The sequence below is a fragment of the Dasypus novemcinctus genome, chromosome X (assembly GCF_030445035.2).
Source record: "Dasypus novemcinctus isolate mDasNov1 chromosome X, mDasNov1.1.hap2, whole genome shotgun sequence".
NCBI lineage: Eukaryota > Metazoa > Chordata > Mammalia > Cingulata > Dasypodidae > Dasypus > Dasypus novemcinctus.
Genome location: NC_080704.1, coordinates 129,850,253 through 129,994,431, shown reverse-complemented (window position 1 = coordinate 129,994,431; position 144,179 = coordinate 129,850,253). Strand labels below are relative to the sequence as shown.

Below are 144,179 nucleotides of genomic sequence, written 5' to 3'. Positions count from 1 at the left end.
AAGCAGGGGAGCAGATGTGGCTCAAGCAGTTGAGCGCTGGCTCCCCCAGCCAGGAGGGAGCCAGGAGGTCCTGGGTTCAGTTTCCATGCCTCCTAAATAAAGCAGACAACAAGCAGACAATGAGCAAAAACAAATGAGCCGAGACCCATGTGGCTCAAGCAGTTGAGTGCCTGCCTCCCACATAGGAGTTCCCAGGTTCAGTTCCCAGTGTGTCCTAAAGAAAACAAAGAGACAATGGGCAAAAACAATGAGCAGACAACAAGTAAAAACAACAAGCAGACAACTAAGAAAAAACAAGCAGACAACAAGCAGTGAACAATGAGCAAAAATAATGAGCAGACAATGAGCAAAAACAAAAAACAAGCAAGCAATGAGCAAACAGACAAGGGACCCAACTCAAGAGAGTCAATGTGGCTCAGTGGTTGAGCACTGACCTCCCACATACAAGGTCCTGGGTTCAATTTCCAGCCCCAGTACCTCAAAAAAAGTTATATTAAGCAGACTCTATACTGTATGCCAAACTGGGGCCAGCTACTAAGTAAAGTGTACTGTCAGTATTTACTAAAAACAGAATCCTTAGGGTTGTATTAGCTTACAAAAAGGAACAAAGAACAATTTCGGTCACATAAATGTATTTAAGAGAAGATTAAAGTGAGATACTGGTATTTTGGAGGCAAACTACAGTTTGATGTAAGATAATTTTTCCATGTATTATTTTTTAATCAATGTTTAAGAGGAGAAAAAAGCCCTGGTACTTCCTAACTTCTTAAAACACAAATTCCAATCAACTGCAACATCGTTTTTTAATCTTGAAGTCAATAGGTTCAGAGCCTAGTGAACCAAGAGAGGAAAATGCATAGAAAGAAAAACAAACTGTTAGCATTTTGAAAACAAGAGTTCCATCTGAACATAGGAGATGAACTGTAACTTCTCATCTTGTAAAAAGATGGAATGCCTTCAAAGCTAACAAGGCACTTAGGATCTAGCATTCCATTCTGTTTCAGCCAAGAACTCCTGAACCAGTCTTCTAGCATGAATGATGCCTGGATATAGCCTAAGGATGGCGGGCCATAGCTACTCAGCAGCTAGCGATACTATGAGGATATTGTCATGCTGGTAGAAGGAGAGTGTACACTTCCAGCTGGAGAAAAGGGTGGCAAGTGGTGCTTCTTTTTTTAAAAAAAAAAAAAGATTTATTTATTTCTCTCCCCTTCCCCCACAACCCTGGTTGTCTGTTCTCTGTGTCTATTTGCTGCGTCTTCTTTGTCTGCTTCTGTTGTTATCAGCGGCACAGGAATCTGTGTTTCTTTTTGTTGCATCATCTTGCTGTGTCAGCTCTCGGTGTGTGCAGCGCCATTCCTGGGCAGGCTGCACTTTCTTTTGTGCTGGGCGGCTCTCCTTACGGGGCGCACTCCTTGCACATGGGGCTCCCCTACGCGGGGGACACCCCTACGTGGCACGGCACTCCTTGCATGCATAAGCACTGCGCGTGGGCCAGCTCCACACGGGTCAAGGAGGCCGGGGGTCTGAACCGCAGACCACCCATGTGGTAGACGGACGCCCTAACCACTGGGCCAAGTCCACCGCCCCAAGTGGTGCTTCTTATCACATGGCTCATTCCAGATGCCAAGGTCTGACTGATCCCAGGCATTGGAATAAACTGTTCTTGACATGATTTGAAATGAATTTGAGGTGACTGTGTGTATTCAGTGGTTTTGAGTCTTTTATGAGGATAAGACTCCTTTGGGACTCTGACAAAAGCACAAGGCCTTTTCCCCAGGCACACTCAGGTTGGCATGCAACCTCGTTTTGCCTATGAACTCGTCCAAATCCTCCATGGTTTCTGATGAGAAATCAGCACTTAGTCCTATTGACAATCCCTTGTATGTGACAAATTTCTTTTCTCTTGCTGCTTTCAAAATTCTCTCTTTACCTTTCCCATTTGACATTCTATTAGCATGTGTCTCATACTATATCTATTAGGGTTTATTATGTTTGAAGTAGGTTGTGCTTCTTGGACTTGTATATTTCTGTCTTTCATAAATTGGCAAATTTGGGGTCATTATTTCTTCAACTATTCTTTCTGCCACCTTTCCCTTCTCTTTCTGAGACACCCAAGACATGTACGTGTGTACACTTCATGCTGTCACTCAAGTCCCTGAGACACTGCTCATTTTTTCCTATCCTTTTCTCTATCCGTTCTTCTGACTGTATGATATCAATTGTCCAACCTTCTAGTTCACTGCTTCTTATATACTGCCTATTCAAATTTATTCTTGTATGCCTCTAGTATATTTTTAATCTCCATTACTATGTCTTTCATCCCCTTGATTTCTATTGTTTCTTTATTTTATTTTATTTTATATTATATTATTTTATTTTATTTTTTTACTTCCCCTCCCCTTTGTGGCTTGTTTCTGCTGTCTGCTCTCTGTGTCTGTTCACTGCATGCTCTTCTGCATTTTTGCTTGTCTCCCTTTTTGTTGTGTCACCTTGCTGAGTTGGTGTTGGAGATTTGGGCCCAAAGGGTATCGGGAATGAAAGAAAGAGAAAAAGGAGAGTGAAAGAAGGAGGAAGAAAGAAAGAACGAGAGAGCTGGGATCAGGGGGTCTGCAAGTAGAGACTCATTAGACAACTTTATTGTTTACAAGGGGCTCTCTATATACCCCAGTCTACTTGACAACAAGCAGCAATATGCAGTTAACTATTAGCATTACTAAGGAACTCAAAAAATCTTATCTCAAGGAACAAAGTCTAAGTGTTCTATTTACTACAAAAGGTATGTGCTCATCTTTTCTTTCAGCCTTTAACAGCTTCATCCTGTTTGCAGGGAACTCTTAATTACCGCATTCCTTAGGATGCAAGCATAGCCACGGAAACAGCAAATCTCTCCCTGTGAGACCACTGTGCCTCAGTTGCCAACAAGTTGGTGCTCCATGGTGCTTACAGGCTGGCAGCACTCCACGGTGCTTGTGGGCCGTCAGCTCTCTGCAGTGTGCAGGTGAGCTGCCTTCACAAGGAGGCCCCGGGACTCGAACCCAGGACCTACCATATGATAGACAGGAGCCCAACTGATTGAGCCACAGCCGCTTCCCTCTGTTGTTTCTTTTTTTTTTTAAGATTTGTTTATTTATTTCTCTCCACGTCCCCCCTTCCATCCCAGTTGTCTGTTCTCTGTGTCTATTTGCTGCGTGTTCTTCTTTGTCTGCTTCTGTTGTTATCAGCAGCATGGGAATCTGTGTTTCTTTGTTGCATCATCTTGTTGTGTCAGCTCTCCGTGTGTGCGGCACCATTCCTGGGCAGGCTGAACTTTCTTTCACGCTGGGCGGCTCTCCTTACGGGGTGCACTCCTTGCGCGTGGGACTCCCCTATGCGGGGGACACCCCTGTGTGGCAGGGCACTCCTTGCGCGCATCAGCTCTCTGTGTGGGCCAGCTCCACACGGGTCAAGGAGACCCAGGGTTTGAACCGCAGACTTCCCATGTGGTAGACGGACGCCATAACCACAGGGCGAAGTCCGCTTCCCTGTTGTTTCTTTTTAAACTTTCAAATTCTTTATTCTCACACAATGTCATCTTAATATCCTTCATCTCTATATCTATATTTTCTTTCATCTGCTTTAATTGATTAGGAGATGTGTTTGAACTTCTTCATTGGTAGTTCCAAATTCTGTGTCTCCCTGAAGTTATAATTTGTTTCCTTGACTGAGCCATGTCTTCCTGTTTCTTAGTAAGTCTGGTTAGTTTTTGCTGATATCTGAGCATCCAGTAATTTTGTTGTGTTAACACTTGCGACAGTTTGGGATTATTTATGAATCACAAAAATAGAAAGAGTATGTTTGTAAACTAATCTATCACTGGGTGTGATACCCTTTGCATTATGCTTACTTAATAAAATCAATTTGATTCGACCATGTCAGTAAGATGTGACCCAGATTGAATCCCCACGCCCTTGGCGGGCCTATATAAATGGATACTGTATTAGTCAGGGTTCTCTAGGGAAAGAGAATCAAAGGAGGTATCTGTCAATAGTATGTGATTCTATAAGAGTCTCTCATGCAGCCGTGGGGATACACAAGTCCAGGTTTCGTAGGCAGGCTGCAACTAGGGGCTGCAATGAAAGTCCAATGAAGGCTCTCGATGAATTCTGGGAGAAGTTGGCTGTCCAAAGACGAGCTGGGAACTTCTCTCTCAATGCTGGAATCACTTCCCCTTTTAAAGCATTCAACTGATTGGATTAAGCATCACTCATTGCTGATGGCAATCTCCCTGATTGATGTAATTATATCCAGCTATCTATGATTTACCACTGCAGTAAAGTCAATGGTGACTAAAGTCCATAGGCGCCCTTGTATTACAGTTTGTACAGTGCTTGCTTGACCAAACAACTGGACATAATTACCTGGCTGAGTTCACACAATAGCCTAACCATCACAGACATATACTCAAGAAGACACATGGGAAGAGAGTGAGCTCTGTCACTTTTGATTGTGGGGCCCCAGAGAGAGATGAGCCATTTGCCTGATAGTTTGCAGCTGAAGAGAATAGAGCATTTGAGCAGTTGAGAAGGTCTTGAGAGAAATGAGCCTTATGCCAGAGACTGATATAGGCAGCTCTGAGAGATTAGGCAGAGATTACCCACCATCTTTTTTCAACACATGGCAGCTGACTTTGGTGAGGAAGTACCTATTATGGTACCTTGAGTTGGACTTTCCATGGCCGTGGGACTGTAAGCTTTTATCCCAAATAAATACCCTTTATAAAAGCCAATAGATTTCTGGTACTTTTCATTAGCACCCCTTTGGCAAACTAATACAATTCTGAAGGACAGTTTTTCCCTCTTACCTAGGGTTTTATTATTGATTGGCTTTCTATTAAGGCTCTTCTTTCATGCTTGGTCCAACTTATTCTGGACTTTAGAGTAGCCTGTGTTTAGCTGAACAGTTTTTATCAACTCTTCTTTACCTGATTCTTGCTCTAAATATGTGGTACAATTTTTAAGACTGCACTCTTGTGCAATTGTTTCACCTCCAGGAGAAAGCTTCCTTCTCAGGGAATCTTGTTCTGTTCTGCTTGTTTTGTGCAGAATTTTTTCCCAGCTCCTCTTATTTGCTTAAATTCTCTCCCTCACTCATCACCCTCTTTTCCTTACACTTTACAGTTCTGGGAGCTGTCCTGTCTTAAAGTAGTTCAGTCCCCCACCCACCTTTTTTCTCCTGAAGCTTTTCTGCCTCGGGTTTCTTCCCCATTAGGGTGTCCTGCCCTGGGGAGACAGATGGGGTCAATCCTGAAAGGTCCATTTTGCATTTAGGCAGTCCAGCAAACAGACTGGATTGAGTGTGCACCTCTTGCCAACAGTTCTGTTACAGTGTCTTCCCCTGTCCCCTGGGGCACTTTTGTATGTGTCACTCCTCAGCCACTTGTGTTCCACACTAGTCCCTGTGGATGTAAGTCTCTGTACCTGGATATGCATCAAGTTCTAACTCTCTGCTGTAAGTGGCTCTATGGTCTGCATCGGTGGCAGGAAAGACCCAGGCCATACTGCCTGTGTGTGACACCCAAGCTGTGTGAGACCACGTGAGGGGGAAGGGTCTGGACTAGCAGGCCTGGGACAAAAATCTCCTACCTGATTTTGGAGATTATTTTTCATTTTCTTCGATTCAGCTTTTGTGGAGTCCTTCTTCAGTCTCTGTTGTCCTCCTGACTTCCAAGCTAGTGGGATTTGTCATTTTCTAAGTTGATTCCAATGGCAGACTTTTCCAGAGGATGTCTTATATAACCTTGTTGATGACATCACACCTTGAATTTGGAGATCTCTTCTTGTACCATTTCACCTACCTAACTGTGACTCATCCCTTGGGGAACCTTGCCTGAAGCAGGTAGTTCAGGCCTTCAGACCTGAGGCTGTGCAGAAGTCTAAGAGTTGCATGGGACCCAGAAACGAGTCCCTAGAAAGCCCCACATGTGCAGGTTCCACCTGGAAGGACTACGGTAATTTTTTTCTAGATGATAAAGTTCTTAACTAAAGGGTATGATCTTTTTCATTGTATTTTATTCATCATTGTAAACCCATATGAAAGGTAATTTCCCACTTCATATTCCCACTGAAAAAACTAACGCAGTGACCAAATGAGTACTGATACACAGGTAGATCCATGAAAGACTTTTGGAGTAGAATTCTCATAAGGGGGTAATTCAGACAGTATGAGAAGAGATGAAAAGTAAAAAAATGACTGGAAAAGAATTCAAAATGCCGACCAGATTGTGAGATTCACATAGGAGGTTTTGGGAATCAACTTACAAGTTTTTTTGTTTTTGTTGCTGTTTTTGGTGTCTTCTGGGGAAAAAATGTACAAACGTTACTCATACCCTGACACAGAGGAGGCCTTTGTCAACTTAATGAGTTATATAGAAAAAATTGGGATTTTTATTAAAACTTCTTACTTGGAAGATGAAAATCCCCCCAGTAAATAGAATTTTTGTATCCAAAATGTGTGGGGCTTCACTTTAAAAATGCTTTCATAATTGTTTCTTTTTTTTCCATCATGGAGTTTAATTCTAATGGGTCAAGATGATAACAAACAAGATAAATAATTAAAATATACAGTATGTTTCAAGGTAATCAATTTTTTATCAATTTTATTGATACAAATTAATAGAGCATACAATCCATTCAATGTATACAATCAATGGTATTTGATATAATTACATAGTTGTGCATTCATCATTTCAATCATTATTAGGGAATTTTCATTATTCCAATACTACTAATAATAATCAGAAAACAAACCAAAAAACTCTACCCCTTAGTAATCACCTCTCAATCTCTCTGTACTTCCCCTGCCGTAGATAGCTGCTATTCTGTTTCTGTCTTTTGAATTTATTTGTATTTATATTTTGTATAGATGGAGTCAAACAATCTGTAGTACCTTTTGTCTAGTTTCTTTCACTTAGTATATATTTTTTATTTTTATCTTTAATGGAGGATTATAATATATTACTATATATAACTATCCACAGTTTGGTTGTTTTTTTGCCAGATATTAACATCTTGTAATATTAACATACATTTGTTCAGTTTCAAAGAAAAACAGTCTTATATATGTAATATTATCCATACTCATATTTCACATGGGGTTTCGTTATGCTCTACAGTCCCATGTTACATTTTTTAGCTTTCCATCTAATAATATACATGACCTTAGAGTTTCCCTTTCAACCATTTTCATATCCATATATTAGGACTGCTAATTACAAACACTATGATGTGCTCTCACCATTTCATTCATTTTTAAAGATTTACAAATAACCTTTTAACCAATTCTGCACAGATTAACCATCAGCTTTCCATTTTCTACCCTCGTTCTATTTTCTGGTGACCTATATTCTAATTAGTAATTCTATGAGTTTATAAAATATATTTCATTCATAATAGCACAATCATACAGTATTAGTCCTTCTGTGTCTATTCTAGCTTGCCTCATTCAACATAATGACCTCCCGGTTTGTCCATGTTGTCATATGCTTCATGACTTCATTTCTTCTTACAGCTGAATCATGTTCTATCATGTATATACATCACAATTTGTTTATCCATTCATCACTTGATGGACACCATCTTTTGGCAATTGTGAATAATAATGCTATAAAAATCAGTGGGCAGATGTCTGCATGTCACTGCTCTCAGTTCTTCTGAATATATACCTAGTAGTGGTATTGCCAAGTCACATGGCAAGTCTATATTTAACTTCCTTAGAAACTGTCAAGGAATTCTCCACCTGTACCATTTTACATTCCCACCAACAGTGTTTTTAAAATATATATATTTTTATTAGAGAAGTGGTGAACTTACAAAACAATCTTGCATAATGTGCAGAATTCCCATACATCACCTCCACACTCACCAAAACCTTATATTTATTGTTGTGGAATGCCTGTTACAGATTATGAAAGAACATCATCAGACTACCACCACTAACTATGGTCCATGGCTTACATTTGGTATATTTTCCATACACCCCCTATTACGAACACTGTGTATTAGTATTGTACATTTATAACTCTTTCTTAATTTGGCATTGTTCTCAGTATCACATCCATTAAAAATAGAATGGCTTAAGGAGGCCAAACGGCAGTTACAGTCTACCCTTAACTCATCTGTATGGGCATCTTAAATACACACACACTCATACATACAGGGTTGGGTTTCTTCCTCATACCTACTTATCTTGGGATAAGCACCCCTGATGTGGTACTCTGGAAATGCAGACATTTGTCCATTAACGCAAGAGGGTAAATCTGTTGCTGCTTAAAACAAAAATCTTAATTAACATTTCCAATCCAAATATATCGATGCTTGCTTTTTTTCTAAATAGGTATAGTTTATTAAGGCTTGTGTTCTCCTAGATGACACACTTCCATCTATATTTCCAAGTTTTTAATATGTTGCTATATTTGCTTTCCCTCCCCCTCCCCTTCCCCTTCTCTTGGCTAAACCATGTGAAAGTAAGTTACAGACATCCCTATGCATCTCTTGAGAAAAAGTAAATTTTCCTATATAACCACAATACCATTACCACATATAAAAAGTTAACAATAATATAATAATATCATCATGTATCTAGTTGTTTTAGTTTCCTAACAGCTCTCAAGCCAACATACCAGAAATGGATTGGCTTTTACAATGGAGATTTATTAATTTAATAGCTTACAGTTCTGAGACTGTGAAATTGTCCAAATCAGCACATTATCAGAAGATGCTTTCTCCCACAGCTTCAGCTATGGGTGATCAGGCCCGTGGAGGCATCTGCTTGTCTCTCATGTCTTCCCTGGGCCTTGTTGCTTTCAGTTTCTGGCTAAAGTAGCTTCTTCAGCTTCTGTGTTCCATTGATTTCAGCTTCTGGTGCCCAGGGACTTCTCTCTCAGCTTCCTCTGTCACTACAGCTTTTTTTCTGTATATGTGGCTTTTTTTTTTTGTCTTTATTTTTTTAATGTTACATTAAAAAAATATGAGGTCCCCATATACCCCCCGCCCCCCTCACCCCACTCCTCCCCCCATAACAATAATCTCCTCCATCATCATGAGACATTCATTGCACTTGGTGAATACATCTCTGAGCACCGCTGTACCTCATTGTCAGTGGTCCACACCATAGCCCACACTCTCCCACGTTCCACCCAGTGGACCATGGGAGGACATACAATGTCCAGTAACTGTCCCTGCAGCACCATCCAGGACAACTTCAACCCCCGAAAATGCCCCCACATCACATCTCTTCCTCCCACTCCCTACCCCCAGCAGCCACCATGATCACTTTCTTCACACAAATGCCACATTTTCTTTGATTACTAATCACAATAGTTCATGAATAGAATATTAGTAAATCCACTCTAATCCATACTCTATTCCTCCATCCTGTGGACCTTAGAATGGTTGTGTCCACTCCACATCTATATCAAGAAAGGGCCTAGATTCTACATGGATGCTGGATGCAATCCTCCTGCTTTCAGTTGTAGGCACTCTTGGCTCTTTATTCATCTGTTTATAAAGGACTCCAGTAAGAGGATTAAGACCCACCCTGGGTTCAGCAATCTAAGGCCCTTACCTGGAGTGATTTAATCAGTAAGTCCCACCTACAATAGGCTTACGCATTCAGGAATGGATTCACCCTAAGGACATTATTTTCTGGGGTTTACAAAGCTTCAAACTGCCATAGTAGTCCATATTCAGAATTCTCCAATTGTCCCCCAAATATTTTATAGCCACTTTTAGAATTTTTAGGTTCCTGCATTGCATTTCTATTGTATTTGGATTTTATGTCTCTTTAGGTATTTTTAATCTAGAACAGTTTTATCCTCCACCTTTTTCTCCATGACAATCACTTTTTGAAAAGTTATAGATTGTCCCACTTTCTGCATTAGTTTGATTATTTTATGGTGTTATTTAATTTGTTCCTGTATCTCCTATATTTCTGATCAACTGCAGATTAGATCTAAGAACATAATTAAATCAATTCAGGTTCAATATTTTTTACAAGATACCTCACAAATGATGTTGTTTCCTTCTCCATATATAGGCTGCTATTCATTTGGAAAGGAAGCTTTCCTTTTTACCCCTGCCTGCATACCTTCATGATAATGCTCCCTCTCTCTCTCTTTCTCTCCTTCCCTTCCTTCTCTCTCTATCTCGCTTTAGCTATCTCTCCTCCTCTCCCCCCCCTCCTTCTCTCCCTCCTTTTCTCATATCATTATGAACTCATATGGACCAGTGTATTAAAGTTTTATTATTTTTATTATTTTTTCTTTTAATTATTCTTCTTGATGCTCAAATTGTCCCACATTTTGCAAATAGAAGCCTCTATAAACTGGTCATGATTCTTTCTGACATGACCCCATTAGTCTCCGAGCATTTACTTTATATTCCAGAACAAAAAGATTTCCTGAGCTCCCCTTATACTTTTCCTGCCAAGACCTGGGACCAGCCATTTCTCCAAGGACCTCTTATTCCTTTAGTAGGAAATAGTATCATGAAATCAAGATCTTGGCAGAAGTAAATATTTTAAACATGCCAGAGCTCATATTTTAATAGTTTTACACTTTGAAACAAAAATATACAACACCCTCTATCACTTAGCAGTCAAAATATAATTATTCATTACTCTAGTCTTTAGCTCTGTTTGTTATATATCTTAAATCTGTGACTTAAAGTAGTCAAATAAATTGTACCTAATCTATGTGACAATGTGAAAGCACTAGATATGATTTATCTTTACCTAAAAATAATTGCAGTCATTTTAAGGTTGGCATCTGGATAAAGTAGCTTATAGAATACTTTTATAAGCTTTCTTTATGCCGTTTATTTTGGAAGGATTATTATTTGACCCATGTTACATCTCATTTCTGGGATAAGTAACTGGGTTCCATTGTACCCATGTTTGTTAGCAGCAGCTGAATTTTACTTTTCCAGAATATCATCCTTTGTTCCTTACGTGTCTTACCTATATTACTGTTACTATTGCTAGACTTCAGATGAGAAAACGAGGGTTGAGAGTGTGGGTAAGTGACTTGCCCAAGGCCTCTTTGCCTGCAAGTGTAAGAGCTCAGTCTTGACCTCATGCCTGCCTGACATCAGATCCATGTTCTAACTGCCATGCTGCAGTGACACCGGAGAATTTAGTAAGCAGGTATAGAGCCTATGAATTATTGCCTGTTGGGAGTGGGGACAGCATAAGAGAGATTGAAGATACAAGCCCCACACATGAAGAACTGGAATTCTAGCATGGAGAATAGCATGACTTTCAGGTAATATAAGAAAAAGGAGTTTGGCAACTTCAAAGCACTATTCCACAATAGGAGAGTACAAATAGTGAGATAATATAAAGAACAATCGTTAAGGACTGAATTATGTACCCCATGAAAGACATATTCAACTCTTAATCTGCGTCCCTGTGAATGTGAACCCATTTGTAAATAGGACCTTTTGAAGATGTTGTCAGTTAATGAGTGGCCCAACTGAATCAGGGTGAGTCTTAATCCATATGACTAGAGGTCTTAAAAAAGAAAGGAAATTTGGCCATAATCAGAAGAAGCCAAAAGTCAGAGAAAGCCATAGGAACAGACCACGTGACAGTGGTAGAGACATAAGCCAAGAAACCCTAACGAGAGTGGAAGCCAACACCAGAACACTGCAGACTCCAGGAGAAAGCATGGCCTGTCAAGACCTTGATTTTGGACTTCTAGCCTCCAAAGCTGTAAGACAGTAAATTCCTACTGTTCAAGACAACTAATCTGTGGCACTTCTTTACAGCAGACATGGCAAACTAAGACAACTAGTTACCTGGTAACCAGTAGTTACCTATACCACTAAATCTTTATTCCCAAAAGTGATAAGAATTCAGATGTGAGGGATGGTTTTTCAACTTTCAGATTCACCCAGTTATCCTAGAGTTCTCTAGCCATCTCTAGAAAACCAATGACCTAGATACCAGTAGCTACCTGTAGTACTACCACATTATTTCAACAAGGAATCAGAATTTATTTTTGAAAATAAAATGTGTTTTTAAGCTGCCTGGCCTCATATATTTATGCTACTTATCTCTAGTCAGCTATATTTAACCAATTACCTAGCTACCACAAATTTGTGTCTTACTAACCCATTATTAAAAGTAAATAAGGGAAAGAGATATGGCTCAGGTGATTGAGCTCCCACCTACCACACGGGAGGTCCCAGGTTTGGTTCCCAGTGCCTCCTGGAGAAGACAGACAAAACAGTGAGCTGGCACAAAGGGCAGGTGTGACAAGTTGATGCAGTAAGATGATGCAACAAGGAGACACAAAGAGGAAAGACAATGAGAGACACAACAAAACAGGGAGCTGAGGTGGCTCAAGAGAGTGAGTGCCTCTTTCCCACATGGGAGATTCCAGGTTTGGTTCCAGGTGCCTCCTAAAGAGAAGATGAGCAGACACAGGGAGTATACAATAGGGGGTGATAAATAAATAAAATAACTCTTTTCTAAAAAAGCAAATAAGAACTTATAGGGAGGTGGACTTGGCCCAATGGATGGGGCGTCCGCTTACCTCATGGGAGGTCCGTGGTTCGAACCCTGGGCCTCCTTGACCCATGTGTGGAGCTGGCCCATGCGCAGTGCTGATGCGCATGGGAGTTTGCCCCGTGGGGAGAGCCGCCTAGCGCAGAATAGGGTGCAGCCTGCCCAGGGATGGCGCCGTGCACACGGAGAGCTGACACAACAAGATGATACAACAGAGAGAAACGCAGATTCCCAGTGTCGCTATGGGGATGGAGGTGGTCACGGAGGGGCGCGCAGCGGGTGGACACAGAGGGCAGGCAACTGGGAGGGGGGGAGGGGAGAGAAATGGATAAAAAATAAATCTTAAAATAAATAAATAAATAAAGGCAACAAAGCCAATGAAATATCCTGAGAATTTCAAATGATTTCACTTGTTATTCATTAACAAGAAACTATCTCTTAAAAAATAAAGAACTTATAATTGAGAAGAATTTTTCCACTTCCTGTCTCCCAATGTTTTTTCTAGTTTTTTTCTAATAAAAATTAGTATCTGGTATGTCTAATACTGTAAGTCACTAATATCTTAGGTACCACTGCTTATCAAAGTACTAACTCATTATTCCAAAAAGATTTAAGAACCAGGAAGTGAGAAGAATGTCATTTTTGTATCTGTGGCTTCAAGTTGGTATTATCCTTATCTCTGAATATCTCTGGTTAATTAATTAACAATTTGCTTTTAAATATATATAATACTAACTCCTTATTGTGACAAGAGTTGAGAAAAAGTTTTAAGAAGAATACTTTTTTTTAGCTTTCTGGCTTTGATTTTTACTATTTTTAGCTCATTGTCTCTATTTAAATCTTTACCTAGGTAAATCCAGTTATCGATAGTACTAACTCCATATTTGAAAATGAGAATTTAAAATTGAGAAGAATATGTTTTGCAGCTTCCTAAATGTTTTTCCACATACTTAGTAAACTAGTGTTTTAGTTTTGCTAAAGGCTGCCAAGGCAATATACCAGAAATGGGTTGACCTTTACAATGGGATTTATTAACTTATAAGCTTACATTTCCAAGGCTCAGAAGAATGACCAAATCAAGGTATCATCAGAACATGTATTCTCCTTGAGGCACAGGTGTAGGTGATGTGACACATAGCAGGACACAAAGGTAGGATCTGCTGGTCTCTGCCTTCTCCTCCAAGTTCCATTGTTTTCAACTTCTGGCTGCCTCCAGCTTTCTCTCTGCTCCTGTAGCTTTCTCTCTCCTGAGTTTCACTGATTTCAGCTTCTGACTCCCAGAGCTTCCTCTCTCACTTCTAGGAGTTTTTCTTTGTGCCTCTGCATATTTCTCCTGTTTATAAAGGACACCAGTTAGAGGATTAAGACCCACCCTGGGTCATGCAATCTAATCAAAGTTCCTAAACAGAAGTAATTTAATCAACAGTCTCCAACTACAATTGGTGTACATGCACAGAAATGGATTCGCTCAAAGGACATGATCTTTTTTGGGGTCTGCTAAAAGCTTCAAAACTGTCTCCATGAGTTTGCTTATTCTAATTACTTCACATTAGTGAGATTATATCTGTACTTTTATGTCCAGCATATTTCACTCAACAGAATGTCTTCAAGCTTCATCTAGGTTGTCACAAGAATCAGAACTTCATCTCTTTTTATGGCTGAATAATATTGCGTTGTAGGTATAGTCCACATTTTGCTTATCCATTCACCTGTTGATGGACACTTGGGTGCTTCCATCTTTTGGCACTTGTGAATAATGCCACTATGAATGCATGTGTGCTAGTGGCTGTTCAAGTCCCTGCTTCTATTCTTTTGGGTATATAATTAGGAGTACGATTGCTGGGTCATATGGTAACTCTATACTGAGCTTTTTGAGGAATTGCCAAACTGTTGTCCTCAGCAGCTGACCATTTTACATAGCCACCACAAAGAATGAGTGTTCCTATTTCTTCACATCCTCCGTAACACTTGTAATTTTCTGTTTTTAATAGCATCCATTCTAATGGGTGTGAAATGATGTCTCATTGTGATTTATTTTATTTTATTTTTACTTTTATTTTTTCTAAAGGTTTATTTTATTTATTTCTCTCCCCTTCCCCACCCCCACCCCAGTTGTCTGTTCTCTGTGTCTATTTGCTGCATCTTCCTCTTTGTCTGCTTCTGTTGTTGTCAGCAACAAGGGAATCTGTGTTTCTTTTTGTTGTGTCATCTTGTTGTGTCAGCTCTCCGTGTGGGGGTGCCATTCTTAGGCAGGCTGTACTTTCTTTCGCGCTGGGCAGCTCTCCTTATGGGGCGCACACCTTGCGCGTGGGGCTCCCCTACGCGGGGGACACCCCTGCGTGGCACGGCACTCCTTGCGCGCATCAGCACTGTGCATGGGCCAGCTCCACATGGGTCAAGGAGGCCCAGGGTTTGAATCATGGACCTCCCATGTGGTAGACAGATGCCCTAATCACTGGGCCAAGTCTGCTTCCTCATTGTGATTTTGATTTGCATTTCCCTGATGGCTAATGATGTTGGGCATATTTTCATGTATTTCATATTTTCCGGCCACTTAAAATCTTGAAGACATGTCTATTCAAGTCTTTTGCCCATTTTTAAATTGGGTTGTCTTTTTGTTATTAAATTGTAGGATTTTAAAATATATTCCGCATATTAAACTGTTACTGGATACACAACTTCCATTGTGTAGATTGTCATTTTACTTTAATGATAAAGTCCTTTGAGACACAAATGTTTTAAATTTTGATGAGGTCCCATTTATGTATTTTTTTCTTTTGTTGCTTGTGCTTTGAGTGTAAAGTCTAAGAAACCATTGCCTAACAAACGTCCTGAAGATGCTTCCCTGTTTTCTTCACAGAGTTTAATATTTCTGGCCTTATCTTTAGGTGTTTTATCCAGGTCGATTTGATTTTTGTATATGTTTTGAGGTAGGGGTCCTCCCTTTTTTTTGCTAATGGAGACCCAATTTTTCCAGAACCATTTATTGAAGAAACTATTCTTTCTCAATTGAGTGGTCTCTGCCCCCTTGTCAAAAATCAGTGGGCCATAATGTGAGGGCTGATTTCTGAGCTCTGAATTTGATTCCATTGGTCTATACATCTGCCTTTGTGCCAGTACCATGCTATTTTCATTACTGTGGTTTTGTAATAAGTTTTAAGATGAGGACGTGTGAGTCTTTCAACTACATTCTTCTTTTTAAAGACGTTTTTGGCTATTCCAGGACCCTTACACTTCTATATAAATATGATGGTTGGCTTTCCATTTCTGCAAAATGTTGTTGGAACTTTTATTGGGATTGCATTGAATTCATAAATTTCCCTGGGTAGGATTGATATCTAAACAATATTTATTCCTCCAAAACATGAACATGGGATGCCATTCCATTTATTTTTAGTCTTCTTTGATTTCTTTTAGCAATGTTTTGTAGTTTTGTATTTCACATCCTTTATTTACTTGTTAGATTTATTGTTAGATATTTGATTCTTTTGGTTGCTATTGTGAATGGAATTTTTTTCTTAATTTCTTCTTCTGATTGTTTATTGCTTGCATGTAGAAACACTACTGATTTGGGGGTGTTGATCTTGCACCCTGCCACTTTGCTGAATTTATTAATTATTGGGAGTGGATGTGGCTCAAGCCATTGAGCACCAGCCTCCCATATGGGAGGTTCTGGGTTCAGTTCCCAGTGCCTCCTAAAGAAGACAAACAACAAGCAGAAAATGAGCAGACAACAAGCAAAACCAACGAACAGACAATGAGCAAAAAAAACACAAACAGACAATGAGAAAAAACAATGAGCAAACAAGGAGATAAAACAAGGAGCAGACGATGAGCAAAAGCAATGAGCAGACAACAAGAAAAAACAACAAGTAAGACAATGAGCAAACAATGAGCAGACAATGAGCAAAAATAAATGAGCAGGGAGTGGATGTGGCTCAAGCAGTTGAGTGCCTGCCTCCCACATGGGAGGTCCCGGGTTTGGTTCCCAGTGCCTCCTAAAGAAAAAAAAAAACACAACAAGCAGGCAATGAGCAAAAAAAAACCCCAGTAAACAGACAATGAGCAAAAACAACAATCAAACAGATGAGGGAGCCATCTCGGGGTGGGGGCAGGGAATTATTCATTATTATTAGGAGCTTTCTTGTGGATTTTTCAGGATTTTCTGAATAAAGGATCATGTCATCTTCAAATAGGTAATGTTTTACCTTTCTTTCCAATTTGGATGACTTTTATTTCTTTTTCTTTCCTAATTGCTCTTGCAAAACTTCCAGTACAATGTTGAATAATAATAGTGACAATGGGCATCCTTGTCTTGTTCCTGATCTTAAAGGGAAAGATTTCAATTTTTTACCATTAAGTAGGGTGGTAGCTGTGGGATTATGTCCTTTACTGTGTTGAGGAAGGTTCCTTGCAGGATGGTGGCTGCCAGCACTTCTTGGGGTTCCTTACTTATCTCAGCCTTCTATCACATGAAGATGTCTTCTCCTTTCTTGCATCTGTAACTTCCAGGTTCTCATTAAAAGGTCTCTAATAAGTAATCCAGATTAAGATCCACCCTAATTCAGTTAGGTCAAACCTGATATAAGAGTAATATCAGCAAGAGCTCGTTTTTATGATAGGTTCACACTCAAGGGAATGTGGATTAAGATTAAGAACATGTGTTTGTTGGGGTACATACTTCAGTCCACCACAGTGTCCCTAGGGACAAAATAAATGGACAGCAAGCAAAGACATTATATATTATATATATATTATCAAAAGAAAGTTATGACTCATAAAGAAATGGAAGATACCAACAAACCAATAACTAGTAAGGAGATTGTATCAGTAATCAAAAACTTCCCAGAAAAGAAAAGCCCAAGACCAGATGGCTTCACAGGGGAATTCTACCAAACATTACAAGTAGACGAACTCCAATCCTGCTCAAACTCTTCCAAATATTGAATGAATTCTTTAATAGTAGGCATTCAAGTGGGTGTGAAATGATATCTCATTGTGGTTTTCAGTTGTATTTGCCTAATAGCTAGTGCTATTGAGTATCTTTTCATGTGCTTTTTAGCCAGTTTGTATTTCCTCATTTGAGAAATGTGTATTCAAGTCTTTTGCCCTTTTTTTTTTCGAGGTACTGGGGCTGAGGATTGAATTTAGGACTTCGTATGTGGGAAGCTGGCACTCAATTGTTAAGCCACATTGGCTCTTGAGTTGGATTTTTCATTTGTTTTACTTGTTCTTTATTTTGTTTTATTTTGTTTTTAGGAGGCACTGGGAACTGAAAATGGGACCTCCCATGTGGGAAGTGTTGGATGTTGGAGTGAGAAATTTGGGACGCAGAGACCAGCAATTGTAGGCAAGGATTTATTGAGAAAATTCAACAGGAAGGGGTCTGAAGATAGAAACTTCAGCTTGCCTCTGTCAGAGGCAGTCATGAATTTATACAGTACATCTGTAGGCGGGAACATGCTTAGTTAGTGGGAGTGGGTTTGAGCTTGGGTAAGTCCCGAGGGCCTATAGGGGTGGCCAAGGGGTGGTGGGCGGGTAGTGAATCCTAGAGATGTGGGAGGGTTTGGTGGGGTCATGTGGCTTCTTTGTCTATTCTTGTGAGGAAATGAACTGTATCTGGACACGTAGGCTCAGGATGGGGCTGTTCTATGCCATGGAATATGACTCTTTCTGAGTAAATGGCTGGTCACTCTTCCACAATGGAGCAAGTTAATAATTAACTTGCAGCTTCTGCAAGTCATGGTTGTTATTCAGGTTGGGGGCTAGGGATGGGGTCTAGTCCTTTCATTCTCGGGTTTTGATTATAATAATAATAAATAAAGTAGATCTAAGAGTGGACAACCAGGCTCGGACATGAAGGGTGGAGGAAAGGGGGTATCGACTCATTCTGGATGTTAGGGGATTTCCTTCTCATGTGGCTCGGCTGATGGGATTTTGCTTTCTAAGTTGGTTATTGATTGTTGTTCTCATAACAGGAAGGCTCCATTAACATATTCTTTGGTGGTTGTTTGAACAACTCTGTGGATGAATCGGGAGAGGAGCTGTCGGAGACAAGGGCCTCCACGTGAGAAGGAGAAACATAATTATTAGTGGGCTTATTAGGGCTATTAGCAAAACTTTTAAAGGTGAAGAAAAATATGAGAGGAAAGAGGAGAGCCAGGATTGGCTACCATAATTTTTATCTCTTGCTCTTTGAATAATTTCAATGTTTTCCTTTAAGACTTTCAGGTTTTTTTCTACTTGTCCAGTCTTATTTATGTAGAAGCAACAGATTTCATTAATAATAGCACATGTGCCTCCAGCTACAGCAGTAAAAATGTCAAAGGCTCTTTGATTTTGAATGACTACTGAGGCTAGATTATTGATTTCCATTTTTTATTATTAATTGCTTGTACTGTAGCATTCTAGGATAGTTGTAGTTGTTTTTTTTTTTTAAAGATTTATTTATTTATTTAATTTACCCCCCCTCCCCTGGTTGTCTGTTCTCGGTGTCTATTTGCTGCGTCTTGTTTCTTTGTCCGCTTCTGTTGTCGTCAGCGGCACGGGAAGTGTGGGTGGCGCCATTCCTGGGCAGGCTGCTCTTTCTTTTCACGCTGGGCGGCTCTCCTCACGGGCGCACTCCTTGCGCGTGGGGCTCCCCCACGCGGGGGACACCCTGCGTGGCACGGCACTCCTTGCGCGCATCAGCACTGCGCATGGCCAGCTCCACACGGGTAAGAAGGCCCAGGGCTTGAACCGCGGACCTCCCATATGGTAGACGGATGCCCTAACCACTGGGCCAAAGTCCGTTTCCCGGATAGTTGTAGTGGTAAGCAGATGTTTAAAATAGCTCCTTCTAGGAGAGGAATTCCAGTGAACCAGAAAAGGCTCCAGAAAAGATAGTATATGCCCTTTTCTGTTTTTTTTTTTTAGGATTGAGTTATTGTGGGCTTGGTAACCAAACTCTGGATGACCCAAAAAGTGTCTTTTTCTGCATTTGTGTTTTGGAGAAAGTGAGGTTTCAAGGAAGGAGCCAAGACTGGGGATTAAGCCTGAGGTGGCCATGTCTTGTGGTTGGAGGATTGTAGCGTTAGGGGTTATAGATACAATGGTACAGGTTCCTATCAGACTACCAGCAAAATCAGATATGCTGAGTTACCACAAAGAAAATAAAATCCTGTTTCTGCCAAATTTAAAGCAGTGGAGGGACTAGAAGGGATAAGGAAGCCTTGGGATGGCTAGGAGCTTGGAACATTTGGGTACCACCGTGTCACATTGACACACAGTGGAGAATAGTATGATTTGGATAGGTTGTAAGTGAGATTGGTTTGGCATAAAATGTTTCTGAATAGAAAGGTAAAGTGGTTTTTCTGGGTTCTTTTTAGCTTTTGACCAGACAGAGTTATATAGTTGTCTGGATTGAATGCCAATTCTAAATAATTCTTTCTTTTGGTATGAGCTATTGAAACACAAGACGTCCTCACTATAGGTGTGTTTTGTTTTTAGGGTTTTTTTTTTTTGCTAAATTTAGGTAGTATTGTTTAATTAATACCACTGTCATTCCCTAGTAGTATAGAATTGAGGTGTTTTCTAGTGATTTTTTAGTTAGTTTGCCAAGTTAAGGGGGTTGTATTGAAAATTATAGTGTGCTTACAAAAGTGAGAAGAAATGTGTCCCAAGTTAGTTGCATAGGATCGGGATGAGATGTGTTTACAGCATAAGAAGAGTTTATCCATGAGGGTAGTGCTTATTCCAATAGAATGTGAATTGTCTTCCTTTTGCAAATAGTTTAATGCCTGTTGCGGAGAATGAAGATATCTTCATATTCAGGTAAAGATGGACAGGGGGGCAGTAACCCAGAGGCCTCTGAAACCAGTGTATTGAGGGAGGACACATATTAGGGTTTCAGGACTAAGAGGAAATGCTAAATAGAGAGATGGTTTCAGTACTAGTGTGTTTGGGACAAATTCAGCAATTGCAATGATTAGTGACTGAAGCTGTAGATTAGGTAGAATATGTTAGGGGATGGTATGGAGTGGATTGTAAAGTGGACATGGTGAGGCAATGGTTGAGGAAGAAGTATAAAAGATTCATGATTCAGAAAAAAGGAGAGTAGTAATGACAAAAGAGAAGAGCAGGATTTCTTCAGGCTCAAAATCAGAAAAATCTCTCTGCAGCCAGAGATTTCAGATAATATCTAAATATTGGTCAAGAGTAAAAATCTATGCACCATTCAAGTGAGTAAAATGTTCTAATAAAATTCTCCAGAAGGTTTCAGTGTTGTGTGAAATGAGTTTTGGGTTCTTTTAGGATTTTTCCTCACAGGTCATTTAAGGGTTCACAGAAATACTTACCTAAAGAGTTCAGTTGGTCGGGCTGGCTCACGACGCTAGGGCTTAGGGCAGAGGAATCTGGCAGTGGTGGTGCTGGTTTCAACCTGAAAAGTGTACCCGGGGGGATGGTTCAAAAGTTTTGCTGCAGTTGGTGTTGTTAAAAGGACGAGGAAGGGGCCCGTCCACACTGGAATTAGAGGTTTGGGATTTAGTGTTTTGATGTATACTCAGTTACCAGGACTTATAGGTAAAATGGACACTGGGTCTTCTGGTGTTGGGAGAGTAGAATCTGCTAGTGGCTGCAGGAAGGAGTGTGTTTGTGTGACTTCAATGATGGCTTGGTCAAAATCAGACTGTTGAGAGGGAACACTTGAAAGTAGAAAAGGCCGTCCATACATTATTTCGAAAGGGCTCAGAAAATGTGGTTTTCAGGACACTGTGCAGATTTTTAATAGGGCTAAAGGTAGTAACTTGGTCCAAGGGATTTTTACTTGTGTGGTTAATTTAGTTAAATGTTGTTTGATTAGCCCATTCATTCTCTCTACTTTTCCTGATGACTGTGGTCTGTAAGGAATATGCAGTTTCCAATGTATGCCTAAACTTGAGGTGATCTCCTGTGTGATTTGTGAAATGGAAGAGGGTCCGTTATCTGACTGTAATGAAGTGGTAAGTCCAAATCTTGGGATGATTTCATTTAATAATATCTGAATAATAGCATCAGCACATTCTGATGTAGGAAAAGCTTTAACCCATCCTGAAAAAATATGTACTAACACTAGGAGATATTTCATCTTTTTTTACTGGGGGCATGAGAGTAAAGTCTATTTGCCAATCTTGTCCTAGGGCTGATCCTCTGTATTGACATGTTTTAAAGAGTAAGGGGTGGTGGATTCCTTGCACGTTGGTTTGTTGACAAATTGTACAATTTTTGGTAATTTCTCTCAGTGTTTTTTAGAGGTGAGTGTAATTTAGGGAATTGGATAAGAGATGGGAGGATGGTTTACTTCCAACATGATATTGGTTATGCAGAGTACTGAGGATGTTGTGTGCTTCAGATTTGCGTAATAAGATTTTGCTATCTTTAACAAACCAACCTTCTGTTTGAACTGCCCCTTTTTGTGAATATTCAGAGAATTCATCAGGAGAGTAGAGGGGAGCTGGAAAAGGAAGGGCTAAAAGAATATGGGTAGTGGAAAGTGGACTTGGCCCAGTGGTTAGAGCGTCCGTCTACCTCATGGGAGGTCCGCAGTTCAAATCCCGGGCCTCCTTGACCCGTGTGGAGCTGGCCCATGCGCAGTGCAGATGCCCACAAGGAGTGCCCTGACACGCAGGGGTGTCCCCTGCATAGGGGAGCCCCATGTGCAAGGAGTGCGCCCCGTAAGGAAAGCCTCCCAGCGCGAAAGAAAGTGCAGCCTGCCCAGGAATGGCGCCGCACACACGGAGAGCTGACACAACAAGATGACTCAACTAAAAGAGACATAGATTCCTGTGCTGCTGACAACAACAGAAGTGGACAAAGAAGACGCAGCAAATAGACACAGAGAACAGACAACTGGGGTGGGCGGGGAGGAGGGGAGAAATAACTAACTAACTAAATAAATCTTTTAAAAAAAAGATATGGGTAGTGACTGGGTATGGGGATGGGTAAGTGTTCATTGATTGAATTTTTGCTTCTATGTCAGCTTTGTGGTTTCCTCTGGCTACTGGGGTTTGTGATTTTTGATGTCTTTTGCAGTGAAGGATGGCTGCACATGTGGGAAGTGAAGCAGCCTGAAGGAGTTATAAGATACGATTTTTGTTTACAGTTGAGGAACCTTTAGAAGTCAAGGAGCCCCTTTCTTTCCACATAGGGGTGGGTGAATGAATAATGTGGTAAGAATATTTGCAATCTATGTAAATGTTGACAGTCTGGCCTTTGCCTCTAATCAGGGCTCTAGTGAGAGCTATAAGTTCGGCTTTTTGACAGGTAGTTCCTGGGGAAAGTGGGCCAGACTCAGTTACGTTGGTCAGGGTGACTATAGCATATCCTGCCTGAGTGGTGTCATTAGTTTTTGTGGAACTTCCGTCTGTGAATCAAGTGTGGTCTGGGTTGGGGAGTGGGTTGTCAGAAGTATTAGGAAGTGGAAGCAGGAAAAGATCCAGAGCCTGGAGGCAATTATGGGAGTCTGAAGTGGGGGGCTTTGGTAGAAAGTATTGTGGCAGAGTTAAGAGACGAACATCAGTGTAGAAAGATGCCAGGATTTTGTAATAGCATAGCATGAAGAGTTTGTAATCGAGGAGATGAGATGGAAGTTATAGATCAGTGTGTGAGAAGGGGAGAAATGGAATGAGAGGAGAAAACATCAAAAATTAAGATAGGAGTTAATTTGATGATTTCCTCTACAAGGAGGGTTGCAGTAATGAGGGTTTTAAAACAAGCAGGCCAACCCAGAGTGACAGAGTCCAATTGTTTTGAGAAGTAAGTGATGATGTGGTCATCTGGTCCTTGTGGTTGTGTTAGGAGCACTACTGCATAGCCCTGTTGGGTATGTAGGTAAAGAGAAAAAGGTTTAGAGGGGTTGGGGAAGGCTAAGGCAGGAGTCAACAGAACTTGTTTGAGTTGGTTAAAAGGACCGGAGAGGAGGGCTCAAGTGTTTTCTAGAGATTCATGAGGTTTCCCAGAGGCAGCTTGATAAAGGGGTTTGGATATGGGTCCAAAATCAGGAACCCAGAGCCTAAAGAAGTTAACAAAACCAAGAAAAGGTAAGAGGTCAGTTTTAGTTTGAGGTAGGGTGTAATTTTGGATGAGTTGAATTCATTCTGTTGTAATATATTTATGGGTGGCAGACAGTAAGAGTCCTAAGTAATTAACTTCTGTTTGGAAAACTGTCCTTTATTGGGAGATACTCAATAACCTTTTTCTTCAAGGAAACTGAGTAAGGTAACAGTATTAGAGATAGAAATGGATAAGGAGGGACTGCAGAGTAGAATATCATCTACGTACTTGAGGGGAGGATTAAAGTAGAGAGGTCTTGATGTAGTGCTTGCCCAAATATATGGGCTCTATTTCTGTATCCCAGAGGAAGAACAGTCCAAGTTAGTTGTATAGGGTTTAAGGGGTCATCTGGGTCTGTCCATGTGAAAGGAAAAATGTTTTGAGAGTTTTCATCATGGGGATTGTGAAAAAGGCATCTTTGAGGTCTATTACTGTGTAATGTGTGGTTTGCGGAGGGATATGTGATAAGTGGCTATAGGGGTTGGGGACTAAGGGGACTATAGGCTGGGTTGCCTGGATGATAGCTCTTAGATCTTGTACTAGATGATAACTGACATTAATTTTTTTTGTCTTTTTTTTTAAGATACATAGATCACAAAAAAAGTTACATTAAAAAATATGAGGTCCCCTTATACTCCACACGGATGAATATTGAGGACCTTATGTTAAGTGAAGCAAGCCATGCATTGAAGGACAGCATTAGTTTTTTTTAACAGCTAGGATAGTTGTATTGAATGGAGAGTTGGTGGGGCAAAAGAGCCCTGTGGCACAAAGTTTGTCAATAGTGGGTTTAGGCGGCAGACTTGACCCAGTGGTTAGGGCGTCCGTCTACCACATGGGAGGTCCGCAGTTCAAACCTTGGGCCCCCTTGACCCATGTGCAGCTGGCCCATGTGCAGTGCTGATGCACGCGCAAGGAGTGCCATGCCACGAACGCGTGTCCCCCCCGCGTAGGGGAGCCCCATGCACAAGGAGTGCGCCCCATAAGGAGAACCTCCCAGCGCCAAAGAAAGTGCAGCCTGCCCAGGAATGGTGCCGCACACACAGAGAGCTGACACAGCAAGATGATGCAAAAGAAATACAGATTCCCACGCTGACAACAACAGAAGCAGACAAAGAAGACACAGCAAATAGACACAGAGAAAAAGACAACCCAGGTGGGGCGGGGGAAGGGGAGAGAAATAAATAAATAAATAAATCTTTTGAAAAAAATAGTGGGTTGAAGTCTGTGCTTGACACTGAAGGAGAGAGATATTGGGGAATGTTGATGAAAGAAGAGCTGTCTTATAGGGTGATTCTAGGAGGTTTTCTCTGTGTCTCCTCATGTTTCTCCCTTTTATAAAGGACCCAAGTTAAAGGATTAAGAGCCACCCTTGTTCATACAATCCAATCGAAGGCCCTTAACTGAAGTAATTTAATCAAGAGCTCCCACCTACAATAGGTTTACATGCACAGGAATGGATTAACTCTTAAGGACATGCTCTTCTGGGGTCCACCCAGCTTGAAACTGTCACATTCTACCCTCTGGACCCTAGAAAGACATGTTCTTCCCATATGTAAATATATTCATTCCATCACAATACTTCAAAAACTCTTCAATCATTTCAGTAACAATATTAAGTATATGTCTCATCAAAATCTGTTATAGGCATATAGTTTTGGGGCAAAATTCCCCTTTGGCTATGGACCTGTGAAACCTACAAAACAAATTATATGATTCCAATATACAAAAGAGTGACAGTCAGAAGATAAACATTCCTGGGAAGCAGCTGTGGCTCCTGTTTACCATATGGGAGGCCCCGGGTTCATGTCACAGGGCCTCCTTGTGAAGGGAGGCTCGCCTGCAGATGCCGTGAAGTGCTACCTGGCCCACAGATGACACGGAGAACCACCTGGCCTGCAAGCACTGTGGAGAGCCGACTTAGCAAGGTGTCACAACAAAAAAGGGAGACAGGCAAAAACATAGAAGAGCACACAGTGAATGGACACAGAGAGCAGACAGCAAGCAAGCCACAAGGGGGGAGGGGAAATAATAAAAAAAGATAAACATTCCTATTATCATAGGGAGAAACTGGAAGGAAAATAGGATCACGTTTCCCAACAGTTCCAAAATTCCGTGGGACATTCTCCATTAGATATCTTTTAGGGGGTACTGGCAATTGAACCCAGGACCTTGTACATGGAAAGCAAATGCTCAACCACTGAACTACATCCACTCCTCAGTGAGAGCTCATTTTTTGTCTGTTTTTTGGAGGTACCAGGGATCAAACCCATGACTTCGTACATGGGAAGCAAGTACTCAACCACTTGAGCTACATCTGCTTCCTCCATTAGGTTTTGTTGTTGTTGTTGTTGTTTTTAAAGATTTATTTTTTATTTATTTCTCTCCCCTTTCCCGCCCTCCCCCTCCGCCAGTTGTCTGCTCTCTGTCCATTCACTGTGTGTTCTTCTGTGCCTGCTTATATTCTTGTCAGCAGCACCGGGAATCTGTGTCTTGTTTTGTTGCACCATCTTGCTGCATCAGCTCTTCTTGTGTGTGATGCCACTCCTGGGCAGGCTGCACTTTTTTTGTGCTGGGTGGCTCTTCTTATGGGGTGCATTCCTTGTGCATGGGGCTCCCCTACATAGGGGACACCCCTGCGTGGCAGGGCACTCCTTGTATGCATCAGCACTGTGCATGAGCCAGCTCATCACATGGGTCAGGAGGCCCTGGGTTTGAACCCTGGACCTCCCATGTGGTAGGCGGCCACTCTATCCATTGAGCCAAATCTGCTTCCCTCAACTAGGTTTTAAAGACTGAGGTCATCTATACAATGATATCTTGTCCTTGGGGCCTAATGGAGTGGCAACCCCACCTTTTCCAAGGGCTTTCCTAGCAGCTATGCTTTTGACTCCACCCTCATCAAGCATCAGAGTGGTGGCAGAACTCTAGGTCCCACCCTCTGAGAACACTGGGGTGATGGCCAGACTCTCACCAATCTTTGGGACACAGGCTCAATCAACCGCTCATAAGACTGGGATGGTGGCCAGACTCTCCCCAACTCCTGGGGAATATGCTCCACCCTCAAATTCTGGGATGGTAACACTCTCCCTGAGCAACTGGTCAGAAGGTGACCCCCTTCAACCTCCAGGGCATGCTCACCCATTCCACACACATGGATGGGTTCGCTCTCTGGGCCCCAGGAGACTGTCTTCAGTTCAGACCTCAGCTTCCACTGCCTTTGAAGTCATTTTTCTTTCAAATTGTCCCTTTTCTGTTCCTTCTAGTCCATAATGGAAGTGGTTCCATTCAAACAGATCTAGGAGAAAACAAAACAAAAGAACAAAAAAAAAACCTTGTTTGTTTCACATGCAGGAAATGGGTCCATGCCATCAGACAGTAAGACTTTCCACAGATCCTTCCTGGATAACTGCATTTCCAGTCCTGACTTGCACTGAACTGGCTGTTTCCAAGTTCAGTTAAATCTTCACATGGGGCTCTATTTTCTGGGGACTTACTTTCTGGAGGCACAGAATTTTCCAAACCATCGGTTTCTGGTTTCTTTGCACCCAGGAGTTCAGCTCTCAGCTCATCCCTTTCCTCTCACAGTTTGCTATAAGCTACAAGGAGAAGCCAGGTTGCACATTCCACATTTAGCTTAGAAATCTCTTCAGCTAAATATCCAAGCTTGTCACTTTCAAATTTTGCCTTCCATCTTACATCAGAACACAATTTTCCCAAGTTCTCTAACACTTTAAAACAAGGATCACCTTCCCTCCAGTATGAAATGACATTCATCATTTCTAAGGCCTGATCAGAAGTATCCTTAGAGTCCATATTCCTCCCAACAATCTCTTCAATTCAATCTAGGCCTTTTCTATCTAGCATCTCACAGTTCTTCCAGAAGCTTCCCCTTACCCATTTTAAAAGCCCTTTTAATATTTTGGGTATTTGCATAGCAGCACCCCATTCTTGATATCAATTTCTGTTTTAGTTTGCTAAAGGCTGCCAAGGCAAAATCCAAAAATGGATTGGCTTTTACAATGGGGATTTATTAACATATAAGCCTATGGTTCCAAGATTGAGAAAAATCAAGGCATCATCAGAAAATGTGTTCTCTCTGAGATGCAGCTATGGGTGATCAGGCACATAGCAGGACACAATGGTGGTGTCTCCTGGTCTCTGCCTTCTCCTCCAGGTTCCATTGCTTTCAGCTTCTGGCTGCCTCTAGCTTTCTCTCTGCTCCTTTGGGTTTCTCTCCTCTAGTTTCTGTTAATTTCAGCTACTGTCTTCTGGGGCTTCTTCCCTTATCAGCTTCTAGGAGTCTTTTTCTGTGTTTCTGCATGTTTCTCCTGTTTATAAAGGACTCCAGTTAGAGGATTAAGACCCACTCTGGGTCACAAAGTGTAATCAAAGGCCCTTAACTGAAGTAATTGAATCAAAAGTTCCCACTTACAATAGGTTTACATGCACAGGAATGGATTATCTTTAAGGACATGATCTTCTGCTGTACACCCAGCTTCCAACTGTCACAACTGGTAACCTGGTTACCACTATTTAGCTGTAGTGCCTATGCATTATTTCATTCTGATATAACAATTTAGGGTTGCAAAGACTGGTTTCCACATACAGACTTCTGCTATAGGTAGTTAACTCTAGTAATTAATTACCTGGTAACCAGTAATTATCGATGCTACTAAACCTTTATTCCCAAAATTGATAAGAATTTTGAGTTGTGAGGAATTGTTTTCAATTTCCAGAGTCAGCCTTTTCCCCTGGTTATCTCTAGCTATTTCTAGTAAACTAGTTGCCTAGGTACCAATCATGATCTATGGTACTAACTGATTATTGCAGCAAGAATTAATATTTAGTGTTAAGAAAATGGTTTTTCAGCTTCCTGCCTTGTAAGTATAAATAATTACTTGAAATAAAGTAAATAGGTACCACTGTTTTTTTGTAAAAAGATTTATTCTATTTATTTCTCCTCCCTCCTCATTGTTTGTGCTCGCTGTGTCTGTTCATTGTGGGCTCTCTGCTTGTCTTCTTTTTAGGAGGCACTGGAAACTGGACCTAGGACCTCCCATGTGGGAGGGAGGCACCCAATCACAGAAGCCACATGCTTCCCTACTTGTTGTGTCTCTTGTGTTTCCTCACTGTATCTCCTCGTTGCATCACCTTGTCATGTCATCTCGTTGCATCAGATCACTGCACCAGCCCATCATGTTGCCTTTCTGTCTTGCTTATCTTCTTTAGGAGGCACTGGAAACTGCTGGGTGCCCAACCGCTTGAGCCACATCTGCTTCTCCAGTGCCACTGCTGTTTAACATCTCTAATGCATTATCATGAGAAATAAAAGTTAGCATTGGGGGGAGCAGATGTGGCTCAAGTAGTTGAGCACCTGCTTCCCACATGGGAGGTTCCAAGTTCAGTCCCTAGTACCTCCTAAAAAACAAAAACAAACAACAAGCAAACAAACAAACAAAAAAAAACAACTCAGAGGAGCCGATGTGCTCAGCAGTTGAGAGCCAGCTTCCTGCATAAGAGGTTCTGGGTTCAATGGTTCAATCTCTGGCCCCAGTACCTTTAAAAAAAAAAAAAGTTAACATTGAGAACAATGTCTGTTTAAATTTCCTGGTCTCAAATAATTATTCTGATTATTTCTAGTTGCTGCTATTTAACTAATTACCTACATACCAAGAGATACCATGCTACTCACTCATTATTCCCACAAGTAATAAGAATTTAGATTTGAAAAAAAAATGTGTCTATAAGTCTTTTTTACTTAAACTTATGTTTAGTTAATCAATATCCTAGATACCATTACTTATCTGTCATATTAACACATCATCCCAACACATCAAAATGTAGAGTTGAAAAGACAATGTTTTTCAAATATCTGGATTCAATTAGATATTATAATTATCTCCAGTTTTCTCCAGTTTTCTTGTTTCCTAGATATTATTAGCTATCTAGAGTATTAACTCATTCCAGCAAGAAATATGAATTTAGAGTTGAAAAGCATGACTTTTTGTTTTGTTTTTTACTTTCTGCTGTACAGTAGTCAATGTAGTAATTATCATGAGATAGCTAGATTTTTCAGTACTAACTCTAATTTTACTAAAGCAAAATTCCAACAAGGAATAAAAAGAAAGGTTTTCTGGCCAGTTTTGGATTTATGAGGCTTCCAAGAGTTGGTCTAGTTATCTCTAGTCAACCACTTAAACATGAACCACTAGTTCTCTAAAGTATTAACTCAGTATTTTTTTAAAAATGAGAGTGAGAAATCATGATTTTTTTTAAAAACTTCGTGGCTTCAAATATTTACTCCTGTTATTTTAGTTAACTCTATTTTTCTGATTTAGTTATAGTACAAATTCATTATGTCAAAAATATATAAGAATTTTGAGTTGAGAAGAATGTGCTTTCTTGCTTCTGGGCTTCTCTGACTTATTTTAGTAATTGCTAGTTGTCTCCAGTTCACTAGTTACCTAGGTACCACTAGTTATATAAAACCAACTCATAAAAACAAAAAATAAATATGAGAAGAATGTGTTTTACATTTCCTGGCTTCATCTACTAATATCTACTTATATCTGATTTAATAGTTTCTTGGAGACAAGTAGTTATCTTCTAGTACTAACTCAGGGTTTGGACTAATGGTTTTCCAATCTCCTGGATTCAGGCAGTTTTCTTCAACATCCTGGTTTTGATTCATTATTCTGGATATCACTATTTCTGGGTTATTAATAACCTATGTTCCACTAGTTATTTATAGCAGTAATATTTTATTCCAACAAATAAGGGAATCTGGAGTTGAAAAGAATGTGATTTTCAGCTTCCTCCAAATAGGTATTCTAGTTAAATCTAGTTATCTCTGGTTAACTACCAAGCTACAATTAAATATCTATAGAAATAAATCATTAAACCAGCAAGAAATAGGAATTTATACTTGGGAAGGCTGTGTTTTCAGGTTCTCAACTTTAAGTAGTTATTCTACTTATCTCTAGTTATCCATCATTAACTATATACCAATAAATTGCTAATTTATTATAGTACTAACTAATGCTTCCATGAAGCAAAAGGACTTTGGATATGAGAAAAGTGAGTTTTTCAGCATTAGGGCTTCACTTATTTTTCCATTTAGCTCTAGTTAGTTCTAGTTAAGTACTTGCCTAGGTGCCACTAGTTATCTATCTTTCCAGTGACTTTTTTCAAGAAGAAATGAGAATTTAAGTTTGAAAGGATATCTTTTTTTTTTTAAAGATTTATTTATTTATTTAATTCCTCCCCTCCCCTGGTTGTCTGTTCTTGGTGTCTATTTGCTGCGTCTTGTTTCTTTGTCCGCTTCTGTTGTCGTCAGCGGCAGGGGAAGTGTGGGCGGCGCCATTCCTGGGCAGGCTGCTCCCTCCTTCGCGCTGGGCGGCTCTCCTTATGGGTGCACTCCTTGCGCGTGGGGCTCCCCTATGCGGGGGACACCCCTGCGTGGCAGGGCACTCCTTGCGCGCATCAGCACTGCGCATGGGCCAGCTCCACACGGGTCAAGGAGGCCCAGGGCTTGAACCGCGGACCTCCCATGTGCTGGACAGACGCCCTAACCACTGGGCCAAGTCCGTTTCCCGGATATCATTTTCAATCTCCTGGCTTCGGGTCGTTTTCTAGCTATCCCTATTTACCTAGGTACCTCAGTATGACTGTTTATCTATAGTCCTAATGCATTTTTCCAACAATAAATAAGAATGTAGAATTGGAAGATAGTGAGTTTTAGAATGCTGGCTTCAATTCTTTATACCAATTCTCTCTTCTTATCCCTAGTTAACTTGATAAAAAGGTGCTTTCTGGCTTTACCCAGTATATCTAGTTATCTCTAAATACCTCCTGCAAATTAGTTACTGAGGTATTGAGGAACCATAGTCATTGAGGCAAGTTCTAGAATTTCGGAATTGAGCAGGAAGAAGATTTGACCTAGAGATGGCAGTAGCACACAAGTTTTCTTTAGGTAAGGCTTGGACAGATTTGCAAGAGAAGGAAGTCCGAATCCATAGTAGTAGGACTTGCAGTAGACCTCCCAGAGGAAGAAGCCTGAAGCTATACCTGGAAGGGGAGCAGGGCAAGGGAAGTCCCAGGGGACAAGGGAATCAGAGAACGGAGTTAACGTTTCTCCGTGATGTTGCTTAGCCAGCAGCATGCGGAGTAGCCGCTGGATCAGAGCGCTCTGAAGGGAAGCAGTGGTCTGGTGTCTTTTATAGCTCCAGGGTTTATCTTACCTGTGGCTGGCAGTTGTTGGGTGCAGTTTCTTGGGGTATGCAAAGGAGGCAGGTTCTAAATGTCTTAAAATATGCTGATACGGGCTATTTTTAAAGGAATTGGGTGTGTAGAAATTTGAATTTGGTGCTAGCGGGCTTTGAACTAATAGTTCTAGCCTGCTATGAAGAAGTAAACATCTCACCAAAACACAGGGGCCATCCTTGCCCCATTTATGTAACAGTCATCTACAGTACTATGCATTTTCCAACAAGAAATAAATTACATTTAGAAGGATGTGTTTTCCATTCATGGTTTCAACTAGTTACTTCAATTATCTTTAGGATTCTTTTGTTCATTATTTACCTAAAAACAATTATTAATGCATTGTTCTAATGCATTATTACTCCAGGAAAATTTAGTTATGCTGAGAAGTATGTTCATTTTGACATCCTTTCAACTATTTATCCTCCTTATTGCTATTTAAACCTAATTAACTTGATACCTATGTGCCACTACTATCTATAGTACTATCTCATTATTCCTAAAAGAATTAGGAATTTACACTTGAGAAGAATTTGTTTTTCAACTTCATGGCTTCAAGTAGTTATTCTAGTTATGTCTAGTTACCTCTATTTAAATCTTTTCTTAGTAACTCTAATTCTCTTTAGTACTAACTCTAATGCAAAAAAAATAGAAGAATTTAGACTTGAGAAGAGTGTTTTTTAAACCTTTTAGATAAAACCAATTTTTCTAGTTAACTTTAGTGAACCAGTTACATTGTTGACCCGTATGCAGCTAGCCCATGTGCAGGCTGATGTGTGCAAGGAATGCCATGTCACGCAGGGGTTTCCCCCGCGTAGGGGAGCCCTATGCACAAGGAGTGCGCCCCTTAAGGAGAGCAACCCAGCGCGAAAGAAAGTGCAGCCTGCCTAAGAAGGGTGCCACCCACACGGAGAGCTGACACAAGATGATGCGACAAAAAGAGACACAGATTCCCATGCTGTTGACAACAGAAGCAGACAAAGAAACAAGACGCAGCAAATAGACACAGAGAACAGACAACTGGGGTGGAGGGGGAGGGGAGAGAAATAAATAAATAAATCTTAAAAAAATAATAAAGTCTAAAAAAAAAATTAGAGGTTCCCATATACCCCCCCACACACCCCACTCCTCCCACATCAGCAATCTCTTTCATCATTGTGACACATTCATTGCATTTGGTGAATACATTTTGGAGCACTGCTGCATCACATGGATTATAGTTTACATTATAGTCTACACTCTCCCCCAGTCCATTCAGTGGGTTATGGCAGGATCTATAATGTCCAGCATCTGTCCCTGCAATATCATTTAGGACAACTCCAAGTCCAGAAAATGCCCCCATATCACATCTCTTCTTCCCTCTCCCTATTTTTTTGTCTTTTTTAAAGATACATAGATCACAAAAAATGTTACATTAAAAAATATAAGAGGTTCCCATATACCCCATACCTCCCCCCACACACACACACTCCTCACTGGTATTCTACTGTAGAATGATTGTGACTCTAGCAATGGAAAAAGTTGTATCCTTGAAGTAAGCTTTTAACCTAATAAATTCCCATTGTAAAAGCCAACCCATTACTTGTATATTGCTCCCAGCAGCCTTTAGCAAACTAAAACATCAGGCAAATGTCTGATTGCCTACTGGAGTGGCCTGCCTTAGGTCCCACTTATTCCTCATGGGTTAGGGATAAGGGGAGTGTTTTGAGAGAGAAGGAAGCAGGGTGCTAAGGCAGGACGTGCAACACCACAGGCAATACATTCAGGGGAAAGCTTCCTGATGTACTGAGCAGAGATCTGACCATATCTGAGGACCTTCAGAATCCAGAAAAGGCAGCTTTGTAGGAGTGGGTCTAAAAATGTGGCACTCAAGATGACTTTATAGGGTATGTGAACATTTTGAGAATTGCATACATTCTTAGATGTATGTTAAAAGCCATAATAGCTACACTTAACTGAGCAAGTCCTCAGTGCCAGGAATAGTTTTCAGAGGCCATGTGAAAATCCAAGCTCCAACAGTTACCATTTGGGAGACTGAGCAAGTTACTTAATCTCTCCTGTAAAAGGTTAATAGCAGTATATAACTCTATAGGGTTCTTATGAAGACTAATTGAGTTGATATAAACAAATCACACAGAATGGTGCTTGGCACCAAGTAAGAATCAGTTAAGTATGAGCTGCTGTTATCATCATCTTAAGTAAGTCTCACAATAACCCCAGTGTTGCAACAAAGCCAGGAGTTTTGAATGGCAGAAAAACTCAAATGGCACTCGGAGAGGCAGAGGAACAGATTTATTACACGCAGGCCCAGAGGAGAGTCAATCTCCAAATTCTGAGCCTTGTTTTTCAGTTTTCATAGGTTTATATAGGATTTTATGTGGGGTCAGCATGACTTTTGCTCATTGGCTAATGCGTTGCAAGGCAAAATTTTGCAAGGGGGGTTACAAAAGCAGAAGGCAGGTGCAAGGTCATGCTTTTGTGGGCTGATTTACAGAAGCAGGGAGCAGGAGTGGTTTGTTAGATTACAGAAGTGGGGGGCAGGAGTCATTCATTTGATATTCTCCTGCAAGGCCATATTCTCACAGGCTGATGTACAGAAGTGGGGGCAGGAGTGGCTCATTAGATATTTTTTCTGCAAGGTTATGCTTTTTATTTCTCAATATTTCCCCCATTTAACAACCTTATAGTTTTTATAGGGTGTTACTCGAGTTAAGTGGAAAAACAACTTAAGGTAGTAAAGATTTTACAAAGCACAAGTATTTTATTAAGATTAGTATTTTTTTAATACATTTCAGTTTCTGGGAGCTGTAGTTGTTAGTTTAGTCCCAAACAGTAAGCCAAGCAGTTTGAAGAGGAGCAGGAACCACAGGAACAGGAGTTTATCTAGTCAGGTGATGGAGATTCTCAGTGGCTCCAGGCAATTCAGATTTTCAAGGGACTTTCAGGTACAGGGTGAGTTGTCCAGTTGTCTTGTTTTTCATTGGGGTGTGCCCTTTTAGCTCTAGTATGATAAATCCAAGGGGTAATACCTGAAACTTTAAGAGCAGTGGGGGTTACAAGGATAACAGTATGTGGGCCCATCCAGGTGGGCTAGAGGGGCTCTTTCTTTTAGGCTTTTACCCAAACTAGGTCTCCAGGCAAGTGTGGGTGTACTGGGTGGTTTAATGGGATGGGATTTTGAGACAGGACAGTTTTGTGTATTTTGGCTAGGATTTTTCCCAACTGCTAGAGGGTAGAATCCTGGCCAGTTTTTCCTAGGAACCTGAGATATTCCTTGAATGTTTGAATAATTGGGGGGTGGTCTTCCAAACAGAATTTTAAAAGGTAAATAACCTGAGGGTCCAGGGGTGCATCTGACTTTCAGGAGGGTTAATGGGAGCAGATCTATTCGTGGGAGGCCAGTTTTTTTACAGAACTTGGCTAGGATGATTTTGAGCATTTGATCATGCATTCCACTTTCCCTGAGCTCTGAGGCCTATATGCTGTGTGGAACTTTCACATAATTCCTAACATTTTGCTAGTTCTTGAATAATGGCTGCTACGAAAGCCTGGCCATTGTCACTGCCTATGGATAAGGGTATCCTGTGCTGGGGAATTATTTTTTGGAGTAAAGCTTTAGTTACTTTTCTGGCTTTTTCAATGCAGGTAGAAAAGGTCTTGACCCAGCCCAAGAAGGTGCACATTATTACTAATAAGTACCTATACTCTTGACTTGGTTTTATTTTTTAAAGTTCATTGTTAAGCTTTTAAAAGGGGCAGTTTCTGTGTGTTGGATGCCAGCTGGGGCCTGGGGACCTTGGGAGGGGTTGTTTATAGCACAGGTCTGGCATCAGCTGTTAACGGTGGTACAGAGCGAGGCCATCTGGGCAATGTAGTAATATTTTCTGAGCAGGCCTTTTAAAGCAGTTTTTTCCAGGTGGGTGAGCTGGTGTTATTGTTGCACAAGGGTGTATGTTGCCCCTTTGGAATGAAGACTTGTCTATTTGGGAATAGCCAGTTTCTCTCTGGGGTCTGGTGCCTTTTTTTTCTTTGCCCACTCCTGTTTTTCCCAGGTATAGTTTAGTTATTTTTTAATGCATTCCCCTAGAAGGGACTGATGAGGCACTGGCAGTAGGGCCTGCAGTTTGAGGGCTTTTTGGCTGCCTGTTGAGCTGCTTCATTGGCTAGTGTATTTTTTAGTAACTGCATCTATTTTCTTCTGATGTCCCTGACAGTGTATGATGGCAACTCTGCTTGGCTTCCAGACTGCCTCCAGTAGTTGAAGGATTTATTTTTTATTTTTTATTTCTTTCTCCCCTGCAGTTAGGAGTCCCCTCTCCTTATAAATTGCACCATGGATATGTGCAGTAGTGAATGCATACTTAGAGTTAGTGTAAATGTTTACCGTTTGCCTGGCAGCCAGTTGTAGGGCTCAGATTAGCACCCAGAGTTCCGCTCATTATGCAGACTACCCTTAAGGTAGGGGAGCTGCTTTCACTACTTGTTTAGCCATGGTGACTGTGTATTCAGCAAGCTTTTCTCCATCTCTGATAAAACTGCTGCTGTTTGTGAATAGGGTTTGATCTGGGCAAAGAAGTAGTCTGTTCTGGAGCCCAGGGCGGCTGGCATATGCTTTTTCTGTTTTGCTAGCTAGCAAGAGGTTATCTATGTACTGCAGGAGAGTACTATTTAAATTTTCCCATGGGTAGGAAACCAGATCCACTGTCAGACCTTTTCTGAAAAGGGTGGGGGAGTTTTTGAAGCCCTGCAGGAGTTGAGTCCAAGTTAATTGAGTTTTTTTTTATTGAGTCCTGAGATTTTCCCATTCAAAAGCAAATAAAGACAGGCTCTGGGGAGCTACCTGCAGGAAGAAAAAAGCATTCTTTAAATCCAGACATGTAAACCAGGCAGCCCCAGGAGGTAATTGCTCCATTAAGGTGTATGGGTAAAGGCCATGGATGTCCCATTAGGCTTTTTACTGGTAGCAGCAGAGTGTTCCAGAGTGAAATATTCTGCCCTTTTTGGGGTGGCCTTCCTCGCTTGGTTGGGTTTGAGTTCTTTAAGGCTGCTGCTAACAGGGAGACCTGCTGTTTCATTCATTTTTTGCTTCCCTCTCAGCAGTTTTGTCCCGATTGATGAATACTTTGTTTGTGACTTCAAGAAGCTGGGAGATGTTTATCTCTGTGAACCCGCTTAGCTTCTGAAGTTTCCATCTGATGTTCAGTGCTGCCTGGGTGATGAAAGCTGTGTTGACTATTCTCTGGCTTTCCGGGGCTTCTGGGTTGAAGGGGTGTAAATCTTGAAGGCTTTGCAGAGTCGCTCATAAAAAAATTTTTTTTTAGGCTTTTGAGTGATGGAGGTCATTTTGGACATGTTTGTGGGCTGCCTTGCTCCTTCGCCTACCCCTCTGAGCAGGGCTTTTCGATACCACTGAAGGGCAGCCCATCCCTGATCTGTGTTAAAGTCCCAGGCCAGTCGGGCTTCTGGTGCCACCTCTCAGGCCCATTCCTCTGGCTCCAAGACAACGGCAGGGGCCTGTTCTCACCACCACTTTCTGGCTTCTGTGAGAATCCAGCATCTCTCCTCTGTATTGAACAGGGTTAGGAGGAGTTGGTGGCAATCATCCCAAGGGGGGCGGTGGGTTTGGAAAATGGACTCCATGAGGTTGTTAAGAGCCTGAGGCTTTTCTAAATATGAAGGGGTGTGGTGCTTTCAGTTTTAAGAGATCTGTAGTTATGAAAAGCTGATAAAGCAGGATGGACTTTCTGGGTTGGACCACCCCATTTGCACTGATCTGGGCTGGACCTTGTGTTTCACAGAGGGGCATCTGAAGTGCAGGTTGTGCTGATCAAAGTTTCCTTACCAAAGGCGTCTCAAGATCCCCCTGCGGGGGCGTGGGGGACTGATGGGCCCAGGGAGACTGAATGTGGAGGCTCCAGGGCAGGCAGATGTCCTAGAACGGCTGGAACATACAGAGGGGATAGTAGGTTTTCTTCTGGAGATTTTTTGTAGCATAATAGGTTTTTGAGGTCCAGTCATTTGACCGGCCTACTCTGACCCCTCCTTCCAACACAGGATTGAACCTATGTTGATAACCTTTTGCTAGCTAGCAAAACAGAAAAAGCATATGCCAGTCGCCTTGACCCCCAGAACAGGCCACTTCTTTGCCCAGATCAAACCCTATTCACAAACAGCAGCAGTTTTATCAGGGGGCAGGGTTTGGGCAATTTCTAACCAGGTATTGATGTAGGGAAACTGGTCAGGGTGGCTGGGGGTCCTAGTGACTGCCTGCCAAACTTCACAAACCTTGGTTACATCTATGGTTCCCTCTGAGGGCTAGTTAACACCAAATTTGGGAAGCAGCTGTGGCTCAATCAACTGGGCTCCCAGCTACCATATGGGAGGCCCTGGGTTTGCATCCCAGGGCCTCCTCGTGAAGGCAAGCCGGCCCACAAAGAGCTGGCACAGCAAGATGACACAATAAAGGGAGACAAGCAGACACGAAAGAAAGCATAGTGAATGGACACAGAGAACAGACAGCAAGCAAGCTGCAAGGCAGGGAGGGGGGGAATAAATAAATAAATCTTTAAAAAAAAACACCAAATTTAGGCCATTCTAATTTGCACAGAGTCTGGAGAGTTCTGGGGGACATACAAGCACCATAATCCCCAGAAAAGCCTTTCTTGAAGTTTTTTAACATACAATTTAAGACTGTGAGTTTGGATTGTGATGATCCCCATCCCTGAACTGGTGTTGCAGGACAAACAAGGAGGGGAGCCTCTCATGAGGTCACTCAGATGCTCGTCTGTCCATGTCTCTCATGAGAACTTAGGCTCATCTTAGTTAAGACATCCATGTAGTCTGGATTAGCCATTACGCCATATGACATAGCCGTGGAGTACAGGTTGGGGTCAGTCAGACTCTGTAGCACAGGCCATGGAGCCATAGACTGGATCAGCAGAAGCAAGCCTTTGCAGTCCCCATTCATTCACTCACTCACTCAGAGGTTACCAGTCCCACCCAAGGGACTACCGTATCCTGAAATCTCGAATCTCAAGTTTTGGGGAGGTGATCAGCCTCCCCTTCTGTCCAGAGATGGGCCTGACTGGGACTCAGAACCTCGGGGCTTTGCCTTTCCAGTGTCTTCTGATTTTGTTCAATCCACCTCTCTACTGAGTCAGGCCGGGGTGGAAGACACAGCCCACAGGGATTCTTTCCCCAAAAGAGGCCCCGTCAAGGGGACAGGTGGCACCACCTTGTTCGTGTTGAGATCTCCACCAGTCATGCCCACTAGTCCCAAACCAGAGGCTCAAAGGGCCAACGCAGTTGGGTTTTCTGGTCAGGGAACCAAATGTTGCAACAAAGCCAGGAGTTCTGAATGGCAGAAAAACCCAAATGGCACTCAGAGAGGTGGAGGAACAGATTTATTACACGCGGGCCCAGAGGAGAGTCAATCTCCAAATTCTGAGCCTCGTTTTTCAGTTTTCATAGGTTTATATAGGATTTTATGTGGAATCAGCATGACTTGCTCATTGGCTAATGTGTTACTAGGCAAAATTTTGCAAGGGGGGGTTACAGAAGCAGAAGGCAGGTGCAAGGTCATGCTTTTGTGGGCTGATTTACAGAAGTGGGGGGCAGGAGTCATTTGTTTGATATTCTGCAAGGCCATGTTCTCATGGGCTGATTCACAGAAGTGGGGGCAGGAGTGGCTCATTAGATATTTTTTCTGCAAGGTTATGCTTTTTATTTCTCAACACCAGGAGGTAGGTACTATTGTTATCCCCATTGTACAGGTGAGGAAATTAAGGTAAAGGGAGAAAAATCAACTCATCAGGTTAGTCAGCTAGTAAACAACTAGGAAAGCCAGGATTTAGATAAAAACAGCCTGGCTCCAGTGCCCCTGCTCTCCTAAATCTGGTACATCAGAGATGTGATTCATGGCTATTTTTCACTTAGGCTGAGGCTCCACTAAGTCTTTAAGTTATTTTTCAAAAAGTGAATAGATGGAAGTAAAACTGTTAAGCAAATAGTAGGAAGACTGGTGTTCACATAGGTCAGCACTCCACCAAGAAAGCATGTGAATGAGTAAAGATTAGATAACACTGGAGTAAACTGTGGAAATCTGAGATGCGAGAGAACTCACCATCCACAGAGTCCTTGGTGTCCTCGCTAGGGTACTGCACATGATGATGAAAACCCTTGTGGGTCTCTCAAGTGATAACTGATCCCAGGACAACACTATGCACTAGGTAATTTTAGGCCTGCAGAACCCAGCCAGAGCCAGATATCTTGGTTAAAGTCAAAAGAGATGCTGTGGGTTTGCTCTCCATTGAGCTCTTTTTGGTCGACCAACCCTCTTGTAACTGGTTTCCTACCTACCTCTGGAACATGAGGCACGGGGGGCATTTATCCATTAGGCATAGTAGGTAAGGTGCCACAGTAATTTAGGGGCCTCTGAAAATGATTTAATTTCTTTTATAAAATGGGTTTCATGACCGTGGTAGTTGTGAAGGTAAAAATAGGATAAATCATGTACATTGTCAAGCATAGGACCCATTGTTAGAAGCTGTTCTCAATATTCAGGTTATTAGCATGTCTTGTGGCACCTGCAAAACCCTTCTCAAAGAGAGACCTCTAGAGTCCTCATTCTGGCCTGGCTCTTTTAATATATATTTTTATTAGAGAAGTTGCATTTTTTAATATTCATGCATAATGTGCAGAATTCCCATACATCAGTAGATTTCCAGGAAGATGGCAGACTAGAAAGACGTAGGACTCTTCTTCTCTCCCAGAAAAATAGCCAGAGGACAAGCTGAAATGGCCTGGAAAAAGATTTCTAGGGTTTATGAAACCAGGCAAAGACTGGACCCTGCCCAGAGGAGATAAGGATAAAAGGGTAATTGCTAAAGCAAAACTGAGTTGAAATCAGCAGCTGCTACTACCAGCACCCTCCCCCACAATAAAGACACTTACCCCAGTCTAACCCCGGCCAGCTAACAGGGAGGTGAAGAAGGTCAACCACCACACCAGGGAGCCAAGAGTTCCTACAACTGCAAGCAGGAGAATTGTATCCAGCATCCATGTGGAATCTAAGCCTCTTCTTGATATAGAGGTGGAGTGGACATAACCATCCCAGGGTCCACAGGATGGAGGAATAGAGTATGGATTAGAATGGATTTACTGATATTCTACTATAGAACTATTGTGATTAGTAATGGAAGAAATTGTAGCATTGATATGGAGAAAGTGGCCATGGTAGCTGCTGAGGGTAGGGAGAGGGAAGAAGAGATATGATGTGGGGGCATTTTCAGGACTTGGAGTTGTCCTGGGTGGTACCGGAGGGACAGATGCTGGATGTAGTATGTCCTGCCATGGCCCACTGGGTGCACTGGGGGAGAGTGTAAACTACAATGTAAACCATTATCCATGTGGTGCAGCAGTGCTCCAAAATACATTCACCAAATTAATGAATGTCTCATGATGATGAAAGAGGTTATTGATGTGGGAGGAGTGGGGTGAGGGGTGGGAGATATATGGGGACCTCATATTTTTTGAATGTAACATTTTTTTTAAATAGAGAAAAAAAAGGCACTTTAGAATTCTCAGGCCTCTGAGCCAGCTACAAACAAAGGGGGCTCTAGGGATCCACTACCCCATGAAAGGGGAGAAAGAGTGACAAAGCCTAAGGCTTACTCAGCTTCTGACCCACAAATTTGGTATGCTGTGTCCCACAAGCCCTTCCAGGTTGCATGGGACCACACTATCATTTGCCTTGGGAGCCAGCAAGGGACTCAAGAGATCTAACCTCTTAATCTCCTTCTCTACTAAGCAGGACTGATGGTTGAGGATGCAGAGGGAAGTGGAATTATTTCCTACCTGGGAAAAGGGGACTGCCAGAGAAGGCTGGAGAACTTTCTCTGAGAAAGTTTGAATTACAAGGCTCTTAGCCTCCAGGCAGGAAGCTCTATCTCATTAATCCAGTTCCTGTTGCAGCAAACACACTCCAAATAGGCATTGAGCTGAGAAGGCTGCAAAAGTATATGATCTCCTGGAAGATCAAGGAAGTGCACATGAGAAAATTAAGAATATGTGGAAGGCATTTTCCAGCTTTTATAGCCTCCTTCCCCAAGGCCCTAGGAAGTGGGTCTGCAACCCATTACTGAATCCATAACCGAGTTTTGAGCAACTAACAGGGAGAATCCTAACACTCCATGTTAAACCAAGAATCAAAGAACAGCAGTAACTCACAGCCTCCTGCCACTAAATCCCTATGAAAGAGAAAGAAGTTGAGCATCTGAGTAAACTACCATCCTAATCAGATACCTAGACATCAGCAAAAAATTACAAGCCACACTAAGAAAATGGAAGACATGGCCCAAGAAAAGGAATATATCAAAGCCCCAGAAGAGATGGGATTTGAGAGAACTAATTAACAATATGCACACAACTTTCCAAAATCAAATTAATGAGCTGAAAGACATATGGCTGAAGAGATAAATGATATCAAGAAGACATTGAGCAAGCACAAAGAAGAATTTGAAATCCTGAAAAGAAAAGTAACAGAGCTCATGGGAATGAAAGACACAAAATGTGACATAAAAAACACATTAGATGGGAAGCAGACTTGGCCCAGTGGTTAGGGCATCTGTCTACCACATGGGAGGTCCACGGTTCAAACCTCAGGCCTCCTTGACCCCTGTGGAGCTGGCCCACGCGCAGTGCTGATGAGCACAAGGAGTGCCCTGCCATGCAGGGGTGTCCCCCGCGTAGGGGAGTCCCACGCGCAAGGAGTGCGCCCTGTAAGGAGAGCAACCCAGCGTGAAAGTGCAGCCTGACCAAGAATGGCACTGCCCACATGGAGAGCTGATACAACAAGATGACGCAACAAAAAGAAACACAGATTCCTGTGCCTCTGACAATAACAGAAGCGGACAAAGAAGATACAGCAAATAGACACAGAGAACAGACAATCGGGGTGGGGGGGAAGGGGAGAGAAATAAATAAATAAATAAATCTTAAAAAAAAAAACACATTAGAAGGAGCAGATGTGTCTCAAGCAGTTAGGCACCCGCCTCCCACATGGGAAGTCCAGGTTGGGTCCTAGGTGCCTCCTAATGAAGATGAAGGGAAATGGATTTGGCTCAATGGATAAAGCATCTGCCTACTACGTGGGAGGCCCAAGGTTCAAACTCAGTGCCTCCTGACCCGTGTGGCGAAGCTGGCCCACGCACAGAGCTGATGTACACAACGAGTGCTCTGCCATGCAGGAGTGTCCACCACGTAGGGGAGCCCCATGTGCAAGGAGTGTGCCCCATAAGGAGAGCTGCCCCACACAAAAAAAGCACAGCCTGCCCAGGAGTGGGGCCGAACACACAGAGAGCTGACACAGCATGATGATGCAACAAAAAGAGACACAGATTCCCGGTGCCACTGACAAGAATACAAGCAGACACAGAAGAACACACAGTGAATGGACACAGAGAGCAGACAACTGGGGGTGGGGGGAGGAGAGAGAAATAAATAATAAATCTTTAAAAAATAAAGAAGATGAACAGACACAAAGAGCTGATGCAACAAGCTGATGAACAAGGAGACACAAGCAGGGAGCAGATGAGGCTTAAGCGGCTGGGCGTCCCAGGTTCAGTTCCCAGTACCTCCGAAAGAAGATAAGCTGGCACAATGAGCAGAGACAACGAGCAGACAATGAGCAGAGCCAATGACCAGACACAATTAGCAGAGACAATGAGCAGGCACAGCAAGCAGACCCAGTGAGCAGACAGACTACGGAGATATCTCAGGGGAGGGAACACAATAGAGGCATACAACAGCAGACTCGAAATGATACTAGAAAGAATAAGTGATAGCAAAGACAGAACAGCTGAAATTGAAGAGGGAAAGGAATGGAAAAAATTGAGCAGGGGCTCAGAGAGTTGAATGACAACACAAAATGCAACGTATATATCACAGAAGTTCCAGAAAGAGAAGAGATGGGAAAGGGGACAGAAAGAGTATTTGAGGAAATAATAGCTAAAAATTTCCCAACTCTCATGAAAGAAATGAAATTGTATGTCCAAGAAGCACATTTACAGACCAATCTCTTTAATAAACATACATGCAAAAATTCTCAATGAAATATTTGCAAAAAATATGTATTTGTAAATTGAATCCAACAGAATAGCAAAAGGCTTATACATCACGACTAAGTGGGATATATTCCTGGTATGCAAGGCTGGTTCAGCATATGAAAATCAATCAATATAATATACCACATTAACAATTTGAAGGAAAAACCACATGATCATTTCATTTGATGCAGAAATGGCATTCAGCAAAATCCAGGATCCTTTCTTGTAAAACCACTTCAAAAGATAAGATTAGAAGGAAAATTCCTCAATATGATAAAAGGCATGTATGAAAAAACCCACAGCAAAAATTGTACTCAACGGGGAAAGGTTGAAAAGTTTCCCTCTAAAATTGGGAACAAGACAAGGATGCCCACTGTCACCATTGTTATTCAACATTGTACTAGAAGTTCTAACTAGAGCAATTAGACAAGAAAAAAAATTAAAGGCATCCAAATAGGAAAAGAGGAAGTAAAACTCTCACTATTTGGGGATGACATCATCCTATATTTAGAAAATTCTGAAATGTTTACACAAAGCTATTTGTGCTAATAAATGAATTCAGTAAAATGGCAAGATACAAGCAAAATCAGTAATGTTTTTGTACACTAGTATTGAACAATCTGTGTAGGAAATCCAGGGAAAAAAGTTCCATTCATAATAGCAACAAAAAGACTCAAAGGCCTCAGAATCAATTTAACCAAGGATGTACAGAACCTATGGACCTATATGCAGAAAACTACAAAACAATGCTAAAAGAAATCAATGAAGACCTAAACAAATGGAAAGACCTTCTGTGTTCATGTATTGGAAAACTAAATATTGTGACAATGTCAATCTTGTGCAAACTGATTGACAGATTCAATGCAATACCAATCAATATTCCAACAGTGTACTTTACAGAAATAGAAAAGGCAATTACCAAATTCATTTGGAAGGAAAGTGCCCCTGAATAGGCAAACACCTTCTAAAAAAGAAGAGCAACGTGGCAGGAATTTAACTGCTTGACACTGAAACATATTACAAATCTACAGTGGTCAAAACAGCATGGTACTGGCCTAAAGATAGAAACACCAATCAGTGGAATAGAATTGAGAGTCCAGATATAAACCCTTACCTCTACAGTCAATTGGTTTTTTGCAAATCTACCAAGTCTATGTTAACAGGACTCCAACAAATGGTGCTGGGAGAACTGGACATCTATAACCAAAAGAATCAAAGAGGACCCCTATCTCACTCTCTATACAAAAAAACTCAAAATGGATCAAAGACCTAAATATAAAAGCCAGGACCATAAAACTACTAGAAGAAAATGTAGGGAAAAGTCTTAAAGACCTTGTAGTAGGTAGTAGTTTCTTGGACATTACACCCAAAGCACCCATGCAACAAAATTAAAAATAAATAAACGGGACGTCCTCAAAATTAAGCACTTTTGTACCTCACAGGACTTTGTCAAAAGGGTGAAAAGGCAGCTGACTCAATGGGAGAGAATATTTGGAAATCACATGTCTGATAAGGGTTTCATATCCATGATATATAGAGATGTTACAACTCAACAATAAAGACAAATGACCAGATTAAAAATTTGGCAAAAGACCTGAATAGACATTTGTCCAAGAAAGAAATACAAATGGCAAAAAAAAAAAACACATGAAAAAATGTTCAACATCATTAATGATTAGGGAAATGCAAATCAAAACTACAATGAGATATTATTTCACACCTATCAGAATGGCCACTATTAAAAAAAACAGGATCTACCAGTGTTGGAGAGGACGTGGAGCAATAGGAACGCTTATTCACAGTTGGTGGGAATGCAGGTTGGCACAGCCACTGTGGAGGACTGTTCGGCAGTTCCTAAAGAAGTTGAATATAGATTTGCCATGTGACTCTGCAATACCACTACTGGGTATATAACCAGAAGAACTGAGAGGCGTGACACAAACAGATATCTGCACACCTATGTTCATTGTGGCATTATTCGCGATTGCCGAAAGTTGGAAATAACCCAGGTATCCATCAACTGATGAATGCATAAATAAAGCATGGTATAGTCACATGATGGAATATTATGCAGCTGTGAGAAGAAATGAAGTGGTAAAGCATATGACAACATGGATGAACCTGGAGGACATTATGTTGAGTGAAGTAACCCAGACACAAAAGGACAAATACTGTATGATTCCACTACTATGACTAAATATATTGTATGACTCCATTTGTATAAAATATAAATATAAATCAATTTTTAAAGATCAAATTTGATTAGTGGTTATGTAGAGCTAGGGAAGTCATGCTAAGAAGCATGGAGTTTTTCTTTTTGGAGTAATTAAATAATTCTAAAAATTTTGTGATGAGTACACAACATCGTGTTCATACTAAAAGCCATTGATTATACACTTTAGATAGATTGTATGGTATGTGAATATATCTCGATAAAACTGCTTAATAAATAAATAAATAATTGTGCAAGAATAGCCAGAAATAGCTGCTATATACAGCAGGGGTAACAGAGAGTTTGAGAGGTGAAGAATTTTCTTGTTTGTCTGTTTTTTGTTTATTATTGAAATAATGAAAATGATCTAACAAAGATTAAAGTGAGGAATACACAAATATGTGATTATACCAAATTCCATTGATTATACACTTTGGATGAATTGTATGCTTATTAATATGTGTCAATAAAATTGGTTTGTTAAATAAAATAAAAGAATTCCCATACATCACCCCTCTACCAATACCTTGCATTGTTGCTGAACATTTGTTACAGATTATGAAAGAACATCATCAGACTATTACCACTAACTATGATCCATAGGTTGTATTTGGTATATTTTTTCCATACCCCCCCATTATTAACACAGTATATCTTTGGCATTGATGCAAGAATATTACAGTATTGCTTTTACCTAGAGTCCATAGTCCATTAATTGTATTTTTCCATGTTTCTCCACATTCTTACCACCTTGTAATATTGATGTACATTTGTTGTACTGCAAAGAAGGACCTTCTTGTATTTGCACTATTAACCACAATTCTCATCCACCTCTAGGTTCACTATGTTATATTGAGTCCCTGAAATATTCTCTAGCTCTCTTTCAATTGAGATTTACATCCACAGGCTAGCCTTTTCAGCCACAATCAGTTGTGTTAATTCTACTCACTATAATTATACACGCCCTATTATTAACACCATGTATTAGTACTGTACATTTGTTATAATTTCATAAGAGAACACTCTCATATTTGTACTGTTAACCACAGTCCATCTTCCACATGGTTCACTGTGTTATACAGTCCCATGTCTCATACATTCTATCCAAAGTCTACACTCAGTGGAGTTCACTTTCATCAGAGTTGTGCAGTCATCGCCTCAGTAAAATGTTGAATGCTTTTCTTAGTCCAAAAGAAAAAATCCCATACCTCCCTATTATTGACCCTTAGCATTGATATAGAAACTTTTTTGACATTGATGCAAGAAAATTATAATTTTGCCATTAACTCTAGTCTATAAGTTGCCTTAATTGTATTTTTCCCATGCATCACTATATTCTTACCACCTTGTCATAGTAATGTACATTTGTTCTAGTTCAAAGAAGAACATTCTTGTATTTGTACTATCAACCACAATCCTTATCCCTACAGGGTTCACTATGTTATTCAGTCCCTAGATTATTCTCTAGCTTTCTTTCTATTGAAATTTACACCCCTAGACTAGTCTTTTCAGCCACAGTCCCATTTATAACTCACCTGTGTTTGTTATATTCACTATAATATTTTACCATCAACACCATCCATTTCCACACTTTCACAGTGAAGTTAATTAAAATTTCTACATACATTAAGCATCTCAGTTTAATGAGATGCTAGTAAATTATACTCTAAGTATAATTTACTATCTCCTAGTAAATCATACTCTGTTTTAACTCCATGTGTTTATTCTTCATATTTAGTTCATATTAGTGAGACCATACAGTATTTGTCCTTTTTTGTCTGTCTTATTTCACTCAGCATAATGCCCTCAAGGTTCGTCCATGTTATCATATGTGTGGTCCTGGCTCTTTTTTATTTGACATTCATCAATGAGGAGCAATAGCTCAGGAAAATATTTCTTTAAATAGGGACAGGGTGGAGGGAGGAGGTGGAAGGAGCACCAAGGAAAGCTGGAACTCGCCCAGGTCTACAACCCCTGCCCAGCATAGGGAACACGTGCACTTTTTTAGAGAACTGGCAGCCAGAGGCAACTGAGTGGAGTACAGTAGACCCTGCAAGCTCCACCCACTATCCGATCGAGAGCCAAAGGAAGAGTCCCGTGCAATGTCAGCATGCTTAGAGGCACTAAACACTGGGCATGTTTCTGCACTTGCACTCTGGCATAGGTTCATTACAAAAAATCTGGATTCCTTGGAGCTTTCGCAAGGAGGACATGGGGTTTCTTGCAGCGTCCATCTGAGCAACCCGGAGTGCTCTGCAAACCCAGCCCCAAGCTCCCATTTTCTGGCGCCGGAGGCAGCGCAGCGTCGTTGCAAAAACCCAGAGCAAGAAGCCTCCTAAGTGATCATTTCATCCACGCGATTACCTTGATTACCGAATGCTGGGCGCGAAAGGAACAGAACCAGAGAGTTCTTTCCATTTGCTACCAGCTTCCCAAAGGGGAGAGGCGTGTTCGCAACGCCGGCGGCAGGGTGAACCTTGGCTTCAGCTAGCCTCCTTTCAAGGACCTCAGCGCTTTCTCCTGCCCTATCTGTGTCTCTCCCTCTGGAAGAGCCGTGTATCGACAGCTGGGTTGAACGACGTTCTGCAAACATTTCTCCAGGGGACTCCAGAAGCTACGGAGAGGTCTCATTCCCACCCTGGCCAAACCCATTCCCTAACCGCCTTACGGAATCCAACAAATCCCTTTCCTGAGGGCAGGCAACCCTCCTGAGTAGCGAGTAGTCCGCTACTCAGAGCTCCTGGTCAATAGACAGGCATGCCAGCTACCAGGACCTTGCGGGCAAAGCACGCCCCCTATATTGCCGCCACGCCCAGGCGGCGTGCGCGTTCCGTAGGTCCCCTCCAACCCCTCCCGCCCCAAGCGCGGCTGGAGGTAGTTAAGACTAGCAGGCGTCTAGCCGGGAGCGTGCACACTCTGGACCTGCAGCAGACGCGCTGTAACCGGGACCAGACACCACAAACAGTCCCCGTCTCAGCCGCGGACCCCAGCGCTAGCCCCGACCGCGCAGTCGCCTGAGCCGCACAGCTTCCTCGACAGCACCCAGGGCATGGAGCAGACTCCGCCTGAGCACAGCCACGAGGACGCCGGCGACCGCCGCCTCGGAGTCCACGAGGATGGGGAAGAACGGCAGGGTGAGTGCCTGGACTGGGAGAGGTGCTTCAGCGAACTCCATGAAAAGAACCTTCCCGGGGAGAGGCGAGCGAACCCGACGCTGAGCGGCCCCTCGCCCCCCCCCCCCCCCCCCCCCCCTCCACACGCACCCTTAGTTCCAAGACCCAGATCTCTCCTTTGACTTTCCCCCTTTCCAGATGGGAAACCTCCCGCGATCTCGGCGGTTATAGCGGGAGCAGTCGGCAAGGAGCAAACACCGTCCGAACCTGAGCAGGGAGCAGCAGAACAAGGAGGTGGAAAAGAAGGAGTTCCAGGCCCAAGGGACGACGAAAACCAGGAGGGCCGCAGCGGCAGCCGCCACGAGCCCGAGCAGCAGCAGCAGGAGGAGCCGGTCCCCCCGGCCACCCAGCGTCCGCAACCAGCCGACAGCCCGCAGCACCTCCTCCGTACCACGTTCACCCCTTTGAAGCTACAGGAGCTGGAGAGCATCTTCCAACGTACTCAGTACCCCGATGTGTTCGCGCGGTAAGTGGCTGCTCCAGAGGCGCCCAGTGTTCCCAGACACTCAGGCTGGTCCCGAGGCCTTTGGCTCTGTCCCGGGTCTCCCGCCCTCCCCTGGAGCCAAAAACGGTCTAGAGGTCTCGAGGCCACTGGAGCCCGCTCGCCTTCCGAGGTAGGGACGATGCCTACTGGGCATCAGGGTAAATATTTTCATGCCGCCAGTAAAGGGACAAACGACCAAAGCAGGGAAACTTTGACCCCGCATTCTGTTTTTGTAAATTACTTTTATTGTAATCAGAACTGGGATCAGGGTGAGGAGAAGGAGGTACTGTCCTCCAAATGCAGGGTCGGACTTTGCCTTTATTTAATATTTTGCGAATTTGGTCATCGTGGGCGGGGGGGAGGAGTTGGTTTTGCATTTGTTATTATTTTTAAATAGTCCATTAAAATTTATTAATCTTGAAGACTGAGCTTTTTAGCGCCTGGAATGTTTTAGATCTTCCCTTGATCAAGCATGAAATGTATACCTGTATATTTCATTTCATCTGCCACTGCAAATACTGAACATTCTTTGTTTTCTCCCCTCAGAAAGGACCTTACAGGATACATGGATGTTACTGAACCCAGAGTGCAGGTCAGTAAATCTGAGAAAAGCAATTTGGCAGGGAAGCCGATCTAAAACATGCTTCAGGCTTGAACAACTTTGTCCTGGACATTCTCAAGTTGGCGTCGTTTTGTTGCCTTTTCCATGTTTCAGAAAAATGTTTTGAACTTTGGGGACATTATGGGTAGAAAATGGGCTAAACTCCAGCTCATGGAAAGTGTCTGTTACCAGAACATAATTTCCTTAAGGAAAAAAACAACAACAATTGTTTCTACTATTCCTTGTACAAAATTAAATATAAATAAAGTTCAACACTTTCTATCACTGGTATCCTTTGGGGAGCACTTCTGTGTGGAGTCACATTGGGGATCAGTCTGACCTGGGAAGTATTCAAATTAATGAAATGCATTGAGAAGCTGGGTTATAAGAGGGTTCAATGTACTAAATTATTTAAAAGATTTAAAACCAGAAATAAGTTCTTGGCTACACGGGTGAATTTATAAACATTTCAGACATTGGCATGAGGGAATAATAAACACACCTAACACATTATATGAGGAACTGATGATGTCTGTTTAGCTAGGCTGAGACTGATGGGGACAGGGTAGCTTAAAAGTCAAGTGGGAGCCGATGTGATTGAGTGCTGTCTTCCCACATACAAGGTCCTGGGTTCAATCCCGGACCTTTTTTTTTGAGACCCTGGTACCTAAAAAAAAAAAAGTCTTAAGTGCCTGGGCCTCCTGCTATTGTTTAAGTGGTGCAGAGTGGGAGTCCTAAATTCTAATTTTCTGGAACATTCTGATGTGTCAGCCTGAAAACATGGCTAAAATAGTCACAATATTGTGGGGGTTGGGGAGGGATGGCACACTTTGTAAATTTGTCTAAAAAATGAAACCAACGAAAGGAACAATTTTAAATAACATTCCATTGTCTTCAGAAGGGTAAAAAGGTGGAAAAATTGTATATAGTCAGAATATGCTGCACAAATTGAGCTTTAGTCAAATACCACATGTATAAGTAAATATTCTCTTGAGGAATTTCTAACAGCTACGGATTTTTTTTCCTATTTGGTGATAGTATTTTTGAAGAGGTAGATTTGTAAAATTTGTTTGGGGGGCCTCTCAGATCAGAACAGTTTCTTACCTGTGTTTATTTGAAATACTTTTTCATTTACTCAGGCAATGTGATAACTAATTTGTAGTTTCATGGGATCAAAAGTTGGCAGTTTGAGAGCATAGAAAAGAGCGTAGAAAACCACACGTTTTCCCAAAAATCAGGATGAGCTTATTGGCTTTGCTCCAGAGTACATGTATTGATGGAAATGAGCTGCAGGTCTGGTGGTGGTGAGTTTTACTGAATTTGAAGCCAGTTTGCCTAAACCTTCCTTAACTCTTCAGGCTAAAATACAAAGGCAGTGTCCAGGGCGTCAGTAACTCCCTTGTTCTGGCAAGATAAGCCACAAACCTCCTGGGCCCCATGACCAGGCCTTCCTTGCCATACCATAGTTTCGACACTCATGAGGCTTCGGATGATGAATGAATCCCTTACATACCCTGGAAGGAAACCTTTTTTAGAAATTTAGTGTGCTCCTACCGATTCATTACTTCAGAATGAAGATGGTCTTTTCAATGAGGAGGCCATTCCCTTCAGCGTGACTTTCTAAATGAGGGCTTCCTTTTCACCATGCTCGGCTCTTTTTTACCATACCCCACAACCAGGACGACACTGAGTGAGGAGGGGGTGGCTGCAGCTGGACAGCTGATGGTCAGCTGTCAGGATACTGACATTTCTTACCCTGTTACCAGGCATAGCATTAACAGCAGGGACCCAGTGCATTTCATCAGCTAAACCTACATCCAAGAGCAGGAAAAAAAACATTAAAGAATATTAAAAGGGGGAGGAGAGATATAGAGAGTAAGCCTCATCCAGAACTTAGCACATTATTTGATGCTAAGGGCAAGCCAGAGGGAGGGGAAGCAGTGTTAGCCGTCCTGAGATATTTTAGCAATGAGGAAATGATTTCTCCCTTTGCAGTTTAAAATCTCAATCACATGTACAGTTTCAGGTTGTGTTTTTTCCTATTATGTTAACTGTTCAATACATTAAACCAGTCCCTTTTTTTCCCTCTTATTGATGGTTTGGCTTAAGAATAGGAGGGCCAAGTGGAGCAGACGTCACAGGGCATTAATGCTTAGAAATTATGCCTCCCATCACCCTGGGCCACCCTATGAGTGTAATCTTGGATGAGTCCAATTGGAGATGGGTTCTATTGGAGCCACTCTCACCTGGGCCACCCATGCCACCCTTGCATCCCTCTGGCTTGGCCTCATTTGGCACGGCATGGGCCCCTATCATCAGTGGTCCTTTCGTAGGTCCTCTTTTCTGAGATATGGTCTCCATGACAATTTCTCCAAAGTGTTTTCTGCCAGATTCTAATTGTACGTAGCACATCATCAAGAGCAGTTCACTAACTGCCTGTTAAATTAATTGAGTACACAAAGTCACTGCCCTGTTTCATATATATATATATATATATATATATATATAGGGCACATTTTTTTGATTTTCAATAAAGATGTGAATTCTCTGTTGATTTGTTTCTGGGTGTCAAATGGGTCAGTAGGGTCTGGGTGGGAATTACTAAAGGAATGCCATTCAAACAGAATGGCGAAGAGGACTCCTTTAGTGAAATAACACCCCTGAGTCACCATCAATAGATCTGCATATCACAGAAGTTTTCCCTGGACCCATGGTAGGTTTACCCTGATCCATACATTCTTCTCTCCCACCCCCTATCATCCCATCCTCACCCTCCCCCATCCTGCCCCACTGGGACCACATATATGTGCAAGATGAGTTGGGGTGAGTAGAGACCCTGTGTTTCAAGGCAAAGCTGATCTCCCTGATGTCCATTTATGCTAAGGAACTCAGGTACAACCCCAGACCCTAACAGAAACTTCCTAAGAGGCTACTCACAGTGCTTCAAGGAAGGTGGCACCTGAACATTCATCAGTATGCTCCAATTTCTGTTCACTGCCCTTTTGGGGGGAGAGGAAATGGGGAAATAGGAGCCCCATCCTGGCACCAAAGTCCTGCCACTTCAAAAGAAATCCAAGAGTATATAAGTAACATAAATCTTAAAAAAAAAAAAGGAAGCCAATGAGACTCAAGCAGTTGGGTGCCCACCTACCACATACAAGATCCTGGATTCAGTTCCCAGTGCCTCCTAAAGAAGATGAGCAACACAGCAAGCTGACATAACAACATGATGCAGTGAAGAAACACAATGAGGAAAGCATAATGAGAGATACAACAAGCAGGAGTGGAGGTGGCTTAAGTGATTAGGCACTTCCCCACCAAATGGGATGGTCCTGGGTTTGGTTTCCCAGAGCATCCTTAAAAGAAGATAAGCACAAAACGAACAGACACAGAGAGCAGACAGTAAGTGCAAACAATGAGGGGTGGGGAGAGAAATAAATCTTTTTTAAAAAATCCAAAAGGAGACTCTATCAAGGCCAGGAAAAAAGCTATTCTCTCTTCTCTCTCCTCCCCAGATCCCCAGTCCAGGAAAACATATTATTATAGTACCTTCCTTGACTCAGAAGCAGTCACACCTTCAGATGCGTTTTATTGCCTTTAACATTGTATTGGTCAGGGTTCTCCAGAGAAACAGAACCAGCAGGATATATATATAAAGAAATTTATGATAAGAAATTGGCTTATGCGACCGTAGGGGCTGGCAGGTCTGAACTCCATAGGGCAGCCCACAGCTGGAAACTCTGATGAAGGTGATACTGAAGCTCTTCAAATTCCCCAACAGAACTTGGCTGGCTGGAAAATGTTGAAGTTGAGGCAGAAATTATTCTGACCTCTGAAATTCTCAGTTCCAGCTTTTAAGAGCTCCAACTGGGAAACGGACTTGACCCAGTGGTTAGGGCATCCATCTACCACACGGGAGGTCCGCGGTTCAAACCCCGGGCCTCCTTGACCCGTGGTGTGGAGCTGGCCCATGCGCAGTTCTGATGCACGCAAGGAGTGCCCTGCCACGCAGAGATGTCCCCCGCGTAGGGGAGCCCCACGCGCAAGGAGTGCGCCCATAAGAAGAGCCGCCCAGGGCGAAAGAAAGTGCAGCCTGCCCAGGAATGGTGCCGCCCACACTTCCCGTGCTGCTGACGACAACAGAAGCGGACAAAGAAACAAGACGCAGCAAATAGACACAGAGAACAGACAACGGGGGGGGGGGGGGGGGCGGGGGGGCCGGATTAAATAAATAAATAAATCTTTAAAAACAACAACAACAAAAAAAAGAGCTCCAACTGATGGGATGAGGAGATTTCCCACACAGCTATAGGCAATCTCCTTGTTGATTGTAGACGCAATAAACTGTTTGCAGATGCAATAAACTGGTTGTGGATTCAAATCCCATCTATGGAATAACCTCATAGTAACAAGCAACCCACTACTTGACCAAACAACTAGACATCATAACCTGGCCAAGTTGACACATGAAATTAACCATCACAAATATCCTTGAGAGAATTGTGGTACCTCCTGACTAAACTGTGAAAGGGAACCTTTCGGTTTAGTGTTGCTAGAAGCAAGAAAAAGGAGATGGTCCCCTGAACATGTTCCAGAATAAACACTCATTGAAAAGAAGCAGTCAGGCCTTGGCTTGTTCAGACTATCATCTTCATGTGAAACTGCCACAGTAGAAAGCAAACAAAAACGGGGGGGGGGGATGATATTTCTGTAAACTTACAACTTCTCTAAGAAAAAAAAATTATAGGAAAAAATATTGGGGTAGGGGGAGTGCAGCAGAGACCAGGTCAACATTTTTAAAAAGAATTGCATTCCTCAATTGAACCTTTGGTTTTGTGTATATGTGTGTGTTTTCTTAGGGACACATGAAATTTATTTTAATTTTTAAGTGTTTATTTTTAAAACCTCCTCCCCCTACCCCTTTTCAAACAATCGAGTTTGCTAAACCATTGGATGAAAGTCATATTAGCAAAATAAGGACAACAGATTTGGCACTGCCATAGATGTTAAATAAAAATATTACCCAAGCATAAATCATCCAACTTCAATGAAATGGAGTCAGAAGAAGCTAAAGAATAAATGTATTGGTTGGAAATTAAAAGTTGATATATCTTCATAATCAGTTTTTTTACTGTGTCCTCAATTACTACTGACCCTGTCATGAGGTGATTAAAATAATCAATGTCCTAAAAAATCACTACAAGTATTCAACATTAAGTAGCAGGTTGAACTTACATTGAACTTTGTTTATTGATTAAATTTTTAATATTGAAACACTTCTAGTAATGCACCTTAGAATTTATGTTTTCTATAAGTTGTCACAATATGCATTATCTGAAGAAGAGAAATATTTTTCTTTTTACACTTAATGATGCATCGCACAAATGCTGATTTCATATATTCACATATACCATTTTCTTTCACATTTACAATTCAAAGATTGGTGAACTCAAAGGAACTGCTGTAATTACTACACAGAGCATACTATATTAGTATGTCAAATGTTTATTTCAACCTGTTTTTTCTTTTATACTCTAAATATCTCCATTATGTTGGTTGATGAGATAGCCCCACAGTAAGATGGTGATGTCTAAGGTCAGTCCGACTTTCAGCCAGTCAGGACTGCTATGCAGCAGCTCCCGAATGTAGAACTTTGACCACGCTGAAGGTCCTCTAAGGAACCAGACCAGGACCAGCAGCTTGGCAAAGGGATGCAGCGTGGATGGTGCAGCACCATCTGGCTGGACTGTGCTTCACCTCCTGTTCTGTGAACCTTTGCTTTTGAGCAATCTCTTGCACTTCAAGGCTTCCTTAGGGTGGTTCTGTGTTAAATGTAGTTAATTGTGAATAGCAAGGTACTATGAGGTGATTACAATGACTGTAGATAAGGTGCCGTAGTTACACCAGAAGGTCCTTTCATGGGAGCTGATTGAACGCCAGTTTCACAGCACTTATGTTCCCACTGAGAAGGGGAGATCTGCCTGCGGGGGCTCTGGGGCAGGGGGATGCGAAGGGTGACTCAGTTTTCTATGGAAAGCATACCCTTTTGGCCATGTTGTCCACTAATTTCATTCCTCTCTTCTCTCCTCCCTTCACACTTGTGGGTGTCAAACATCAGCAAAGCAGTTGCCTGTAATGTGGGGCTTCTGCAGACAGGAGGGGATCACCGAGGCCACGGCCTCTGGTGAGGGTGAGGGCCATCCAGGAATTCACTCGTGCATGTTCACTGCCATCCTCCCCAGATGAGTATGAAACCCAAACCTACTTCTCAACGCTGACCACGTTCTCCTTTTTTTTTACTCACACTTCTCAACCTCTGAAGCATTTGCCCATGTTGATTACCCCCTCTTTATTGAACACAAGATAGTTTTTCTTTATAATTCTCTGTACTTCCTGGGGCTTCTTCACTGAATGTTCCTTCTCCTTCTACCACCTAAAAGTTGGCATTCTCCAGTTAGATGTCTTCAATCCTGAGCCATTTTGTTCTTCCTCTCTCTAGTGATCATATCTATTATGAAGACTATTAGATGGAAAGTCACCCACGATTATTTGTGTCATTCTGTGTAATGCACCCTGTACTCTCCTGGACTACACAACTTCCCTCATATTTTTCTATGGCTTGAATTTTTGTAAACAAATTTTACTGATACATACTAATAAAGCATAAATCCATCCAAAGTGTACAATCAATGATCCCCTTTCCTTCTTTTAAAACATCACATCCCACAATGCTTTAATTACTCTTGGAACTACAGGGTCTGTAAAAAAAGTTCCGGGACTCTGTCAGACCCAGATCTAACCCCTTCTCTGCTCCATTCACAGCTGAAATGACCACACCCAGCCTTGCCACCATGATACACAGAACCACACAGACCTCAGCCCAAATCTCACAGGTAACACATCCTAGTCTGACACACACTAACAAAAAAATTCTTTTTTCATGTTCAGAGTGTCTGGAAGAAAAATAGTGAATACCTCATAAGTGATGGAGATATATATATATATATAATTTTTAATGCATCTTCTTCCAGGTGCCAGAAGAATTAAGGCAAGGTGGTGGGATGGGGAAATATTTAAAACGTTATTTTGGAAAACAATTTTCCCTCAGTCTAAGTTTTAAAGGGAAGAGGTCTTCTAAAAGTAATCCCACCAAAAGCTTTTTTTCTTAAAGTGCATTTAAAAGAACTCCAAGGCATAAATTATAATTATTCTAATATAATGAAATAACTTTGATTTATTAAAAAAAATCTTTAGAAACTGTCTACCAGAAAATAGGTTGACCGAGATAAGTGGTCTTTGCGAATGTTAGTTTTCACTGAAAAGTTATAAACACCCTCTCAGTTGGACTGCAGTGGCTTCAGGATTTTACAGTCATCTTACAATTCTGGGTGTGATCTTGCTTTCACAAGTCTCTTTCAAGATAGGTGTGAAAGGTGACTTTTTCAAGAAAGAATTATAAATATATGCCAAATAGAGGAATGGACTTTGTTCTGAGTGTTTTTCTAAAGAACAACCCAACATTTGCCTAAAGCATTACCACGCGGGGCTTATGCTTACATTTGGGCAGCTCTGAGCAAGCACAGAGACATCCTGTTACATCAGGCAGCCTTATGTTGATGATGTGTCACCTCTAGGAAATGTTGAAATCCTGGAAGTGAAATAATGGAGCTTACATACAGTCCTTCACTGGAGTTCCTGATTGGTGAGTCCAACTTGGTCTCATTTGAATTCCTGTAGCCCAGCACATGGCCTTCTAGTGGACACCCTCTGCAGTCAGTTGATATCCTAACATAACCCTCATCACATACTCCTCATCTGAAGAAAGCTGCATGGAATTATTTTTATTTTGGGATCCATTTGAGGCTCTCCTAAAGCTCTCTCCCAGTAAGTCAGTCCAGTAGGTATCTCAAGGAAAGCAAATCCTTCCCTTATCAAGCTCCTCTTTCTTAGTAAGTATACTCTCATTTCCCTTTGTGGAACCCTCACAAGAGATCACTTTAATTTGGCCCGTGAGATGAACTTCCATGGGCCCTGCAGTAAAAAGTTTGGCAGTGACACTGAACCAGCTCCATATTTCCATGTTACTCCTCCAAACAATGTTCCTTTATCTTCTGGGTGACACCAGCTTAAAGGAAGAGTCCATGGTAGTATCTCAGCACCGGAGGGGGCTTTCATGGTCATGCAGTCCACCTCCTTGATTTTGCAGCTGAGGGAACACAGGTCCAGAGCAGTGGAGAGGACTGCAAGAGAGAACATGCAGAGTTATCCCCAGAGAAGGTCAGCCTCTGGATGGCCTTACCCTTCTCTGGGTCCAGGCTGCCCAGCTACCTCAAGCTGCTCCTTACCATTTCTTCTCCTGGGAACCACGGGAAGGTCTCAATCCACAGGCAAAATACAAATGGCATTACTAACCCCTGGTGTTTCAGGGCCCCTTGCAGAAGCATGGCTTATCCTCCCTTATAACTGGCAGTCTTGTAGTCAATATCGTAAACAGAATCACATTAGGAGGGAATTTCAGGATTTTATATTTATTGTGGGAAAAGGCAAATTGCCAGGAGAAACAATTTATTTTCTTTTGCTGAGTTGTTGTCTTCTTCTTTCTGTTGTTTCCACGGTATTGTGCTTTATATAATCATTTAGAGAAAATCTCAGGGGTCAGCACACGTTCAGTCTAATAGTCTACATCTTTTCCAGCTACAGTCCTGGCAATAAAATTTGATCTTCAGAATGATTTTGAGACAATAGAAACTCACAACGGATCTTCAAAACATGCTGTGATGGTTAGGCTATTGTGTCAACTCGGCCAGGTAATTATGACCAGTTGTTTGGTCGAGCAAGCACTGGGCTAACTTTAATACAAGGGCATTTATGGACTTTAGTCACCATTGACTTTACTGCAGTGGTAAATCATAGATAGCTGGTTATACATCAATCAGGGAGATTACCCATCAGCAGTGAGTGGTGCTTAACCCAATCAGCTGAATGCCTCAAAAGGGGAAGTGATTCCAGCACTCAGAGAGAATTTCCCAGATCGTCTTTGGACAGCCAGCATCTCCCAGAACTCGTCAAGAATCTTCATTAGACTTTCATTGGAACCCCTGGTTGCAGCCTGCCTGTGGAACCTGGACTTGTGTATCCCCACGGCTGTGTGAAAGACTCTGATAAATCTCTTACTATCGACGGGTATCCCTTATTGATTCTGTTTCCCTAGAGAACCCTGATTAATATACATGCCATGCTCATTTTTTATCTACATCTTCACTTGTGCTATTCCTGTACCTCATCCTCATTTAAACAAACCATTCATGGTTTTCCTGTCTCCATCTTACCTTGTCCTCTTCCTTTCATCTCTCCTTCCTCTTCCTTCCCTATCTCAGCCTTGCCTGCCCAGCTCTTGTATCCCTTCCCCGAGTCCCTATAGGCCTGAAGTGTGGATCACTCATTTGGCAAGAAAGGTCATAACTTGTAACCTCCCACTAAAACTTAACTGTTTGGTGAATGTAATTCTTATATCCCTTACCTGTACAGTAAGCACTTGAATAAAGTTGCTGAGTAAGTCTCCTGCTTTTCTTACTTCCCCCACTGCACCTAGGACAGTGCTTTACATGTAATATCAGTGAACAAACAATGATAATAGTAACAGCTACAATTTTCTAAGGGCTTACTCTATGCCAAATACAGTGGTAAGGAATATGCATGAATTATGACTACTGCTATTTTTCAGGTAAGGAAAGTAAAACAGAAGGCAAACAACCTGCCCAAGGCCCACACAGCTGACAAGTGGCTACAATGGAATTCATTGGATCAAATATTCATTTCACTAGATTCTTTGAATATGAGAGGAAAGTGGACTGATGCATGTTTGAACATTTCTTTTCAACATAAAAGATGGAAATAAACAAAAATATGGATTTGTTGTTCATTCTCATTTTATCATTAACATTCCATTAACCAGAAAAACCGCAATCTTGGATATTCTGCTAAATTAATGATTCACTTTAATATATCACCATGCAATATTTCTGGATAACAGTTAAGCATATTAAACGACTTGTGGTTGACCAAGGATTTCAAATTTGTTCTTCTACCTACACCAATTAAATGGATTTCCTTTTCTGTATTGTAAGTTGTTTTCTTTTTTTGAGGCACCAGGGCCAGGGATTGAACCCAGGGCCTCGTATGTGGGAAGCCAGTGCTCAACCACGAGCCACATCGACTTTCCTGAGTTGGTTTTTTCATTTGTTTTGTTTTTGTTTTTTCAGAAGGCACCAGGACCTCCCATTTGGGACACAGGCACTCAACTGCTTGAGCCATATCTGCTCCCTAAGCTACCTTTTAAAAAAACCTCATTCATTCATCCTTTTATTCTGTCTTAGAAATAAAGGCAATATATAACAAATAAGGTACATACAATGCAGTAAAAAAAAAGTGCTTATTATTTTTAAAAAAACAGTAACAGTGGGTTAAGCTGTTCTTTTTAAAATAAAAAATTGATCTCTTTCCCTGGATGAATAGTAAACAGTGTGTGAACACACAGTATCATTGGAATATAGTAGTCTCACACTTTAAAAGGCAAGACAAGATCAAAGAAAAAAATATGGCTGGTATATCTCCTCAATTAAATCCAATGCTTTCAAAGTGTGCTTATTTTTGCTTTCCCATTTATTGGTATGATTTATCTGATACAGATATAAAAGTACTCTGTGGAGAGTTTAGTTCAATTTCACAAGCCTGCATTCAGAGAAAGTCCTGTTTTTTCCTTTTTAAAGAACAATGAAGAAGGTGGAAAAGGAGGGCTGCAGGCATTAAATGCCACAATTCCATATTTAATATGCTTACATTGCACTTAAAGAAATAGCAAATGAGCAACACATTTATCTTTCCAAATCAGCATAACAAAAGTTTTTACTCTAAACACTGCAAATAAAGAATGCCAGAATATTGGATTTATGGACAAAGTGAGAATATCAATAAAGAAATAGAAATGAGAAAACAGAACCAAACAAATTCTGGAACTAAAAACTGCAATAACTGAAATAAAAATTCACTAGAGGGGTTCAATAGCAGATTTGAAGAATAGTCAGCAAAAGAAATAGTCAGCAAACTGGAAGATGGGACAATTGAAATTATTCAGTTGCAGTGCAGAAAGAAAAATGAATGAAGTAAAATGAGCAGAGCTAAGAGATCTATGGGACACTATCAAGCATACCAATATATAGATTTTTGGAATCCCAGAAGGAAAAGAGAGAACAAAGGCGGGCAGAAAGACTATTTGAAGAAATAATGGCCAAATACTTCCTAAATTTGATGAAAGACATGAATATACACATCCAAGAAGCTCAGCAAACTCCAAATGGTATAAACTCAAAGACATCCACATTGTGAAACATTATAATCAAACAACCAAATGCTAAAGACAAAGAGAGAATCCTAAAATCAGCAAGAGAGAAGGAACTCATTACAAAAAAGGGAGCCTCAGTAAAATTAACAGCCAATTTCTCTTCAGAAACGATGGAGGCTATAAGGCAGTGGGATGACATATTTAAAGTGCTGTCAACCCAGAATTCTCTATCTATCAAAACTGTCCTTCAAAAATAAGGGATGATTCCTTGTGATCTATTAATTTTTAAAAATTAATTTAAAAAATAAGGGAGGAAAGTGGATGTGGGTCAATCAGTTGGGCACCTGCCTGCCACATGGGAGGTCCTAGTGTGGAGAAATAAAAGTGTAACCTTACAAAATACCTAACAAGTCACTCCTGCCCCCACTTCAATAAATCAGCCTGTGAAAGCACGACCTTGTAGAAAGATATCAAGTGAATGACTCCTGCCCCTGCTCTTGTAAATCAGCCTGTGACAGCATGGCTGGGTAGGAAGATGTCAAACGAGAGATGTCCCCCCGCTTCTGTAAATCAGCCCATAACCTTGCAGCTGCATTCTGCCTCTGTAACCCCTCTGCTTGCAAAATTTCGCCTAGCACCGTGTTAGCCAATAAACAAAATTTATGCTGATCCCACCTGAAATCCTATATAAACCTATGAAAACAAAAAACAGGGCTCAGAATTTGGAGATTGACTCTCCTCTGGGCCCACATGTAATAAAACTGTTCATCCACCTTTCTGGAGTGTGGGTTGTGAATTTCTACAGTTCAGAACTCCTGGCTTTGCTGCAACACTGGGTTGGGCACCTGGTGCCTCCTAAAGAAGACAAGCAAGACAGTGAGCTAACGAGATGGGCTGGCGTGGGAAGATGATGCAATGAAGAGATACAATGAGGAAACACAATGAGAGACACAACAAGCAGGGAGAAGAGATGGCTCAAGCAACTGGGTGCTACCCTCCCGCATGGGAGGTTCTGGGTTCAGTTCTTGGTGCTTCCTAAAAAAAGAAGACAAGCACACAACGAACAGACACAGAGAGCAGACAGTGACTGCAAACAACAAGGTGAGAGGAGAAATTAATAAATAAAATAAATCTTTTTTAAAAAAAGAATAAGGTAGAAATTAAGACATTCCCAGATATACAAAAGTTGAGGAAGTTCATTACCACTACACCTGCCCTACAAGAAATGCTAAAGAGAGCCATTCAAGTTAAAAGGAAAGGACATTAGACAATAATTCAAACCCATACGAAGAAATAAAAGATGTTGTGTTGGTTTTAGTCTTTTATGTGGACCCCAGATAAAATAATTAAGAAAATTATGTTCTTAAATTTGTCCATTTCTGTGGGTGTGGGACCGTTTGATTGGACTGAATTGAGCTGGGAATCTTTGATTGGAGTATTTCAGTGAGGTGTGATGCAGGATGGATCTCAGCCCTCTTACTGGAGTCCTATATAAATGAGAGAAACATGCAGAGACACACAGAGAAAGAGAGTGTCATTTTACTCTGCCATGTAAGAGAGGACGCCAGGATTTCCTGCAGAGACTGGGAGAGAGAGAGGGTCCCAAAGGCCAAGAGATGAGCCATATGCCTGATCTCCCTCAATTGGTCAGGGAGAAAGTGAGCCTGGAGGAGCAGACAGACCAGCTGCCATTTCACCTTGCCATGTGGCAGGAGTCCAGGACTGCCAGCCACCGACCTTTGGTGAGACAGCATCTCTTGATGATGCCTTGATTTAGACAATTGCACAGCCTCGGAACTGTAAGATTTTATGTTACTAAATTCCCATTATAAAAGCCAACCCATTTCAGGTATTTTGCACTGGCAGCCCTTAGCAAACTAAAACAGATGTCCAGTCAAGATAAGCACATGGGTAAATACAAAAGCCAGTACTGTATTTTTTTTGTTTGTTTATAACACCTCTTTTTATTTCTTATAAGTTTTTTAATGTTTTTTTTTCTGATTTAATTTTTTATTATCACTTTTTAAAGATACATAGATCACACAAAATGTTACATTAAAAAATATAAGAGGTTCCCATATACCCCACTCCCCACCCCAACCCCCCACTCCTCCCACATCAACAACCTCTTTCATCATTGTGGCATATTCACTGCATTTGATGACTACATTTTGGATCACTGCTACACAGCATGGATTATAGTTTACATTGTAGTTTACACTCTCCCCCATTCCATTTAGTGGGTTATGGCAGGATATATAATGTCCTGCATCTGTCCCTGCAATATCATTCAGGACAACTCCAAGTCCCGAAAATGCCCCATTATATACTCCTTCCCTCTCCCTGCCCTCAGCAACTCCCATGACTAGTCTCCCCATCAACGATACAGTTTCTTCCATTGCTAGAGTCACAATTCTATAGTAGAATACCAGTAAGTCCATTCTAATCCATATTTTATTCCTCCATCCTGAGGACCCTGGGAAGGCAATGTCCACTCCACCTCTAAATTGAGAGGGGGCTTAGATCCCATATGGCTGATTCCTCTGCTTGCAGTTATAGACTCTCTCAGTTCCTTGGTGTGGTGGTTGACCATCCTCACCTCCCTGTTAGCTGACCTAGGTAAATCCAAAGAACTGGAGAGCACGTATTACAACTCTGCTGAGGCTCAGGGCCCAGCTGGCACATGGACAGTCCAGAGATTCAAGTCTCCTGAACATACACCAACCCCAGTGCCAATCACAGATTCAGTAAAAGTGACAGAAGAGGCATGTGTAGAGAGGTCACATCTGAGTCCAACTCCATCACACTCAGGAGCACAAATTCCAAAGTAGGGCCCACTGGCAAGGTACTGAACTCCAGAGCCATCTGTCATGATGGTAGAACCTGGGTGTCTCCGTAGCCCTCAAGAGCACCACTACCTGGAGTTGTATCTACTTTGGCTGTCTCTGAGATTCTGCAGAGATGTGCATAAGCACAACCCCTCTGACGACCTCCTGACTCATTTTGAAGTCCCTTAGCAATATAAACTCATTTGTCTTTACCATTTCCCCCTTTTATTCAAGGTCTTTTTCTAGTTGCATCACCAGCTGGTGCTTGGTAGTAATCCCTCGGTGCCACGGAGGCCCATCTCCCTGGAGTCGTGTCCCATGCTGGGGGGAAGGTAATGCATTTGCATGCTGTGTTTGGCTTAGAAAGTGGCCACATTTGAGCAACATGGAGGCTCTCAGGAGGTAACTCTTAGGCACCCTGCAGCTTTAGGCCTAGTTGAAAATTCAAGCACACAAGTTCATAAGCATAGTCACCAGTATCAAGGGCCCATCATTGGATCATCCTTCTCCACTGGTCTTTGCCCCAATGAATAAAAATAGCAATAAATCCGTTATTGAATGCACACAGTATAAAGATGTAATGAGACAAAAACAACATAAAGGGGGAAGGAAGTAGAAAAATATAGGGGCACAATTTTAGAACACTATTAAATTCAACTTGGTATCAATTTAAACTAAGTTGTTATAGATTTAGGATATTAAATGTGACCTCCATTGTAAACATAAAGAAAATATCTAAAACATATATGCAAAAGGAAATGGAAGGGAATCAAAACGACTCACTATAAAAGATTAACTAAGCCCAAAAGAAGGCAGTAAAGGAGAAAATGAGGGAAAAATAAGGTATGAAGCATGCAAAAAACAAACAGGAAAGTGGCAGAAGTTAGTCTTGCCTTATAAGTAATTGCCTGACATGTAAATGGATTAAAATATCCAATCAAAAGGCAGTGATTGGCAGAATGGATAAAAAAGCATGGTCCAACTATCTGCTGTCTATACAAAACTCACTTTAGAAGGAAAGATGTAAATAGGGTGAAAGAAAAGATGGAAAAAATATTCCATGCAAATAGGGACCAAAAGAGAGCTAGAGTGGCTATACTAATATTGAACAAAATAGGCAGTAAGTCAAAAACTGTCACCAAATACAAATAAAGACATTATTTAATGAAAACTGGGGAAACGGACTTTGGCCCAGTGGTTAGAGCGTCCGTCTACCACATGGGAGGTCCGCGGTTCAAGTCCCGGGCCTCCTTGACCCGTGTGGAGCTGGCCCAAGCGCAGTGCTGATGCGCGCAAGGAGTGCCGTGCTACACAGGGGTGTCCCCCGCGTAGGGGAGCCCCACGCGCAAGGAGTGCACCCGTAAGGAGAGCCGCCCAGTGCGAAGGAGGGAGCAGCCTGCCCAGGAATGGCGCCGCCCACACTTCCCGTGCCGCTGACGACAACAGAAGCGGACAAAGAAACAAGATGCAGCAAAAAGACACAGAAAACAGACAACCGGGGGAGGGGAGGGGAATTAAATAAATAAAAAATAAAAATTAAAAAAAAAAAAAGAAAACTGGTCAACTGATTTAGAGGATATGAAAATTATAAACATATGTGCCTAACAACAGCCTGAAAATATATACAGCAAACACTGACACAACTCAAGGGAGAAATAGAAAATTCAACAGTAATAATTGGAGAGCTCAATATACCACTTACGATACTGGATATAACATCTGGACAGATGATCAGTGGAAAAGAAAGGACTTGAACGACACTAAAGGTCAACTAGACATAACAGACATACAAAACGCTCTACCCAACAACAGCAGAGTACACATTCTTCACAAATGTACATGGATCAGTCTCCAAGATAGACCATATGTTAGGTCACAAAACAACTTTCAATAATTTTTTAAAGATTGAACCATAGAAAATATCTTGTCCAACCACAATGAAATTAAGCTAGATATCAATAACAGAAGGAAAACTAGAAATATGAGGAAATTGAACAACACTGTTAAACAACAAATGGGTCAAAGGAGAAATCACAAGGGAAATTATAAAATATATACACACTAATGAAGATGAAAATACAACATATCAAAACTTATGGGATGCACATATGACAACAAGGAGAAACCTTCAGGATATTATGTTGAGTGAAGCAAAGCAGACACAAAAGGACAAATGTACGATTTCACTAATATGAACTAAATATAATTGAGCAAACTCATAAAGTTAATTGCTAAAATATAGGTCACCAGAAGATAAAATGAGGATACAGAATGGGGAGCTGAGGCTTAATTTGTTCAGAATTTGTAATAAGGTTAATTGTAAATGTTTGGAAATGGATAGAGATGATGATAGCACATTATAAAGATTATAGTTAGCAGTGCTAATATATGAGTATGATAGTGGTTGAAAGGGAAAGTTTAAAGTATATATCACTAGAAGGAAAGCTAAAGAATTAAATATGGGACTATTTAGCATAGTGAACTCTCTTGTGGACAATAAGTGTGGTTAATAGTGCAAATATAAGAATGTTTTTCCATGAAACAGCACAAATGTACGTTAATATTAGAAGATGTTAATAATAGGGTGGTATATGGGCAAAAATACACCTAAAGGAAACCATGTGCTATAGGGAATAGCAGTATATTAATATTTTCCCATTGATTGTAAAAAAAAGAATTATGGCAAAATATATGCCATAACCCATTGAATGTATTGGGGGAGAGTGTAAACTACAAAGTAAACTATTACCCATGCAGTGCAGCAGTGCTCCAAAATGTATTCACCAAATGCAACGAATGTGCCACAATGATGAAAGAGGGTGTTGATGTGGGAGGAGTGGGAAGGTGGGGTGTGGGGTATATGAGAACCTCTTATATCTTTTAATGCAACATTTTTTGTGATCTACGTATCTTCAACAAAATACAATTAAAAATAAATTAATACATTTTTTAAAAAGAATTACGCTAAGTGAAAGAAACCAGACCCAAAGTACTACATATTTTTTGTTCCATACTACAAAATGTAAATATAAATAAATTTATAGAGACTGAATTAGATTAGTAGTTATGTATAGCAGGAGATGGAAAGAGGGATAGAGAAGTGACTACTAAGGGGTAGAGTTTTTTCTTTTTGGAGTAATGGAAATGCTCTAATATTGATTGCAGTGATGAATGCACAACTCTGTGATTATACCAAAAGCCACTGAATGCACACTTCAGATGGAGTGTATGGTTTGTGAATACGTTTCCATAAAATTGCTTTTAAAAAATGTATGGGATGCAGTGGAGAGAGTGTTCAGAGGGAAATTTATAGCTCTAAATACTCATACACTAAAAAAAAAAAAAAGATCTCAAGTCAATAACCTAACTTCACATCTTGAGGGACTAGAAAAGAAGAGTAAACTAAACCCAAAGTTAGCAGAAGGAAGAAAACAATAAATTAGAGTGGCAATAAATGAAGTAGAACCTAGGAAAACAATAGACAGGGGGCGGCGGACTTGGCCCAGTGGTTAGGGCATCCGTCTACCACATGGGAGGTCCGCAGTCCAAACCCCGGGCCCCCTTGACTAGTGTGCAGCTGGCCCATGCGCAGTGCTGATGCGCGCAGGGAGTGCCCTGCCACGCAGGGGTGTCCCCCGCGTAGGGGAGCCCCACGCGCAAGGAGTGCACCCCATAAGGAGAGCCGCCCAGCGCGAAAGAAAGTGCAGCCTGCCTAGGAATGGCGCCGCACACACGGAGAGCTGACACAATAAGATGACACAACGAAAAGAAACACAGATTCCCGTGCCGCTGATGACAATAGAACCGGACAAAGAAGAGGCAGCAAATAGACACAGAGAACAGACAATGCAGGGGGGGGGGGGGGGGGAGAGGGGGGGGAAGGGAAGAGAAATACATGAATAAATAAATCTTAAAAAAAAAAGAAAACAATAGACAGAATCAATGAAACCAAAATTTGAAAAGATCAATAAAATTGACAAAACTTTAGACTGATAAAGAAGGAAGAGAGAAGACACAGTAGCTAAAATCAGAAATGAAAGTGGGGACATTACTACCAATATTACATAAAGAAAAAGGACTAGTAGGAAATTTTAGGAACAACTGTATGCCAACAAATTAGATAAACTAGATGAAATATACAAATTTCTATGTAAACTGACTCAAGAAGAAATAAAAATATGAAAAGACTGAAACAAGTAAAGATATTCAGCCAGTTATCAAACACTTCCCATCAAAAAAAAGTCCAGGATCATATGGCTTCACTGGTGAATTCTACCAAACAAACAAAGAAGAAAAAGAAGATTTTTAAAAAAGATTATAGAACAATGTCCCTTATGAATATTGATGTAAAAATTCTCAAGAAAATACTAGAAAACCAAACCCAACAGGATTATATACTATGACTAAGTGGGATTTATCTCAGGAATGCAAGGGTGGTTCAACATATGAAAATCAATGAATGCAAAACACAGCATTAATAGAATAAAGGGAAAAAACATTATCATCTCAATTGACACAGAAAAGGCATTTGACAGAAGCCAATGCACTTTCATGATTTAAAAAAAAATGCTCAGAAAAGTAGGAATAGAAGGGAATGTCCTTAAGATGATAAAGGGCATTTTAAAAATGAAAAACCCACAGCTAACACCAAATTCAATGGTGAAAATTGAAAGTGTTCCTCCTAAGACCAGAAGCAACACAAGGATGCCTACTTTCCTCACTGCTATTCAGCATTGTACTGGAACTTCTAGCCAGAGCAACTAAGCAAGTAAAAGAAATCAAAGGCATCCAAATTGGAAAAGATGAAGTGAAACTATATTCATAGATGACATGGTCCTATATAGAGACAATCCCAAAGAACCCACAAGAAAGCTACTAGAGATAATAAATTCAGCAAAAATGACAGGGTACAAGAAAAACATGCAAAAATCAATTATGTTTTTATACACCAGCAATGAAAAATCTGAAAAAGAAATGAAGGAAACAACTCCATTTATAATAGCATCTAAAATAATAAAATACCTAGGAATAAATTTAACCAAGGAGATGAAAGATTAGTACACTGAAACTACAAAACATTGCTGCAAGAAATTAAAATTCTTTAAATCAATAAAAGATGTTATGTGTTCATGGATTGGAAGACATATTGTTTAGGTGTCAATACTACCCAAAGTGATCTACAGATACAATGCAATCCCTATCAAAATTCCAGCAGCCTTTTTTGGAGAAATGCAAGGGATCCAGAAGAGCCAAAACAGTCTTGAAAAAGAACAAACTTGGAGGGCTCACACTTCCCAAATTCAAAACTTAACTCAAAGTTGTGGTAATCAAAACAGTGTGGTAGTGGCACTAATATGGAAATTTAAAAACAAGAGGAAAAGAATTGAGAGTCTAGAAATACCCATACATCTATGGCAAGTTGATTTCTACAAGGGTTCCAAGTCCATTCAATGGGAAAAGAATAGTCTTGTCAACAATGGTGCAAGGAAAATGCAAGAGAATGAAATTGGACCCTTACCTCATACCACATAAAAAATTAACTTAAAATGGATCAATGACCTAAATTTAAGAGCTAAAACTATAAAACTCTTAGAAAAAACTTAGGGGGAAATCTTTAGTACCTTTTGTTGGGCAGTGGAGGCTTAGACATAAGTAGGAGCAACAAAAGAAAATATAGGTAAATCGGACTTCATCAAATTTAACAACCTTTGCATATCAAAGGACATTCTCAAGAAAGTGAAAAGGCAATATAAATAATGGGAGAAAAGAGTTGCAAATCATATATCCAGAATACATAAAGAACTCCTACAACTCAACAACAAAAAGATGACCCAATTTAAAACTGGACAAAGGATATTAACATTTCTCTAAAGAAGATATACAAATGACCCATAAGCAAATGAAAGGATACTCAACATTATTAGCCATTAGGGAAATTCAAATCAAAACCACAATAAGATATCACTTCACAGTCACTTGTATGGCTATTATCAAATAAGTGGAAAAAGACATGTATTGTCAAGGATGAAAAGAAATTGGAACACTTACACATTGTTGGTGACACTGTAAAATGTTATAGACATTGTGGAAATCAGTTTGACAGTTCTTCAGAAAGTTGAATATAGAATTAACACCTGACCTGGCAGGCTCACTTCTAGGTATATACTCAGAAGAACTGAAAGCAGGGACTTAAACAGACATTTGTACAACAACATTTATAGCAGCATTATTCACAATAGGAAAAAGCTGGAAGCAACCCAAGAGCCCATCAATAGATGAACATATAAATAAATTATGGTATATTCACACAGTGGAATATTATTAAGCCATAAAAAGGAATGGAGTTCTGAGATGTGCAATAGCATAGATGAGCAACCTGCTGAGTGAAATAAGTCAGAAACAAAAGAGAAATATTGTTTGATCTCACTTCTAAGAAACACCTAGAATAAGCCCATTTCATAGAAACAAATAGATTATAGGTTATGAGGTGCCAGTGGAGGGGGAGTGGAAATAACTGCTTAATGGGTGCAATTTCTGTTTGAGGCAATGAAAAAGTTTTGGTAATGGTGATGGTAGCACAACATCACGATGCAATTAATACCACTGATTTGTACACTTAAAATGGTAAATTTTAAGTTGTGTATATATTAGCACAACATTTGTTTAAAAAAGAGGGGAGAGAGGGAGGGCCAACATGGTGGCAGAGTAAGGTGGTCTAAGAGTTAGCTCACACTACAGGGCACTTAGTAATCACCCAGAGCTATCTAAGGCACCTGTTTGGGGGCTCCAGGAGACCAGAAGAGCATCCTGCAATATACTTGAAAGAATGGAAGGAGGAGACTGCCCATCTGCAAAGAAGATTTATAAGTAGAGCACTCCACGCCACAGAGGCCAGTGCCCATCCTCCAGGGGTGGCACAAGCCTTCTCTCAAGCTGTTCCATGACTGTAATTGGAAGAGACAGCTGGACACAAACTTCAGCTACTAATTAGTGAATTCGTCTGAATAAAGTATAATCCTAAAAACAGCTAAAGTTTGAACCCTGTCCAAGTCAGAAAGAGGTTGGTTGCTGCCATTTTAACTCTACCCCTGGCATGAGGGGAAGCAGGGCAGACTGAAAATCAAAGTGCTAGTAGGGACTGGCTTCTTTCCACCCAGATCAGGTTGCAGTTCTAGTCCAGGGTCCAGCCCAACCTCCAGCAGGGCAGAAGCTGGGGGGATATGCACCAACCTGTCTGGGTAACTACAGGTATATTTGGCTGGCACAGACTGAATAGCCAGACACCTGGGGCTCCGTCCCTGCACCCCTATAAGAAAGGAGAGAAGTTGTGTTTCTTCATCTTCTCTGGGCAACTGCAGACACTTTTGGCCCACATAAACTGGTTTGTTGAACACCTTCAATTCCATCTCCACCCCTCATACACCTTAGGTTAGGAGGGGGCTGGGATTTCTTCAGCCTCTTTGGGAAATTACAGGCGCTTTCAGCCCACACAGCCTGGATACTTGGGCATCTGTAGCTCCATCTCTGTCCCCAGTAGGATAAGAGGGGAGTTGTATTTCCTCAGCCTCTCTGGGTAACTGCAGGTGATTTCACACACACAGACTGAGTAGTCGGACACCTATAGCTCCACCCCTGCCCCCAAGTATGGTAGAAGGGGAGCTGTGTTTCCTCAGCCTTTCCAGATAATGGCAGGAACTTTTGGCCTGCATGGCCTAGAACAGTGGGTATCTGTGGATCCACTCCCATACCCCATTAGGATAGGAGGGGGCTGGTATTTACTCAGCCTCTCTGGTCAATGGCAGGCACTTTTGACCTACATAGACTGAACTGTTAGGCATCAGTGGTTCCATTCCCACCCCCTAAAGGGCAAAAAGTACTGTACTCCCTCAGCCTCTCAGGGCAGCTAAAGGTGCATTCAGCTTACATGAATTAGAATGTTGGGCACTATAGGGGGTCCATCCCAACCCGTGGCAGGTGGGAGGGTGCTGCTATGTCAGTCTACCTGGGCAACAGTGGTCATTTTGGACCCAAATGGCATAGATTACTGCCCACTCCTGCAGGTCCATCCCCACCCCAGGCAGGGGAGGAAGGGGTGTGATGCTTCATCAGTCTCTCCAGGCAACTATGGATGGACTTGGCCTGCACAACTGGGATTGTTATACACAGCTGTGGCTTTGTCCCTACCCCTGGCAAAGGAGAAAGGTGGAAGACGCTTCAAGAGTCCCTGGGGCAACACGGGCAGCTTCAGCCTTCACAACTTATAGCACCAACCATAATACACCCTCAACTCCTATTACACAACCAGCAAGGGAGAAAGGGTAATAATATCCTAAAATAGAGAAACCACATGCAGAATAAATATATCTAGTAAGCCAGATGCAAAGACACCAACAAAAAATTACAATCCACACCAAGAAACAGGAAGATATGGCTACATAAAGGAACAAGATAAGCCACCTTGGCATAAAGGAGTTGAGGCAATTAAGCACAGATGTACAAACAAATCTCTTTAATAAATTCAATGAGATGGCTAAAGAGATTAAGGATGTTAAGAAGATACTGGGTGAGCACAAAGAAGAATTTGAAAGCATACATAGAAGAGTAGGGAACGAGAGGTACAATGAATAAAATTAAAAATACACTGGAGTCATATAACATCAGATTTGAGGAGGCAGAATAAAGGATCAGTGAGGCTGAAGTCCTCCAAAAGTAAACATATAAAAGAACAAATGAAGAAAAAACTGGAAAAAATTGAACAAGGTCTCAGGGAACTAAACAACAGCAAGAGACATGCAAACATATGTGTCATGGATGTCCCAGAAGGAGAAGAGAAGGGAAAAGGGACAGAAGGAATATCTGAATAAAAAATGGTAGAAAATTTACCAACCCTATTGAAAGGCATAGATATCCATATCCAAGAAGCAAAACATACTCCCATTTGAATAAATCCAAATAGACCAACTCTGAGATACCTACTAATCAGGATATCAAATGCCAATGACAAAGAGAGAGAATTCTGAGAGCACCAAGAAAAAAAGCAATGCATAATATATGAGGGATACCCAATAAGATTAAATGCCAATTTCTCATGAGAAACTATGGAGCAAAAAAGGCAGTCATATGATATATTTAAGACACTTCAAGAAAAAAAACTGCCAGCCAAGAATCTTATATCCAGCAAGATTGTCTTTCAAAAATGAGGGTAAGTTTAGAATTTTCATAGATAAACAGAAACTGAGTTTATAACAAAAAGAAAGGCTTTGCAGTAAATACTAAAGGGTGTGCTACAGCCTGAAAAGAAAAGACAGGAGAGAGAGCCTTGGAAGAAAGTCTAGAAATGAAGATTATACCAGTAAAAGTCTCAAAAGAATGGTGAAAATTAAATATGACAGATAAAACCCAAAGGTCAAAATGGGTGAAATAAGAACTTCCTTTACAGTAAGAACACTGAATATAAATGGATTAAACTCTCCAATCAAAAGGCACAACTGGTGAAATAGAAAATAAAATATGAACCATCTATATGCTGTGTACAAGAGACTCACCTTAGACCCAAGGATATCAATAGACTGAAAGTGAAAGGGTGGAAAAACATATTATATGCATGCAGTAACCCAAAAGAAAATCTGGAGTAGTTATATCAGATGAAATAGACTTTAAAAGCAAAACTGTTATTAGAGACAAGGAAGGATATTATATATTAATAAAAGGGGCAATTCACCAGGAAGAAATTACAATCATAAATGTATACATGCCTAACCAGGATGCCCCAAGATACATGAGGCAAACACTGGGAGAACTGAAGGGAGAAATACATGTCTCTACAGCAATAGTTGGAGACTTCAAAACACCACTTTCAGCATCGGTTAGAACATCTGGGCGGAGGATCAATAAAGAAATAGAGACCTTGAATAATATGATAAATGGACTAAACCTAGTAGACATAAACAAAATATTGCACCCAAAAACAGCTGGATATACATTCTTATCAAGTACTCATGGATATTTTTCTGGGATAGACCACATGTTGGGTCACAAAGCAGATCTCAATAAATTAAACAAGATAGGAATTATACAAAGGATTTTCTCTGATCATAATGGAATAAAGTTGGAAATGAACAAGAGGCAGAAAAAGAGAAAATTCAATTAGAGGCAGAGTAGGAATCACCATTCCAGAATTCTCAGGACTGGGGGATGAACAATGGACTAGAATAGACTTACTGTTATTCTACTATAGACTTATAATTATTCTAGCAATGGAAGAACTTTTATCATTGATGTGGGGGCAGGGGTCACCAGAAGTTCTGAGGGGAGGGAGAGGGAAAATTAAGTGTAATATGGGGGCATTTCCGGGACATTGGAATTGTCTTAAATGACGTAGCAATGACAGATACAGGCCATTATATAACTTGTCATAACCTACAAAATTGTGTGGGAGGGAGTTTAAACTATGATATAAACTATAATCCACACTTTGTGGCAATGTTCCAATATGTGTTCATCAATTGCAACAAATGTACCACACTAATAAAGGATTTTGCTAATATGGGAAAGTGTGGGACAGGTAGGGAGTAGGGCATATGGAAATCACCTACATTTTCATGTAAAATTTATGTAATCTAAGTATCTTTTTTAAAAAATTTAAAAGATACCCTAAAATATAAATATATGGGGAGTAAACAACACACTGTTAAATAATCAGTGGGTCAAAAAGAAATTGCGAGAGAAATCAGTAAGTATCTCGAGACAAATGACAATGAGAACACAACATATCAGAACCTATGGGATGCAGCGAATGCAGTGCTGAGAGGGAAATTTATAGCTCTCAATACTTATATCAAAAGAGAATAAAGAGATAAAATCAATGACCTAACTACACAGTTGGTGGAACTAGAAAAAGAAGAGCAAACTAATCCCAAAGCAAGTAGAAGAAATGAAACACCAAAGATCAGAGCAGAAATAAATGAAATTGAGAACAAAAATATAGGGAGAATAAACAAAACCAAAAGTTGGTTCCTCGAGACTATTAACAAAATTGGCAAACCCTTAGCTAGACTGATAAAGAAAAAAAGAGAAGATGTAAATAACTGAAATAAAAAATGAAAACAGAGACATTACTTCTGACCCCACAGAAATAAAAGAGTTCATAAAAAGATAGTATGAACAACCGTACATCAAAAAACTAGACAATGTAGATGAAATGGAAAAATTCCTAGGAATGTATGAACAACCTACAATGACCCTGGAGGAAATAGAAGACCTCAACAAACCAGTCACAAGGAAAGAGATTGAAACAGTCATCAAACAACTCCCCAAATGAAAAGCCCAGGACCAGATGAGTTCTACCAAGCATTCAAAGAAGATTTAACATCAATCTTACTCAAGCTCCTCCAAAAAACTGAATAAGAAGGAACGTTACCAACTCATTCTATGAAGCCATTATCACCCTAATACCAAAGCCAGATAAAGATACTACAAAAATAAGAAAATAACAGACCCACTTCCCTAATGAATACAGATGCAAAAATCCTCAACAAAATACTAGCTAATCAAATACAACAACACATTAAAAGAATTATTCATCATGATCAAGTGGGTGTTATACCAGGCATGCAAAGGTGGTTCAACACAAGAAAATCAATCAGCATAATACACCACACTAATAAATCAAAGAAGAAAAACGACATGATCCTTTCAATATAGAAAAAGCATTTGACAAAATATAGCATCCTGTTTTGATAAAAATACTACAAAGACAGGAATTGAAGGAAACTTTCTCAACATGATAAGAGCCATATATGAATAACCCATGGCTAACATTGTACTCAATGGTGAAAGACTGAAAGCTTTCCCACTGAGATCAGGAACAAGACAAGGATGCCCACTGTCACCCACTGTTGTTCAATATAGTGCTAAAGGTGCTAAATATAGTGCTAAAGTGCTAGAGCAATCAGGCTAGAAAAGAAATAACAGGTATCCATTCAGAGAAGCAGATATGGCTCAGGCAACTAAGCTCCCACCTACCACATACAAGGTCCGTGGTTTGGGTCCTGGTGCCTCCTAAAGAAGACAGCAAGCTGGCACAACAGGAAAGGATGGCAAGCTGACACAGGACAATGATACAACAAGAGACATAAGAAGAAAAACATAATGAGAAATACAACAAAGCAGGGAACAGTGGTTCCCGGTGTCTCCTAAAGAAAGCAAGCAAGAGAGTGAGCTGATGCGCCAGGCAGGCACAGCAAGCTGATGCAACAAGATAATGCAAAAAAGACCCAAGAAGAAAAAACATAATGAGAGGCAAAACAAAGCAGGGAATGGAAGTGGCTCAAGTGATTAGGTGCCTCCCTCCCACATCAGAGGTCCCAGTTCAGTTCCCAGTGCCTCCTAAAGACACAGCACAGAGGAAGTGCAACAATGAGGGGGTAGGGAGAAAAAAAAATCTTTTTTTTAAAAAAAAGGTATTCAATTCAGAAAGGAAGAACTAAAACTTTCACTATTCGCAGGTGATATGATCCTGTATCTAGAAAGTCCTAAAAAATCTAAAACAAAGCTACTAGAGCTAATCAATGATTTCAATAGAGTGTTAGGATACAAGATCAATATCAAAATCAGTGGTGTTTCTACACACTAGTAACATGCAATTTGGGAGGAAGTCAAGGAAAAAAATTCCATTTATAATAGCGACTAAAAGAATCAAATATTTAGGAATAAACTTAACCAAGGAAGCATTCAGAAAACTATGAAGCATTTTTAAATGACCTAAATAATTGGAAGAAAGTCCATACTCATGGATTGGAAGACTAAATATCATTAAAATGTCAATTCTACCCAAATTGATATACAGATTCAATGCAATCCTGACAAAAATTCCACCAGCATTTTTTAAACAAATGGAAAACACAATTATCCCATTTATTTGGAAGGGTAAGGGGTCCCCAATATCCAGAAACATCTTAAAAAAGGAAATGCAAAGTTGGAGGACTCTCACTTCTGGACTTTAAATCATATTACCTAGCTACAATGGTAAAAACAGTATGGTACTGGCATAAAGATGGACACATATACCAATGGAATCTAATTGATGGATCAAAAACAGTGCCCAAAGATGTACTTACCAAATCCAATGGATGTGTCATGATGATGGGAACGAGTGTTGTTGGGGGGGGGGAGAGGGGGGGTGGGGGGTTGGGGTTGAATGGGACCTCACATATATATTTTTAATGTAATATTATTACAAAGTCAATAAAAAATAAAAAAATTAAAAAAAAAAAAAAACAAATGAAAAAAACAAAAAAACAAAAAAACAGATCCTCACATCTATGGCCAAGTGATTTTTGACAAGCCTGTCAAACTCCCCCCGCCCCGCCCCCACTCCGCCCCTAGCATGGGCAGAACAGTCTATTGAACAAATGGTGCAGGGAGCACTGGATATCCATAGCCAAAAGAAAGAGGACCCCTATCTCACACCTTACACAAAAATGAACTAAAAATGGATCAAAGACCTAAATATAAAAGTAAGAACCATAAAGCTCCTAGAAGAAAATGTAGGAAAACATCCTCAAGACCTGGTAGTAGGTGGTGGATTCTCAAACCTTACACTGAAAGTGCAAGCAATGAAAGACAACATGGATAAATAGGATTTCCTCAAACTAAAATACTTTTGAGATTTAAAGGACTTCATCAGTAAGGTAAAAAGGCAGCTCACTCAATGGGAGAAAATATTTGGAAACCACATATCCGATAAGTGTTTGAGTTCCATTCTATATAAAGAGATCATACAACTCAACAATAAAAGAGTAAGCCATCCAATTAAAAAATGGGCAAAAGATTTAAATAGACATTTCTTCAAAGAGGAAGTACAAATGACCCATAATATGTGAAAAAATATTCCACATCACTAGCTATTAGGGAAATGCAAATCAAAATGACAATTAGATATCATCTCACACTGCATAGAATGGCCAATATTAAAAACACAGAAAATGATAAGTGTTGGAGAGGATGTGGAGAAACAGGAACACTCCTTCCCTGTTGGTGGGATTGTAAAATGTGGAAGACAGTTTGGCAGTTTCTCAGGAAGTTAAAAATAGAACTGCTCTATGATCCAGCAATTCTGCTACCAGAATACATCCAGAAGAACTGACAACCGACACGAACAGATATCTGCAGACTGATGTTCAGAGCGGCATTATTTCCAAAAGATGGAAGCAACCCAAATGTCCGTCAACCAATCAGTGGATAAGCAAAATGTCATATATACATACAATGGAATACTATACTGCAGAAATGAAATTGGGACACATATGATAACATGGATGGATCTTGTAGACATTATGCTAAGTGAGGTAAGCCAGATACAAAAGGACAACTATTGCATGGTCTTATTAACAGGAAATAAATATGAAGAATAAATGTATGGAGTTAAAACCTAGAGTATAGGTTTTTAGGAGATAAGAGGAGGGCTGCGACCTACTTTTCTGTTTGTTGGACTTGCCCATGTCGGTTAACAGGGAGCGGGGATGGTCAACCACCATACCAGGGAACCAGAGAGTCTACAACTGCAAGCAAGAGAATTCCGTCCACCAGCCATGTGGGATCTAAGCCCCCCATTGAGTTAGAGACGGAATGGGCATCGCCATCCCAGGGTCCTCAGGATGGAGGAATAAAATATGGATTAGAAAAAAAAAGAGAGACAAATAAAGCACTTGGGATAGAAAAAAAAAAAAAGAGGAGGGCTGCGAAGGAGTACTGATGCTTAATGTATGTAGAAGTTTTAATTAACTTGCCTGTAAGTGTGTGGAAATGGATAGTTGATGGTAACACATTATAGTGAGTAACAGCTGGTTTATAAATGGGAATGTGGCTAGAAAGGGTAGTCTAGGGATGTAAATGTCAGTTGAAAGAAAGCTAGAGAATAATCTAGGGACTGAATAACACAGTGAACCCAGAGGTGGATGAGAATTGTGGTTGATGATACAGATGCAAAAGTGTCCTTTGTGAGCTAGAGCAGATGTACAGCACTATTTCAGGGAGAAGCATGGGAAAATACAATTGGTGTGATCTGTGGTCTGTGGTTAGCAGAAATAATGTAATATTCATGCATCTATATCAAAGATGTACTGTGTTGATAATTGGGGGGTAAGAAAAGAGTGTGTCAAATGTTTGCTACAGACTAGGGTTGGTGGTAAAAATCTGATATTATCTCATAATCTGTAACAAATGTTCCACCACGGTGTGGTGTGTTGATCAAAGTATGTTGTATGGGAATTCTAAACATGTGCATGATTGTTTTGTACGTTTACAACTTCTGTAATAAAAATATATTTTAAAAAATAATAAATAGGGTGGGTTGGGGGAAAATACACCAAATGTAAGATATGGACTACAGTTAGTTGTAAGATTTTAATCATATTCTTTCATAATTTGTAACAAATGTTTCAAACAATGCAAGGTGTTGGTGGTGGGTTGATATATGGGACCCCTGTATGATGTTATGCATGTTTGCTTCGTAAATTCACAACCTGTACTACATACTTATTGTTTATTGTTGTTCATGTATGAATGACAGACTTCAATACAATTTTTTTTTTAATTTTTAAAAGAAAGGACTTTCTCCAGTAATGGTGGCTGGTGGCCTGGTGGTGGTGGGGCCTCGTATTCGGCAGTGTACCAGAGACTAATAATAAATGTGAAAAAAATAACAAAAAAGCATATAGTTTGGGTTTTGAGCCTGTAAGTCCTTTCAAACCAGATTACTGATTAATGCATTTGCTTCAGTCTTACAATCTCAATCACTGATATAACTGGAAAGCACCCACAAATTTAAATGGACTATGGAGTCCCTCTACCCCCACTTTCCATTTCCTTCACCCAAATCCCTGCCTTGATGCTGTGGGTGGCTACCATGCACCTACCTGGGCAGCTGGAGGTTCTTAGGTTATGAAGAAGACTAGTTAATAGAAGCCAAAAACCTCAAGCCCACAAACATACATAGGATTCAATTGCTGCTAAGAAGGGATCAGTGTAAGTAAAAATGATTATTTCTCTGGGCTGGGATGGGTTTCCATAGGATTCACCCTCTGCAAGTCCAAACCCACTGGCTGCCTACATCTGCCTGTGCACTCTAGCTTGCCCTCACTTCCCATTCAAAAAACACAGGCTTCTCTCAGAAAGTGAGCAAGAGAAGCATCATGCCAGTCAGAAGTGTTGGAGTGGGGTTTTTCTCTCAGTAATGCAGGAGCATGGGGCAGGGAGACCAACAATTGTTGCAAAGTTGGCTTGGTGTCACAAAAGACTGTAACAGGTTTTCCACTGAATACTTTCTTATTAGAAAGTTCCCCAAATCCCCATCCAAAATCACTTAACATCTCTTACTCAGTTAAGCTCTTGGACCTCGCATGGTGAACAAACGTGATTTTTTTCCCAGTTTTTTTTTCATTAGAGAAGTTGGAGGTTTAAAGAACAATCATGCAGAAAGAGTTCTCACAAAATTCCCCCTCACACACAGTTTTCCCTATTATTTTGTATGAGTGTGGTACCTTTGTTACAAGTGATGAAAATACATGATTATAATTATACTTATTAACTACAGTCCATAGTTTATATTTGGGTTTACTCTTTGTATTGTACAATTCTATGGTTTTTAAAATTTTTATTTTGGCAACATATATGCAACCTAAAATTTCCCATTTTAACCACTTTCAAATATACAATTCGGTGGTGTTAATTATATTCACAATGTTGTGCTACCATTACCACCATCCATTACCTCAGCTTTTCCATCACCCCAAACAGAAGCTGTTAATTAACTCCCCATGCCCTACTCCCACCCAGGCCCCTGATAACCTGTATTCTAGTTTCAGACTCTATGTTTTCAGATACAAGATATCCAATAGTGTTGTCCACTTTTTCCATTTAACATTATTTTAGACATCATTTCCTTAAATTCCAGAAAAAGAGATTTCCCTTATTCGACTGGCATTAGTTATTCTACACCTGATAATTTACTTCTTAGGATGAAAGGCCCAGAGGCCATCCAGAGTCTGGCAGACTGGATTTAGAATTTTTGCAGCAATAAGGAGGGGATGTGGTTCAAGCGGTTGAACGCAGGTTTCCTACATAAAGAGGTCTTGGGTTCAATCCCTGGCCCCCAGTGCCTTAAAAAGAATTTTTTTTTAAAGAATTTCTACAGCAAACCTATTGTGCCTTTCATATTTAAAATCAGTACAGTAGCTCAGTGGTAAAATCAGTATAATTAGTATTAGAATGCTATTTCTAATTTTTTTTTTAAAAATCAAAAATTAACGGAAACACCGTTAGCCATATTGATGGGACTAGTTTTAGGCGCTGGGAAAGAAGTGGGTTACAATTTCCTTTTCCTGGGGCACATTGGTGGAGACTACAAATTTATGAGATGGATGACTGGAGGATAAGCAATACAATTTTTCTCTAGGCTGCAAACTTAATTGAAGTCCATCAGGCTCAAACCATTAGCACAGAACCTGTGCTCTCTGAGCTAACTAGGTAGCAAGCGGCATAAACATCAAGCCAATCTCAATAATCCTTCCTTATTTTGCTTGGGCTTGAAAAGAAAAAACAAATATAAAATTTCCTTTGCATAAACGCATATACACATACACATATAAATATATAAATTTATATGTATAATATACAAGTTGTATACATACATTATATATCATATATATACATATATTTTATATAGACACACAAACACGCACTCAGAAAGCACCTGAAACACAAGCAGAATTGACTGTCTTGTTGATACGGCCACTCTATAAAATGTATTCTGTGGCCCACTGTCCTTCAAGTATTCAAGTTCGAGGTTGAGTACGGACGCAGTTTCCTTTCATTTCAGACCTGATGAGCGTCATGCAGAACTGAAAAGATTAACGGAGCTGGTTACCCCACCGGCTTATTTACACAGATACACACACCCCTTCCCTTGGGTTGGTGGGAGGCCTACTGGGGCCGGGGAAGGGTTTTGCCGACGTACCCGGAACTGTTTCCAAGATTTCCTTAGCTTTGCGCCGGGGAGAGGCAGCGAGTTCTGGAAGCCCAAGCGCTCAAAAGCTTCCCCGCTGGCGAGAGCGCCTCTTCGCCCGCGGCTTCGGGAAGTCGGGGGCAGCGATGGCGCCGGTGTCCCGGTCGCGCAGTCCGGAGGGGGTGGCCTCCGGCTCCGCGGGAAAGCGTCGCAGTTTGTCGAAGAGCCCCAAGCCCAGCAAAGCCGCCCGCTCCCCGCGGGGTCGCCGCTCTCGCTCGCGCTCGTGTCCTCGGTCCGGGGACCGGAATGGCCTCGGGCATCAGCTGGGGTGTCTCAGCCAAGGCTCCCGAAACCATTCCTACCGCTCCCGCTCGCGGTCTCGCTCTCGAGAGCGCCCTTCTGGGCCTCGGGGCACCCCCTTCGCTTCTGCTGCTTCGTCCGCCTATTACGGAGGCTACTCGCGCCCCTATGGGGGCGACAAGCCGTGGCCTAGCCTCCTGGACAAGGAGAGGGAGGAGAGCCTGCGGCAGAAGTGAGTGAGATGACCGCACCTTGTCTTGCACGATTCCACCTGCCTTCAGACCCTGTTTTTCCCTTCATCTCGTTTCTGACCGTTAGCATTTTGTTCCTTCTGCCTACCTTGTGCCCATTTTCATCGCTTTTTTTTCAAACACCCACAGCAACCCCTTATTCCCCTTTTCCTCCCTTACATTCCCACTCATCTCCATCCTCTAGTCTGATCATAAAGTGCCCTGGTCTCCCACAACCACCTTTTGCTCCTAGCTTGGAGCGGACACCGCCAAGCGTTGAAGCTCTGCTAGAATTACAGCATTGACTTGCGTTGTGTCGTTATCATTCTTTGAGCATGTTTTTATTCCCCACTAGACTTCGGTCATGGAAAGGAGGAAACCTATTTTATTCATCACGGAATTCACAGTGCCTGGCACTTAGTAGGTGCTCAACCGCCACTTGTTGAATGAACAGACAGGTTTGAAATGATAGGATATGTAAATGCAAGTGTAGGAAGTTGGGAAGGGTTGAGATTAAGAGTTTAAATTAGAGAAAAAGAAAACGTTCCTCTGAGACAAAATGATTGGGTGCGTGTAGGAAAAGTGAAGACGAGGTCCCTTTGAGAAAAGTCACATTAAAGGGTCTCAGTTTTGACTCAGGAATGAGGCAAGGGTGGTAAGATCAGGTCTCCTCTAATTAGAGTGAATATTGGAGTGGAAAAAAATAGTTTAATAAGGAGAAAGGAAAAGATGTATAGTTAATGTGGTGTAGTTCTTCATAATATGTAATGTTGCTTTGTGTTAGGTTATGTCAGGTACTGTATCAGGTGCTTTAAATGTACTATGTGTTTTTTTAAAATAAATTTAACGGAATTACAGGCCTTGAGGGACAGGTTAAAGTTCCAACAGTTGGAAGATGTCTTCATGATTCTTTTTCTTCCTGCAGTGGGAGGTAATAAAGCATAGTGTTGAAGAGGACAGGCTCCGGAATCAGACTCCTAGAGATTGAAGCCCTCCTTTGCCACTTAATAGCTGTATGACTTTGGGCAAGTTACTTAACCTCTCTGAACTTCATTTCTTCACCTTTAAAAAGGGGATAAAAGTAGTACCAAGGCTTTCAGGGCTGTTGTAATGACTTCCTGCCTGGAACGTAATAAACGTTCCATACCTGTTAGCTATTTGTGTTTCATGCCAGGGAGCAGAAACATTAAAAACGGACCTGAGTTAGGCTGGAGACATATTTCTCCAAGGTAAATTTTTCATAAAGATCTCCCCAGTCTGTGTTATTAAAAAAGCAAACAGTTTCTTATTGCAGAATCCTAACCAAAAGAGGTAAGAAAGGATTAGATTAAATTTACATTTGTGCATTTAGAAGATAATTTATCTTAGAGAACAGATAAAGCCAGGTAGCAGCAGGGATGAGGACAGGACTGTGTGCTCTTCCTAGTATGGAAGGCATTCTTCCCCCTATACTTATGTATTCCAAGTATGATTATAAGTATGTTTACTTTTAGATCGCTTCTTGAAGTAGGAAACCCTCTGAGTCTGATTCAGTATAATAGTACTTTTTTCCCTGAAAAAAAGAAGTAAAAAATAATTTATTCAAGCAATCAAACCAATTATATTTATTTTGTAAGGATTCTTTCAATGGAGCAACATGTGGCTAAACTTTGAGGAACTGAGCCTTAGATTTTTTTTTCAGTTTATGAGTAATAGCAAAAATTAAAACAGAAAAAACACAAAAATTTTAAAACACACCAGAATTTTTAGTGTCCTTGAAAGAGATAGAAAATGTAGTCTTTTTCCCTAAAGGAAATAAACGAGAAGCATAGAGAAGGAACAAACCCTGTATTATCATGAAGTACAACTTTTGTCTCATAAAACTTTTCTTTCATTTTCAGATTTCCCTTTATTTTCCACTAGGAATGCTTCATTTTTATTCTCTTCATTAATTCCTGGGTTTCTGAAAATTGGTTTCACCAAATTGAAAGAAACTTCTCTCTCTTTTCATAAATAAGTATAAACAAACAAAGTTATTTCCAAATGTAAACCAGTTGCTGTCACATATTCCAGAAGATGACATGCACACTTAGGAGTTGTGTCATGCAATCAGCAGAAGGAATGCACTTGACAGCCTCCCAGGCTACATTTCTGGCCTGGCTGCTTGAGCTGTGCTCTCTGTTGTCTGTACTATATGATAGTGCTGTCAGAACATCAAATCCTAAGTATTGAGTTTACCTTTCCACCAAATTTTTATTAATTTAAAGTTTGGAAAGTAAAGTGAAAATAGGACTTAACTGGACTCCTGTTGAATTGGATTCTATATTTAGGGATCAATACAACTATATTAATGATTTATATGCTTATATTTTTTAGGAGATTAAGTGAGAGAGAGAGGATTGGAGAATTGGGAGCTCCTGAAGTATGGGGACTTTCTCCAAAAAATCCTGAACCAGAGTAAGTGGTTAAAAGATATATTTTTCTAACATTTATGTGGATTTGTTTAAATCCAGAGTCTATTGTAAGAATTAACTGAAGAACTTTGTAAGTATATCTCACATTTTTTCATGTGATTCAAACTATTCTACCCCTTAAATTTTAAAAATATAGAGCATACCTTAAGATTAAAACGTGTTACTAGTACATTTTAGTGTGCTAATTGTTTTCTTTAAATTGTAGTTTGTAGTGTTCATCTCCATTCATAAAAGGGTTTGGTGTTAAATACTATGTTTATATTATTTTGAATTATTTTTTTATTCAGCTAACCCAGTAGCAGATTGCATGCCAGATAATAGCATTACAAAGGGATTTTTACAAATGAATATACTCATACAGTTTTGTTTAGTTCATTTCAGTCTCCTTATCTCTAGTCTTTTATCTTTCCTTATGGTTCCTGTGTCCCTACTCTTGCCCTATGGTTTCTTCTGAAAATATAAATCCTTCTTGCTATTTTCAGTTTGAATAGTGCTTTGTAAACTCAAAAGCATCAAGCAAATATAAGTGATTACTACATTAGTATGGAAGTTGTAGACAAAAAAAAAAGGTACCCCCTCTCAATCAGAAAAGAGAGGGCATCACCATCTCAAAATCCTCAAGGCTAAGGAATGAACAAACATAAACAGGGAATGCAACTATGGACTTAAGTAGACTTATGATTATTCTAGCAATGGAAGAACTTGTATCATTGATGTAAAGACAGTGGCCACCAGAGGTTCCAGGGGGAGGAAGAGGGAACAATAGGGGTAACATGGGAGCATTTTGGGAACATTGGAATTGTCCTGCATGACATTGCAATGACAAATACAGGCTATTATACATTTTGTCATAACCTATAAAATTGTGTGGGGCAAAGGGTAAGCTATAGTCCACACTCAGTGGCAAAGCTCCAAAACGTGTTCATCTATTATAACAAATGTACCACACTAATGAAGGGTGTCGTTAATGAGGGAAAGTGTGGGAGGAAGAAGAGGTAGGGTATATGGGAATCCCCTATATTCTCGATGTAACATTTATGAAATCTAAAGCTTTTAAAAATTAACTCACAGTTGCAGTCTTGGACAATCAATGTCATTACTGAAACATTTTAAGACCATATTTTTACTCTGGTCCAAGTTTGATCACTTCTCTAATTCTTACAACCATTTTCTTTAAATTCAGCTCTGATGAACATACACCAGTGGAGGATGAAGAGCCAAAGAAAAGCACTTCATCAACTTCTACTTCAGAAGGTATTTTTTAAATACAAAGGTTTTTTTAATTGGGAAGTTAAAACAATTTTATAAATAGTTGAACATTAGACTTCGTTTTTACTTACATTGCCCATCATCTAGGTCTTTTCAGTATTTCAAATACAATAAAATTGATGCTCAGAAATCTTTCTTTAGAAATTAGTTTTTTATTTGTATTTTATGTAGATGAAAAAAAGAAGAAGAAGAAGTCTGCTCGTTCAAAAGAAAGGTCCAAGAAAAGAAGGAAGAAAAAATCATCCAAAAGAAAACACAAGAAGTATTCTGATGATAGTGACAGTGACTCTGATTCTGAAACAGACTCTAGCGGTAAGAAAGCCAACATTGCTCCTAAGTCTAGTCTTGAAAAACTAGTTTTACTTCTTTGAGAAGAAATTTCTTAAAAAGAATCATCATACCCAAGACTTTTTGAGTGTCCACTAACTTTGTACCAGAACCGGTGCTAAGTGCTTTATATTCATTATTGCTAGTTAATCCACAGAGTAACTGTAGATGCATCTTATAGATGAAGAAAAGAAGGGACAGAGCAAGTTATAAGTACCACAGCCAAGCTCACATTAGGATTTAGACCTAAGCAACCTGACTCCAGGTGGATTGTGCATAGGTTTTACAAAGCTTGTGGTACCAAACCAGGCCACACAGGGCTGCACCAGCCCAGTGGGTGGACCCTTTTGTGTAATCCTCATGCCCAAAGGGTACCTTTGTGCAGTTTTCAAAAAGGCAACTGTAAAGCACCACCTTCGGGCTGACTACCAGTTTACAGAAGGTCCTCCCTCACAGGTGGCATATCACAAAAAGCCACCTTTTTGTGCCCTGGTGATTGATAAGAGATGCCTTCTCTGAGGTTGACACATTACCCAAAGTTGCCTTTTCCTATGATGCCACCTGGTTTTTTGGCCTCCATTGTCACTCTTCTTCCTCCTCATTGCTGAAAGACTGGCTTTCTTGAAACAAAAATCTGAGCATGTCAGCCCCCTACTTAAAATCCTTCAATAGCTCTCTTTGGCCTTCAGGGTAAAGTTCATACCTAATGGATCCCTCTCTAATCATGTGTAACCTGTCACTCTCTATTTAGCCATCCTCTGAAGTCTGAGAACTACTTCCTATTTTTTCAGTATTCCTTTTGACTCTGTTAAGTGGTAGAGAGAGTCCATCCACCTACAATTCCAATCTCACCCTCTACCTGGCTTGGCTTACTCATTTCAACAATGGGCATGCATTACTTTTATAATAAAACTTATTTTAAAAAGAACTAACTTAAGAGTCATCTTTTCTTGGTCATCTATTCCTTAACTACCCTCCCCAAATCAATTTGAGTCAACCCTGTTTGTCAAGAGTACTCCATGCTTTCCTCTCTCACTCCAGTTTCTATTTATCTCTTTACTTATCTGTCTCCTCCAGTAGACTGAATTCCTAAGAAGCATCTCCCCCTCCCTAAGACACACAGAGGCTTTTTGTTCATTATGAAAATCTTCAAACATTGAGAAAAGTAAATAGGATAGTCTAATTAATACCATATACTTATCACCTTGATTTAATAATTGGTATCATTTTGATATCTATGTTTCAAATATGGGTTTTTTGCTAAAGCATTCAAGACAAATTACAAATATCATCACACTTCAACCCCAGATATTTCTGTACGCAGTTATAAAAAATAAGGAGCTTTTCCTACTTAACCACAATACCATTATCTCACACAGTAAAATTAGTAATCCCCTATATCATCTAATACCTAGTGTGACTTTAATTTCTATGTTCCCAATGCCTGACATAATTCCTGAAAAATAGCAATAAATGATTAAATGAATTAATTTCTCTATAGCAACAAATGGGACAGCAATAAGATACTTATGTGCTCAAAGGGATTTGGGGGGCAGTTAAAATTTTTTTCAATTTTGATGTGCTTCAATTTGCAGATGAAGATACAAAACGAAGAGCAAAGAAAGCCAAGAAAAAGGAAAAGAAGAAGAAACACAGATCGTCAGTATTTTTTTTCCTTTCATTTTTATTAGGGAAAAGTTCAAATGTATATAAAATTACAGAAAATAGTATAACGATACCCCTTGTGCCCATTATCCAGTTTGAACTAGTTATTAACTCATGGGCAATTTCCACCCCCTCCAATTATTTTTAAACCAATACCAGATAACCAATTCATCCATAAACAAGTCACCATGTTTCTCTAAAAGATAGGCACTCTTTTTTCAAAAAAATAAAACCACGGTATCATTGTCATGCCTAAAAAATTAACAGTAATTCCTCAATTTTATCAGTTTTTTACAATTCAAATCAGGATCCAAATAATGTCTGTAAATTGCATTTGGTTGATATGTCTCTTAGATTTCTTTAAATCAATAAGTTCTCTTTCCCTCTTTGTTCTTGTAACTTATCTTTTGAGGAAACCAGATCATTTGTCCTGTAGAATTTCCTGCAGTGTGCGTTTTGCTAATTGCATTCTTACGGTGTCCCTTAACATGTTTTCAGTCCTCTAAATTTCCTGAAAATTGAGAGTTAGGTCTAAAGGTTTGACAAGGTTCAGATTTGAATTTTGGGCAGGAATATTTCATAGACAGTGCTGTCTACTTCCATCTGGAAGCAGATCATGTCCAATTGTCTCTTTGCCATTGATGGTCATTTGTTGATCCATATTGCATTAGGGATTGCAAAATGGCAATAGTCTAATATTGTCGTTCCTTGACTTATTAGGTAGAATAATTCTGTAAGAGAAGCTTACCTTCATCAACTACTTGGTTACCCTGAGGTACAGTTTGTATAGGAAGAACAGGATAATTGCTTGACGTTTTCTGTTTGTTTTATGAGTTTTCAAAATAATGAGTTGGTTTCCTAATGCCCTCCAAAGGATATAGATGCTAATGATTAAACATACTTTTTTGTTTTAATCCATTACTCTTAAAATTATTGATGCTCAAATTGGTAAGACCTCTTTTTAAACTGTTTTGTTCTGTTCATCTTTCTATGATGAGAACCGTATTTCATTGTTTTCTATAGTTATCTTTTTTCTATTGAAACATGGTTTGATTAAGTTAGAAGATTTTTTAATTAAAATTCTTCTTTAACAAGTTCAAATATGCTGGGAATTTAAATCATTTTAATCAGTCTTACCCTGCATTGTCTTGAAAAAACAAGACACCCTTTAACATAGACATTTAAGTCAATCTGTATCAAATTATAATCACTATAGGAAGAAATACAAGAAAAAGAAATCTAAAAAGAGTAGAAAAGAAACCAGTGATTCAAGCTCTAAAGATTCTCAAGAAGAGTTTCTGGAGAATCCCTGGAAGGATCGATCAAGTAAGTGCTTCCGAAAGATTTGACTCAGAGCAGGTGAAGCATTAAATTAAACAATTAGTCAAAATGTGAATATGTTTCTGAACATCTTTTGTGCAGAACCTGAAGAACCCTCAGATTTGATTGGACCAGAGGCTCCAAAGTCACTTGCCTCTCAAGATGATAAACCTTTGAAGTAAGTAGTAGCATATTTACAATATCCAAAGTACCTTCCAAAGGTTATGGCCCCAACTTCCCTTGCCAATCTCATCTCCCTCTACTCCCTTATTTATACCCTAGGCTCCAACTGAGCTGCGACCACTAAAGGTTCCCTGTATTTACTGTGTACTTTCACATTTTTTGTGCCTTGTTTCGTTTGTGTCTTCCCCCAAAATGCTTTCCCTTCTCTTCTCTGCCATCTTTTCTCTTCCCTACCACCAATTTCTTCCTGTTAAAATCCTTACCATCTCTGTAAGTCAGGGTTCTCTAGGGAAACAGAACTGACAGGAGATAAATATATATATAACATAAATATTATGAGATATTTTCGAATAAGAATTGGCTCACACAACTGTGTGGATGGGCAAGTCCAAATTCTATAGGGCAGGCTACGAGCTGGAAACTCTGATAAAGGTTTTTGATGAGTTCCCCAGGAGAAGCTAGCTGGCTGAAGTAGAGATAGAAATTCTCTCTTCTAACTGCTGAAATGATCATGTCTCCTTTTCAGGCCTTCAGCTGATTGGATGAGACTTCTCTTACTGCTGAAGGCAATCTCCTTAGTTGATTGTAGATGCAATCAGCCTTAGATGCAATCAACTTACTGATTATTTAAATGCACGAAATAGCCTTACAGTCCCAATCATGCCAGTGCTTGTTTGACCAAACAACTGGACACCATAATCTGGCCAGGTTGACTCATAACCTTAACCATCACACCATTCTTCAAAGCCCTTTTCAAAAAGAGGGGACATATGTGATTCCCAATACCTCCCCTCCATAACTAGATGTTATTTCTATCCCTCTTTAATCCTCACAAAATTTTCTCTTTCTTTAAATATATTCTACCTTATATTGCAGTTATATCCTTATTGACTAGTAAACGTCATAAGGACAGAGATTATTTATTTTTGAACTACAAGTTTTGCATTTAATAGGTACTTAAGAAGCACTCAGTGAATTTAATGAAGGGATAGTATCTTCTAAAGTCCCCCTGAATAAAAGGTAATAGATAATTGTTACTGTATAGCATTCTTATTGATTATAAGTCTAAGAAGTATGTTAATTTGAGGTGTTTCATTTCTTGACTCTTTTTTAAGGAACAAATGGAAAGGGAATTAGCTGGAGGCAGAAGCAGTAAAGGCAATACCTGTAGGGATAAATTAATCCTTAATTTGTAAACCAGGAATCTATACTCACTAACATTAATCCTTTTGTCCCTCCAAAGTATCTCTGCATTTCTGGGTTAGTTATATAGGTTGAAGTGCAATGTTCACTAATTAAAAGAAAGTAATTCCACATTGGGCCTCCCAACATGCTACTGCTCAGCACTGCTATCCCTAGTGTTTTCAAAGAGAAAATGAGGTTTTTTTGGTGCTCTCTTTAGATGATCTTTTTATATTGAAATGGTTTGATGAATGTTTTCTGAATTACTTTGTAGCTATGGCCATGCTCTGTTACCTGGTGAAGGTGCAGCTATGGCTGAATATGTAAAAGCTGGAAAACGTATCCCACGAAGAGGTGAAATTGGCTTGACAAGTGAAGAAATTGCATCCTTTGAATGCTCAGGTTACGTGATGAGTGGTAGTAGGTATGTTCTGGACATGGGCATCAGTTTCCATGATTACATGTTTTCCTTCTTTCTTACTATCAAAATTTTATTTTGGTGATTGATTTTAATTAAGTGAGCATTCCTAATGAAAGATAGAGCATGAATATTGGTTTATTGGTATAAATGTAATTGTCTAAAATTCCAAGTATATATGCAACTCAACCTCAATCTCAGCTGTATCTCCAATTATCACTTTTTCCACTGTTCTTTCCTAGTTGATATTTTGGCATATTTTATCTACTGGGAGGATATAGTTAAATTAGTTAAATATAGTTAAACTCAACTATTTATTACTGCCCCATGAGAAATGTGGCATTTTGATAATTAGGAAAGCAGTTTCATCTGACAGTGTTTCCTGGTTTCTGAGTTGGCTTCTAGTTTTCTGTGGACTCAGGGATTCTGAGAATGAATAGCAGAAAAGGATTATGACAGACATCAGGATCAACATGGAAGAATGTATATAAAATAAGGGAAGAGAAAGCAAGGTACCAAGAAGAACCAAGGGAGTGAGCTAATAGAGCATCAGGACCAAGATCAAATTGAGTTTTGAATGTTTTAAAGTTTATAAACTTTTTTAGTACATAAATATTTTAAATGAAATTTGAGGCAAGTATTTGCAGAATCCCTTAAGCACCTCCAGAATCTTGGGATTCCTCAGGGCCAGCATTTGAAAACATACTGGAGGACCAGCAGAGTAAGACAAGAAAAAGAAATTCGAGGCTTACGGGTTAGAAAGGAGGATATAACACTGTCATTCTTTGTGAGTGATATGATTGTTTACAAAGAAAACTCTAAAGAATCTTCAGATGAATTATAAATTATAGGAAGGTTTAAAAAATGGTTGGGCATAAGATTAATATATGAAAATCAATTGCATTTCTATATACCAGCAGCAAACAACTAGAAAGCATAATTAAATGAAAAGAAAACAACATTTATAATAGTATCAGAGAACAGGAATTACTTAGGATTGGACTTTAACAAAAGATGTCTAAGACCTCTACAGTGAAAATTATAAAATGTTATGAAGAGAAACTAAAGATGTAAATAACGGAGCAGGTGTCACTCAGCAGTTGAGCACCTGCTTTGCATGTATGCGGTCCTGGGGTCAATCCCTGGTACATCCTAAAAATAAAAAAAGATGTACCATGCTTGTAGATAGGAAGACAGTATTGTAAAGTTGTTATTTCTTCTCAAGTTGAGCTGTAGAGACAGTGGAGTTCAATTAAAATCACAACAGAGTTATTCATGGAACTTAATAAACTGGTTCAACATGATAGAATAAAGGGTCAAGAATAGCCAAGGCACTTGTGAAGAAGAAAAGTAGGAAGGTGAGATTTGCCCCACCAGATATGAGGACTTATGAAGCTTACTAGCTTTTGAAAGTGTGGGAAAACAAACACATTGTTTAATGAAATAAAATAATGGCCCAAGGAACAAGGTCATGCAAGTGAGGAACTTGGGAATCTCTTAAATATTGCCAATGGTGGTATAAATCAGTACAACCACTCATCTTATAAAGGTGAGCATTCATATGCTTTACAACCCAGCAACTCCTTACCTGGATACCCATGAGAAAATCTTTCCCATGTACTAAGATGTGTACATTGATGTTTACTGCAGCACCATTCACATAGCACTTTCTGTCCCAGTTAGACTGCTCTACTCACTGTAGTCTGAGCAGCCTAAGTGTACAGTCTCATTTCCTTGATTTTCCATCTTGCCACTACCCTGCCTCCAAACCAATTTGAAATGATTTTCCCCTCTTCTCCTTACCAAGTTTTCTCCATTTTTCTAGGCTTTGTTCATGCCTCATCTTGAACTAACTGTATAGGATTGGGTACATATATAGAAAAGAGGCAGGTTTTCATGAAGTTCCCACTAAGTAAACAAGCCTTTTGAAGATGATATAATAGTCTTCCTCAGCCTTCACCCCTACACTTTTCCTGATTTGGCCCCTATGCTAAATCTCTTCTGTCTTTTCTTTGAGCCAGTACTAGAGTCTAAAGAACTTCAATCCACTTATGAAAACTCTTCTTCAGTTATAGATTTAGATTTGGTTCTTTTGGTTGTATGGTAAATTAGAACCTCTCTGATTAATAGCAAGTTAATCTTTCATCTGTCCTACTGTCAATTCCACAAAGGCAAATGTATGTATCACCTGGAAGTTTAATAGTTTGCCTATTTCTGGCTGTTTTACTAGAAACAATGGACCTAGACTTATGCCCTTAGTATTTGAGCATTTATTGATATTCACTATGTGGCAGAACTTCAGAGATCATTATTTGAAAACTAGAATCAAAGGATACATCAATAGATAACTTGAATGATCTTTTGAAAATTTAACATATTTTAAAAAACACAGTTTCTATTTGTCAACTTTTAAAAGAGACCATTCTGTATTAAGAGAGAATTAGTAAGGAAGTGGCTATGAGAATAATTATTAAAAAAATTAAGCCAAAAATAAAATTATCTCCAGGCATCGCCGAATGGAGGCTGTGAGACTGCGAAAAGAGAACCAGATCTATAGCGCTGATGAGAAGAGAGCCCTTGCATCCTTTAACCAAGAAGAGAGACGAAAGAGAGAGAACAAGATTCTGGCCAGTTTTCGAGAGATGGTATACAGAAAGACCAAAGGGAAGGATGACAAATAAGGATTTTCTGATTATTCAGCAGACATTTTTAACAACTAAAAAGAAAGTTTGGCTTCCGTGCACACATAGAGAAAGATTCTTATGACCTGAAAAAGCTTTACAGTGCTACTGTGCCTTCTATTTAATTCTTTCCGTCCTTTAATAAAAAGCTGCTTATTGATACAACTTTACCAAGTTCTTTGGGTGATTTTGGATTGACCATAATAACTTTGATTTAAAATCCAAATTTTGAATGAAATCCTCCTGTGTTGGGGGAGGTGCCATGGAGAGAAAGTGTCAATGAGATGGGAAACTTCGATCTCACACCATGGAACAGTGCTATTTATTAGCTCTACATGATGCCCTCCTTCCCTCCACCCAACTGAACTTGTGGGAAATTGTTATTCCTCTATTTTGCATGTGTTGTAAATGGACTCAATAGTAACATACAGGAGGCCACTTTTGCTAACAAAATGAAGGCATTACTAGAAAAGACAGATCTGGAATTTGGAAATTGACTTGTATAATAAAATATATAGTCTGCCCTAAAAATGATATATTTTGGTTTTAGTCCCCACCTCCATCCCCAAACCAACAGACCAAAAAGCAAACTAATCCATAGACTTGTTGAATTGAAAATGTGAATATTAGTTTTTAAAATTCTTAATAAGTCACTTAAAAATGGTTCTTTCAGATATAAAATCTTGAGAAGGCTACTCTTGTACCAGTTTTAAGTGCAGGTGCTTTGATGATAGTATGACTTCTAATAAGAATGGGAATCAACTATGGTTGGGAGTGTGATGGGGAAAATACAATGAAGCAGTATTTTTACTTAGTTTCATAAGGATGAAGCTAACATGATCTTAAACATTTTTTAAAGTCTATCCTTTAGTAGGCAGATTTCATTTTTAAAATTGTTAAGCCTTTCAGTTTATTTTTTACATCTGTCATTCAGTTTCATCTTTAACATTGTATAGGATCCCCTCATTTTATCGCTTTTTTATGACTTTGTTGACTTTTAAGTGTGGGAGAAGTGGAAAATTGTGAGACTATGAGATCACGATCTTTTTCCTTCCCTTATATTTGATCAATTTTAGTTAAGTCACAAGAGTGAAGGGGAAGGGGCAGTAGAAGGTTGGGCTATTTTTGTTAAGATTATTTTGTGCTCCATTATTGTAGCCTAGGATAAATTTAAATTACATGGGTGATGGGGAGGTTCTTTAACCCACATTTAGGAACATTTATGACCCTTGAATTTGAAGTGATTTCTGTTCATCTATACCAAATATATTTGCTGCCTAGCCTAATAAAACTGTAGTTTACAAAAGTTAAAAGGAAATTAGGTCCCAAAACCATGAGTCTTAAGTCATCTACTTCCCTTTACTACAAAGTCTAAATTTTAAAATCCCCATTTTAAAGATTTTATTCTCTAAGAACATTTTTTTTGGTTACTGCTTCCTAGAGACTGATTGAATATGTTCTCTTATTTCCAGTATGTGAGGTCATTTAAATAAAACAATTTTGTGTTATATATGAATATTGTAAATTTCCATTTGATTCTCCTGCCTGTCATCTCCACAGAATAGATACTCAACACATTCTTATTTAATAAATGAAAGAAAGATAGGGATTTATTTTTAACTTTACCATTTCTTTCATCAGGACTTATTAGGGAATGACCTACCAAGGAACAGCTGCATAGCATATTCTTTGGGAAAGAGAGGGAAGAATAAAAGGGCTAAAGTATCTTATTTTCAGCTCATGAGAGTTTTCTGCTTAAAACTGTTCAGTCACCTGAACCTAAGTCGAACAGTAGGGCTGTTGTATTTTAAATATATTCTTTGTTCTCTGTGGAGACTTGTTTCCTACCTCCTTGCCTCTGTTTATGTTACTTTGATAGGATTTTCCTGTTGTTTTTTTTTTATTGGACAAGTGTAACCTTTTAAAAAAAAAAAAAGGAGGAAAGAAAAATTACCCACACTCCTACCAGCCTAGTACATCAACTGTTTTCAGTGTTCAGTGTTCCTTTCTGGTACTTATCTATGTAAATAACGTTTTCTGACGTTCTTGTAAGCAATCATTCATAGCATAATGTAATTTTGTCTTTGGTGTTTCAGAACTTTTCAGCTAGTCAAGACAGCCTCGCGGGTGGTAGGAGCAAGTGATGATCTGGTGATAATAAGTAAGGGTGGTGACTGAACCCATCCCTATTTCTTTGCCCCCAATTCTCAAGCAACCCTGCTGCCATCATGGTTGTGATAGTGTATGGTGGACGGTAGCATGCCCAGTTTTCAGAATTTCCAGATGTATTGTTTAGCAGTGAGCCCCAACTCAACAGTAAATAAATGGACCTATGAAGAGGGGAAACTTTGACTAGTTATGTGATAAATTGCAGAACTGTTGCCATTTTGCTTTTTCCCAGTTGTGCCCATAAAGAGGTATAACCAGGCTGGAGGCTTAGGCTCAGATGAGGGAATATGCAGCCAAGTGCCGTCTTAATTTGGGCTGACCAGTGGGTTTTAGCAAGTCCCTAAACTCAGCTTCTGTACATGTAACCTTCTGAAGTGATACAAACAGTGATGGGAAAAAAAACCTTTAGAAAATAGAAAACAACTTACTCGTTACCCTGCTAATATTATGGAAGTTGCAGAATGGAAAATGAATGAATGCAAAGTATATATATACAGTTGGATTGTGTGCTACAAGTTTTATTATTCAATAAATATTCTGTGGATTGATGTGCAGTATCTTATTTTCAGTACACTCTGATTACAAATCCAATCCTAAAATATTCCATAAGAATGGAACACAATTGAATTAGATAGCGATGGACTCCATTAAAATATTTTTAGCATCAATAATGTCCCTCAGCCATTTTTCTCGAAAGCGAGACATTCCTGGTCTGTGGAGGAAGAAAAACACAGAAAACCTCTTAAAATCAAACAGTACATTGAGCCAGGCATTCCCTGTTTCCTGTTTATTGTTACATTCCTAATGAACAAAAAGCCTATTTGCCTGGATGGAGTCGGGCCGGGGTGGGGGGGGCCATATGTCTCCATCTATCCTTTATTGCTCCTTAGGCCCAATCAATGAAGGATTAATGAGCTCATATGTAAAAATTCTATAAGAGAACTGCTATACATTATACCTGACTTAATTATATGTGATTTTGATGTTTCCCATAGCAACAATGGGCATGACCCCCACCCTACTCCAACATCTAATCCTCAAGTTTCTAATCGTGAGTCAGTGAAAAACCTGACACTAAGAAAAATAATTTTCTAGAACAATGGCAGAACCCTACATTCAGCCCACCCAAAGGGGCATAAAAGGGACCATTACATGAGAAAGCTGTGGCTGTGTTCCTGCTGAATTCCTGGAGTATGATCTCTCCCCTACTCTTTTAAAAAAGTGCAAATGTTCATTACCTGTGAATTAATGTATGGGCCTCAAAGACATACCAGACATCAATGGGCGAATCCTAAGAAAGAAAAGGACAGTTGTCAGCCTAAACCAATCTTCCCAACTCTAATTCCTCCATCTCTACCCTTGTCCATATCTGTAACTCATGACGTTCTAGAATTCATCTTATGAATTGGAAGTCTGTCTCTAGGTAGGTAATTCTTTATTACTTCAAACCTCTGTCTCCCAGAAGATCTTTTTTTTTTTTTTTAATTTATTTCTCTCCCCTCCCCCCCCACCCCGGTTGTCTGTTCTCTGTGTCTATCTGCTGCATCTTCTTTGCAGAAGATCTTTTTGGTGACAGATATCTTTAAAATCTCCACAGAATCGGAAACAGATCTGAAGAGAGGCTTGTTGAGATGTACTCTTCATGAATTGGAGCTTGAGTAAGTCATTTATTTTCTTTACATGCTCCAGTTTACTCAACTGAGTATTTCATATTGATGAGCAAGGTTTGAAAACACTTTAAAAGCAGGATAAAAATATAGGTTGTAATATTATCTCAGTGGCTCCCATCCATTTTCCCCTCCAGAATTATACTTGGGATTTTGAGCATAAGCTATTCACCCAAGCACTGTCTGTATGGTTTATGATCATGGTCTTGTTCACCTCCACCAGCCTATCTTCCAGATCTTTAACCTTGTCAGTAAGCAAGACATCTGATGGAGGAATAGATGGGCAAGAGAAGTGAGATCTCCATATATTAGACCCCTTCAGATTACTCCAAGTTTCAAACTCTGAATAGATATGAATGTAGAACATAGCTGGTTCACTGACTATGCATCACCTCATGATCTTATATAAAGCCTTAGAGTCAGGCCGAGCCTCAAATAACTAACTTTTGTGAAAAGATGTGAAGACAAAGGGAAAATCACATTTTTTTTAATGTCTCCTGTGTCCCAGCTATTTTGTATGGCACCGGCCCTACTCCTCTGAGGACCCTTTCCCTGCATTCGTGAATGCTATTTTGACTCACGCCAGCTATCAAGTCAACATATTTCTTATTCCAGGACTACCTAGTGGCTAAAAGCATTCTTAAGTATTTCTTAAGAGCCTACTATTTGCCTGGCCTTGTTTTATAGCAAGACAAAAATCCCTGCCATCACAGAGTTTACATTCTTGGGGGGGGAGCAGACAACAAGAAGATAATAAATTATATAGAATATTACAAGTTGATAAAGCATTGCAGAGAACAGCATTCAGGGGAATATGAAGTACAGGGGAAGAATTTTAGAAGTGAGCCATGCAGACTCCTAGGGGAAGAGCAGGCAGAGGGAACAGCAACTGTAAAGCAGCTTATTTGAGGAGTAGCAAGATCATCATTGTGGCTGGAGCAGAGTAAGTGAGGGGCAAAGAGTAGTGAGCAGGCAGAAATAAGAGACTGGATTGCCCAAGGCCTCATAGGCCCTTGCTACTCAAAATGTAGTCTGCAGACCTCCAGCATCATATCACCTGGGAGTGTGTTGTTAATGCAGAATCTCAAGTGCCATCCCAGACCTTCTGAATCAAATCTTCATTTTCAAAAGATTCCTAAGTGTACTTTGTATGCACTTTAAAGTTTGAGAAGCACTGTTGGGAAGTTTTAAACAGAAGAGTGACATAAATTCATTTTACAATGCTAACTCTGGCTGTTGTATTGCAAAGAGACATGGCAAGAAGAAGGGTGGGAAAAAGACCCATCAGGAGGCTCTGGAAAGATTCTTGGTGAGAGATGATGGTGTCTTGGACCAGGCTGGTCGAAGTGGAGTGATAGGAAATGGTTGGGTTCTATTTATGTTTTGAAAGTGAAGCCAACCGGATTTCCACATGCATTGGAGAAAAGAGATTAAAGAAGAAGAGTTGAGGATGATGCCAAGTAATGTGGCCATCAGTTGAAATGAGGAAGACTGCAGGTAGATGAGTTTGTAAAGGAAAATCAGAAGTTCAGTTTTGGATACAAGTTTAAGAGGTTTATTAAATACCCAAATGGGAGAGGTCTGGATTGAAGATAGAAATTTGGGAACAATATGCTATATGTGGAATTTAAAATGCTGAGACTGGAGGACATCACCAAGAAAGTGAATATAGAGACAGAGGTCCAAAGCCTGAGTTTGTGAGCATTCCAACATGAAGAGGTTGGTGAGAAGAGAAACCACTAGCAACTAACCAGGAGCGTGTGTTGTTCTAAAAGTGCTGCAGATGGGTCAAGTAAGATGAGGAAACAAAATATGACCATTGAATTGAACAAAGGGGGAGGGTACATCAGTGACCTTGACAAGAGAAGCCTCCTTTCTCACAACAGTCTCTTTGAAGGGAACAAGGCAGAAAAGAATGAGCTTACAGCAGGTTTGCTTTTGGTGATCTTGATGATGAAGTAGACGGCAGCAGTGACTCGTGCCATGGGTCTCCGAGCTGTTGGGATACTCCAGCGTACACGGTAGATGTAGTGGAAGGTGTGACCCAAGTCTTCCCTCTGAAAAAACTCTGAGCAGTGCACCCAGCGGTCTTGAAATTCCCAAGTCTGTTTCATAGAAAAATGTAAAAGCACACAGAGAAAGAAAAGGAGCCTTTCATTCAAGTTCCCAAGAAAAAGGCAGCACATGACAATAGGGGTTATGGCCATTCCTAACAGTTTTAACAGGGATCCAAACTAAAGTCAACTCCTAGGTACATACACTACACAGATGGAAGAAAGAAAAAGTGGAGCCGAAAGGAGATAAGTGAATAATGCAAATATCAATTGAGATTTGGCTTTGGGATGCAGAGGCATACCTTCAGGTGTGTGGGTGTCCCTACACACCACATAAACATGCGCACCTCGTGCCAGACCCTTCCTTGGGAGTCAAGTTTGGTTAACTGGAAAATCATACAAAAGTACTTAGAACATGTGTTCTGCTCACCCATCGTGGGAGACTGGAAGGTGTGACTAGAAGGTAATGAGGCTGATTTTACAACCTCTCTGTGAAACCAGACATACTTCATTGCAGCCATGGGAAGAATATCAAATAAGGTCAGGAGAGGAATGAGGGAATGAGTCAGTCAATAGGATAATCCAGATCCCTCAGAAAACAATTATTTCCTGTTTGTACTATTGGAGAAACTTCCCCCTTCTGTAGCACAAATCTTGCTAGTGAAGAGAGTCTAGAAACTAAAAACCTTCCTTGGGATAGCTCCCTTATCTGGGTCTCTTCTTGGAGTTGGCATGGAAATACACAACTAAAGTTAACTGCGGTGGTTACAAGTACCAGCATTCATTCAGTCCTTGCTTCATTAATTCAATATATATTAACCTTCAGTAGTGTCTATTCGATCCCAAATAGGTCTCACATTTATCCATTCTCCATAACCACTACCACTACTCTACTATAGCTATTGTTGTTTCTCCCTGGGACTGAGGCAAAACCTTCTGGCTAGACTCGGTGGCCTCAGCCTCACTTCTCAAAACCATCGCCCACACTGAAGCCAGAGCTGGCTTTTTCTTGAGCACAGCTGCAATCATATCAGCTCAGCTCAAAAACCTTCAGAATAGGACTGTACAGCACATATAGCAAATACTATTGCAAACAATGAATGGAGTTAATAGTACAATTATAAAACTTCTTTGGTGAATTGTAACATGTACATTAATGCAATATGTTAACAATGGGGTGGTATATGGGAACTTACTGTTTTATTCATTTTTCTGTAAACCTACATCTTCTCTTATTAAAAAAAAAAGGCTTCAGAAACTCCCCATCACCTGCTGAACAAGGTATAAGTTTTTGCCTCTGTCATTTAAGACCTTCCACCGTCTGGATCTAAGAATATCTTTCTACTCTCATGTCACACTTTTCCGGACAAAGATCTCACATGCCCCAACTAAAACTTCTCATTATTCTCCAAATTTGCCCCACACTTTTAATCAGACTGGTGTCACTTCTTGGGAAACCTTCCTTCTCATCCCTGCTTGGTAATGTCCTTTTCCCTAAATACAACACCTCCAAGGCTTCCTTGATCCCACTTCACCAGAAAGTGATTTTCGTCTCTCCCCTTTGAACAGTCATGCTGCTGTGTCTTCTGTCTCTCTTCCAGCACTTGATACTCCACCCTTTATTACAGTTATCTGGAGCAGTCTTCATCTGATTCTCCAGATTAAAACGTCTAAGCAAGGCTGACTTATCCATTTAACCATAAGAGGCACAGGGCCTAAAGCCCACAGTGCCTTGCGGGACCCACAAAAAATGTTTTCGTTTCTTTTAAGATCAGAAGGAAAGAATGAGGTTTGAAGCTCAAAATTACATTCATCTTTATACCAATGCAGTGTTTTAAAATTTTTTAATATTTTTAAGGAGGAAAGGGCCCCAAAAGGCAGGAAAGCCTCGGGCCCATGGAAGTCATAACTGCAGCCCCGATTCCTAGCCCAGGGTCTTGAATGTAGTAGGTATTCAACAAATTCAATCCACTTGAACCCCCTTGGGCTGGGTATGGGGTACCCAGGAAACCTCTGAATCAAAGATGAGCCTGAGAGAAGATGAAGAATCAAGGAAGGAATTGGGAGAGTGTAACAATCCCATTGATGTGGGGAAGGAGTGTGGGAGGAGATGGCAGAAAAAATTCAAACCCTCCTTAAATTAAAAAAAAAACAGAGGTTGACCTTTTGCCTCAGTTTACCTTATTTCAATCTTGTACCCAATTGGCCGTTTCCGTCATCCAGAGAAAAGCAGTAGGCTCCAAATTCCTTGGGATCAGGAACTGTATCTTTTTTACTTACATCATTCATGATTCCTCCATGAAGGAGCCCAACAGTTTACCCCTTGAGGTCTGTTGGGGCATGGCGTTTGATTTTTCAACCTTTCTGCATTCCTCACTATACTTTTTCAGCTCTAGTGTTTTTCCTTCTATCACATAATCAGACTTTGTAGAGCAGGAATGGTCCTAGAGACCAAACAATGAAAATCCTGACATTGCAGAGGAGGATGCTGGGGCCTAGGACTAGGTAAGGGCAATCTAACACAACAGCTAGTAGTAGGTACCCAGGGCTCTTGAGCAGCCCCCTCAGGGCTCTCTCCATTCTACCAGATGCCTCAATCTCACATTTTCCTCTCCACTGGGCTGTTAGTAGCTTTGTTTTGTTTGTTTTCTTTTGTAAACTACTGTAGCCCTAGACCTGACTTTGAATTCAACATTTTTCCCTCAGGCAGACTCCTCCCCTTTTTATCAGTATGTTGGGAACAGACTATTATGTAGCTCCAGTGAATGTAATATGCCTGTGTTTTGTCATTTTTACATAACCCTGCTTCATATACTTACTTCCAGGAGAGTACTCTACCAGGGATGGCTTAGTCAATCGTGTATGATTGGACACAGAATCAACAGGTGCCAGGAAGGATACACAAGGAACTGTTGTCAGTGGTTTAAGTGACCTTTGAGGGAGTAGAACTGGGCATTGTGTGTGTGTGGGGGGGGGGGGGTTCCATTTTCTACTTTGCGTCTTCTGCTTACCGGGTTGTATGCAATCATATTTTTTATGATAAGAAGTAATTTTATGCTGAGCAGGTGTAGCTCAGAGGTTGAGTGCCTGCTTAGCATGTATGAGGTCCCAGGTTCAATCCCCAGTATCCTCCTAAAAAAAATAATTTTTAACTGTATGTTAAAATAGGGAGTCTTCCCAATTTTCTCTGATAACCCATTTGCATATTCTTCTTGCCAGATTGCGTTCAAGAGAACGAACTAACAATTGTACCCGATCATTCTGACACCACGTTTAATCCTTAAACACATTTTTGCCAATTTCTTAGCTGGGCACATTGCAATACCTTAAAATTGTTTGAATTTGCATTTCTCATTGATAATAAGGTTGCACATTGCTTATGTTTCCTGTTGCATAGGTTGTTCCCTCTCTTTTTAAAACGAATTACTAAGTGGATCCTGGGGATTTCTTCTCTGTTGATAATGTCCTTTTATTAAATCTGGTCATCAGAAAGTACTTTTCCTACTCTGGTGGAAAATACCCATCAGACAGACCTGCCATCTAATTTCACTCTGCTGCTTAATTAGAAAGACTTTGGACAAATTGCCCAGCCTCCCTGAGCCTCAGGTTCCTCCTCTGTGAATTGGCTACAGTGCTGTACCTTCAGTGGAGGTTTGTTAAGGGTCAGTGAGATTATGCATGTGAAGTCCTTGGCACACTGCAAGAGTTCAGTAAGTGGCAACTCCTAATTTGCTACCCCCTGCTATGTGGTGGACTCTAGGAAATCTGTAATGTGCCTGAGGAAGTTTTCCATTAAAAGTGCCAGGCATATAGATGGTAGACCTTACCTCTCTGACTCACTGCATCCGTGGTGCTGGGAATATGACAATTTGCTGCCCTGAGTTGAACAGACATTTTAGCTTCTCAGTCACCTTCTATTTTTTTTTTAATACCAGTTATCTTTGTATTTCGGTGTTTATGTTAAAGGATATATATATATATATATATATATGAGGAGGCACTGGGGATTGAACCTGGGACCTTGTACATGCAAAGCAGGCACTCAACCCCTGAGCTACACCAGCTCACACCTTCTACTTTCTAATAAACTCTGTCCTCACAATAGCCCTATGAAGTTGGTCAGACAAATACTTAGGCCTCTCTTTTCATCTGTGAAGAAATAAAGGTATGGAGAAAATAAATCTGTTTGTGTAGTCATGGTGAAGCAGCAGCTGCATACGTGACATTTCTAGGGACTGGCACAAAGCAGAGAGAAAAAGTCTCTGCATTTGTTGGCCATGCACACTGGTGGTGGAAGAAAAGAAGAGGATAAATAAGTAAACTCTAGCATTTTAGTCAGTCATGATGCAGGAGAGAGGAGGAGATTGCATTGTTTCATGAGGTGGCCAGGAAAGGCCTCAGTGAGCAGGTAGCATTTTAACAAAGGTCTGAAGGGAGGTTAACAATGAGACATGAAGGGAGCGGGTTTAACCGGCTTCGCATGTGTGAGGTCCTAGGTTCAATCTCCCATATCTCAAAAAAAAAAACAACAAAACCAGTGACCCAAGAGAATCTCTCAGGGGAAAGTGTTCCAAGCAGTGGGAAGAGCAAGTGCAAGGCCCTGAGGCCATGACATGTTTGGAAGTGGAGGAGTAGCCAGGAGGCAAGAGTGGCCTGAGTGAGCTACTTGAAAGGGAGGGGAGAAGGTAGGAGGAGGTGATGGGGTTGGAGTGGTAAGTTGTGGGGAGAGGAGGGGGTGCGTACATCACATTTACTCAAAGAGACCAGGGAGCTCTCCAGGGGAGAAATTTCCCCCTTGCTCCCTGTTCTAGTCCATCCTGATACAAGAACGCTGAATTTAGGAGGAAAGGGCCTTAGCCTTAACCCAGATGGAGATGTGCTCCAGAGCAGGAAAGTCCAAGAGTAATTAATACTTTGCACCATCCCTCCTTGCTATGCTCTAGATACCCCTCCTAAAGATAAGGGTGAGAAGTGCCCACTGGAGCCTGGATGGAAGGTGTGGCGCCAGAAAACCCTGGCCTCCCCTCTTTCCCACCTGATCAGTCCTTCCTAGGACCTCTGAAGCTGCCCTGAGGGCAGACGCTTTCCTGGGCTGGCCAGAGGAACAGAGACAGCCACAAAACTGCTCGTAGAGGTGAGGGAGCTTTCCTCCACCAATTTCACCTAGTCCCTCCTGTGGAAGGAGTGGGAAGGGATTTCAAGCCATTCCATATGAATCCCGCTACTTATGCAGAGGACCCCAGTGCCTTTCCCCAGTACTGCCAAAATAACCCCTAGGAAGAGTCAGATCCAGGCATAGGGGAAAGAAATAAAAGGAATTCATGAACGCATGCATCTGACTATGCAGTGAATATATTCCAAAGCAAACTCTAAATGACTGTGGCCTGTCTGCATCCCCTGTTAATATAAGCATTCTAAAGCTGGTGGTTAGAGAACACCTATTTGAAGAAGCATCTCCTTCCTTGGGCTACTAGGCCCCCATTTAATGCACCAGCATGGGCAAATTGATTAACTGGAAATAACAGATTTACCTAGGGTCAGGTACGGTTATGATGATACAAACACAAGGGAATACGATTGTGCTTTTCACCTCCAAAGAATTTCACACCATGATTTTGGAACCTAGGTGGAGACAATATTTAATCATCGCCTCTGATATCACTTCCTAGGTTTTCTGGACTTCCAAGGTTTGATCAAACGAGCCATTTTGTTGTTCTTTGCCCTAGTGTACCAAGCTGGAGTAGTTCAACTGACTTACTGAGATGAACTCCTCAATTTGCCTACGTCCTTTTTCCACTGTGAATTCACCATGGGTGATCCATCTGATGTTTTTGATGGGGTTTTCAGTTTCTGCAAACAAGGTGCGAATTGGTTAGTTGGCTGGCAGGTTGGAGTTACGTGAGACAATTCTTTAGGTGCCCAATCAGGAGCACTACCTTCCACAGTCTTAACAGCAGTAATGATGGCATTTTCAGCTATAGTTAGAGCTAGTTCAGCCAATTCGCTATTGTTCTCCAGATCCACTGTTGTCTGCTTTGTGGGGTTTGTGTTCCTGTCCATTCTCTTCTGACTTTCAGCATTTTTAGTCTCATCCATTTTCTTTTGCCTGGAAAAAGAAATTCAAAAAGTGACTCTTTGTAAAGGTAAAACAGTTATTCTTTGTGTATTCATATATGTACATGTGTACGTGCATGCACACATAGAAGCTCATATAAGTACAGACTATCTCTTGAAGAACCATAAGAGACAGGAAACAGTGGTTGTCTCTAGGGAGGGGAATGGTGGATAGGGGTAGGAGTGAGAGTTCGCTGTGTACCATCTGGTGCTTGGCTGCTCTGATTCTCAAAACCGTGAAGGCACAAGTCAAGGTGTGGTAGAATGGTTCCGAACCTCTTTGGAGTTCTAGCAATAACTGATTTCTAGTGGAGCCTTTGATAGAAACCCAACCCCTCCTTCGGGTGACTTGAGGGCATGTGGATCTTTAAAGATAAAAGGAACTAAAATGATTGGAGGCAATGCAGCATAGGAGGGGTTGACACTCCACTGTATTCTGTTGGGCTGTCTAGGTATACAATACAATCATCTACGAGAACCTATCATTTTTTTCCACAGTTTTAAAAGGTATTGGGTATGCACTGTATAATAGTCACTTGCGACTGTTTGAAACATAATCTAAGCAGCTAGTTACTGGACTGAGAAACTATCATTTTTACCATCTCTTCCTGAAATAGCTATCTCTTTAAATATTAGCATTAGCTAACACTTTCAGGAATGGTCATGGAGACAATGAACATCCTTCTTCTGTGTCTGACTTCAGTGGGAATCCCCACTGGTGTTACACCATTAAGTATGATGTTGGATTATAGTTTGAGATTCATCACGTCAAGAAAGTACTCATGGGGGAGAGGATGTAGCTCAAGCAGTTGAGCGTCTGCTTCCCACACAGGAGATCCTGGGTTTGATCCCCAGTACCTCCTGAAAACAAAAAATAAACAAATGAAAAACCCAACTTGGGGGAGACTATGTGGCTCAGTGGTGGAAAACCAGCTTCCCACATGCGAGGTCCTAGGTTCAATCCCCGGCCCGATACCTCAAAAACAAAGTGTTCCTCTACTCCTATTCTAGTAAGGTTTTCATCGTACATGCTAGCCAATTCTGTGATTGTGAAAATTGGGGTTGTCAGGCCTGTGAACAAGGTTTATCACAGAGCTGGGAGTCTCTGCACCTTCTCAATCTTTTGTACATTTCCCCTTGAGGCTTGGTTTCTATCTTCCTATCCCTCCTATGACTTAAGTCTCTTCACGTATGAGATATCAATTATTTCCAGCACAGTTCCAACTTCTTTGCAGGCAGTCCCTGTGTTGGGGGACCCCAGGAAAGTGGATCTCTCCCTCCAAAGGGAGTTATTTTTCTCTAAATAACCACTCGAATTTGGGAGCATTTATGTGCCTCATTACATCGCATTGTCACCCAGCCCTATGAGATGGTGTGCTAGATACCTTCCATTTGCCCCTCCCAGATTCACTGTCCACCCATCTCACTCTGCTCTCTGCCCTGGGAGGCTGGCCTGAATGAGCAACATCTGTGGGCTCCCTCAGGACCCTCTGGCTTCTAGGAGGTTCCACACAATGGGGAGACCAGGCTGAAGGGAGGCGTGACGTCAGAGTATATATGCACTCCCCATGGCTCTCTCCCTACGGTGTCACCTCTGGCTGGCTGCATGGAGAAGGTGACAGCTTCTCTCAGGACAGGTCTTTCAGCACAAGCGCTGAGTCTGGTAAGGGTAGCCATTCTCTCCTCTCAGCCCTTCAGATGCCCCACTTACTAGCCCCTGAGAGCTCCACTTTCTCTTATTTCCCTACACTCTGTCCTCGCTGTGGTAGCTATTTCCTTTATTTAACCCTTCTCTGACTATCCTAATTTTAGTCTGCTGACTACAACCAGGACCCTGAAGGATACAGAGAGGGGCTCTTATTACCATGTAGCAGTGAGGAAAATGAACCACACACCCAGAGAGGCTGGCTTCACAGCCTCCAAGATTCAGGAGGGCAGGAGGGCTCTGGGGTCACATTCCCATCTGTAGTCTAGAACGGGCCCACTGTCTCTCTGGGCTTCTTTCAAGAAGTGCAATGATTTGTTCCCTTTCTCCACATCATTGTTGGTCCCAAGGGGGATGTAGTGGCTACTGCCCAAGGCAATCTGGCTCCCCTGGCCATTACTCCAAGATGGTTTGAACAGCCTTTGAACAAATTCCTGGAATTAGGTTGACCAGTGTTCATTTGAGTCTTCATATTAGCATTTTAAGCTCAGTTTTGCCTCTGCCTCAGTTTTCTGTTCCTATAGCTGGGAGGTGGGGGAAATGGTGAGGGGGGAGGCAGAGGGTCATCTCCTGGGGCAAACCAGAGGCATCCTGGGCTGCCTGTCTCCAAGCGGGGAGACACAGGCAGGCCATCCGAAGGCCCATAAACCTAGGGAATGGATTCTCCACCACTATTAGGCCATGGCAGTTTGGCCAACACGAATGGATGTAAACTGTGTCATTAAAGACCACAGCAACAGAATTTTGGGTCAATCAGTAAATTTGGTCGACTTTGATGAATTCGATACATCAACTTGCTCCTTTCGCAAGTGGCCCCATTGTTGACTTGCTTGTTCATTCGGTGACTGGGCTTTCAGCAAATTGGCTCTTAATGAATTGACTGGGAGTCAAATCTGTGACCTTCAGTGCCAGGCAAATGGGGGGTGGGCCTTTATCCATAGAAGGATCCCCTTAAAATCTTCCCCTGTGGAGCCCAGTGCTCCGACAGGAGGGGGAGGCAAACAGGGCCCTGGAAGAGGCTGAAATTTGATCCTTACCTATCCCTGGGCACAGGGCACCTTTGAGCCTCCCTTCTATTAGGCCTCCCCAAGTTCTTTTTCCCTACCTAGTAATAGGCCAGACGGGCCAAATGGGAGGGAAGCGTCAGGTGTGTGGTCAGTTTTGGAGTCTGAGTGATGTGTGGGGAAAACCCCCGCAAATCCTTTCTCTGGACTCCCCCATCCCTAATAAACCCTGCTACTTGCATGACCAGATCCTCGTGTGGAGCAGGAGCAGCAGCAGCAGCTGGGGAAGCCTTAGAATCTCTCAGCAGCTTTTGTGCAGGGTTCCCTGAAGGAATGTTTATGAGTGCTACCAGGGCAACGACAGTTTCCACCAATGGTGAGCACAGCCCAACTATTTCTGCCTGTTTCAGGCAGAGAGGAGAACTGGGAGGGAAGGAGGGAAGGTGGGGGACAGTCAGTCACAAAAACTATCTGACCTGAATTGGAGGACCACCAACCTTGAGGATCCACACCCAGCTTGTTCACAGCAGCAGATGATCTTGTAGGGCTGTGTCAGGGGGAACAGTCTTAAAAGTCTGGCATGTTGTGGCCACCAGTGTGTCACACACTCAGTATTTGTGAGGTCATTTCCTGCTCCCCCTAGCCTTATAAGGGCGGGATTAGCCCTTTATATGACAGTTAAGCAAACTGATGCCCAGAGAGTGTTTGTTTGCCCTACGCAAATCCAGAGCTTACCTCACTGGCTGAGCTTTGAAGAGGTTTTAGAGCCTCCCTTGTATGCTTGATGGTTTTCAGAGATGTCAGCAGAGGCTCAGGAGCAGTTTACTTAACATTTCTGTTTTTCAGTGTCCTTGGCTACAAAATGGGGATAATAATAATGCCTATAGCCTCATTTTTACACGGCTGAAATCACATACTTCCTGGCAAGACCAAGAATCGTGCCTGGTACATCATAGATTTTCTCTATAAAGTTTAGCTACTATTCCTATTGCTGCTGTTGTTCTTGTTACTAGAAACAGTGTTCTTTTAAATGGCCTTAGCTGATGAAATGAAAAGCTGTCAATACCATATAAGGATGACCTAGATTTATTTGCTTACTTTTATTACTTCATGAAATCCCCCAGTAGCTAATCTAAGATTTAAGCAGCTTTGCCATTTAAAGACTGGGTAAAGAAAATAAGGTAGCAAAAGAACTGAAAAATTACAGCAAGAGCAGCTGGAGTAAAATGAAAAGAGGATTGTCATGGCAGTCTAGTGAAAATAGCGATTTCAGAAGGAAAGGGTGGCCGATGCTCTCAAATGCTTCTGAAAGGTCAGCAAAGATAAAAACTGAAATATTACTCATTGAATTAGAGACACTGATAGCATAGCTGACTTTAGCAAGGGATGGGACAATCAAGCAAGGAGACTGGAGGGGCTCAAGGAGGAAGTTGGGGGGGAAGTGCAGTGATTAGAAAGAGCAGAAAGTTGAGAGGGGAAAGTAGAAAGGTGAAAGGAATAATTTGAGAATTTTTAAATGCTAATGGGATGGATCCAGATATAAGAGAACTACAGGACAATAGCTTAGGTAAAATTACTGAAGACAAGGGCGGGAAGGAAATCTGGACAAATACTTGCTTTATTGTAATAGGAGGAAAGGAAGAGAGGATAGGTGTCGCTATTGGTGTGGTAGTTTGGCCCAGGACACTGAAGGAGTCCCTTTGCTTTCTCCTTCTGTAGTTACTCTTTTCTGGGGGCAGATGTTACCAGCCTCCTCTTTCTTTTCTCTGGGCACGTTTGAACACAATTCAGTAATCAGAGGATGGGTAGGAACCCCCTCGAACTCAAGAGAGTTTACCGTCAAACCGCGTTTCATGATCCCTCATATTGAAGAGTTTAGGTTTCTAGAATCAGTCTGTTGAACAGATTGCTTGTGTGAAAGTCAAGGGAGTCTCTGGAAGACCAACTCTAGTGGAGTAGGAGGGTAGAGAGCCCCGTCCATATCAAGAGTGTTGTGAGCTGTGCACATGACCACCTTTCAGTTCCTCAGGCTGCTGAAGGCTCCTCTTGGCATCCTGCTTCCACTGGCACCTGGTTTTGCAGGCTGCAAGGCTTACTTCCTCCCAAGGTTAGTAGCAGTCTGCTGGAGGCTGCTGGAGGCTGCCAGAGGATCCTCGGGGATCCTTGGCTTGACCCCCGCCTCCTGCCACACGGAAAACTACAATGGAGTTGTTTTGTTTGTTTGGTGATTTTTGCTTTTTTAACTTTATTTTTTTAAAAGAAGTTTTAGATTACATAAAAGTGATATCAAAAATGTAGGGGATGGGAGCGGATGTGGCTCAAGCAGCTGAGTGCCTGCTTCCCACAGGGAAGGTCCCGGTTCGTTTCCCAGTACCTCCTGAAAACAAAAAAGCAAACCACAAGCAAACAAACTGAACAGCCAACTCAGGGGAACTTGTATGTGGCTTCCCACATACAAGGTCCCAGTTTCAATCCCCAGCCCTGGTACCTCAACAACAACAAAAAGAAAGAAAGAAAATATAGAGCGTTCTCACATACCACACCTCCTTCCTGCTCTCACATTTCCCCTATTAATAACCTCTTACATTAGTGTGGTACATTTGTTACAACTGATGAACACATATTGAAGCACTGATACTAGCCAAGGTCTATAGTTTACATTATGATTTAAACTTTACCCCACACAGTTTTCTAGGTTTTGACGGAATGTATAATGGCCTATATCCTTTGTTGCCATATGCAGAACAATTCCAATGCCCTAAAAATGCCCTGTGTTCCACATATTCTTCCCTCTCCTCCCCTCAGAAACTCTGGTAACCACTATCTGTATATCAGTGTTACAAGTTCTTCCATTACGACAATAATAAGTCTACTTAGGTCCGTGGTTGCATTCCCCCCTTATGTTTCTTCATTCCTCAATCTTGAGGACTTGGAGATGATGATGCCTACTCTGCTTCAAATGGAGAGGTGACTTAGTTCTTATGCAGCAGGTGGAAGGAACTATTTTGATTCTGGTTGTAGATGCTCTTTGCTTTTTGGGATGGGGATTGTCCATCATCATTATTTTGTTAGTTTTCCTGGGCAAGTCTGATGAACTGGAGAGTAGGTGTTGGCTGCAACTCGGCTGAGATTCAGGACTCAACCAGCATATAAACAGACTGAAGATTTAAGTCTCTGGGACATATATTTAATGAGTATAGTGCTGATTATAGGTTCAAATAAGAGGGGTAGAAAAATCATGTGTAGGGACATTACAAAGGAGACTAACTTGGTTACAGTGGGGAAATATAATCACTGACAGGGTGACTTCATGGGGTTGTGTGCCTTACCTTGCCTTTAATGTCCAGATGTCTCTAGAGCCCTTGTGAGCACCTCTGTTTGAGGCATTGTTTACTAATGCAGCCAGTGAGATCCTCCTGAGACATTTTCAGCTTAACCTCTGGAATGACCTCCCAACCTGCCCCCTCTGGGCCAAGTTCTTTTCCTAAATCTTTTGCTGCTTGGTGCTTGGTAATAATCCCTCAATGCCAGGGAGGCTCATCCCCAGGAGTCATGTCCCACGCTGGGAGTGGGGAGAGATCGTTTATTTCCTGAGTTTGGCTTAAAGAGAGGCCATATTTGAGTAACAAGGAGATTTTCAGGAGGTAACGCTTAGGCAATAGATCTTGTTGGTGGAGATCTTAATAGGGGTGATAAGAAGAGGAAATTAGGTGATAAATGGTGAATACTCCAAATAATACCTGGCCTGCTTCAGTGCTCAATAAACATTAGCTACCACAATGATGATAGCAGAGAAACGGACCACAACCAAAAAGTAGAGCAATCAGAAAGAGTTTGCCACTGCCCTGAAGCTGGGAGAATCTGCCAGCACTCCAGGGAGAGAGTGGCGTTGGGGTGGGGGTAGAGTTGCTGTGCTTCTCCTGGCATGGGAACCAGAAATACCAGGCCCCACAGTAGCTGCATTCCAAAGGGGCAGAGCTCTGACTTCCTATGTGTCAAACTTTTTTTTTTTTAATGGAGTAAAGAGTTAATAAAGAAAAAAAAATGAGAAAAGTACACAATCCTTAGGCATAGACTGCGGGCTTCCTGCAGGGTGAGTCGAGTCACTCCTGTGTCAAGCTTTTGAGGGCAAGAGCTGCAAGTCCTCTCCTAGGAAGCTCTGGGGCCCCTGCAAAGAGGCACCTGGTAAGTGCCTCACTGGGGATTCTTCAATGTCTGGAGAGAGACTTGCAGGCCAGTGGTGAAAAACTCCCTGCAGGCAAAATGCTTTCAAGGAGGAAGCCAGGAGAAATTTCCCAGCAGATTAGAAAGGCTCCTTCTTTCAAACAGGCAAATTCTGGCCTCTGGGGTTCTCAGGATTGAGTAGCCTTTTGAACTCTCACCCAGATTGTTATTAGTACTATTTTAATCATCTTTAATCAAGTGTGGCAAAGGCACCACACTAATGCAAGTGTCAACAGTAGGAGGTTTATATGGGAATGTTGTATTTTTTTTTTTACATGACTTTTATTTTACTTTTTATTTTTTTTGTCTTTATTTTTTCAATGTTACATTCAAAAAATATGAGGTCCCCATATACCCCCCACCCCTCTCACCCCATTCCTCCCCCCATAACAACAACCTCCCCCCATCATCATGAGACATTCATTACATTTGGTAAATACATCTCTGAGCACTGCTGCACCTCATGGTCAATGGTCCACATCATAGCCCACACTCTCCCACAGTCCACCCAGTGGGCCATGGGAGGACATACAATGTCCAGTAACTGTCCCTGCAGCACCACCCAGGACAACTCCAAGTCCTGAAAATGCCCCCACATTTCATCTCTTCCTCCCACTCCCTACCCCCAGAAGCCACCATGGCCACTTTCTCCACACCAATGCCACATTTTCTTCGATTACTATCACAGTAGTTCATGAATAGAATAACAGTAGTCCACTCTAATCCATACTCTATTCCTCCATCCTGTGGACCTTGGAGTGGTTGTGTCTACTCCACATCTATATCAAGAGGGGGCTTAGATTCCACATGGATGCTGGGTGCAATTCTCCTGCTTTCAGTTGTAGGCGCTCTTGGCTCCCTGGTGTGGTGGTTGACCTTCTTCACCTCCATCTTAGCTGAGTGGGGTAAGTCCAATAAACCAGAGTGTAGGAGTTGCAAGTCTGTTGAGGCTCAGGGCCTGGCTATCATATGGTCAGTCCAGAGATTCAGGTCCCCTGGGTATACATTAAACCCCAGCACCTACTACAGTTCCAGTAAAAGTAACAGGAGAGACTTGTGGACAAAGATCACATCTAAGTCCAGCTTCATCACACAGAAACACAAATTCCAAAGTAGGGTCAACTGAGATGGCACTGAACTCCATCTGCCATGACCATAGAACCTGTGGGTCTCTGTAGCCCTCAGAAGAACCAATACCTGGGGCTGTATCTACTTTATCTGTCTACATGACTTTTATGTAAACCTACAACTTCTATTATTTAAAAAAAAAATACCGTGCCAAAGTTCTTCCCCAGGTGGGCAAATTCTGGACGCTGATGCTTTGGTGTTTTCTTCTTCCTGTCAGATTCACGGTCTAAGTCCAGGGGGCTGCCCTTGTGGGCACAGGCTGAAAACTTTACGGTTACCCTAGAGACCTGGCGAGCCCCATCCTGAATACCACATTCGTAAAGGTAAGAGAGGAGAGTGGGCTCTGGGGATAGCCTCTTTCCTGGCCTCTAGGAATAAAATGCATTAGTCCTAGATGGAAAATCTTATCTTCTGGATAAAAGAGACGTTCCCCTGCCAGGCAGGTGGATGCTGCACAAAATATACCAGAGATACTCTTCGTGATCATGGTATCTCCCCTGCCAAGTAAGTATACCAGAGATACTCTTAAACGCAGGGAAAATCATTTTGTTTTTTTGAAACAGTCATGCTCAGTGTTCCCATTGGTTTCCCTACCTTCTTCTTACTGCCTTTGGGATTACCGTACTTTGGGGGCCATAATCCAAATTGCATACTTGTTTTGAAATTTTATTACCTGAGCACCTTCTAGCCCAAATATAATATGGGTTCTCTCTGTGTGTTCTGGAAATGAGGAACGTACCTGCCAGCAAACAAAATGATGGCCGATACACAATGCTTTCCAGCTAATGAGGCAACAAATACATGGGTTCCTACAGCTGAATGCACAAGTAAGATCTCCTGGGCCACTTTCTTGGGGGAGCCCTAAAAAGAACAATTCGGTCCCTAATCCTCCATCACGATTTGGGGAAATCCCCCAAAACAGTTATTTGAATCTTCACTGCAGAAGAAACTTTGAGGGATGGAGGAAAGAGCATGTTAAGAGTCAACAGCAGACACAGAGGGTACAAAAGATATGCCTTAACAGTTAAAGATTATACAATCATAGCCCTGGATTTAGTCTATACAAAATTATTCTTTTCTTTGTCTTTTACCACAAATGCATCAGAATGTGAAGGCTGTAAAAACTCTCAACCCCCCAGCTCGTATGCTGTAAGGACACAAAGGTCTGCTCCTCTTTTCTCTGCCAAGCAAAAAAAAAAAAAGAGTACATCTCGAAAGAATATGCCAGTGTATGCTCACCTCAAAGGCGAATGAACTACTTGGATAGAGGAGTGGGGGTGAAGGGCACGTTATGTGTGGTCAGGGGCCGGGGAGTGGTAGTGGCCTAAGCATACCCAGACCCAAACCAATAATATGACCGTCAGTCTCTGTCACTACCTGAATCCACATCTACATTCTTTGTGAAAACAAAACCCCGTATTTGTTTCATGCATCTGTTTTCTCAAAAAAGGACAGTAAAAGAGCTTTAGGTGTCTGGTCACAGAATTATCATGGTGAGAGTAAATCTCAAAAACCAAGGGTTGTTTTACTCTGGTTCCCTACCCTCCATCCTCCTCCAGAAGCTTCTTGGGGAGAATGACCAGCTTCAGCTCCAGGCACTTGCCATCTTCCTTTAGAACAAAGGAAGCAGAAAGAGCTGGAAGGGGTAACCAGACACTGGATTCTCTTAGTCCAATGAAACTGCATTTCTCTCTCTGCTTTCAGAAAACACTTTCAGAATAATTAGTGCCCTCATTGAAATTACTTCTGTCTTTTGGCTTTTTTTCCTGGCCTATGGAAATCTCCGAGGTGTGGTCACTCATTCTAAAGGGGACCCAAAAATGCTGCCACCACCTACACTTGGCTAGGTACTAGGTCTGACGGTCCTCCCAACATTGTATTTCAGGTAAGTGCCTTTGGAGCATCAGGGGGTGGGGAGTCAGGGCTGTGCATTTACAAACTGCTTCGCTTCCATGATTTCATGAGATGGTGTCAGAAACCCACATATTTATGCCAACACGTACAGTCCTCATTTTCCCATGAAGGAACTGAGGCTCAGAGCAGTGAAGGGACTCACCAAGACCACACAGCCCACAGGTGATGGAGCCCCCTGATGGAAAGGTCCTTGCAACATTTTGCCTCCATATCTCATACCAACCATCTGGAAAAGACGTTTTACTATTTGCTTTTTGTACGTGAGGTACGTCACACACACGTAAGATAGGGTACATTTTTGGGGAAATAAATGCCTCCAGGTAAGGGGTAATGTTCATGTTTACAGATGAGCCAGGGGAAAAAAGGGAGAATCAGAGACCTGAACTGGAATGAGAAAATAACCAGAGCTTTCTAAGGAAGAATTGTTCCCTGAGATTCCTGAGTAAGTAGGAATTTTAAAACAGAAACAAACACGCTTCCTGGTATACTCCTTGAGAGCAGACCCTGCTGCTACTGTTTTCTTCTGTAATTGTTAGTAATTTCAGACACTACAGGTGAAAAATGGCTTGTAAGCCTCTTGAGAGAAGTTCAATGTCTGGGTGGGGTGAGGGATGGCAGGATGTGAACTCTACTGCCCAGGTCAAATGTAGATAAGTACTAATTCACACAGGACAGGACCTTTCTGCTGGACAGGGCAGGCATAGCCGAGAAACACTCCAGCTACTGGGTGGGAGTCAAATCTGTCCCTTTTCTGAATGGAACATATGTAGGTAGATAAAGCACAGCACTGAAGGAAGATGAGTTATAGTAAAGCCTTCTACATGTTGATCCATTAAAAATTTCCAAGGCTGTGGCAGGCAGGTCCCGCTGACCATGGAGGAGGGAAGAGCCTGGGAAGCCTTCATAGATGGTCGAGGCAGGGCAGCGCGGGTCAGTGCACGGCAGGCAGGCTGCGGGTGGCTCAGGTGGGCCCTGGGTGCCTAAGGCGGAAGAAGAAAGTGCCACTTTGGCATGAAGACAGGCTCGCTTAGTCGCCAATGGTTTTAAGTTCCATACATTCTGATTTCCAGTAATTGTGGCATTGGTTCTAAAAGCTGTCAACTTTGATGAAGAGAGCAATATGGCCAGTTCTTGGATAATCTGTTTCTTCACCTTTCAGTCAGCCATCCTGTCCTGTTGCCCTCACCATTCTATCAGGCTTTCACCCCTGCTCAGGCCCCTGCCCAATCCCACCTGCTCACTCTCAGAGGTGCGCCTTGACTCCTGGTTAACTGAGAAAAGTAAGGCCATCAATTCTGGATGACCTCCAAGTCCCATCTCCCCACCTCCACATTTATGTGCATCATAGCCAATCTTGACTGTCGTCCTTTACTCTCAGAGGATACATTTCCCATTTCTTAATTCCACCGTTGATCTTCACTGCTTTCCTTCCACACCTATTACCTTTCCCTGATACCCAGCCTCTCCTCACTGCTTTATTCCTGTCAGCATAGGAATAGAGAAACATTTCCACATTAAAATAAAAATCCATCTTGATCTTGCATCTGACTTGAACCTACTCCCCATCCCAAAAAACTTTTTTACAGGAGTAGCTTCCCCTCTGGCCATAAATGCATTTTGTTCTTCTTTCGTTAAATAAATCATCCAGTCACAGGGCGCACTTCAAGAGTATGAAAGAGTACATAGTGCAGTCTTGTAAATTAGACCTCAAATATGTTGATAAAAAAGTCTCCCGTGCCTGCCTCCCAGCCACCCAGTTTCCCCTGCCCAGAGCCAATCATTGTCAACAGTTCCTCCTATATTCTTCCAAACTCTAGAACTAAACAAGCACGTGTGTATATATGTGTGTATGTATAGTCTTTTCTCTTTCATTATATAAGTGGTAGCACACATACAAACCATTGTCTTGCTTTCTTTAATTTAACAATATCTCTTGGACATTGTTCTGTATTTGTACTGCAAGATGTCATAATTTTTTATTTTACATTTGCAACCCTCACTTCCCTTCCTCCCATACATCTTTCAACCCACTGCAGTGGAGCATCTGCCCTCACTTCCCCACTGAGATTCTCAGGCTAAGGTTACCAGTGTGTTCACTGCAACCCTAAGCAGAAAACTGGTGGTCATCAAAGACTTTTTTTCCTCTCCCTTCCTACCAACTAAATACGACGACACCTGCTGATTTTACCTCCCTACCGCCCTCATTTGAGCCATTATCGCCTTGAGCCCAGGCAGCTGCAGTGGCCTCCTGACTGGTCTGCCTATTTCCAAAGTCCTCATTCCAGCACCCTCTCCCAATACATTTTTAATAGATTTTTTTACTATATTTTTAAAGATACATAGGTCATACAAAATGTTACCTTAAAAAATATAAATTATGAGTATCCCATATACCCCCACTGCCCACCCCATACCCACTCTTCCCACATCACCAAGTTCTTTCATCAGTGTGGCACATTCACTGCATTTGATGAATGTATTTTGGAGCACTGCTACACAGCATGGGTTATAGTTTACGTTGTAGTTTACACTGCCTCCCAGTCGATTCAGTGGGTTATGGCAGGATATAGGATGCCCTGCATCTGAACCTGCAATATCATTCAGGACAACTCCAAGTCCTGAAAAGGCCCGCATAGCACAGCTCTTCTTCCCTCGAGCCTCAGCAAGTTGCAGCACCTACTCTCCGGTTCATTGGATGTGTCTACGTTGGCTAACAGGGCCACCACACCAGGGAACCGAGAGTCTACAACTGCAAGCAGGGGAATCCCATCCATCAGTCATGTGGGATCTAAACCCCAATACGTTTTAAGTAAGGCTTTCTCTACCTCAGCACTTGGACATTTTGGGCTAGGAAAAAACTTTGTCCTGTGGGGTCCCTCCAGTACATTGTAGGATGTTTAGAAGCATTGCTGACCTCTGCCCACTAGATGTCAGTAGCACCCCAGACCCCAAAGCCCAGAGATGTGAAAAAAGAAAAATAATAAATTTTTTTTAAAAAAGAAAGAAGTCTCTCTCCAGATAGTCCCAGTGTGCCCTGGGGGGCAAACTCCTGCAGGGAGACACCACTCCTCTAAATCTATCCTATGCAGAGCAGCCAGCGGTTTATGCAAATCACCATGTCACTCTCCTGCTTCCAAACCGCACTGGATCCTGATGGCCCTCAGAAGAAATGCCAAGCTCCTCCTGGAGACCTACAAGACCCTTTATATTCTGGGCCATGCCAACCTCTCCAGCCCCTTCGCCCTCTACTTCCTGCATCGTGCTCTCTGCTCTCCTCTTGCAGAACTGCTTGCACATCTTGCCCACACAGCCACACTATTTCATCCTCCACCCTCCTGCTCTTTCCTTGGCTTGGACTGTCCTCCCCCACTTGTCTTTGAAATCCTTCCCAACCTTCACGATTTGGGTTATGCATTGGCTGGAAACTGAACACTGAACCTTTCCCTTTCCCTCTACCCTCAAGGCTGGGTCACTAGGTTGGGAGTCCAAACACCTGGATTCTAGTCCCTTCTGCCACTTACTAGCTAAGTGACCACTTCCTATTTCTGAAGCTGTTTCCTCATCTGAGGAATTAAGAAACTGGACTAAATGTCTAAGGGTTCTTCTAAATTTGAGTGGCTATGATTCTTGAGTTTCCCTTTTTTTCTGGAAATAAATATTCCTCTAAAAATGTTGCTCAAAGGGTAGGGCCATCTCTTCCTCACCGCCTGAATGCCTATGGCTTCTTTTATCCTCCTTCAAAGGTTTTTGCTATTGACTGTTTTGTTTAGCCTTAGAAATAGCAGCAGCAGCCTGGTAGATGTAATCTCAAACAGTAACCATTCTTCCAAACAAGTGGTATGAAGATCCACATCTTCTGTTACCTTTGTGTAACAAGGACACAAGGACATGTGTTTGTATTAGTAGGTGTGCAAAGAAACACTTTGGGGTGATGTGACACTTGGGCTTCTGTGGGGCAGGAGACTGGAGCAACTCTTTTCATGGAATACCCTGTATAGCTGGACTTTTGAATTATGTGAACATGGTATCTATTTTTAAGAATTAGGATACTGAGTAAACCAAATGAGTGGCACAGTGTCCCAAGCAGCATTTCAACAGGCTTTCAGGGTAGGTGATATATGGCTGCGAGGGGACTGGCCCTAACGTTGGTCAGACCACATCAGTCAGCGCAGCTCTAACAAAATCCTTCTGCTACCTGCACTTGCCAAAAGTCAAGAGAGCTAGGCTACACAGCAACACTATCATCTTCTAGCCTCTAACTGTTCTCATCTGGTTCACTCCCAGGTACTTGAGTAAAACATAAGGCTCAATTTACAAGTGACCTGTTTTCCTGAGCAGATGCCAAAGAAGGGAGGTGAAGAGCTGCACTGGCACCGACACTGAACCTGACCAACTCATTCTCACCTGTCATTTTGTAGCCCCTCACCATACAGCCCTGCAATCCATCTAAGGACATAAGCTTAGTGGCTGACCCCACTGTCCCCAGGCAGAATGGAGATGAGACCTAAATATCAGTTAGTAATAGACTTAAAGGTGTTGTCAATAGGACTTCTAGATCCCTGTCACCCTATCTGTAATGTAAATACAACTAGCTATCCTTTCTTCCTTTGCAGAGACAGTTCTCATAACAACCAACTAAATCAGGTCTTTGAAGCACTTAAAGACTAGAGGGCTGTGTTACATAAGTTTGTAACTGCACCAGGGCTTTCCTGGCACAGTACAAGGTCATCACCTCGTTATTAGAAGAGGCACAACAGAGAGTACTTCTCCAAGAGTCAATGCCACATCCTTCCTTCTGGAAAGGTGCCTTCTGTGATGAGGTCAACATAAATCACACAGGGCAGTTGTGTTTAAGGCCATCACCAGATCAAATTTTAAACTGGATGAAAGAACAGAATAAAAACAATTTTGTATTCTCACAAGACCTGAGGTCAGCTGGGGTACTGATGGATACATACAGAGTATCACCCTCTTCACTGCGTTATACCTTTCCAGATGTCCCTATATTTAGCTTCCTTTAACTGAACATGGAACATTTTATATCAAGAAGCCCGTATACGCTCATTGTAATAACCTGAATGGTTGCACTTGCTACCATATACTGAAACAAAAAACAGTATTTAAGCACGTACTATGTTAGATACTGCACATAACGCATGAAAGGAGAAGGCACAATCTCTGTTTTAAAAGTGTCCTAAGGGGAATTCTAACACTGTGGGATTCTCTCAGAAAAGGACCCAGGAAAAAAAATTACTTTCCTGTATTCTCCTAGCAATCTCCAAAGATGCAATACTTTTAAATATATTAATATCTGTAACAACAGAATTATGAAGTATTAGATGCTTGGTGTACATTATGTCTATAATTTTATAAGCCTCAGTGGTCTTTTCTTTCTTTCTTTCTTTTTTTTTTTGAGGTACCGGGGGCTGGGAATTGAACCCTGAATACGGAAAGCTGGGGCTCAACCACTGAGCCACATCGGCTCCCCTGAGCTGGTTTTCTGGTTGTTTTGCTTGTTTGTTTTGTTTTGTTTTGTTTACTAGGAGGCACCGGGATTCAAACCCGGAACCTCCCTTGTGGGAAACATGCTCTCATCCACTTAAGCCACATCTGCTCCCCTCAGCTGCGTTTACAAATCTACATAGGGTGCTTTCTCTAGTTAACAGTTAAAGAACCAGTCACCATGTTTCTACCATCTCTATCATCTTAACCCCGTGGCAGTTTAGGTTTTCATTTCAATTAAAGGAACAGCTCATGGATGCTAAATTCTATTAGCTTCAAAGAAAAGTATTATTTAAACATGTAAAGAAGTCAACATATAAATTAAAGTGATAAAGCTACATTGGGTATGTTGATTTTGTGTAGGGCTATTTTAACAAGAGAACTGTTCATTTTTCTCTTTCACTTTTTTTTATTAACCACTATATAATGCCCTGCATGCTACATAATACACCACAGCATAAACTTTCAGCAGGGGTAGGTGATCACAACTGAGTTTTTTTCATCAACCAGGAAAATGCTTCTTTCAGTCAATCAATATTCTCCAAACCCTGAAAAACAGTTTAAAAAGGACAATGTGAGAATTCTGTTCCCTTCAAATAGGTATTTGTACTCTTATTTCCCACGTCACCCACTGTTTTTCTAGTTAAGAACTATACATGCCAAGGAACTTGAAGGGGTCCTGGGGGATTTACAAATTTACAGACATGAAAAATACAGTAAATAAAACCAAATCAATCTAAAAGCAAGAGACGTCCTTTCACATCACACATTTCTCTGACCTGAACAATGGGACTCAAGTGCACAATCATTGAAGTAAAAAGATGATTTCCAGTTTTCTTTTTCTTTCAGGAGCAAATATATCACTTCATATGAAAAGCAACACCCACCCCCACCCCATCAGAACTGAAGTCAAACAACAATTTACCATATGGACCCTTATTTAAAACACCTTTAGTGAGTCAGAGAAAAATAAGGTAAAATCCACTTTATAAAGGAACAGCCAATATGAAGTAGATACATTATAATTGTCAGTGCACTTTTATGTTTTTTTGAACAGATGAGGAAATGAAGGCTTAGAGAGGTTTTTAGAAGTCTGAAATCAGGAAAGTAGCATCAGAGTCAGAATTCAAGCCCAGGCACACCAACTGCAGAACGCTTGGCTCATAACCACTATACTATGTAATCAAAAGACCCAGGACCAAATATTCCATTGCATCCTACTCAGTTCACAGTCTAATATGTCAGCAGCTTTATCTTAAAAGATGAATCACTTACATTTCTCCCAAGTGCTAAAATAACACAGACCAGATGACCTGTGTACCATTATAACAGACAGAAGCACCTAGAGAGAAGTTAATGCTTTATACAGCTAGAACCTTTCCCTTAGAAATCCTGATTCTTTAGGGAGTGTAACTTTATTTCATTTTTTTTAAGGAGGTACTGTGGAATGAACGAAGGACCTCGTGCATGGGAAGCAGGTGCTCAACCAGAGCTATATCCCCTCCACAATGAGTTGGTTATTTCATTTTGTTAGTTTTGTTTTTAGGGGATACCAGGGATCGAACCTGGGACCTTGTACATGGGAAGAAGGCGCTCAACCACTTGAGCTACATATGTCCCTTGGGAGTGTAATCTGATACAATCCTTCTGAGGGGCAATCTGCCAGTATTCATCAACATTTAAAAGGCACTTTGCCTTTGTCCCAACATTCCACTCACCCGAATTAATTCTACAAAATTAATTCTGCAGCATTTTTTAAAGGAAACACGCCAAGTGTCATGCAGAAGAGAATAAACTATGAACATCTATGAGACAATGCTGGAATACTGTATTGCTGTGAAAAAAAAAAGAATGGAGACCAGGGTTTTTCAACAATGCCAATATTGACATTTTAGGCCGATGATTCTTCATTGTCTGGGCCTGTCCTATGAACTGTGGGGATGTTTCACAGCATCCCTGGCTTCTCCTCACTAAATGCAAAGTAGCATCCCCACACACACTGTCAATCGAAAATGTCTTCAACCACTGCAAAATGTCACCTGGAGGGCAAAATCACCCGGATGAGAACCGCTGAGCTAGACGCCTACCTTTATGTATTAAATAACAGAAAATGATTAGAGTATAATATGTATAGGATGATTCAATTTACGTTTTGTAAAATCGGTATGTATATGTAACATGCATATGCGTGGGAATGCACAGGAAAAAAATTCCAGAACGATATGTACCAAGTTGGGAACAATGGTTTCCTCCAGCGAGAGGAATAGGATTGCGTGCATTTCTAGGCACGGTGGGGGTGGGGGGCTGTGCAAGAGAAAACGGGCCTCTGCTTTTTACTGTTTGCATTCTCAAACTTTTTATAAGATGCACTCATAAATGACTCATGTAACATTAAGAAGTGTAAGTGAACCAGTGGAAAGCACCTTATTATACCGACAGGGCACTAAACGGATCTACATTCTCATTCTATCAGTTGCCAAAAGAGAGTTGCACAGGTGCTTGATTGTACTCAGCTTGTGATTCAATCCTCAAACAAGTACCTATGCACAACTTGTTAGGGATCAAAATGATACTACTATTTCTCCTTTTAATCAGCTATAATCTGTATTTAAGATAACGTTACATTATAATTCTTCCACTCTAATTTAGAAGGTACATTCACTTTTTTTTCATTTTTGTCTTTATTTTTTTTAATGTTACATTCAAAAAATAAGAGGTCCCCATATAGCCCCCACCCCCCCCTCACCCCACTCCTCCCTCATCAACAACCTCTTTCATCATCATGGCACATTCATTGCATTTGGTGAATACATCTTGGAGCACTGCTGCACCACATGGACAGTGGTTTACATTGTGGTTTGTTAAGAACCCCTGGTCTACAATAAATTACTCAAATGCAGAAAACGCTGTTAGCTGGTAGCTGTAAACTGTACTGTCCTAGGGATTTCAGAGTATTTACAGATTTTAAGACCGACATCACCTTACCACTGACTTCAAGCCCATATTATCTGATGCTTGAAACTAACAAGGGAAGTAAACATTTGACTTTCCTCACACAGGTATCAAATATCATCCTCCCAGCATAAAAACCCTATCAACCAGAGTCTTTAACAAGTTTTGTTTTACAAATGAGGAAACAGAGAGATAGAGACCAAGCAACCTGTCCCAAGTGGAGCAGAGATTCAAATCCAGGCCTGTCCCATCTTCAAAGCTTGTGTAGTTCCCACCAGGGTGCACAGGTGAGTCCTTAGAATGGATTCTCTGGCACCCTTAACTAAAATAACCACGGGACCAGTTGGGTTGTTTTTAAAAGCAAACTTTGGAACTTAGGGGATTTACAATGCTTAAAAACATTTACCATTACCCTAAGCAGTGGTCAAAAACCCCATCCGCATATCTTTCTGCTGAAGAAGCAGCAAACCACTCTACAACAATGGCTCCCAGTCTCCTGGGTTACAGAGGCCAGGAATCTGGAGGAGTGGGGTGGCGGGTATATGGGAACCTCTTACAGTTTTTAATGTAACATTTTCTGTGATCTATGTATCTTCAAAAAATTACAATAAAAAATGATGGGGGTGGGGTATAGGGGAACCTCTTCTGTTTTTTGATGTAACGTTTTGTGTGATCTATTTTAAAAAATCAAATCAAATGAAAGGGGAAAAAAGTTTGCAAACTGTCAAGAGAATTACCAGGGTTTACTTAACAAAGAAGGTCATTAACAATGTAACCTTGGCTCTCTCTGCCTAGAGGAGCCCACACTACATCTTGGTGTGTATTTCCATCTTCCTCTCTCATTTCTCGGCAAGCTCTGTTCTCTGCCCATCTCCCAATAAATACTTTCTACTGGCCTACACAAACAAACAAACACCAAAACAATGTAACCACCCACTGGGCAGGCAGTACAGTGGCTAAGGGCCTCGTGGGCTGTGGTCCAAATCTCAGCTGCACTTCCTCACCAGCTGTATGGACCCTGGGCAAGGCTTTACAGGAACCAGCCTCAACCCTGCATGTGGCCAGCACCAGGGTCATCTTACCTTTGATACATAGTACCGATTCACCCCAGAGATCCGCCTATCTCTTTCCATCAAACTCCACTGATAAGCATAATGGGCAATCCTTTTTTCCTACAAATAAAAGGCAATTATTGTTGCAATCGATGAGATGAGTGATCCAACCGATGAATATTACAACTAAAGAGTGGCATTCTAGAAAACCTGGATCGTCAACTGAAATTTAAAAACACACAAGCAGAAATAGGCCCCTAGAAGTTAGAATTAAGATGGTAAGTATGCCTTCTTAAACCTTTCCATTTTAACCAGCATCAGTGTTTCTTTCTTTCTTTCTTTCTTCTTTCTTTTCTTTCCTTTTAGTTAGCAATGTTTACTTGTTGCCTTCTGGGGACTCTAAGGAGCAGTGGTTCACATGTGAAGGGCAATCACAGAACCGGAAAGCGAATACTTTCATACCGTGGCTGTACTCTAGAAATGTGACAAACTGGGAAGAGAGGGAGGGAGATTACGACTCTGAGGCGAAAAGCGAGACCTTGGGAGCACATTCCTATAGGCCTGCAAGAGCCTGCAGCCAAGAAAGAACGCCAAGGGAACAACCTAAGGGTGGGAAAGAAGAAGCTACGGAGACCCGGGCGCGAAATTAAATCGAAATCGAGCAGGTGAGAACAGAGGTTTGAAGTCGGAGGGAGCGGCGGCAACACTAACTGACGCCTAGGAGGTCGGTCCTCCCTCTTCTGATCCTCTCCCCTTCCAGCGCCCATATCTCTGCTCTGCCCTTTTGCCCACTCTTCTCCACACAGTAACTAGCTCCTTCTTGCTTGAGTAGGATGTGGTTTCTGTCGGGCTTCTTCCGCACGCCTCGGCTTTTGTTTGTTTGGCCTCGGCTTTTAGGCAGCACTGCAAAGGGGGAGGGCCACCCTCGGAACTCCCCACCTCGCAGACGGGCTCCGCATCCTAACGGCCTTCCTACCCCGCTGTCCCTGTAAAATGCCAGTACGTGGGGCCGGGGCAGCCGCCTTACCTTGCCCCTGTTACTGAACTTATGGATGTGCGCCGTGGCCACTCCAGGAATCAGCAAACACACCCACATGACGGCGAGTCCAGGCAGAATCTCGAACCACATCGCGGCAAGGTTACCGAAGCCAAAAACCTCCTTCCGACCCGCTTAAAGGTGACCCGGCTCGGGGTCCCCTCCCGCTCAGCTCCGCCGCCGTCCGCCAGCGAGGCTGCGTCCCGTACGTCTCGGAGGAAGCGACGGAGCCCGGGAAGGCTCAAGTGTGACGCGCCCGCGCCATAACACGCCCGCGCTCCGGGCTCCCGCAGTCCTCCAGCACCAGGTTCCGGGGCGGTTCCTCGCCGCCGAGCGCACGACGTGCAGTAAGTAAGGGGCCCCGCGCGACCCGGCGCCGCACAGCCGTTTCGGAGCTTGGGACTCCAAAATGGCAGAGCAGGCCTCTGCAGGAAAGACCCCGGACCAGGTGTGCACCTTCCTCTTCAAGAAACCTGGACGTAAAGGGGCTGCAGGCCGCAGAAAGCGCCGGATCTGCGACCCGGAGCCGGGAGAAAGCAGCAGCAGCAGCGAGGAAGGCAGCACCGTGGTTCGCCCGGAAAAGAAGCGGACGGTCCACAATCCGATGATCCAGAAGACGCGTGGCAGCGGGAAACAGAAGGAGGCTTACGACGTTTTGAGTAGCGAGGAGGAGAATGAGCCCGAGAGTCTCGGCGTAGTCTACAAGTCCACCCGCTCGGCGAAGCCCGTAGGGCCAGAGGATATGGGCGCGACCGCTGTGTACGAGCTGGACACTGAGAAGGAGCGTGACGCGCAGGCCATCTTTGAGCGTAGCCAGAAGATCCAGGAGGAGCGGAGGGGCAAGGAGGATGACAAAATCTACCGGGGAATCAATAACTATCAGAAATACATGAAGCCCAAAGACACGTCTATGGGCAATGCCTCTTCCGGCATGGTGAGGAAGGGCCCCATCCGAGCGCCCGAGCACCTGCGTGCCACCGTGCGCTGGGATTACCAGCCCGACATCTGCAAGGACTACAAGGAGACCGGCTTCTGCGGCTTCGGAGACAGCTGCAAGTTCCTCCACGATCGCTCAGATTACAAGCATGGGTGGCAGATCGAACGTGAGCTTGATGAGGGTCGCTATGGCATCTATGAGGACGAGAACTATGAAGTGGGAAGCGACGATGAGGAGATACCATTCAAGTGTTTCATCTGTCGCCAGACCTTCCGAAACCCAGTCGTCACCAAGTGCAGACATTATTTCTGCGAGAGCTGTGCACTGCAGCATTTCCGCACCACCCCGCGGTGCTATGTCTGTGACCAGCAGACCAATGGCGTCTTCAATCCCGCGAAAGAACTGATTGCCAAACTGGAGAAGCATCGAGCTGCGGGAGACGGTGGTGCTTCCGAGTTCCCAGAAGACCCCTGTGAGGACCCAATTCCCATCACCTAGGTTTCGCAAAATTCTCAGATCTCTAAATAAATGCTTGGCGGTGGTTTGGGCTCTCTGAATTCGTGTCCTTCCTTTCCAGAGAAGGTGGCTAAGAGGAGGCAGGTGGTGCATTAGGGTCCTGGAAGGCTTGTTGGAAAAGCACGGAGGTAGGTGTGATCTGGATTTGTAGCCCTGGGATGAGCGCTTGACCCGTGGGTAACTGTGCCTCTCAGAACCCTTGGACATAAATTACAGAGGTGGGGTTTTGAAGTTTGAGGAAAGAGCTAGAATTTGCTTGCAGTAACCAAAGCTGTAGTGGAAACAAGAACTGAACCTACTTACTGTGTCACTTGGAGGTTACAAAGTACTTGCACACGGTATTTCCTCTGTGAGCACTGGGCTCCTGTCCTTCCTCCAGAACACACACAAGCAAGGTGTGTGACTGGGGGGAGGTGAGAACTGGGTCAGGGGGCTGGTATTGTGCATGGGAAATGGACCTTGCGTGCTTTGAAACCCCCGTGGGAAGTGGTCCCTGGGTGCTTTGAAACCCCTATGGGTACCCGCCTGCCTTCCATAGATGATGGAAGTGGTCTACACTGTGCTGTCGCATGCGATAGCCACCTGTGAACTCATGAACCTGCAGAGGGCAAAAACCTAGTGTTTTATAGTCGGAAATGATCTGTGTCCTCACAGACTAAGGAGCTGATCAAGTCTGTCTGTGTACCTGTCTTCTCAGCTAGTCTGTCAACTCCTTCAGTGACTAGCCCAGTGCTTGGTGTGTAATAAGCGCGTAATAAATAAGCAAGCCCGGGGAGGCTTTGGTCTGACTAGAAGTTGGGCTGATCCCAGGAAACACATGCCAGGAATAAATCCTGGGTCTGTGTGTCTTTTATCCACATGCCCTAATCCATTTAAAGATATTCTCTGAGCAGCTACTCTGTGTGCCAGGCACTATACTCGGCCGACGGGATATTAGGACAGCCTCTGTCCTCAGGGAGCTGGACAGTCAACAAACAATGACAGGTGTGATTAGTACAACAAAAGAGTGCAGGGGGCTGATCTCCCAGGATTAACCCAATCGCAGCCTCTGAAGAGGTTCAGAGACATAAACTCACTCCACGCAATGTGATACATTCTATACCGAAGTATACATAAAGCAAGATGGGACAGTGAGCAACTGCCTACTGGGAAAAGGGCTAAAAAAAGGCATCACAGGAGAGACGAGATTGGACTCTGAAGGAGCTAACCTAGTCTGGGGTTCACAGGAGCCTTCCCCAGGAAATGACCCTCAAACTGAGACATGGCAGGTGAGTAGGAGAAAGCATCCCAGGCTCAGGGACGAGCATATACTAAGGACCTCATAGAAGAGACTGGCTTTGGCTAAGAACTCAAAAGCTGCCCCGGGTGGCAGGCAGAAAGAGACAAAGGGACCTGGTGGACAGGGCCAGAGACCAGAAGCCTTGCTAGCCTCATTAGCTACTTTGGGCTTTTTCCAAAGGACAAAGGGACACCATGAAAGGAGTTTTAAGTAGGGAAGCGAGAGGATCAGGTTTCAATTTTAAAAAGATAATTCTGCAGTGTGGCAAGTGGATCAAAGGGGAATCAGACTTGAGGCAGGAACAGGAGTTAGAAGGCTGTTGTACATTTCAAGGCGAGAGATGATCAGATGGACTAGACTGGTGACCGGAAATTCGTTCTCTTAATAATTTTTTGAGTACCCGCTATATGCCAGGTGTTGCTCTAAGCGCTGGAATTACAGTCATGACAAAACAGAAGTCCCTACTTCCATGGGACTTACATGAGCCAATCATAGATAGAATCTCAGGTTGTGATAAATGCCATGAAGAATAATATAGAAAGCTAAGGGGATAAGAGTGCCGTGATGTTGAGCATGATCTGGGAGGGCCTCTCTGATAAGGTAACATTTCAGCAGAGACATCAGTGAAGACTGGGAGAAAGGCTCCTCCAGACAGAGAACAGCACGTGCAAAGGCCCCGAGGCAGGAGAGTGACTAGCCGTGTCCAAGGCAATAGACTGAAGGAAGAGGAAAGAACTATCAGATAGGTAAGAGAGGTAAGTGATGGAGGGAGGGCATAGACTGTGGAAGCCTTATAACCTATTGCAGGGACTTAGACTTTTCGCAGTGAGATAGAGAGCCACTGGAAGGTTCTAAGCAGAGAAGTGTGATGTGATGTGACATCACTCTTAAAAGGATCCTTCTGGAACTTTGGGGGGTAAGCAAAATATTTTATATCTTAGTTGGGGTATTTGTTATATGGGTGTCTGCAGCTGTCTGAACTTAATATATGTGCATTTGATTCTCTGTGATTACATCTCATTCCATGCACAAATGTCTTTAGGTCAAAGAAAGGAAAGAGAAACTCTTTGCTGTCTAAGGAATCAACTGGGAGAAGTGCAGATGTAGCTCAGTGGTTGTGCATCCGCTTCCCATATACTAGGTACTGGGTTCAATCTCTGGTGTATCCCAAAAACAAACAAATGAAAAAACCAACTGTCATTGGAGAATGGATGTAGCTGAAGTGGTTAAGCACCCGCTTCCCATATAAGATGTCCTGGGTTCATTCCCCAGTACCTCCTAAAAAAAGAAATCAACTGGGGGAGGGAGAGTAAGGGAGGCAGTTAGGGGGCTACTGCCATCATCCAGGTGAGAGATGATAGTGGTTCACACCAGGTGCTGGTGAGAAGTGATCAGATCCTGGATATATGCTGCAGGTAAAACCAACAAGCTTTTACTGATGGGGTGGATGTGGGGTGTAGGAGAAAATGAAGGGTCAGGGCGACAAAGACGTTTGACGTGAGCAACCAGGTGGAAGTCGGTACCATTCACTAAGATGGAAAGACTCTGGTGAGTTATTTTTTTGCTGTGATACGTAACACATACAAAAAAGCACAGAAAATGCGACTTTGGAGTATACCAATTCTATTGCAACACCTGCATTACTGCCACCCAGGTCAAGAGATTCAAAACCAAGACCACTCAAGAAGCCCCTCGTGTATCTCCTCCGGACCCTACCCCTCCACCCCACAACACACTATGCTGGCTTTTATCCCAGCTTTTTTTTCACTGACCCAGCTTTACTCTTTATTGCCCCTCCCCTCTCAACAAACCAAGAAAAATATATATAATTAACGTCTTCCTTCCTCATCTTTCATTTCCTCTTTATTTTTAAATAGCGTTATTGAAATATACTTCAATACCATACAAATCGCCTGCTTAAAGTGTACAATTCAGTGGTTTCGAATATACTCACAGGTGTACAACCATCACCACAGTCAATTTTAACACATTTTCATCACGTCAAAAAAGAAACCTGTACCCTTTAGTAATCACCCCTCCCCCCAATCCTCCTCCTCTCTCCCAGCTCTAAGCAACTACTTACCTATTTTCTGTGTCTATAGATTTTGACTATGTTGGACTCTCTGGAAAATGGTATCATACAATATTTGTCCTCGTGTGTCTGCCTTCTTTCATTTAGCATAATATTTTTAAGGTTTATCCATGTTGTAGTGTGAATCAATTCTTCATTCCTTAATATGGCTGAAAACTATTCCATTGTATGACTATACTACATTTTGTTTATCCACTCATTTGCTGGTAGACATTTGGGTCCTTTCTACTTTTTGGCTACCATAAATTGTGCTGTTATGAATTTCCTGTTCAAGTGTTTCTGTAAGCATATATTTTCATTTCTCTTTGGGGAGATACCCGAGAATAGAACTGATGAGTCTCAATGTAAATATGTGTAACATTTTGAGGCAAGGCCAGACTTTTTCACAGAACCTGCACATTTTACACTCCCACCCAGAATGTATGAGTGTTCCAGTATCTTACATACTTACCAACACTTATTTTCCATTTTTTGATTGTAGACATCCTAGAGGGTGTGAACTGGTACCTCATTATGATTTTGATTTGCATTTCCCTGATGAAGAATGATGTTGAGAATCTTTTCATGCATCCACTGTTCATTTGTGTATCTTCTTTGGAAAAATATTCATCGAAGTCCTTTGTCCATTTTTTTTTTAAAGATTTATTTATTTAATTAATTAATTCCCCCCCCTCCCCTGGTTGTCTGTTCTTGGTGTCTATTTGCTGCGTCTTGTTTCTTTGTCCGCTTCTGTTGTCATCAGCGGCACGGGAAGTGTGGGCGGCGCCATTCCTGGGCAGGCTGCTCTTTCTTTTCACGCTGGGCGGCTTTCCTCACGGGCGCACTCCTTGCGCGTGGGGCTCCCCCACGCGGGGGACACCCTTGCGTGGCACGGCACTCCTTGCGCATCAGCACTGCGCATGGCCAGCTCCACACGGGTCAAGGAGGCCCGGGGTTTGAACCACGGACCTCCCATATGGTAGACGGACGCCCTAACCACTGGGCCAAAGTCCGTTTCCCCCTTTGTCCATTTTTTACATTCAGATATTAGTCTTATTGTTGAGGTTTTTTTTAAAGATTTATTTATTTATTTATTTCTCTCCCCTCCGCCCCCCGGTTGTCTGTTCTCTGTGTCTATTTGCTGCGTCTTCTTTGTCCGCTTCTGTTGTTGTCAGCGGCATGGGAATCTGTGTTTCTTTTTGTTGGGTCATCTTGTTGTGTCAGCTCTCCGTGTGTGCGGCACCATTCCTGGGCAGGCTGCACTTTCTTTGGCGCTGGGCAGCTCTCCTTACAGGGCGCACTCCTTGCGTGTGCGGGTTCCCTATGCGGGGCTAACCCCTGCATGGCAGGGCACTCCTTGCGCCCATCAGCACTGCACATGGGCCAGCCCCACACGGGTCTAACCACTGAGCCAAGTCTGCTTGAGTTTCTTAACTCCTCCTGTGTCTCATTCATGAATCCAGTTCGATTCTTAGGGTGAGATCGGATGTTTTTAAAAGAAACAAACTCCACAGCTACTTACTTCCTTAATGATGGTTCTAGAGGTTTCTATATCCATCTTAACGTATCAGATTCAGCTTCATATTTTGCTAACTTAATTCCAGGAAGATATGGAATCATTACTCTTATATAGGTCTATTCCTTTTCCTCCCTTTTCGTGGCATTATTGTTATACACATTATATGTATAAATGTCATAAACCCAACAATACTTTGGTATATAATTGTTACTTTATGTAATTTTATGACTTTTAAAGGAGCCGAGAGGAAAAAGGAGAGCTCATATATATTCACTTACATTAAACATATTATTTTTCCTTTCCGAGTCTCTTCCTTTATTCCCATGGATTTGAGTTTCCATGTGGAGTCATTTCCTTGGCCCAATACAGCTTTACTCCCATCTACCTCCTTTGTACTGTTATTGGAAAATATACTACATTTCTACGTGTTATAGGCCCACCAATGCATTATATACATATTGTTTTGTACAAGTGCTCTTAAAATCAGTTAAGAGAGGAGAGGAGTCTTTCTTTATACAGTCTTTTATAATTACCTAAAACCTTTACCAGTGCTCTTTGGTTTTTTGTTTTGTTTTTGTTTCTTGTGGATATTAGTTACCATCTGGGGTCACTTGCTTTCAGCTTGAAGAACTTCCTTTAGCATTTCTTGTAAAGTAGGTCTACTAGCAGAAGAAAATTCTCTTTTTTAAATCTGTGAATGTCTTTATTTTGGCTTCATTTTTTGAAAGATACCTTTCTGGATTTAGGATTCTTGGTTAACAGGGTTTTTTTCTTTGATTACTTTAACATGTTCAAATATTTGTTCTCCTTGCTCTCCTCTCCTGTTATTCCCATTACACTTATGTGCGTGCACTTAGTGGTGTCCCACAGTTCTCTAAGGTTCTTCATCACACTGTTTTCTCGATATTCTTCAGACGGCATTTGGCACAGTCTCAGCTGATCTACAAAATAACTAATTCTTTCTTATGCCAATTCAGGTATACCATTGAGCCCCTCTGGTGAATTTTTCAGGTCAATAAGTGTACTTTGCCACTCCAGAATTCCCACAGGGTTCTTTTTAACGATTTCTATCTCTTTATTGATATTCCCTAGTTGATGCAACATTGTTATCATATCTTCTTTTATTTCTTTAATCATGCTTTCCTTTAGGCTCTGAATATATTTAGAATGTCTACTATGCTGTCCTTGCTTTTAAATCTGACATCAGGCTCCTTTCTAGGTAGTTTCCACTACCTGCTTCCTACTGCACCACCCCCCTCCCCAGTGTGTGGGTCATATTTTCCTGTTTCTTTGCATATCTCATAAACTTTGGTTGAAAAAATGGATATGTCACATAATATATTGTAGCAACTCTAGATTTGGTTCCCTCCCCTCCCCTGGACTTGATATTGTATTTTGCTTATTTATTTGTTTGGTGACTGGCTGGAGTATTTTAGAGAAGTCTCTTACATGACACATACCCCCACCCTGTGATGTTGTTCCTCAGTGGGCAAAGACTTGGTTGTGCCCACAGTTACCCAGGAGATGGGACTGGTTTGAGCACCGCCCAGGAAGGTTCCTCCCAGTTCTCTCCTTGGCTCTCTCTCACAAGTTAGCTGGCCTAGACTTCAGCCTCTATCTCCAGTTAATCTACAATATCATCCCCGTCGCTTTTCCCCATGACCTCTACTTTTTAATTTTAAAAAGTTTATTCAAGTATGTCATTACTACATGAGCATACCTAAACAATAAGGGTAGTCAAAGTTGTGACTTAGAAAACAAACATGCCTGTCATCATACAGGGCTCCCATATGTCACCCCACCACCACCACCTTGCATTCTTGTGAAACATTAATTACAAACTATGAAAGAGCATCATCAAAATACTGCTACTAACTATAGCCAACATCTTATATTTAGTGTATTTTTCTCCCAACCTACCCGATTATTCACACCCTTTATTAGTATTATGTATGTTTTTTGTAGTTCATGAGAGAACGTTCTCATACTTGGTCTGTTAACCACAGTCCATCTTCCACCACAGGATTCACTATGTGATACAGTCCCATGCTCTGTACAACCATTCAAAGTGCACACTCAGTGGCTTTCATTTTCATCACAGAACTGTGCTGTCATCACCTCAATTTAAAACGTTCTCACTCCTCCAAAAGGAAAAATCCCATACCTCTGTATATCCCCGTATGTTACATTAGTTGTAGTATTCCCATGTATTTCCATATGCTTAACACTTTACAAAAGAGGAATATTTTAAAATAAGATTTTATTGAAGTATGTCAATCATCCATGAAAATACATATACAATAAATGTCTCGTAAAACTTGTGAATTTAAACAACACACATTTCGTCACCCGGGGCTCCCATACATCTCCTCACCACCAATACCTTGCATTGTTGTGAAACATTTGTTACAAACTGTGTGTAGCAGTTTGATATAGTTATGAATGCCAAAAATAGATATTGCATTATGTTTGTACACTGGCCTGTACCTGGGCATGGTTAAATTATGATTAAGGCTTTGATTGGGCTACGTCAGTAGGCATGGCAAAGGACAGAGTTGGGGGTTTCTGATGTTGGAGTTTGATGCTGAAGTCTTAAGCTGGAGCCCTGGGAAGTAAGCACACAGAGGAAACACAAGCAAGCCCCAGGAAGAGAGGAACCCTGAACCCAGGAAGAAGCAAGCCTTGGTTCGAGAGGAACCCTGAGCCTGGAGAGAAGCAAGGCCCAGGAAGAGAGGAACCCAGGAAGCCTGAACCCTTGCAGCCGTTGGCAGCCATCTTGCTCCAACACAAGGCAACAGATGTTAGTGAGCGAAGTAACCTATGCTTTATGGCCTGGTATCTGTAAGCTCCTACCCCAAGTAAATACCTTTTATAAAAGACAACAGGCTTCTGGTATTTTGCATCAGCACCCCTTTGGCTGACTAATACACTATGCAAGATCATCCTCAAAATATTACTACTAACTATAGCCCATGTCTTACATTTGGTGTATTTTTCCTCAACCCACCCAGTTATTATATTAGTATTATATGTTTATTGTTCATGAGAAAATGTTCTTATATTTGTCCTGTTAACTACAGTCCATCATCCAGCACTGGATTCCCTGTGTTATACAGTCCCATGCTCTGTACAATCCACTCAGAGTCTAAGAACTCAGTGGCTTTCATTTCCATCACAGAGTTGTGCTATCACCTCAGTCAATTTTAGAACATTTTCTTTACTCCAAAAGGAAAAATACCCCCATTGTCTCTTAAAATCAGTGCATCTTCTTTGCCATTGCTGAAAAAATATTAGAATATCACTGCTAAGTATGTCCATAAGTTCCATTAGTGGTAATTTTCCAGTCTATCACCATATTCCTAAAACTATGTAAAAGGAGAACATTCTTATATGTATATTATTAACCACAGTGCTCATCTACCATCGAAATCACTGTTATACATACCCTAGATTATTCTCTAGCTTCTTTTCAACTGACATTTACATCCATAGACTGCCCCTTTCAGCCATTCATATTTATAAAAAAAGCAGCGTTAGTTACATTCACTATAATGTGTTATCATCTCTATCCATTTCCACACTTTTACAAAAAAACCTTATTAAAAATTCTCTATACATTAAGCATCATCTTCAATTCTCAATCCTCATTCTATCTCCTAGTACTCTATACTCTAGCATTTACCTCCATGAGTTTCCTCATCATAATTAGTTCATATTACTGAGCCCATACAATATCTGTCCTTTTGTGTCTGGCTTATTTCACTCAACATAATGTCCTCAAGGCTCACCCAAGTTGTCATATACTTCCCAATATCATTTCTCCTTACAGCTGACTACTATTCCATTGTGTGTATATACCACATTTTGTTTATCCATTCATCAATTGATCGACACTTGTGCTGGTTCCATATTTTAGCAATTGTGGATAATGCTGCTGTGACCGTCGGTGTGCAAATGTCAGTTCACACCCTTGCTTTCAGTTTTTCTGAATATGTTCCTAGTAAGGGGATAGCCAGATCATACAGGACATCTATATTCAGCTTCCTGGGGAACTGCCAAACTGTATCCCACAGAGGCTGCACCATTCTACATTCCCACCAGCAGTGGAGGAGTGTTCCCATTTTCCACATCCTCTCCAGCACTTGTAGTTTTCTGTTTCTTTGTTTAAAATAATACCCATTCTATAAGGTTGAAATGGCATCTCATTTTAGTTTTGATCTGCCTTTCCCTAGTAGCTAGTGATACTGAACTTTTTTTCATGTGCTTTTTGGCCATTTGTATTTCCTCCCTCCACTGTTTTTGAGAGCCCTCTTAGGCTAAACCTTCTCCTTCTGTGGAAGAAGCCAGTTCCTTGGAAAGAGATTAGGAGTTATATGTTTTAAGGCCTGCTTTTTTCCCCCAAGCAAAATGTCTGAGACATAGATCTGCAGGTGGGGCTGGGGACAATGGAATGCTTCTCTCTGAGTAATAACCATATTTAGGAGCTGAGCACTAGGAACGGTGGCCCTGTCTTCCCATCTCGACTCTCTTGTTGTAGAACATTTGCTCATGAGCTAGAGCAAGGGTAATTGGGGCCCCATTATTCTCAGCAGCACCATGCTCAAGGTAGAGCCTCTATTCCAACAGTAGTAGATGGGAAGAAGAAGGGAGCCCTGCCTCCTAGACGAAATCTGAAATTCTGACTTCCGGCCTGCCCCTCCTGGAAAGCTAGCCCTCCAGCCTGAAGCAATGGAGAGAGGAAGCCCTGTGTCTATGTTTGCACTGGAGTGAAGCTTCCATCTCATTCCACAGACTCTTGCAGTCCTTTCCGAATTTTAGTATATTTTCTTGAATAGATATTTTTTCATTTGGCATATACCTACCTTAGGACCATTTTCAGAAACTTTAAATGGTTGTGTGGTGGGTTTTTTTTAAGATTTGTTTTATTTATTTATTTATCCCCCATGCCCTTGCAGCTTGCTTGGTTGCTGTCTGCTCTCCATGTCCATTTGCTGTACGTTCTTCGATCTCTGCTTATCTTGCTTTGTTGTGTGATCTTACTGTGTCAGCTCTCCGAGGGCACGGGCCGTCAGCCCTCTGCAGGTGCGGACATACGCCATCAGCCCTCTGGGAGTGCAGGCCAGCTTACCTTCACAAGGAAGCCCTGGACCTGAACCCAGGGCCTCCCATATGGTAGACAAGAGCCCAATCGATTGAGCGACAGCTGCCTCTCTAAATGGTTGTTTTTAAGTAGATTTCACCAGTGTCATTGGGAAATGGGTCCGTGGAGATCCTTATGGTGTTGTGCTGAAAATCCATCCTTCCTCCCATGCACTCTTAAGCTCACTATAGGTCATATTCTGGACACAATCATTTCTGGTGGATATTATTAATGTGCGGCAGTTTGAGATTATTTTATGAATCCCCAAAAGAAAAAGATTATGTTCGTAAACTAGTCTATTCCTCTGGGTGTGATACCCTTTGATTGCATTAACTTCAGCTAAGGGGCCTTGATTAGATCACTTGATAAGAATGCTTTAGGGCTTTCAATTGGCCTAAGTCAGTGAAGTGTGACTCAGGTTGAGCCTCTGCCCCCTTGTTGGGTCAGGTATAAAAGGATTCACATGGACAGACAGACAGAGGAAAAAGGGAGTGTGCATTTTTGATTTTGCAATGTCAGAAGGCACAAAGCCCCCAAAAGGCTGGGTCAATGGAGCAGTTCAAGAGGAGACCAGCCCAGCTTTATGACTGATAGCTTAGAACTGAACTTGGGAAGAAACCTGAACAACCAAGACTGATATAGGACGCCCAGAATGAGACAAGCCCTGTGCCAGCTTGCAGCTGAATTTGGGAAAAAAGTGGAAAAGCTGAGCTGTTGGAGATTTGGACCCAAAGGGTATTGGGAATGAAAGAAAGAGAAAAAGGAGACTGAAAGAAAGTGAAAGAAGAGAGAGAGAGAGAGAGAGAGAGAGAGAGAGAGAGAGAGAGAGAGAGAGAGAGAGAGCTGGGATCAGGGGGTTTGCAAGTAGAGACCCATCAGTCAACTTTATTGTTCACAAAAGGCTCTATATATACCCCTGGCTTCCTGACTACAAGCAGCAACATGCAGTTAATCATCAACATTACTCATAGTCTAAGGAATTCAAAAAATCTTATCTCAAGGTACAAAGTTTATGTGTTCCATTTGCTACACAAATGTTATCTGCTCATCTTTTCTTTTAGCCTTTCACACCTTCATCCTGTTTGCCAGGAACTCTTAATTACTGCATTCCTTAGGTTGCAAGCATAGCCATGGAAACAGCAAATCTCTCCTTGCATGACCACTGTGCCTCAGTTTCCAACATTTCCCCCTTTTTGTTTTAGTCAAGGTGACCCTGCCTGTCTTAGGTTGCCCTCCTCTGAGATCTTCCCCATCATTGACTACCGCCAAGCTCTTCGACTAGGGGAAGTTACTGAAGTGCTTTTGCTAGCACCAGATTATTCATATGTCCCATGGCTGTTACACTTTGCAGTTTTCTTTGAAAGCACTGTCCAGCACAGGTGAGAATCATGAGCAACAGAACAAATATGATTAGCCCTATTCCTAAAGCTGACAGGAAATGCTGTGATTTCCACCAATTAATTATGTTAAATTTTGTAATATGTGAAATTGTATCTGAGAAAATATCCTTATCATTGGTTACATGAATTTGGTTTGGAGACATTTCTAATATTTTCTTCTGTAATTCAATTATTTCCAGAGAGATATTACTTTTATGGCCTAGCAAATGATTCTTAATTTTTTTCCATTCTATATCGGATGAATTATAGGCAATAGGAGTAATACAAAAGTTGCTTTCATTTCAATCACATTTCAATCCCCTTAAAAACTTTAAATTATACAGTTAATCTCCAATATGCAAAACAGCCGATTCTAAATCATTAACCCGATTATTTAACTATTCATCAATGTGCTCTTGGCTATGCCACAAATCACTAGCATTTTTATGCCAATCATGCACGTATTGTTGAGTCTGAACAGTCTCATGCAAAGTGACAGCAGTAGTTGCAGCAGCTGTGATGATTCCAATTAGTCCTACTACACTAATTATTAGGAGTCCAACAAATTGTTTTGTCTGTTTCAGGATTTCTTGCGCCATGTGGAGCAACAGCTGACTTTCAGGTGATGACTGCCATATTCGGTTCATTTGGATGGGAATCCATATACCTCATTGTCCTCTGGCTATTGTGACGGTGTCTCCATCCTGCAAAACAGTTTCTGACAGACAGGTATACAAGGCACCATTTTTATAAAACAAGGCATTATCTTTTATAGTTATTTTTCCAATAATGAATACAAAAGGATCCCTGACACATGCTTTCAATTGATAGGTTTGATTTAATTGTAGGTATTGACCTGTTTGACTGTAATTACCAATCAATTCACAAGTAGGGGCAATTACAAGAAATACTTTCCATAAGTTTTTTTTTTTAAGATTTATTTATTTATTTATTTCTCTCCCCTTCCCAGTTGTCTGTTCTCTGTGTCTATTTGCTGCATCTTCTTTGTCTGCTTCTGTTGTTGTCAGCGGCACAGGAATCTGTGTTTCTTTTTGTTGCGTCATCTTGTTGTGTCAGCTCTCAGTGTGTGCGGCACCATTCCTGGGCAGGCTGCATTTTCTTTCGCACTGGGCGGCTCTCCTTATGGGGTGCACTCCTTGCGCGAGGGGCTCCCCTATGCGGGAGACACCCCTGAGTGGCACGGCACTCCTCGCGCACATCAGCACTGCGCGTGGGCCAGCTGCACATGGGTCAAGAAGTCCCGGGGTTTGAACCGCGGACCTCCCATGTGGTAGACGGACGCCCTAACCACTGGGCCAAGTCCGCTGCCCAGGAAGTGTTTGCTGAAGACTCTATGTTGGGTGTGAGAGAAGAGAGAGGATTTAAGCATGATCCAATATTTTAACACAAGCACGTGGAGTTGCCACGAAGTGAGGTGGAGGAGATGGAAAGAGGAGCCAATTTGGGGAGGGCAGTTCAGGAGGGCATCAGTTATCAGTTTAGACATACTAAGCTTGAGAAGTCTATTAGATCTCCAAGGGTTGCTGCTGAGGAGACAGCTGAATGTGTGTCTGGAACTGACAGAAGTCACAGCAGAGGTGTCCATGTAGCAGGGGCATTTAAAGCCCTGGGGCCAGATGAAGACCCAAGGGAGTGAGCGCAGAGAGGGAACCTGGGCCATTCCAACCTCGAGACTCCAGGAGGTGGAGAAAGGAGGAGCCAGCAAAAGACAGTGAGGACTGACTGACTGGCTAGTAAGATAAAAGGAAAACCAGCAAAGCTTGGTGTTCCAAAAGGCAAGGGAAGCAAGACTTGCCAGGAAGACTGAAGGGTCAACTGTGTCAAATGCTGTTGAGAGATCCAGAACAATGAAAATTCAGAACTGACCACTGGATTTGACAATACAGAAGGAGGGCATGGATGACCTTGGCAAGTATGCATTGTGAGGCTTAGTGGAGATGTGACTATTACTGTAGTAGATATTCAAGAGACAACTGGGGGAATGGGATGTGGCTCAAGCAACTGGGCTCCTGTCTACCATATAGGAGTCCAGTGTTCGATACGCAGGGCTTCCCAGTGAAGGCAAACTTGCCCAGGCAGAGTGCTGCCCCGCACAGATGTGCTGCCCCATGCAGGAGTGCTGGCCCACACAGGAGAGCTGGCACAGCATGATGACATAACAAGAAGAGACACAGGGGAGAGAATAAGAGATGCAGCAGACCAGGGAGCTGAGGTGGCGTAAGAGAATGAGGGCCTCTCTCCCACGCAGGTAGGTCCCAGGATCAGTTTCTGGAGCTGCCTAATGAGAATACAAGCAGACACAGAAGAACACACAGCGATTGGACACAAAGAGCAGACAATGGGGGGAATGGAGGGTGGGGGGAGCAATAAATAAAAAATAAATCTTTTTAAAAAACTACAATGAGATATCATTTCACACCTATCAGACTGGCTGCTATAAAAATGTCTGAAAACTATAAATCTTGGAGAGGATGTGGAGAGATAGGAACGCTCATTCACTGTTGGTGGGAATGTAGAATGGTATAGCCTCTGTGAAGAACTGTTTGGCAGTTCCTAAGAAAGTTGAACATAGCCTTGCCATGTGACCTGGCAATACCATTACTAAGTATATGCCCAGAAGAATTGAGAGCAGAGACACGAACAGACATCTGCACACCAAAAAGTTGGAAACAACCCAGGTGTCCATCAATTGGTGAATAGATAAACAAATTATGGTCTATGCACATGATGGAATATTATGCAGCTGTAAGAAGAAATGAAATCGTGAAGCATATGACAACATGGATGAACCTGGAGGACATGATGTTGAGTGAAGGAAGCCAGACACAAAAAGACAAATACTGTATGACTGTGCTGTTATGAACTATATATATTGTATGAACTCACAGAGATCATTAGAATATAGGTCACCAGGAAATAGGAGGTTAGAGAATGGAAAGCTGAGTATTAATCTGTGCAAAATTCTCGGAGATGTGCTCGCCAGACACAATGGATGTGGCATGATGATGGGGGGGAGTGTTGCTGTGGGGGGAGTGGTGGGGTGGGGGTGGTGGGGGCAAATGGGGATCTCATTTTTTTTTTAATGTAATATCTTTTTAAAAAATGAATAAATTGAGTAGAATTTGGAAAAAATAAATTTTAAAAATGTGCAAAATTGGTAAGCAGGTTGTTTGTAAATCTTGGAAATGAATAGAAATGGTTAAAGCATATTAAGGTGCTTGTAACTAGCAATGCTACTGTATGGGTATGCCTGGTTGAAAGTGAAAGTCTGAGGTCATGTATAGTACTAGAAGGAAAACTAAAAACTGTAACATGGGAGTGTAGAATACCGAAACCTCATGTAAAACACGAATATAGGTGATACTGCTTATATAAAGCTGTTTTTACAAAATACAAATACAAATATACTAGAGAGAAGGAAAAAGAATAGCAGCTATTTATGGCAGTCAAGGCATAAAGAGATTGAGAGTTGGTGAGTTTTGTTTGCTTTTTATTATTATTGGAATAATAATTAAAGTGCTCTCGGAATGACTGGGGTAATGAATGTACAAATATGTGATTACACCAAATACCACTGATTGTACTCTTTGGATGGATTTATGCTTATTAATATGTAACAGTAAAATTGATTTGTCGAAAACAAAAACAACATATGTATAGGGGATTCACTTATACCCCTCCCACAGTTTTCCCCATTAACAACATCTGTTATTACTGTGGTATGTTTGTTATCATTGATGAACACATATTGTAGCATTGCTACTACTCATGGACTATAGTTCATATTATACTTTACACTTTGCACTGCACAATTTTGTAGGTTTTGACAAAATGTATAATGGCCTGTATCCATCATTGCAATATCGTGCAGGACAATTCTAATGTCCCCCAAATGCCCCATGTTACACCTATTCTTCCCTCTCCCTCCCCTCGTGGCCACTGTCTTTATATCACTGATACAAGTCCTTCCATTGTTAGTCCATTGTTTTAGTCCATGGTTGCATTTCCCCTTATGTTTGTTCATTCCTCAGTCGTAAGAATTATAGGATGGAGATGCCCACTCTGTTTCTGAATTCATCCTCTTACTCAAGTCCTTTTATAAATGCGATGAATATGGCAAGAAAGGCAGAGAAAAAGCCA

General features: G+C 41.4%; 4 protein-coding genes and 1 long non-coding RNA gene across 16 annotated transcripts; 3 read left to right on the top strand and 2 right to left on the bottom strand.

Moving 5' to 3' along the window:
* The first annotated feature begins 49,114 nt into the window (after positions 1–49,114).
* Positions 49,115–53,007, top strand: LOC101429937 (homeobox protein ESX1-like). The gene is made up of 3 exons (XM_004462124.5): positions 49,115–49,331; positions 49,509–49,836; positions 50,401–53,007. Exons 1-3 carry the CDS (start codon positions 49,247–49,249, stop codon positions 50,489–50,491), a joined length of 504 nt encoding a protein of 167 aa, XP_004462181.1. The 5' UTR covers positions 49,115–49,246; the 3' UTR covers positions 50,492–53,007.
* A 2,666-nt stretch (positions 53,008–55,673) lies between these two features.
* LOC131277217 (uncharacterized) lies at positions 55,674–82,565 on the bottom strand. Its single transcript, XR_009184383.1, has 2 exons — positions 82,377–82,565; positions 55,674–58,695 (listed from the first exon to the last, which is right to left on the bottom strand). It is a non-coding gene; the product is annotated as an uncharacterized lncRNA (long non-coding RNA).
* Positions 82,566–82,628: 63 nt separating this feature from the next.
* Positions 82,629–126,238, top strand: LOC101430380 (NF-kappa-B-activating protein). Of its 12 annotated transcripts, XR_011648006.1 has the most exons (12): positions 82,646–83,160; positions 85,514–85,594; positions 86,795–86,865; positions 87,052–87,192; positions 88,803–88,866; positions 90,089–90,198; positions 90,295–90,370; positions 91,832–91,981; positions 114,939–116,606; positions 116,746–116,900; positions 116,982–117,077; positions 120,920–126,238. XR_011648006.1 is itself a non-coding variant. In XM_004462125.4 (9 exons), exons 1-9 carry the CDS (start codon positions 82,775–82,777, stop codon positions 94,654–94,656), a joined length of 1,254 nt encoding a protein of 417 aa, XP_004462182.1. In that variant the 5' UTR covers positions 82,629–82,774; the 3' UTR covers positions 94,657–97,373. The 12 variants fall into 12 exon arrangements, 1 of the variants encoding a protein (XP_004462182.1); XR_011648010.1 differs by having other exon boundaries at positions 114,939–115,044; positions 115,453–117,077; XR_011648008.1 differs by having other exon boundaries at positions 114,939–115,225; positions 115,453–117,077.
* On the bottom strand, positions 97,323–110,020 carry AKAP14 (A-kinase anchoring protein 14). Its single transcript, XM_071213374.1, has 6 exons — positions 109,846–110,020; positions 106,483–106,652; positions 106,305–106,396; positions 100,418–100,597; positions 98,064–98,116; positions 97,323–97,537 (listed from the first exon to the last, which is right to left on the bottom strand). The coding sequence occupies exons 2-6, from the start codon at positions 106,640–106,642 to the stop codon at positions 97,453–97,455; spliced, it is 570 nt and encodes a 189-aa protein (XP_071069475.1). The 5' UTR covers positions 106,643–106,652; positions 109,846–110,020; the 3' UTR covers positions 97,323–97,452.
* Positions 126,239–126,385: 147 nt separating the features above from the next.
* On the top strand, positions 126,386–128,671 carry LOC101428071 (E3 ubiquitin-protein ligase RNF113A). The gene has a single exon (XM_004485129.5). It carries the CDS (start codon positions 127,587–127,589, stop codon positions 128,610–128,612), a length of 1,026 nt encoding a protein of 341 aa, XP_004485186.3. The 5' UTR covers positions 126,386–127,586; the 3' UTR covers positions 128,613–128,671.
* The last annotated feature ends 15,508 nt before the right edge of the window (positions 128,672–144,179 follow it).

What these genes read in the sequence shown, in the direction of transcription:
- LOC101428071 (XM_004485129.5), top strand. Translation starts at nt 127,587, where the DNA reads ATGGCAGAGCAGGCCTCTGCAGGAAAGACCCCGGACCAGGTGTGCACC.
- AKAP14 (XM_071213374.1), bottom strand. Translation starts at nt 106,642, where the DNA reads ATGGATGAGACTAAAAATGCTGAAAGTCAGAAGAGAATGGACAGGAAC. An exon ending in TGCTGTTAAGACTGTGGAAG is followed by an intron (nt 106,397 to 106,482) that starts GTAGTGCTCCTG and finishes CCTTGTTTGCAG; the next exon opens with AAACTGAAAACCCCATCAAA. An exon ending in AAATTGAGGAGTTCATCTCA is followed by an intron (nt 100,598 to 106,304) that starts GTAAGTCAGTTG and finishes TCTATGAAACAG; the next exon opens with ACTTGGGAATTTCAAGACCG.
- LOC101429937 (XM_004462124.5), top strand. Translation starts at nt 49,247, where the DNA reads ATGGAGCAGACTCCGCCTGAGCACAGCCACGAGGACGCCGGCGACCGC. An exon ending in GGATGGGGAAGAACGGCAGG is followed by an intron (nt 49,332 to 49,508) that starts GTGAGTGCCTGG and finishes CCCCCTTTCCAG; the next exon opens with ATGGGAAACCTCCCGCGATC. An exon ending in TACCCCGATGTGTTCGCGCG is followed by an intron (nt 49,837 to 50,400) that starts GTAAGTGGCTGC and finishes TTCTCCCCTCAG; the next exon opens with AAAGGACCTTACAGGATACA.
- LOC101430380 (XM_004462125.4), top strand. Translation starts at nt 82,775, where the DNA reads ATGGCGCCGGTGTCCCGGTCGCGCAGTCCGGAGGGGGTGGCCTCCGGC. An exon ending in TCCCTGGAAGGATCGATCAA is followed by an intron (nt 90,199 to 90,294) that starts GTAAGTGCTTCC and finishes TCTTTTGTGCAG; the next exon opens with AACCTGAAGAACCCTCAGAT. An exon ending in CAAGATGATAAACCTTTGAA is followed by an intron (nt 90,371 to 91,831) that starts GTAAGTAGTAGC and finishes ATTACTTTGTAG; the next exon opens with CTATGGCCATGCTCTGTTAC.